The sequence below is a fragment of the Coturnix japonica genome, chromosome 10 (assembly GCF_054131305.1).
Source record: "Coturnix japonica strain WE chromosome 10, WE-NBRP24, whole genome shotgun sequence".
NCBI classification, from domain to species: Eukaryota; Metazoa; Chordata; class Aves; order Galliformes; family Phasianidae; genus Coturnix; species Coturnix japonica.
Genome location: NC_140672.1, coordinates 11,819,956 through 11,960,941, shown reverse-complemented (window position 1 = coordinate 11,960,941; position 140,986 = coordinate 11,819,956). Strand labels below are relative to the sequence as shown.

The 140,986-nt window shown below is 43.8% G+C and overlaps 8 protein-coding genes, 1 long non-coding RNA gene and 1 pseudogene across 19 annotated transcripts; 1 reads left to right on the top strand and 9 right to left on the bottom strand.

Moving 5' to 3' along the window:
• Nucleotides 1-41,336: 41,336 nt before the first annotated feature.
• On the bottom strand, nt 41,337-42,827 carry LOC146759357 (uncharacterized). Its single transcript, XR_014932263.1, has 3 exons — nt 42,661-42,827; nt 41,978-42,120; nt 41,337-41,659 (listed from the first exon to the last, which is right to left on the bottom strand). It is a non-coding gene; the product is annotated as an uncharacterized LOC146759357 (long non-coding RNA).
• Nucleotides 42,828-44,595: 1,768 nt separating this feature from the next.
• On the bottom strand, nt 44,596-51,522 carry LOC146759356 (uncharacterized). 3 transcript variants are annotated; one of them, XM_085510231.1, is made up of 10 exons: nt 51,406-51,522; nt 50,951-51,011; nt 50,590-50,715; nt 50,187-50,326; nt 48,839-48,994; nt 47,720-47,910; nt 47,141-47,279; nt 46,289-46,411; nt 45,732-45,893; nt 44,596-44,781 (listed from the first exon to the last, which is right to left on the bottom strand). In XM_085510231.1, the coding sequence occupies exons 1-10, from the start codon at nt 51,517-51,519 to the stop codon at nt 44,611-44,613; spliced, it is 1,383 nt and encodes a 460-aa protein (XP_085366357.1). In that variant the 5' UTR covers nt 51,520-51,522; the 3' UTR covers nt 44,596-44,610. The 3 variants fall into 3 exon arrangements, with proteins under 3 accessions (XP_085366357.1, XP_085366358.1, XP_085366359.1); XM_085510232.1 differs by lacking the exon at nt 50,590-50,715; XM_085510233.1 differs by lacking the exons at nt 50,187-50,326; nt 50,951-51,011; nt 51,406-51,522 and having other exon boundaries at nt 50,590-50,641.
• A 667-nt stretch (nt 51,523-52,189) lies between these two features.
• Nucleotides 52,190-60,066, bottom strand: LOC146759355 (kinesin-like protein KIF20B). Of its 2 annotated transcripts, none has more exons than XM_085510235.1 (8): nt 59,984-60,066; nt 58,569-58,764; nt 56,071-56,137; nt 55,708-55,833; nt 55,305-55,444; nt 53,956-54,111; nt 52,837-53,027; nt 52,190-52,396 (listed from the first exon to the last, which is right to left on the bottom strand). In XM_085510235.1, the coding sequence occupies exons 3-8, from the start codon at nt 56,126-56,128 to the stop codon at nt 52,225-52,227; spliced, it is 843 nt and encodes a 280-aa protein (XP_085366361.1). In that variant the 5' UTR covers nt 56,129-56,137; nt 58,569-58,764; nt 59,984-60,066; the 3' UTR covers nt 52,190-52,224. The 2 variants fall into 2 exon arrangements, with proteins under 2 accessions (XP_085366361.1, XP_085366362.1); XM_085510236.1 differs by having other exon boundaries at nt 52,273-52,391.
• A 2,074-nt stretch (nt 60,067-62,140) lies between these two features.
• On the bottom strand, nt 62,141-78,938 carry LOC146759354 (kinesin-like protein KIF20B; annotated as a pseudogene).
• LOC146759353 (zinc finger CCCH domain-containing protein 11A-like) lies at nt 72,719-81,833 on the top strand. Of its 7 annotated transcripts, none has more exons than XM_085510238.1 (9): nt 72,719-73,206; nt 74,127-74,397; nt 76,492-79,283; nt 79,563-79,650; nt 79,768-79,830; nt 80,072-80,158; nt 80,449-80,745; nt 81,081-81,151; nt 81,604-81,833. In XM_085510238.1, exons 3-9 carry the CDS (start codon nt 79,230-79,232, stop codon nt 81,661-81,663), a joined length of 720 nt encoding a protein of 239 aa, XP_085366364.1. In that variant the 5' UTR covers nt 72,719-73,206; nt 74,127-74,397; nt 76,492-79,229; the 3' UTR covers nt 81,664-81,833. The 7 variants fall into 7 exon arrangements, with proteins under 7 accessions (XP_085366364.1, XP_085366363.1, XP_085366366.1 ...); XM_085510239.1 differs by lacking the exons at nt 72,719-73,206; nt 74,127-74,397 and adding an exon at nt 75,477-75,696 and having other exon boundaries at nt 76,492-78,186; nt 78,362-79,283; XM_085510243.1 differs by lacking the exons at nt 72,719-73,206; nt 74,127-74,397 and adding an exon at nt 75,477-75,696 and having other exon boundaries at nt 76,492-78,663; nt 79,093-79,283.
• A 5,584-nt stretch (nt 81,834-87,417) lies between these two features.
• LOC146759352 (uncharacterized) lies at nt 87,418-101,308 on the bottom strand. Its single transcript, XM_085510355.1, has 6 exons — nt 101,191-101,308; nt 99,483-99,633; nt 98,877-98,960; nt 97,353-97,499; nt 96,502-96,611; nt 87,418-93,482 (listed from the first exon to the last, which is right to left on the bottom strand). Exons 1-5 carry the CDS (start codon nt 101,306-101,308, stop codon nt 96,590-96,592), a joined length of 522 nt encoding a protein of 173 aa, XP_085366481.1. The 3' UTR covers nt 87,418-93,482; nt 96,502-96,589.
• A 1,683-nt stretch (nt 101,309-102,991) lies between these two features.
• LOC146759351 (kinesin-like protein KIF20B) lies at nt 102,992-104,876 on the bottom strand. The gene is made up of 3 exons (XM_085510246.1): nt 104,590-104,876; nt 103,735-103,861; nt 102,992-103,197 (listed from the first exon to the last, which is right to left on the bottom strand). Exons 1-3 carry the CDS (start codon nt 104,626-104,628, stop codon nt 103,025-103,027), a joined length of 339 nt encoding a protein of 112 aa, XP_085366372.1. The 5' UTR covers nt 104,629-104,876; the 3' UTR covers nt 102,992-103,024.
• A 211-nt stretch (nt 104,877-105,087) lies between these two features.
• LOC146759350 (kinesin-like protein KIF20B) lies at nt 105,088-109,364 on the bottom strand. 2 transcript variants are annotated; one of them, XM_085510244.1, is made up of 4 exons: nt 109,245-109,364; nt 108,687-108,848; nt 106,818-106,937; nt 105,088-105,309 (listed from the first exon to the last, which is right to left on the bottom strand). In XM_085510244.1, the coding sequence occupies exons 1-4, from the start codon at nt 109,356-109,358 to the stop codon at nt 105,103-105,105; spliced, it is 603 nt and encodes a 200-aa protein (XP_085366370.1). In that variant the 5' UTR covers nt 109,359-109,364; the 3' UTR covers nt 105,088-105,102. The 2 variants fall into 2 exon arrangements, with proteins under 2 accessions (XP_085366370.1, XP_085366371.1); XM_085510245.1 differs by lacking the exons at nt 105,088-105,309; nt 106,818-106,937 and adding an exon at nt 107,475-107,736.
• Nucleotides 109,365-110,063: 699 nt separating this feature from the next.
• Nucleotides 110,064-111,899, bottom strand: LOC146759349 (kinesin-like protein KIF20B). Its single transcript, XM_085510234.1, has 2 exons — nt 110,676-111,899; nt 110,064-110,235 (listed from the first exon to the last, which is right to left on the bottom strand). Exons 1-2 carry the CDS (start codon nt 111,821-111,823, stop codon nt 110,064-110,066), a joined length of 1,320 nt encoding a protein of 439 aa, XP_085366360.1. The 5' UTR covers nt 111,824-111,899.
• A 225-nt stretch (nt 111,900-112,124) lies between these two features.
• On the bottom strand, nt 112,125-119,779 carry LOC146759348 (uncharacterized). Its single transcript, XM_085510354.1, has 7 exons — nt 119,521-119,779; nt 118,627-118,893; nt 116,622-116,889; nt 116,065-116,126; nt 115,742-115,861; nt 114,327-114,522; nt 112,125-112,129 (listed from the first exon to the last, which is right to left on the bottom strand). The coding sequence occupies exons 2-7, from the start codon at nt 118,657-118,659 to the stop codon at nt 112,125-112,127; spliced, it is 684 nt and encodes a 227-aa protein (XP_085366480.1). The 5' UTR covers nt 118,660-118,893; nt 119,521-119,779.
• Nucleotides 119,780-140,986: the final 21,207 nt, after the last annotated feature.

Below are 140,986 nucleotides of genomic sequence, written 5' to 3'. Positions count from 1 at the left end.
TATTACTTCCAAAACCCAAAGATGACCGCAGAGCTGAATGTGCACAAAACTTCACTTTGTCAGCTGCCAATTTTATCGTGGTACAAACTGAGGTCAAACAGCATAGCAAAATAAATACCCTAATGCAGCATCCAAGCACCAAGTAAGGAGCTGTGCAGTGAAGCTTCATGAGAAGACTCAACAAGCTCCACACATAGGGAGCACATCCACACATATCAGCACCATGGCCTGCACTTCTCCAGCTCCCACAAAGCCCTGTCCGCTCTGGACAGATGTGCTGCTATCTCAACCCTTGGAGCCTCACATCAGGCACCAAAATGACAGTGGTTGTTGAACCCAACATGTGGCTCAGCAGCACACAGTGCTTTGTGCACTGCCCAATTCCCAGTGGGATGGGGATGAGAACTGGGAAAAAGAGTACAACTTCTGGGATGTAACAAAGCAGTTTACTAAGAGAGATAAAAGAAGTGGAGTAATAGTTATCACTATATATCCGTTGATATGGAATTGTATGTAACAACTGATGCACAAGCACTTGCTCAGCACCACCAGACTGATGCTCAGCTGGACCCTGGGCAGTGAAGAGACTGAGATGAACTCCCACCCCTTTCAATACAATTTCTGCTTGCTGTCAGCTGATAGAGAACGTCCCTTTGGCCACTATCAGTCAGCTGTCCTCACTCTGTTCCCTCCCAGCTCCATGTGCCCTCCACTGACCATGGCCTTGGCTCTGTACAACACTGCTTAGCAGCAGCTGTAAACATCAGAGTGTTATCAATGGTTTTCTCCTAGAACCAAAACACTGCACCACAGCAGACAGTCTGAAGAAAACAATTCCATTCCAGCTGTAACTCAGATTCCTGCCTGTCCCCTCTTCTTGTTCTTCCTGATCAGGAAGCAAGGAACAGAATCTGCCGCTCTCCTCTCTGAGCCCTTTCCATCAGTTCTCAGCTGGCTCCTCTGCCATCCCCAGGCAGAGCTCAGTGCCCTCTCATGGATGGCAGCAGCCTTTTCTCTTCTTCCTTGCCCATCCGTCATGCAGAATCTGTACCCCATTTGCTACAGTACAGAGCTGAGAATCAACCCACCGTGTCTCTGTGAACCAAACAAGACCCTAGGCCTGCAAAGGCACAGAGATTTGGAGTTCGCTGAGTGAATGTTTGTGGTCCTCTCATTAGTGTAACGACTCTTCAGAAAGGATCCCCTTCCAGAAGCATGTTTTGATTTTGCCTGGCTGGGCCTTGCATCTACACCGTGCTACTGGTGTTCAGAAGATGGCACACAGGTACGAGACCCATTGTGGGGCTCACAGTTGTCCAGTGAACATTGTCACTACCCAGGGCATGTCTTTCCTAAAGGTCCTCAGTGGCATTTGCCAGCTGGCTGGGGGTGTGCTGGAGACCCCAGGGAACTGCCATTCTGTTGTAATACAAGAAGAATTTTACAGAGCAGCAGCCATGGATCAAGATAAGCACTTTACAGAGCAGCAGCTGCAGAGCAGGATAAACAGCATGAGAACCAAGGACACCTCTAGCAAAAGAGTGAAAGGCTCGTGGCTTTGAAGCGGGGTTTTAGGGTTCTTATTGCAGAAGCTTTCTTCCAATTAGTACGTGTGATTTTTGAACACCCTTGTTTGTTTGCTATAAAAGTACGGCTCTTCAGGCAATAGATGGACACAGCTATATTTAACTATATTGGTGTGTGGTTGTTTGTCCTAGAACGCTGACTTTTGCCTTCAGGTTTGCCAACACATGGGGGCCCGCAATGTCATGGGATTTAACTCTTGAACACCTGTGGGATCCCGAGAAACTAAGCCAGTATTTGAGTCAGGGATGGCGCAGCCTAGATAGATCTAAGGGGGTATGACTTATTTGGGGCTTGGCTTGTGCTTACCGTGCTCTATATAACACTGTTCCGAAAAGAGAGAATTTCCGAGCTGAGGTTCTAGCCAAAAAGGGAAATCCCCAAGTCAATTTTGATCAGTCACAGGAGGCACCAGTAACAATATCAGTTGCCCTTGTGGAAGGCAAGAAATGGAAATGGGTGTCCTCACGTCTAGAACGGAAAAAAGAAGTGGAGGAGGAGGCAACAGAAGATCCAGGTGACAGGTCTGGATAAGTACCGAGAAAGGAAAAAGGAAAAGTGTCATGAAGAAGAGAGTGATGAGGAGGAAATCTCTGTTACTGTTTGTCGATCCCTGAAGATGACTGAAATCGAAGGCGTAAGAAAGGAGTTCACACGGCACCAGAATGAATCTCTTGTTACCTGGTTGCTTCGCTGTTGGGACAGCTGGGACGGTAGCTTGTTGTGATGTGACAGGCCCTTCCCCATATTCTGGAAGAATCTTAGTGTAATACAGTGGGTGTAGACAAAAAGGCGTAGGTTATATAAGGATGTGTCTGTTTCAATAAATCGCCATTTTGCCACTTCATCTCCTTGGTGTCACTTGGTAATTGGCCTAGCTGCTGCTTCAGTTGAAGGCGAGAGATCGTAAAGAAATTAACGACCATAAAGCCTTCATGTGTATCATTAAAATTCTCAGCTATTAGACACAAGCGCTTTCCAGATTGAGCAAGGAACAACAGTAAATTGCACTGTGTGTTTCCTTGTGGTGTTACCTACGTGACCACAGAGAAGACACGAGGAAGTGGCATGACCAGCCTACTCCTGTACTATGAGCACGGGTGAGGGAACTACAAAACAGTCCAACCACCAGTACGGCTGCTCCAGTTATCACAGGTAACCAATAGAGGGGCACTGCCCTCATTCAAGGGAGTGGAAGGGATAATAGAGTTTATTGGACTGTGTGGATTTGATGGCCTAGCACATCAGAACCACAGAAATATAAGGCACTGGTGGATACTGGTGCACAGTGCACCCTAATGCCCTCCAGTCATGAAGGGACAGAATCAATCCATATTTCTGGATATCTCTCAAGAATTGACTGTGTTGGAGGCTGAAATAAGCCTCACTGGTAAAGACTGGAAAAAACATCCTATGTGAGTGGTCCAGGGTTTCCGTTCATACTTGGTATTGAGGATACCTCAGAAGAGGGCATTTCAAGGATACTAAGGGGTATCACTGGGCCTTTGGAATCGCTGCTGTAGATATGGACAACATTAAGCAGCTGTCTGTTTTGCCTGGCCTGTCAGAGGACCCGTCTGTTGTGAGGCTGCTACGAGTAAAAATAAAAGAGCAGCAGGTACCGATTGCTACAAAGACAGTGCACAGACGGCAGTATCGCACCAACAGGGATTCCTTGCTCCCCATTCATGATTTGATTCGCCAGTTGGAGAATCAGGGAGTGATCAGTAAAACTCACTCACCTTTTAACAGCTCCATATGGCCAGTGAGTAAAGCCAGTGGAGAATGGAGGCTGACAGTAGACTACCGTGGCCTGAATGAGGTCACACCCCCACTGAGTGCTGCTGTGCTGGAGAGCAAATAATTCAAATTCTTCTATGAGCCAGTTTTGCTATTAAGTGAAGCAAAGTAAAAGGGCCTGCCCAGGAAATTCAGTTCTTAGGTATAAAGTGGCAGGATGGATGTCATCACATCCCAACAGTGATTGACAAAATCACTGCCATGTCTCCACCAACTAGCAAGAAAGAGACACAATCTTTCCTGGGTGCAGTGGGCTTTTGGAGGATGCACATTCCAAACTACAGCCTCATTGTAAGCCCCCTTTATCAGGTGATGCAGAAGAAGAATGATTTTGCATAGGGCCCAGAGCAGCAGCAGGCTTTTGAACAGATTAAACAGGAGATAGCCTGTGCCATGGACCTGGGGCCAGTACGGACTGGACAGGATGAAAAGAACATCCTCTATACTGCTGCTGGAGAGAAAGGTCCCACTTGGAGTTTGTGGCAAAGAGCCTCAGGAGGGACCCAAGGCCGACCCCTGGGATTTTGGAGCTGAGCATACAAGGGGTCTGAAGAGTGCTACACTCCAACTGAGAAGGAGATCTTAGCCGCGTATGAGGGGGCTCGGGCGGCTTCCGAAGTAGCTGGTACTGAAATGCAGCTCTTTCTGGCACCTCGACTGTCAATGATGAACCGGATGTTGAAAGGGGAGGTTCTCTCCACCCATCATGCTACCGATGCCACCTGGAGCAAGTGGATTGCACTGATTAGACAACAAGCGCAGATGGGGAACCTCAATCGTCCAGGAATTTTAGAAGTGATCATGAACTGGACTGAAGATAAAAAGTTTGGAACATCACCAGGAGAAGAGGTGTCATGTGCTAAAGCGGCCCCACCATACATCGAACTACCAGAAAATGAAAAGAAATATGCTCTTTTCACTGATGGATCATTTCATATTGTAGGGAAGCATCGGAGATGGAAAGCTGCTGTTTGGAGCCCCACACGACAGGTCACAGAGGCCACTGAAGGTAAAGGAGAATCAAGTCAGTTTGCAGAGGTAAAAGCTGTCCAGCTGACCTTAGATGTGGCTGAACGGGAGAGGTGGCCAATGCTTTATCTTTATACTGACTCATGGATGGTGGCAAATGCCTTATGGGGGTTGTTACAGCAGTGGGAACAAAATAACTGGCAACGGAGGTGTAAACCTATTTGGGCTGCTGAACTGTAGAAAAACATAACTGCTCAAAAAAAAGATATGATTGTAAAGGTGTGTCACGTGGATGCACACTTGCCCAAGAGTCGGGCTATTGCAGAACAACAAAACAACCATCAGGTAGGTCGAGCTGCCAGAATTGAGGTGGCTCAAATAGACTTGGACTGGCAGAACAAGAGTGAATTATTTCAAGCTTGATGGTTCCATGAGACCTCAGGCCATCAAGGAATGGACATAACATATGATTGGGCTAGAGACTGAGGGGTGGACTTAACTATGGATGCTATTGCACTGGTTATTCATGACTGTGAATCATGTGCCATAATTAAACAAGCCAAGAATATGAAGCCTCTCTGGGGGGAAGGCCAAGGCAAAAGTATAAATATGGGGAGGAGTGACAGGTGAATGATGTCACCTTGCCAGGATCTCATAATGATAAGCGTTTTGTGCTTACCATGGTGGAAGCAACCACTGGGTGGCTTGAAACATACGCAGTACCCCATGCTACTGCCAGAAACACAATATTGGGTTGTTAGAAACAAGTCCTATAGAGATATGACACCTCAGAAAGAACTGAGTCTCATAATGGGACACATTTCAAAAATTCCCTTAATAAATACTTGGGCCAAAGTTCATGGCATTGAGTGGATTTATCATATCCCCTACCATGCACCAGCTTCTGGTAAAATTAAAAGATACAATGGGGTGTTGAAAACTATGTTGAAAGCAATGGGTGGTGGAACACTGAAGCACTGGGAAAAGCATTTGCATGTGGTGCAAGGATGCTGTTAAAGTTCATATCCCACATGTGCCCTGTGTCTCATCACAGGATGTGGGGTGTGAGAAGGGCCCAGTCTGAACAAGCAGTCAATCCCAGTGAAACTCTGAACTTCAGATCTCTCAGTTCCAGTGCCCTCCTGTGCACACTCTCCCATAGTTTGATGTTCTTTATGTTCTGCATTGCCCAGAAGTGCACCCAGTGCTCCAGGTGAGGCAGTAGCAATGCAGAGCAAAGAGGGACAAACCTTTCTTCCACCCAGCTGGCAATAAATTGCTTGATGCACTTTAGGGGACTGTTGGCCTTCTTGGCTGGCTGGGCACACTGCTGACTCACTTAAAATTTTATGTTGAGCAGGACCCCCAATCCTTTTCAGTCAGACGTCTCTCATGTGTCCAATATACAGACAGTGTTTATGTCCAGGGTTGCCCATACCCAGGTGCACAATCAGGCACTTGTTCTTGTTATACTTTATGCACTTGGTGCTTAGTACCAACTGGTACCCACTTCTCTGACTTGTCCACATCTCTCTGCAAGTCCTCTCCACCCTAAGTGGAGGCAACAACACCTCCTCATCTGGTCTCATCAGCAAACTTGCTCAGAACATCTTCTAGTCCTGCATGCAAGTCATCTGCATAAACATGAAAGGAAAGTGGCCCTAAAATGGAACCCTGGGGAGCTCTGACAGTGACCATCTACCAGCCCGATGGAACCCACTGACTATAATCCTTTGGTACAGAACTACTGGCCAACTGCTCACCCACCACTGCTGGTGAACCTGAAAGGCAAAATGTCAGCGTGCTGGGTCAAACAGAGAAACACCAATATAGTTACATATAGCTGCATCAATTTATTGCCCGAAAGCCAGACTTTTATAGGAGACAGACAAGGGTGTCCAAAAATCACACATGCTAATTGGAGGAAAGCTACTGCAATAACAACCCTATAACCCCCCTTCAAAGCCACGAGCCATTCATTCTTTTCCTAGAGGTGTCCTTGGTTCTCATGCTGTTTATCCTGCTCCGCAGCTGCTGCTCTGTGAACTCCTTATCTCAATCCATGGCTGCTGCTCTGTAAAATTCTTCTTGTATTACAACACACCACGTTCTGTTTCTGTCTAGCTGTATGCAGGAATTTCTGTCCAGAAGGGTGCTGGAGAAATAGTATCAAAAGCTCTACTGAAATCCTCAAGGATTACATCAACTGCCTTCCCTTGTTCAGCTCAATGGATAAAGGTGTCATAAAAAGACCTGAAATTAAATAGGAACTTCCCCTCTGTATCTTGTGTTGTCTGTGACCTGTCCTTCAGTTGTTTTTCCATAACTCCCACCATCATTTTCTCCATAATTTTACCAAGCACTGTAGTGAGACTGACAGGTCCATAGTTGCCCGTGTCATCTTTCTTGCTCTTCCTTACAATGAGACAACATTTGCCAGCTTCCTGTCAACAGGTATGACCCTAGATTTATTAGATGCCATTGAAATGCGAGCCCAGAGCATGCTAAAGTGTCATCAGTGCAAGAACGTAGATGTGCCATAGCTTTGCAATGCCTTGAAATCCAGACTATGCCACAGATGGAGCAGAGAGGAAGATCTGCCTCTTCTGTTCTGAGCTCATCCTTTTGATAAGCTGAATATCACTACATACTCCATGGGGTCAGGTGCAAAAGACACAATGGGTGCCCTAAGCACGTGGCTGAGGTGGTATTTAGGATGGCCAAGAATACCTCCCTTCTGGCCCTCAGCTGATGCTCCAGAAGGAGGTGTCTATCTCATAGATTTTCCGTCACAGTTTACAAGCACTAGCACAAAACTAGGATCACCCAAGGCATCTTGGGCATCACTGAGAGACTGTGTATGAGTAGTGCAGTCCCTGTGGAATAAAAACCAAGGATTCAGATGAGGGACTCACACACAGACACCTCACTGTGCACATCTGAACTCAGCTAGGTGAACTTGTAGCTCCTGTGGTTCTTTGAAAAACTGATCCCAATTCAGCCCCAGGGTTTCCATCTGAGGATGAGATGCCTAACGCTAGAATAAGGATGGGATGGTCTGTTGATAACAGGACAAATGGAAACGGATTTAAATTAAAAAGGGGAGACATAGGTTAGATGTGAGGAACCTATATTTTTACACAGCAACACTGGAAAAAGTTGCCCTCAGAGGCTGTGCATGCCCAATGGATGGGATCCTGGGTTTACTCTGGGTTTACCCTCACGTCAGTCCATGTTTCTACTCATACTTTTGTCTAGGTGCACTCTCACTTTACTCAAGGTTTTACTCACAGTTTACCATCAGGGAGTGTGATCGGGAGATGGGCTGGTGGAGTGACTTGCTGGCATCCCCGAGGGAAGGCTGCCAGGCAGATACCCCCAGAAAAGTGGTTGACTCCCTGCCCTGTCACAGTCCGACAGACCTGACTGATGAGAAGGGTTGGAAGAGAGTCCCAACTCAACATCACAGGAGCCCCCCCATGCCTGCCTAGCCCTCGACCCCTGATCCATCTAAGCAACAGGTTTGACACTCTGAAATCTGAAGGAGATAAGAATGGGGAGGCAATGGAGGATCTGCCTAGGAGGAAACCTAATGCAAGGCAGTCACTACCAAGCCTTGTGACTTCCTCTGCCATGAAAGAAAGAAGGGTGGCCGTGGTGGGTGACTCCCTTCTCAGAGGAATAGAGGGCCCCATTTGCAGACTGGACCCCAGTTGTCAGTAAGTCTGCTGCCTTCTTGGTTTCAGGTCAGGGACATAATGAGGAAACTCCCAATGCTGGTTAGGTCCACTGATTATTTTCCACTACTCATAGTTTAGGTGGGCAGTGATGAAATTTCTTAGATAAGACTACAAACTATAAAAAGAGATTTCAGGAATTTATGCCATTTAGTTCACAAAGTGGGAGATCAAGTGATTTTTTGTTCTATACCTTCAGTGGCAGTGAGGGACACAGAGCAGGCTTGGAAAGCAAAGCAATGAACAATTGTCTCAGAGGTTGGTACTGAGCCAGAAACTTTGAGTTCTTTGATCACAGGACAGTTTACTTGGCCCATGGTCTGTTATCCATGAATGGAACCCAACTGTCTCAAAGGGGGAAGTGAATCCTAGCACAGACGGTAGCGGGGCTTATCGAAAGAGCTTTAAACTAGCTACGATGGGGGAGTGGACAAAACAGGGCTTACCAGAGATAAGCCTAGGGAAATGCTGTTTGAGCTGGGAGAGAGGCAGATGCCTCAGCTGAAGTGCGTCTACACCAACGCACGCAGCTTGGTCAACAAGCAAGAGGAGCTGGAAGCAACTGTGCATCTGACAAACCATGACCTAGTTGCTATTACCGACCCATGGTGGGACCACTGCCATGACTGGAGTGCTGTGATGGATGGTTACAAGCTCTTCAGAAGGGATAGAGGAGGAAGGAAGGGTGGTGGTGTGGCCCTTTATATTAAAGAGAGTTTTGATGTTGAAGAGCTTGGGCTTCAGAATGAAGTGCATGTTTGTAAGGATCGGGGGAAAGGCCTGTAAGTGTGACATCTTGCTAAAGGTTTCTTATAGACCGCCTAATTGATGGGTGAGGCATTCTATGAGCAGCTTACTGAAGTCGCAAGATTGCCAGCACTCATTTTCTTGGGAGACTACAACTTCTCTGATATATGCTGGGAATATAATAAATAGCAGAGGAATCAGTCCAAGAGGTTTATAGATTGCATGCAAGACAGCTTCCTTACACAGCTGGTATGAAGTCCTACCAGGGGTGGTTCCTTGCTAGACCTGCTCTTCACTAACAGTGAAGGACTGGTAGGAGTTGAGAAGGTTGGGGACTGTCTTGGGCAGAGTGGCCATGAAATGGTAGAATTCTCTATTCTTGGAGATGTCAGAAGGGTGACTAGCAAAACTACTATCCTGAACTTCTAGAGGGCAGACTTTGACCTGTTCAGGACACTTGTAGCACAGGTCCCTTGGGAGTCGCTCCTTATGGGTAAAGGGGTCCAGGAAGCCTGGACACTCCTTAAGATGGAAATCTTAAAGGCACGAGATCAGGCTGTCCCTGAATGCCATAAGGTGAGCCATAGGGGAAGAAGACCAGTGCAGATGAACTGGGGAAAACTATTGAGACTCAGGAAGAAAAAGAGAATCTCCGTCCTCTGGAAGAAGGGGCTGGGTACTTGGGGAGATTACAAGGAAGTTGCTAAGGCATGCAGGGAGGAAGTTAGGAAGGCACATTAATTCCCTGTCCCTTAATCCATGCCCAGAGCTTCTCAGTCATGTCACTGCCAACTGTAAGCTCCATGCAGAGTTCAAGTGGGACACAGAGGGCACAGCCTTCTGCTGGGTGGATGCAAGTGTTGGTGGAACCAGATGGGACAAAGCCCTCCCACCATGCCCTCCTGGGAAAATGGCCACCCCAAGAATGGCAGTCTGCCTCCTCCATGACCCCATCTGAAATGCTCCTGCACTGATTGATTAAAGGGCTTTAAACCAGGTCCAAATGGGGAAGGGTGGGGAATTGGATGTGACAGAGAAGGGCTGAGGGATATTGTTGCTGTTGGAGATTGAATGGAAAGCCTCTGAGTTGTTCTATAGGATTGTGTGAGGATTCCTCAGAGAAAGTCTTGTTGCCAATACCCCGTCCTAAATCTTACTGTGTACCCTCTGGGGGTAACCCCAACCTGCTGCTGCCCTAAAGTGCCTGTAGACCAGTGCGGGTAGCATGGGAAATAAACGGGACAAATCAAGAGAAAACCACAGAGCTTTTCCTTTCATGCAGGCTGCTGATTCTGAGCAAGGCCCTGAACATCAGTACCACAGTGTAGATGCAAGACCCAGACAGGCTAAATCAAAGCATGCTTCTGGAAGGGGATACTTTCTGAAGAATCCTTACACTAATGAGAGGACCACAAACATTCACTCAGCGAACTCCAAATCTCTGTGCCTTTGCAGGCCTAGGGTCTTGTTTGGTTCACAGAGACACGGTGGGTTGATTCTCAGCTCTGTACTGTAGCAAATGGGGTACAGATTCTGCATGACGGATGGGCAAGGAAGAAGAGAAAAGGCTGCTGCCATCCATGAGAGGGCACTGAGCTCTGCCTGGGGATGGCAGAGGAGCCAGCTGAGAACTGATGGAAAGGGCTCAGAGAGGAGAGCGGCAGATTCTGTTCCTTGCTTCCCGATCAGGAAGAACAAGAAGAGGGGACAGGCAGGAATCTGAGTTACAGCTGGGATGGAATTGTTTTCTTCAGACTGCCTGCTGTGGTGCAGTGTTTTGGTTCTAGGAGAAAACCATTGATAACACTCTGATGTTTACAGCTGCTGCTAAGCAGTGTTGTACAGAGCCAAGGCCATGGTCAGTGGAGGGCACATGGAGCTGGGAGGGAACAGAGTGAGGACAGCTGACTGATAGTGGCCAAAGGGACGTTCTCTATCAGCTGACAGCAAGCAGAAATTGTATTGAAAGGGGTGGGAGTTCATCTCAGTCTCTTCACTGCTCAGGGCCCAGCTGAGCATCAGTCTGGTGGTGCTGAGCAAGTGCTTGTGCATCAGTTGTTACATACGATTCTATATCAACGGATATATAGTGATTACTATTACTCCTCTCCTTTTATCTCTCTTAGTAAACTGCTTTGTTACAACCCAGAAGTTGTACTCTTTTTCCCAGTTCTCATCCCCATCCCACTGGGAATGGGGCAGTGCACAAAGCACTGTGAGCTGCTGAGCCACATGTTGGGTTCAACAACCACTGTCATTTTGGTGCCTGATGTGAGGCTCCAAGGGTTGTGGTAACAGCACATCTGTCCAGAGTGGACAGGGCTTTGTGGGAGTTGGAGATGTGCAGGCCATGGTGCTGATAGTTTCCCTATTTGTGAAGCTTGCTGAGTCTTCTCATGAAGCTGCATTTCACAGCTCCTTGCTTGCTGCTTGTTTTCCCTGCTGCATCATTTGTCAACTCTGGATGCTGGATTAGGGTATTATTTTGCTATGCTGTTTGACCTTGGTTTGTACCACGATAAAATTGGCAAAGTGAAGTTTTGTGCACATTCAGCTCTTTGGACATCTTTGGGTTTTGGAAGTAATATTGTTGGTATGATTAGGAATTACACATTTTACACTGTCGTCTCTGGGAGCCCAGGGGTATTCAAGGAGAGACTGGATATTGTGTTGAGGGACATGGTTAAGTGGGAGCTATTGGTAATAGGTGAACGGTTGGATTGGATGATCTTTCAGGCCTTTTCCAGCCTTGGTGATTCTATGATTCTAGGATTGAGGTTAAACAATTATTCAGGAATATCAGTGAGAGATCTGCCCCAAGGTGAGAAGGCTCTGCATGGCAGGGGGTGTGGGACAGTCTGGGCAGCTGCCTGGAGTGGTGGGCACCCCCAGGGCTTTGGAACTTCATCTCCGAGCAACTGCAGGATCCTGAGAAACTGGTAGAATATTGGAGACAGGTCTGCTGTGGCACTGGTAATCCTAAAAAGGCCCAAATGACTGCAGTGTGCCAGGGCCTGGCCCACACCTACTGAGCTGTGTTCAACACTATTCAGCATCTTCAAGGGGAAGAGAGCTGGATCTGCTGACATTGCTGCAGCCTCTGCAACTCCTGGCACAGTCCCTGCAATAGCTCCAAGTTTTTGCTACACATCCTGCAGTTGCTCCAAGCTCTGGACAGATCCCACTGTCACTCCACCCCTCATAAGGAGCTCTGCGGTCACTTATGCTACAGGTCCTGTAGCTGTTCCAAGTACTGAGATAAGAAAATTAAGCAAACCACTGAGTGCTGCAGTAGAGACGACGGGACTGCTGTGAGACACACAAGACCTTCAGGCCTGTAGAAATGAGAGGACTCGAATCCTCTGTGCACTGTATCAGTGTAAAGAGAGGAGGAATGAAAAGAACTAGTTGTGCTTCTATCTGTGGCTGTACCTTCCCCAAATCCAGACAAAGTTGGATAAGAGAAGAGCTAAGGAAAAGCGTATTTTGAATGCTATTTATTTATCTCTTAACCTATTCGGGGAATCTGGTTCCATGTTTACATGAGCTCTTGGAGTGAGAAAATGGATAGTAGGTGTGAAAGAAGTGAAACAAATTTTTATTTATAAGTTCAATAACATTTTTTTGCACGTTGCTATATCTCACATAATCAATCAATCAAAGATGCATAAAAGATGAAGAACCATCACTGGGAATCATGCGATGAAGATGTGCACTTTATTGAAGCGGGAATAGTGAGTATTGCAACACCTTCCTGAGAGCGTGCTTGATCTCCCTGTTCCTCATGCTGTAGATAATAGGGTTCAGTGTTGGAGGAACCACTGAGTACAGAAGTGCCACTGTCAGATCCAGGAGTGGGGAGGGAATGGAGGGGGGCTTCAGGTAGGCAAAAGCACCAGTGCTGAGAAACAGGGAGACCACGGCCAGGTGAGGGAGGCACGTGGAGAAGGCTTTGTGCCGTCCCTGCTCAGAGGGCATCCTCAGCACAGCCATGAAGATCTGCACATAGGACACAACTATGAAAACATAGCAGCCTACGTCTAAACTGATAGTAAAAATGAGAAACACAACTTCCCTGAGATTTGATTCTGAGCAGGAGAGCTTGAGGATCTGGGGAATTTCACAGAAAAACTGGTTGACAACATTGCCTTGGCAGAGAGGCAGTGAAAATGTACTGGCAGTGTGCAGCAGGGAATTGAGAACCCCAGTGCCCCAGGCAGCTGCTGCCATGGTGGCACAAGCTCTGCTGTCCATCAAGGTCCCGTAGTGCAGGGGCTTGCAGATGGCAACGTAGCGGTCATAGGACATGATGGTGAGAAGGGAATACTCTGCTGAGAGGAAGAAGGAAAAGAAAAAGAGCTGTGCAGCACATCCTGTGTAGGAGATGGCCCTGGTGTCCCAGAGGGCGTTGGGCATGGCTTTGGGGAGAGTGGTGGAGATGCAGCCCAGGTCGAGGAGGGCCAGGTTGAGGAGGAAGAAGTACATGGGGGTGTGCAGGCGGCGGTCGCAGGCTACGGCTGTGCTGATGAGGCCGTTGCCCAGGAGGGCAGCCAGGTAGATGCCCAGGAAGAGCCAGAAGTGCAGGAGCTGCAGCTGCCGCGTGTCTGCCAACGGCAGCAGGAGGAACTCACTGATGGAGCTGCTGTTGGGCATCTGCTGTTGTTGGGCTTGGAGTCCTGCTCAGAGTGCAGAAGATAATGACAAGTCCAGACCATTCTCAGAGGTACTACTCCTGCTATACTATGAAATGTTTTAATTCTCCTACAACAGTGTACATTTAGCACCATTACTTGCATTTAATTTCATGTAGATCAGCATTCCTTAAGCAGAAGCAGCATATGGAGCTCTAACCTTCCTCTTATTTTCTTATCCCTTCTCCCTGGATATTTTCATCTGTTTCATGTCTCATATCTTTACCCCAAGTGCTCTTAGAGCCCCCTACCCGAGCTTCTGTGGCATTCAGTTTCAGTTAGAAAATGCTGCCTGTTTGTAGGATAAGTGAATTATTCATGCCTACAGAAAATGAAGATAATTCCATCCTTCGAGAAAGGGGAGACTGAAAGCACATCATGTGTGAGTGTTCACAAAACAAGCAATTGATTGATGAAAAATTCTCAGAACTCTTATTGCCCCTTTTAGATTTCTGACTCCAAACCTCTTTGCCTCAGAACAGGAAATGGAAACCCCCTGCCTTGGCTCTCCTCTTGCAAAGTGCCCTCAGAAACATTCAGTTGTGCAGTGGAGCTGTGATCCCCTGCCCCAGGCAGCAGCTGTGGCAGCACAAACCCTGCCGGGGGGCTCCTTCCCCCCACACGTCTCCCCGCAGCGCCCTGGGCAGCTCCCCGGGCAGGCTGAGTGCTGAGCCTGGCAGGCGGCAGAGTCCCATACCCGGCACACAGCCCCTGGGGCACAGCAGGGACCCTGCTCTGCAGGACAGCCCTGGGCACCCGTCTCAGCTGGAGCAGAAAGCTTTTTCCACAGTAAAGAAACATGCAGTGCCTGCAGTCAGATCTCCTATGGGATGTCCCAGTTATAGTTACCCCTTAATTAAAAGCAGCTCATGGTCAGCTGTGAGACTTACCTTGTCATGGTCTGTGAGCAATGCTCCTGCAGTGAGTTCACAGCCCGCTCACACCACACACATCCTGCAAGCTCTCTCCAATTTCTCTCCTCTCCTTCTGTCACCTGCAGGCTGTGCTGTGCACGAGATCTGCTCCTGGGCACAGCTGTCTCTCTGCAGCTCTGCCCACTTTTATGAGCTGCCTGTGTCCCAGGAACCTGGACAAGCAAGCAGCAGATGATGTCATTTTTATCCTTCCCACTCATTTCCCCTGACATGTCCCTGGGTCCTCATGGCCAACAGCTCCTGAAAGACAACAGCATCATGACTGTGTTTTGAAATCCACTCAATTAACCACCACATGTCCAGTGGTCAGTGACTGATTGGAGACATATGGGGAGTGCTCCCAGAGATCGTTTGATGAAACAATAAGGGCAACCAGACAAGGAAGGCGAGGTTTGGACTTTCCCTGTGCAGGGCAGTGATCCAGCTGAGGCAGCGCAGGAGTCTCATCCCTTGACAGAAATCCTGGAGCTGAAATGGGATTCGGCTCCCCACAGAACCACAGGAGCTGGGATTCCTCTGGTTCAGTTCAGAAGAGCACAAGGAGTTGCCTGCATGTGAGCTCCTGCTCTGAGTCCTCGGTCCTTCAGCTGGGAGGCAGCAGCTCACACACAGACACTGGGTGATGCCCAAGGTGCCTGGGCTGCTCCTGATGTTTGCAAGTGCTTGTAAACCGTGTGGGAAATCCCTGAGATAGACACCTCCTTCCTGGGCATCAGCTGAGGGCCAGAGAGGGGATAGCACCGGCTGTCCGGTGAATTCACTCACAGCTACAAGAGCAGCACAGGGCCTTCAGGAAAGCCATGCCCATGGTGTGTCCGTGCTGCTACGTCACCTCCAAGACCCACGATCGGTCTAATGTTTGTGTGCCACCTTCTGCACACTGATTCTATAGATGAGCTATCCAGTCAGGCTATGTCCAGTGATGCTTTTCAATTAGGATATTTACTTCTGTGCTTTTGCACTAATGCAAACACCAACACACAAGAAGCTAGAAATCTTGGTAGAGCTGCAGGCCTGAGCTCCTGTTTGGACCATGGGGACACAGTTTAATGGTTTCCACAACTGCACTGTAGCACAAGGGGGATACCGAGTCTTTAGGATGGATGGGCGAGGAGACAAAGAAGGGCGACTGCCCTCTGTGAGAGTTCACTGAGCTCTGCCTGGGGATGGAAGAGCAGACAGGTCAGAGCTAATGGAAATGGCAAACAGAGGAGACCATCAGTGTCTTTTCCTGTCTTCCTGATCAGGGAGAGTAAATGGAAGGTGCCCTCTGCAGACAGATGGGAATCTGATGTTGTCTGTCCCTTGTCCCATTTGGTGGCCTTTGTCACTCCATTATCTGTGGCAGGGACAGCACAGCAGGGCATGTGGCATCCAGCAGATCCCTGGAGAGCACAGATGGCAGCTTCTTGACCAAGCAGTGGAGGAACCAAAGAGGAGAGGTGCTCTGCTGGATCTCATACTCTCCGGCATGGAAGGACTTGTGGGAACTGTGAAGGTGAAAGGGGCATCAGGCCATGTGCAAGATGCAAATGTATCTCTTTTAATTTATTTATTTATTTTGAGGCTGTAAGCTTAATAGTTGATCATAAATGTCAATAAAACTGAAACAAATAATTGAAGACAAAGATGGAAATCAATGAAAATGTGTTAACCCTTCTCAACATGAAAAATTCTCATGAGTCTTGTTCCATTTTAAGTTGTAAATATGAATCTTTGAGGTGATTTGATGTCTTTTTTTTTCTTTTACTGAAACTACAATGTTTTCCAGAACTGTGTTCGCTGGACACAAATGCCTTCAGGTTCAGAGACACAGACAGCGGTGCCAGTGCCAATGCCCTGTGACTGTAGCCTGGTGCCCAGCACTACTCTTCCCTGCTGCCTATTTGATGTGCCTCATCCTCCAAGTTTTTTCAGCTCTCCTAAAGAAATGGCCATGGTTAAGGGCATGTTTTCAGCAGGCCATTTGGGCACACACTACTCCCACTGCCCTCCAGATTTCTCCATCCCTTGCTCTTTGTTCAGTCAGATAACTCCCAATTATCTGTCTGATTTCTGACTTTCAGGGGGATTACTGGAATTTGTTCCATCTCCCCAAAGTCTGATGGAATGTGTTGTCAACTCCTTCACTGTGATTTGATCTATCCCTTCCTATCTATTCTTTTTCTTTTTCTTCTTATACTTTTTCTTTTTCTCAATCACTGTCTCTTTTTTATTAAGGCACGAAGTCTGAAAGATGTTCATTAATGTCAGTAAAAGTGAAAAACAGAGTTGGAGACAAAGATATAAATCAATGAGAATGTGTTAACCCATCTCAATGTGTGAAATACTCACAAGTCCTGATCAGTTTTAAGTTGATACCTCTCAACTACCTGGCTGATCTATCCCAGGAAGATTACTGGAATTTGCTCCATCTCTCAGAGTCTGATGGCCTCTGTTGTCAACTACTTCACTGTGATTCAATCTATCCTATCCTACCTCAGAATAAATCATTTCTTTTAAAAATATTCCATATGAAAGACAAACTTCAATAGATGCCGCTTGAACATGGCATGCAGTTGATCACTGTGTTTTACTGTTCATTCAATTGCATCACCTTTCTTTCCATTTGCTGGCCAGATAAAAAAGAGAAATCTTTCCTTTTCCATGTGTAGCTGGTTCTCTGAGGAAAGCCAGTGGGAGTTGGTGCAAAGCAGTTTTAACACTGAGCGGATGAATGCAGAGGAGAAGAGTGATGTGAAGAAAAGTGATGCAAGTCCCATAGGTCCATTGTGAGCAGAAATTGGGTGGGGAGGTTGAGAAGGACCTTTGTCAACACAGTAACAGTACAGAACTCATTGGGACATCCTGGATTGGTATCAGTTGCACAGTGCTGCTTTAATGTCTTCTTTAAACCCAACTATAAATAAATAGACAATAAATTTATACTGGATTCTTTAAGCTCTCTCCAGATATCCCTCCTTTTTGCTGAACAAGTTCTGATAACCTGAAGAAGATAACAAGATGGCATAAGGCACAGGAGATTCTTTAGGTTATAATGGGCCCCAGGGTGCATTTGATGCTGAGTTCATCAGCCTCTAGTTCAGAGAGAAGTTTGCACAAAGTGCTCAACAAGACAAAGTCGGAAGTAACAGTGAAGTTTCTTGGAGTATTAATGGGCCCACTGAGGGCCATTACCAAGTAAGCTTCCCAAGGGACTTGTTAGAGAAGATAACTGGAAGCCATGACTACAGGCAGGCAAAGGCACTGGCATGCTAAGAAACCTCTCCTTTGCCTTACAAAGCAGACAGGTCAATCCCTGATTGCAAGACCAGTGGTAGAGAGGTCCTGTATCTCATGTTGGCTCCTGGCATTTCCTGGGGCAATGGGTTGGAGGTCCGTATGATGTTAAATGAAAGACATGGGGACAGAAGATCCCAGGCTCTACATGTGGTGCAAGGACGCTGTGAGGTTCATGTCCCATATGAGACCTATGTTTCATTGCAGGATGTGAGAAGGGATGTGAGAAGGGCCCAGTCTGAACAAGCAGCCAATCCCTGTGAAACTCTGAACTTCAGATCTCTCAGTTCCAGTGCCCTCGTTTGCACATTCTCCCAGAGTTTGAAGTCCTTTATGTTCTGCGGTGCACAATCAGGCACTTGTTCTTGTTATACGTTATGCACTTGGTGCTTAGTACCAACTGGTACCCACTTCTCTGACTTGTCCACATCTCTCTGCAAGTCCTCTCCACCCTCAGTGGAGGCAACAACACCTCCTCATCTGGTCTCATCAGCAAACTTGCTCAGAACGTCTTCTAGTCCTGCATTCAAGTCATCTGCATAAACATGAAAGGAAAGTGGCCCCAAAATGGAACCCTGGGGACCCCGACAGTGACCATCTACCAGCCTGATGGAAAAAACTGACTATAATCCTTTGGGACTGACCTACTGGCCAACTGCTCACCCACCACATTGTGTTTCTGTCTAGCCATATGCAGAACATTCTGTCCAGAAGGTTGTTGTGAGAAACAGTATCAAAATCTCCACTGAAATCCTCAAGGATTACATCAACTGGCTTCCCTTGGTCAACTAAACGGATAACTGTGTCACAGAATGAGCTTAAATTAAACAGGACCTTTGCCTCACAAACTTGTGTTGGCTGCAACCAATGACAGAATTGTCCTTCAGCTGTTTTTCCATAACTCCCACCATCATTTTCTCCATAATTTTACCAGGCTCTGGACTGACAGGTCCATAATTGCCCATGTCATCTTTCTTGCTCTTCCTTACAATGAGACAACATTTGCCAGCTTCCTGTCAGCTGGCATGACCCTAGACTTCTTTAGATGCAATTGAAATGACAGCCCAGAGCATACTAAGGCGTCATCATTGAAAGAAAGTAGATGTGCCATAGCTTTGCAATGCCTTGAACTCCAGAGTATGCCACAAATGGAGCAGAGGGGAAGATTTGCCTCTTCTGTAGTGAACTCATTCATTTGGTAAGCAGAATAACACTACCTGATACATGAGGACTGTGTCTCTGCTCTGCTCTGCTCAGCTCACAGGGCAGAGGTTCAGGGTGTTGCTCTCATGTCAGTGCAGGTAAACTCACTTTAACCTTTTTTCTTCTGTAAATGCTTCCTCTGTTTGTATGCTCAGATACACTTCCACAATCCCTCAAGTACACTTCCATATATCATTAACAATTACACTTTCTTATACCATCAAAACTGTTTGTCAAACAGTACAGTTCTTCAGTTCACATAAACTCCCTTAATACAGTCTGTATTCTTCAGTTATAAACACTGTGCCACAGAACCAGCACTGATTGAACCACCTCCCTCACACACTTCCTCACAAGAAGTACATAGTATTACATAAATGGGTTGACATTCATTGGTCAGGTGGAATGTACACCTCTCCTCAGGACAATCTTACTAATCTACAGAGTACAAACTCCTGTCTTCTTACATACAAGCAGAAAGTACATATGAGTGGACAGACAACACAGTCTTTCACTTTGTCCGTGTCTGGCCATTTCCCTCACAGGAGGAAGGAAACACAGGTCGGGACTCGGCACTCACCCTGCAGCTGTTCTGTGTCTCACTCACACCACACTCACTCTGACATTTAGACCAAAAACCATGGTTTATTCATACTACACAATGCTGACAACGTTTTCTAGCTGGAATCTTAATAACACTCATACACTGGTCGACCAGTTGCAAACGTTAATGTTTTTCCCAGAGTTGGCTTGACACACGGTACCAAACACTTAAAGCAGATGATAATATTGAACATACAACCTATAAGCCCCATGATTACACCTTGGAGAACCCAGGCTACCATTTGACAGGCTATCCACTATATCCCATACCCGTAGGAGAGACCAACCTAGGTCCCTCCTATTGTCAACTACCTGGGAGAGAGTATTTGTTCTTGTTTCCATTCATATGACATACAGTTCCCTTTCATAGGAACTCACCCAAGGAGTCTTCCTACCCCAGCTGGCAACCAAAGCCATGAGCTCACCTCCCTGGGAGCAGCACGTATGGCTGTAAACTGTGTAGGATGTCTCCTCAAGACATATGGGCTCCACTTACCATACACATACCTGGTCCACCTATGGGTGGTCCTTGTCTGTCCCTGCAGTGATCAGGTGAGGAAGGGAGTCCTTCAGAGAAATCTCAGGGTGCGCCAAAAGTGTCTCCCTCTCAGCTGGTCCTGCAGCGAACAGAGCTGGTCCCACCTGGGCCGCCAAACTGACTACAGGAATTGAACTCTATAACCTCTATAACTGATACAGTCTCCCATGACATCCTTATAACAAAGCTGAGGAAGTATGGGATAGGTGATTGGACAGTGAAGTGGGTCGAGAACTGGCTGACTGGCAGAGTGCAGAGGGTTGTCGTTGGCGGTGCAGTGTCTGGCTGAGGGCCTGTAACGAGCGGCATCCCCCAGGGGTCTGTGCTCAGTCCGGTCTTGTTCAACATCTTCATCAATGACCACCCTCAGCAAGTTTGCTGATGACACGAAGTTGGGAGGATTGGCTGACACACCTGAAGGCTGTGCTGCCATTCAGCGAGACCTGGACAGGCTGGAGAGCCGGGCAGTAATTAACCGGATGAGGTTTAACAAAAGCAAGTGTAGAGTCTTGCACCTAGGGAGAAATAATTGCATGCACCGGTACAGGCTGGGGGAAGAGCTGCTGGAGAGGAGCTCTGCTGAGAGGGACCTGGGCGTCCTGGTGGACGACAGATTAACCATGAGCCAGCAGTGTGCCCTTGTAGCCAAAAAAGCCAATGGCATCCTGGGGTGCATTAAAAAGAGCGTGTCCAGCAGGTCGAAGGAGGTGATCCTCCCCCTCTACTCTGCCCTGGTGAGGCCTCATCTGGAATATTGTGTCCAGTTCTGGGCTCCCCAGTAAAAAAAAGACAGGGATCTCTTAGAAAGAGTCCAGCAGAGGGCCACTAAGATGGTGAAGGGCCTGGAGCATCTCCCCAATGAGGAGAGACTGAGGGAACTGGGTCTGTTTAGCCTTGAGAAAAGAAGGCTGAGAGGGGACAGGATCCAGGTTCTATAAATATTTGAGGTGTGGGGGGCAAAGTGTTGAGGCCAGACTCTTTTCAGCAGTGTGTGGAGACGGGACAAGGGGAAACAGACAGAAACTGCACCATAGGAAGTTCTGCACTAATGTGTGCAATAACTTCTTTACGGTGAGAGTGACAGAGCACTGGAACAGGCTGCCTAGGGTGGTTGTGGAATCTCCTTCTCTGGAGATATTCAAGACCTGCCTGGATGCTGAGCTGTGCAACGTGGTGTAGGGAACCTGCTTTGGCAGGGGGCTGGACTCAGTGGTCTCTGGAGGTCCCTTCCAACCCCTACAATTCTGTGATTCTGTGAATATCATGGAGTTGTTTGGATGGGGAAAGACTACCCCTTTGAATGACCTTTTGTCAGGGCATGTCCTGGGATTCCTAGGATCCTCAAAATGCAGCACTGCTTCTGTCACTGAAAAATGGGGCCCTGTGTGGGACGGAGGGAGGGTCCATGAGTCCCTGGCCCACCTGACTGAGTATTTCCATGGTCTTAGCAAAGACATACTTACAACTTGAGAATGACAGTTAGCTGTGTTCATGGTGGCATGGCCACTTTTAATGGCCTTGAACTGTCTGAACATAACTGAAGAGGCTCAGGCTGATGCAAATCAGCTATTGAATGATAGTGTTGAAAAACTGGAAAGACAGGTGGCAGTTTTGATGGGGAAAAAACCTAATTCAATCATTCTCCTATGGAAGATCAGGAACATCTCTCTGGAAGACCATGGGGACCCTGTACAAGGGAATCTGTATAAAATGGACTCTGTAAATGAAGGCACTAAAAGGTCAGATTTTGAGGTTCCATTTGGACTAGATCTATTTGAGATCTGACTGATTGTAACCCAAAAATGAAAAAAAAAAAAAAAAAAATGCAGGATAGGCTGGTGGGAGTGCCCTGACCAGTATCCAACCCCCCAAACCCTGCTGCCCATAATACAGCAGCTGAACTGATGGATATAGTACAGTGGTTTAGACAGAAACCAAGAGAGCATGCCAGCATAGCTGCTCTGGTTATGGGACATGGAGGCAGAAAGCGCTGTGGTGAATGGACTGGAAATTTCAAAACTGACATCCATTACTACTCACCCTGCCCTCAGGCAAAGACTGTATGCTCTGTCCAACATAATGAGGATAGCCATTTGATCAGTGAATGATTTATGGCTGTGTGTCATATAACATGGCCAAATAAGAATGACATACCATTAAATATCAGCCTGTGGTCCTCTATGGAGGACTAACAAAATTATATTAGAGAATTAGGCATGAAAGAGGCAATCTATGAAGATGATTTTGAGAGCCCAGTCAATAAATTTTTCATCAGGAACGAGGGATCTCATCCTACAGCCATCACCTTTACATCAGTATGGGTCTATGTTATCCATACTGAACCCCCCAGTGGCCCTCAGGTGCTGTAATACAACAGGCTGCCCAATTGATGGGGAGACAAGAGTGCCTACGGCCAGATGCAGGCTCTGAATAGTGGTGGAAAGGTCTGAGAAAGGCAGAGAACCATCTGCTGCCATGACTTAGGCGTCCAGCCCCTAAGGTAATCCAGTCTGGACCCATTAGGGTCTTGAGACAACAAATGTTTAAAGACCAGATTAGAGCAGGAGTTCAGTTTAAAAAGATCGATGGACAGCATAATCAGGAAAAAATATCTGTTAAACAGGCCCAAGCACTGAGTATTTATAGTCCAACCTTTTCAGCCAAACTAGATGTGAATGTAACTCAAGAAGGGTCTGGATGGGGGCTCTGGCAGAGCCAGAGTTCTTTGTGAACCCCTATGAGGTTTTGGCCACAGGTTTGGCATGGAGCAGAATAAAGATACATCACAGTTGAAAAGCATTTATTGGCTACCTATTCTACACTACAGGTGGTAGAACCAGTAGCTCAGATTTCAGAGGTTATCGTTAAACAACAAGGCCAGTCCAGGGGTGGGTAAAAGATCTAACACACATCTCTATGATGGGGGTGGCCCAATCACAAGCAGTGGTGCGCTCAGTTGTTCTGCTTGCCTGCTCCTCACGGAGTTAGGAGAAATCTATGCCTGCTGCGTGTTCGAGTGCATGCGCAATGCCATGTGGAGGGCTTATCGCAATAAAGATTGGCGGATTTGCTGCGTAGACCGGTCAGAACTCAGATCTGCGTTGTGCTTCCTGCGGCACCAAACGCCCAACAGTGGCAGTTCCGTGTATTGGCCAGCAGGTGGCAGCAGAGACCACGGAAAGAACGTCTGCGGGACAGACCCTGGGGATCCGTTCTCTTTTGATTATAGGGGAAGAACACAAAGATGGAAGAGGAGGGAAGGGGGAAAAAAAAAAGAAAAAAAGAAAAAACCAAACCACAGCAAACAAATAAAAACTTCTCCAAACGTAGCAAACTTGAATGTCTGTCAATAAATAAATGAGTAATTGAATTGATGTCCGTTTCAGACAGGCCCCTGTAGAATCAGGGTAAGGGTTAGGATTAGAGTTACATTGCTGGTTAATGCTGTTATCTATACAGCTCCTGTGAGGGTTGGGGTCTGGGTCAGGTGTTTAAAAAATGAAATGAAAAAAGAATTAAAAAAATATATTGAAAGCTTCAGATTTCCTTAATCTTTGTGGGAATCATATAATGTGCAACTCAGATCTACCTCTTCGTACCTCTTTTGTGGTGTAGGGAACCTGCTTTGGCAGGGGGACTGGACTCAGTGGTCTCTGGAGGTCCCTTCCAACCCCTACAATTCTGTGATTCTGTGAATATCATGGAGTTGTTTGGATGGGGAAAGACTACCCCTTTGAATGACCTTTTGTCAGGGCATGTCCTGGGATTCCTAGGATCCTCAAAATGCAGCACTGCTTCTGTCACTGAAAAATGGGGCCCTGTGTGGGACGGAGGGAGGGTCCATGAGTCCCTGGCCCACCTGACTGAGTATTTCCATGGTCTTAGCAAAGACATACTTACAACTTGAGAATGACAGTTAGCTGTGTTCATGGTGGCATGGCCACTTTTAATGGCCTTGAACTGTCTGAACATAACTGAAGAGGCTCAGGCTGATGCAAATCAGCTATTGAATGATAGTGTTGAAAAATTGGAAAGACAGGTGGCAGTTTTGATGGGAAAAAACCTAATTCAATCATTCTCCTATGGAAGATCAGTAACAACTGTCTGGAGGACCATGGGGGCCCTGTACAAGGGAATCTGTATAAAATGGACTCTGTAAATGAACGCACTAAAAGGTCAGATTTTGAGGTTCCATTTGGACTAGATCTATTTGAGATCTGACTGATTGTAACCCAAAAATGAAAAAAAAATAAAAAAAAAAATGCAGGATAGGCTGGTGGGAGTGCCCTGACCAGTGTCCACCCCCCAAACCCTGCTGCCCATAATACAGCAGCTGAACTGATGGATATAGTACAGTGGTTTAGACAGAAACCAAGAGAGCATGCCAGCATAGCTGCTCTGGTTATGGGACATGGAGGCAGAAAGTGCTATGGTGAATGGACTGGAAATTTCAAAACTGACATCCATTACTACTAACCCTGCCCTCAGGCAAAGACTTTATGCTCTTGTCTGGAGGGCTTATCGCAATAAAGATTGGCGGATTTGCTGCGTAGACCGGTCAGAACTCAGATCTGCGTTGTGCTTCCTGCGGCACCAAACGCCCAACAGTGGCAGTTCCGCTTATTGGCCAGCAGGTGGCAGCAGAGACCACGGAAAGAACGTCTGCGGGACAGACCCTGGGGATCCGTTCTTTTGATTATAGGGGAAGAACACAAAGATGGAAGAGGAGGGAAGGGGGAAAAAAAAAAGAAAAAAAAAAAATCAAACCACAGCAAACAAATAAAAACTTCTCCAAACGTAGCAAACGTGAATGTCTGTCAATAAATTAATGAGTAATTAAATTGATATCCCTTTCCCGCCCCCCCCCCCCCCCCCCCCCCCAACTTCTGAGATGAAAAAAAAACACTTCTTTTAGAAGAAAACAGAGTAGTAACAACTTCTGTACCTACATTCACCACTCTGAGATCCTGTCTGGGTCTCCCAAGGCTTGTAAATAACCACTGGGTCGGTTCTGATGTCGAGTGATTTGTTGTCAGTTCTCTCATGGTTCTCCGGTCAGTTCTCCGGTGCCAGGATCTGCCACAGGGCATTCTGACCACGGGCATCATGTTTCTACGCTGCCGCCTGCATTTAACAGGCAATGGGACTGCCCAGCATGTGCAAGGCAGCACCTCTTTCACACCACCAGAATGTTTAAGGCTGTTGGGATTGTTGTTAGCGTCCCATTAACACTGAGGCTAGAGATACCCTTAGGATTGACATTACTATTAGCATTACTTTGATGGTGCCCTATCTGGGTCATTTCCAGGGGATGTCAGGAGTAAGGCACAGTGTCAGGAGAAAAAGAACAGACTCTGTTACTTTATAAACGTGATAATAGAGAGAGTTCATTGGAAAAAATACAACTCTTAAATAATGCAAAGCATGCTTCTGATTGGATGCAGGCATCATCTGGGCTCTGATTAATATTACTCTTAAGGTAAAGATTATTGTTACCATAATAATTTTTTTTTTGGATTATGATCAGGGTTAAGGTTCCTTTTGCTACAAACTTCTAGCATCATTTTTGTTGTTGCATTTGGAGTTAGGGACGATTTTAGAATCAGGGTAAGGGTTAGGATTAGAGTTACATTGCTGGTTAATGCTGTTATCTTTACAGCTCCTGTGAGGGTTGGGGTCTGGGTCAGGTGTTTAAAAATGAAATGAAAAAAGAATTAAAAAAATATATTGAAAGCTTCAGATTTCCTTAATCTTTGTGGGAATCATATAATGTGCAACTCAGATCTACCTCTTCGTGCAGTGACTGCCTGTAAATTTGCTGGAGCCTAATATAATATGGCCTTGTGCTTTCCGCTAACTCACCTTCATTTCATTTTCATTACATTTGCTTGGTAGTCAGATTTTGGTGTGTGGATATTTTAAAACAATCTAACTGACATTAGCAAAAAATTAAAAATAAAATTAAAAAAATGCACAACAGCATCGTATCAATTTTTATAGATAAGATAAAGAAGAGCAGTTTCCCTTAGTTTTCTGTGCCTCTTTACTTTCTTACCCTCTCCCCTTGTGTGAGAAACTCTCAAAGTCAAAGATTTCTAGTTAGGCAAAGATGGCAGCGATAGCAGCAGTGCTTATTCATTATTGCAATACTGCGCGCACATCCCCTGTTGGCAAGGGAGAAACTGCACACCAGTCAGTGAAATCAATTCTGTTCTGTGCCCTAAACCCACTGCAGGTGATGCTCTCATGGCTCTCATTGGTTGAGCATCTCAGGCTCACAGACTCCTCGAGACTGTGGCTAGGATTCATTTCCATAGAAGGTCAATTACCAACCTCTTGTTTTTAGGTCTGCCTTGTACTTTTCTGCGGACAGAGAAGGGCAATGTTTCCAAAAGTCAGTACATTCATTCTGTCCTGTGCTGGGCTCTACCCACCCTGTGTATTTATCTTGTGCTTGTCTCAATTCTCCCCATGTCAGAATGCCCCCAGTCTGAACTTAATTCTGTTCAGCAACTTTCTTGGTGGAAAAACTACTTATACAGCTGTTTTACAAGAGGGTTATACATTCAGTTAGGGCCTACACTATGTACTGAAAATACTGGAAACTTCCACTGCAAAAACACAATCTACCTCTCCCATCTGTGCAGCCTTGCAGACCCAGAGCATGCCAGGTTATTTCTGCTTTCATAGCATTTGCATGCTGTAGGGTGAGCACAAGGTTCTGCTGCTTGATTCTTCTGCAAGAGCTGCCTACCGGCAAATGGTTGCAGGGATGGAGGATGTGACAGAAAGCATTTGTCTCCACAAGAGCAGAGTTACATTCAGTGCAGAGTGTGAGAGTCAGGTTGGTGTGGAAAAGCACTGACACGCTGGGGATGATGCAGTGCTCACATGTCTAACACTCACAGACATTACTGTCAGAAGGATGGTGCTGTGTTGTGCTTCTACCTTTGGCAGCCCCTGGAGAAATGCTATGGCACACAGAACACCTTTGTATTGCACTGACTGCTGCCATGCAGCATGGATTTAACACACCAAATCCAGAGGAGCATGACTGCATCTAACTGCCCTGAGAAAAACTACTGTAGCTGAAGAGATGAGGAGGCAGCTGCTCATCTGCAGAACAAGCAGTACTGCCAGACATTGGGCCAGGTGAGCACCTCCTGCTGCAGCGTGATGATGACAGGGCTGGAGATGATCTGCAAAGCCAGCTTAAAAGTGGGAGACGTGAGTCAACATGGCAGGAGGACAGAGGTGTTAGGGAGCAGCCAAGGCATCAAAGAGTATCAGAAGGCTTTGAAAAGTATCACAAAGTGACAGCCAGGAAGACTGGGATATATCATGAGCAGCAACCTGGATGCTAGAGATTATTTGCTCCCATACAAAATGGTAGAGATCTTGCTGCAGACATCCCAAAGCCAGGCAAAATGGGAACCCAGAGCTCTGCCTGCACGAACCCCACAGCCATAGCATTGCAAGCTGAGCTGCCTTGCTGTTTGTTGCATTCATCCCAATCCCTGTGATTGAAGACTCAGAATGCAGTCGAGGCGATGACTGAGCATGAGAGTGACTTTATTCAATAAAAGACAGGAGGGCTTGAGAGGTCAAGGGTGAAGATGGGACTCCTCTTGTCAAGATGAGAGTGGCTCAGAGCTGGTGCTGCTGCCTGGTGCCTGGGACTGGCAGCCTGAATCTAAGTCCCCATCTAAGATGCTCAGCTTCACCTCACTGATGCTGCCCTGCTCCTGCATGGTGGTGCTGCTGCTGGGACACTCGGGCTGTGCTTGGGATGGGCAGCACTGCAAAGGCGCTGGGTCACAATCCAGGCAGGTGACTGCTGTGTCTGGCAGGCTCAGGTCAGGAGCTTCAGCAGAGCCAGGAGATATGAGAGCATGAACGTGGATGAGCCCCTTGTGTCCATCACTGTTACCATGTGGAAGGCTGTCATCCGAATTGCAGCGATTCGTGCTTAATAAGAACTCTCCATTGATGGAAACACACTGCACATCACTACTTGGTTTGGATCTTTGGGGTTGACAAGGGCTCGAATCACCTAGGAAGGCATAGAAACACAAGGGTTAGTGTCAAACGTTTGCAAGTTGAATCATGAAAGAGGTTGTTGATACTTGGTAATAGAGTGGCGGCAGGAAGAAGCAAATAGGCTTCAAGCAACAGAGCCACTGTCTTGAAAGTGATCCTCGTGCAGGTCCAGCTCGTGTGTTGTTTCACTGTAATCTGCTTCTTTGGGTCTACCTAGTGGGCAGCAACACTCGAGTTGTTACTGATATCATTGAAAAGAACTGGAGACAATTGTTCTATTCCTAAGAGCTTCAAGGTGCCTAGAAGCACAAATAGAAACCAGCAGTATTTCATCACTTCACCAAAAGGAAGGTCAAACACCTGAGCTGTGAAGAGCAGTTACAGAACCTATGCATAAGATCACACCAGACATACTTTGTTCTAACAACAGTTATGGCACATAGTCCATTTCCTTCAATATTCCCAAAATGAAATGATGTGGAGCATTACAGGGAAAGAAACACTGCACACAGACACTATGACCCTGATTAGACTCAAGCAGCAGACTTAAAACAAGTCAGAGTTTTAGATTCCAGGATATTTCAGGACCTATCATGTGTGAAATTCAGTTACACAACAGTGCCTAGGTGCCTGCGTTTCAAGCAACTTTCAGATCACAGCCATGTAAAATAAAAACAAATTCAGTGCAGAAATAGCAATCCTGTACCTTAATACTCATGAGATTATCCATTTTTTACAGCACTCTGACTAAGTTCTAAAACTTGCTCATCCCAGTTCACTTCAACAAGTTCCACCAGTTCAAGCAATGCAGTTCTGAGATCCTATGTATGTTAGGCAGATAGAATTGAACAGTGCAGAAATAATCTCTGACAGCTTTAAGAGCTCCGTTCTGCTTACAAACTCTCAGTCCAAAACTATTCTCAGTTTTAAGGAAATGAACACCTGAAGCAGTTGGATCATCTGCCATTTGCCGCATTCTGCTTCTTGGCATCATGATTAGCACAAAGGGTTTTCTGCTGTCCTGCAGAGATGGACGAAGTCCTGCTTACAAATGGACCAAGTTTCAGTGTACAGCAGAGATTTTACCAGACTAACAAACCACGTCATTCAATTCATTTGCTCAGGTTGTTATGCACTCAGAAAGGAAACAGAACTAACTGTTGAATTCTGAAGGTAATCTGTGGGGTCCTGTAGAGAGTGTTTTTTACAGCTAGTTAGCTGAGAAGGGTCGTAAACACGGTGCGGTTAATCAAGCAGCCATAACACCTGCAAGGACAGTGAGAACATCAGTATGCCTTATGATGGTGAGAAACTAGCCATGGTTCTGGGAACTCAGCAAGGGAGTATCTTTCAGTTGATAACAACAAGCTGTTAAGATACTCGGGGATGGTATGTAATTGGGAACCAATGATGAGCTCCACTTTTGCAATATGTATGAGCTAATTATCCGTATTATAAAGGTACACGCAGCCAAGGAATAAACGAGATTAGCTGATCATGTCAATGACAGGTGTGGTCGTCTGCTTTTCTCCCGCCGTTCTGCAACATCGTTGCTGTTTAGTGTCACTGGGTTCGTTAAACTGCTGTTCATTCTCAGATCGTTGGGTTTTTTTCATTTTTTCCCTTCTAGACCCATTCACAATCTCCCTTCCCTTCCCCTCTCGGCCGCGCCGCGCCGCGCTGTTAGAGAGGGGAGGTTCTTTGTTCCTTCTCTCCCTGGGTTTGTTCCCACTGTCACCGAGTGAGCTCTAGAGAGAACTCCGTGACACAAACTCATTGCAAAGTCTAAGCTAGAAGAAGCGTCACCTCAGTGTATCCCAGAAAAAGAACAGCGTTGAGATTTTAATTGGTTTTGGTTTTTTGTTTTATTGGGGGTGGGTTGTTTTTTGTTGGTTTTTTAGGGTTTTTTTTTTTTTTTTTGTCTTTTTTTGGGGGGGGAGGGGGGTCGGGGGGGGGAGGGGTGTAGGGGTGCGAGGGGAAGGGAGAGGGAGGGGACAGTTGTTTGGTTGTTTTTAATATACAATAAAGCTATGCAGTTCTGCTGTCAGTCGCCTCAGAGAGTTCCCGAAGGAGCTCAACCACGTTCTGCTCAACATCGAGTTGTTCCATTGAGTGGAGCAGTGGTAGTCTTGCAGATGGAGCAATGCAGGAATTCTGACAGGATCTCCAGGTGTATCCAGTTCATCATCTGAAAGCTCCGCAACCAAATTGGAAGGGACCAGTCCTCTTGTGCCATCTGTCAGCTCTCCCTGAAACCAGCCATTCTCACCCACATCTCCAAAGACATTACGTTTTGTCCGGCAGTCAGAGGAAGCTCGTTTTCTGGGTCCTCATTAGGACCCTCAACAGGAATGTAGCTGTGTCGAGCTAAGAATCTTCAAACTGCTGGTGATACCTGTCCTGGAGTATGCAGGATGAAGGACAAAAGCTCTGCTCTCACATTCAGGGCCATCCTCTGACAGAAGGCAGCACTCAGGACTGTTCCCAAGGATCTCTTTCATGACTTTGAGTTCAAGCTCCTGGTTTTCCAGATGACCTTGAAGACTTCGGGCCTCTTCAATGGCAGAATGGAACGGACTGGAGCTATTACGGAGATTCTTGTTTGACTGGGTCAGAGTCTGTCTCGTTGCCTTCCCCAGCTCCATCTGCTGCTTCTGCTGCTCTCTTTTCCCTCTTGCGTGCTCTGTGAGAATGAGTTTCAGAAAGCACTACTCACTGACAGGAAATAAGGGGAAACTTGAAAGACTTTGCAACCTAAGTCCTGGCAGTGTACTGCCAGCGGCTGATTTGGCCGTCCAGGATCCTGGCACCAAAAATGCTTCATTGCCAAATGCAGCAATAAGGTGTTCTGGGGAAAGGCCAACTCACAGGTAGTTTTTGAGCACCCATATCACAGTACCAACAGCCAGCACCAGCGCAGGCAGCAGCATCACTGAGACCGTCATCGGAATGCGGCGCTTCCGCACAGATCTGTGAGCAGCATCCTCTGTGCTTTTGCCTGTGTTCATCCCTGGAAGAAATGAGACAATGTCCCACGTTACCTTCAGCTGCGCTACAGATAATCTCTCAGTGTGCTTCATGGACCCAAGAGGTCATTTTGTCAGTGGGTGCCTCCGTCTCTGGTGCCGAAGCACCGGAGGACAAGAAGGATTGCTTCCACCTCTCGTTGGGTATGGAGAGGCTGCACAGGCACTACCCGTGTCCTCCTCTGGGCCGAGAGCTGGGGCTGTACTCTGGGGTCTGGGCTTGGTCCGTGGGGAGAGCTACAGAGCAGAATCCCTCACACTTTTCCCGGCATGTGTGTCCTGAGCTCCCCCTGTGGGACGCCCCCCAGGCTGAAGGTCAGGCTTCAGCCAGCACAGGGCACATCCAGAGCCATCCCAGGGGAGAAACACTCCTGCAGGCTCCTACCTCACAAGACCCTGCTCATCACCCTCAGGTGGCTTCGTTCCAAAAGGGCAAACTCTGCGATCTGGGAGCGGTGGGAGCTGAGCAGGGTCACAGAGGTCTGCAAGTACCTTCCCTGGCACATTGCTGGAACAACTCTCCACACCCCACGAAGGCCAGCCATTTTCAGAGAGCCACCCCTGGCTTCTTTTACATGTGCTCTATGCTCACATGCTCAGGTCTGGCTGCTGACCTGGTGTGCAAGAGCTGGCAGCAAGAGCCTGCAGGCACGCAGTGACTCTGGTTCGTGACACCGTATGATCATAGGACAGAAATTACCTGGCATGCCGGTTGGTGCTGCCTGCATTCCTCTGTCTGGGACGGGCAGTGTGGGATATCCGCCTTCCTGCAGCACATCCGGGACCGGCAGTGTAGGATATCCGCCTTCCTGGAGTGCATCCCTCTCACTTTGTTGGTCCGTTCCTTTAGAAAGAAAGCAGGGCAGTAGGATTGGGATGTCACGTGCCCTCATCGAAAACTGAGCTTCTCCAATCCCGAGCTCAGGTAAAGTCCAGGCCCCCCCCCAAGTACACTGTGAGCCCCTCTGTTACCCAAGGGCATTTGGGCCCTCCCAGCTATTGGACAATGCTGACTCCCTCACACCTCTTGAGAAATCAGCTCCTGTGCAAGGCCCTCACATACTGTGCTGTCACCAGCCCGTCACAGCCAGGTAGCTGCAGGCTGAAATCCAAGATCTAACACACAGTCCAAGCCTTCAGAATTAGCATCTCCACCTCATTTCCAGCATTAGCAAAGGCAGCCAACCCTGCTTAGGACGCTCCTCCTGCCTTGAACTTGCTCAGCTGCACGGAGGGCTTTGGATGAACAGAAGCACAGCGCTTGCCACTTTGCCACTTGCTGCCATCTGGGTGCCAATGACTGCACAAAGCAGCTCTGACAAGTAATGGTTGTGCTGGGGGAGCAGCTGCCTCTGGGTCTTGGCTGGATGCAGACCATCTGGCAGCAGACCAGCTCTGGTGCTTGACAGCACCTGCAAGGTGATACATGGAACACGGCTGCAGCACAGCTCTGACCCATCCCTTCCTGCTGTGCAGGCTACAGCCTGCCCACACCTCTATATCACACCTCAGCTTCCCAGGTCCCACAGTGAACAGACTGAAGTATACCCACCACGCTCTGCCTTCTCCATTTCCTTCAGCAGTCGCTTCAGGAGACGGGATGAGCCCTGAGAGTATTTTCCTCGATTGGATTCATCCTCTTCTCTTTCCGGACCTTAACAGAATGTATGAAGTTAAATATCATGTGCATGAAGATCTGAAGATCAGCGGCGAGTCAGCCAAGTCAGTGAAGACAGAGTACTCACTGCTGGGATTCCAGCTGGGCTCCAGCACAGGAGGAAACCGATGACCGGGCAAGGCCCACACTGGGGGCACTTCTGCAACCAAAGACCCATGAAAAGTTTTAGTCACACACTACAGCATCAACTGAGTAGCAGAGCATACAGGGGACAGGGCCTGCAGACACAAGTGTGATCAGACACAGGTGAGGAGAGCTTCCAGCACATGTGGGGGCCTCCTTTTCCCTGAGTGACCTGTAGGGTCTGGCGGTGGTTGGGGAATGCCACAGCCCAAATACAAAGGTCTGGGCTCCCTCAGCTGCAGAGGGGCAGCGGTAACCTTCCCACTGAAATGTTGCAGCTCTCCGAGAGAAAAAATACTCATGGCTCATCTGTGCAAACCCTTCCGGGCACAAACAGGCTTGGAAGACCTGGAGAGGATCTCCAGTAAAATTGCACCCAGGTAAACCATGAGAGCATGAACGTTTCAGCCTCCAAGGAAACAGACACTCACAACTTACCCCTGGGTTGTCCCCCAGGCACAGGCATGAAGTCCGGATCCAAAGGAGCATCCGGAAAGGGAGCACGAAGCTCATCATCTAGAATCAAGAACAGATGAGAGAAGTTCCCACTTATATGCACTATATGGTGTGATCTCCTTCTCCCTCAGTAACTGGATGTGGAGAATAACTCAGGTCATGATTTCCAAAGTTGCAGGGTGGACGGGATGACCCGTAGGCTGGCACCTGGCAGCGTATCTCCGGGCCACGTGCCACATCTCTCACAGATTACGTGGAAGAAGATGCCCATCACCCCCTACCCAGCAACACCCCCATGGAAGGCAGGCCCCAGGCAAGTGTACTACAGGGCCGTGGGGACACAGCCTGACTTCTTGCTCCCAGCGCTGCTCAGTTTGGGTCCCATCTCTACCCACTCACCTGCTCCCCGTGCTCGCCACGGAGCAGCACAGCTCTCCTGAAAACTCATGGCCACCAATAGGAGGAAGAGGACAAGGCGGGCAGGGTCCATGGCCGCCCCCACACTTGCACCACGCTTCCAACACCACCGCTGCAGCCACAGTGAGTGTCGCACTGAGCCAAGCCTGCAGCCAGGCCTTGTGAGCTCATGACGCAGCTCAGCGCAGTCATAGGATGGGGCATTGTGACCTCACATCTCTGTGATTCCGGGTGGCGGCTCCCCGCAGGCTGCTGCTCTTGTGATGCACTGCACCAGGGCTGTGTGGGGCTGTTGCTTACATCATAGAAATGCAGAATCATAGAATGGCTTGGCTTGCAAGGGACAGTGAAGAACTCAGAACCCCAGCCCCACTGCCTCGGGCAGAGATGCCACCCACAGAGTCTTGCTGCCCAGAGCTCCATCCAGCCTGGCCTTGAACACCTCCAGGGATGGAGCATCCACAACTTTGCTTGGCAAACTTTTGCAGAGCTTCAACAACCCCAAGAAGGCATTATTTCCAGCCTGGTGCACCACCTCAGGCCACAGGGGTAGTGACGCAATATGCACAGGTTATCCACGCGTGTGAAACGTGCTGCAATTAAGCAAGCCAAGCGGATAAATCCTCTCCAGTGTGGAGGATGATGGCTGAAATACAAACACGGAGAAGCTGACCTTCCCACAGACCCGCCAAGTCAAGTGTCACGTGCTTACATTTTTGTTGATAGATCTGCAGTTTCATCTTTTTTTGATGGCTAAGGAAATCCCCTTTCCTGCACCAAGTGTATTTCCCACGTGTAACGTGCTTCCAAGTCTGATTTTAGTAGCAGATATTGAAGGCTTGCTAGTTGGCACCTCCCATCCCCAAAGTCCCAGTGAACTCACCCACTGCTGGCAACTGGATGCTTGGTGGCGAGAGAACCATCACCTATAGGATCCCACCTGGGTTTCCAGAAACTGTTGCACCTTTGGATACATGGCGATAAATACTGTGTCCATACAACACCCTCATTGAATCAGAGCCTGCCACCTTCCCTACAACCAGGCAAAGGGCGCAAAGGAAGCTGAACTGCTGAACCAGGCACCAATGGGGCTTACGTGTTTGCATCAAAAGACAAAATACCAAGCAGAGAGCATGGGAATCAGATGTTGTTTCTGGAGCAGAATTAAGATTAAAAAAATTGATTTCACAGTCTGACATCAACCCTCCTCCACCCCTCTCATTCCCCCCCCCAGCGCACCCCTCCCTTCCTTCCCTCTTTGTTTAACAAAGACTTTGAATAAAATCATCATATCAATACTACAATTGCTGGCCTGGGATTATTATCACCTCTTTCGGGTTCCTGGACAGGAGAGGTGCACCCCACTGATTTCAGCGGTCCTGCCTGGGTGGTGAGGTGACTTCACAGAATCACAGAATCACAGAATCACAGAATCACAGAATTGTAGGGGTTGGAAGGGACCTCTAGAGATCATCGAGTCCAACCCCCCTGCCAAAGCAGGCTCCCTACACCACGTTGCACAGCTCGGCATCCAGGCGGGTCTTAAATATCTCCAGAGAAGGAGACTCCACCACCTCCCTGGGCAGCCTGTTCCAGTGCTCCGTCACCCTCACTGTAAAGAAGTTCTTGTACACATTCGTGTGGAACTTCCTATGCTGTACTTTCATCCCATTACCCCTAGTCCTATCCCCACGCACTACTGAAAAGAGACCAGCCTCACCACTATGGCTCCCACACCTCAAATATTTATAGACCTGGATCAAGTCCCCTCTCAGCCTTCTTTTTTCAAGGCTAAACAGACCCAGTTCCCTAAGTCTCTCCTCATAGGGGAGATGCTCCAGGCCCTTCACCATCTTAGTGGCCCTCTGCCGGACTCTTTCCAAGAGATCCCTGTCTTTTTTGTACTGGGGAGCCCAGAACTGGACACAATATTCCAGATGAGGCCTCACCAGGGCAGAGTAGAGGGGGAGGATCACCTCCTTTGACCTGCTGGACACGCTCTTTTTAATGCACCCCAGGATGCCATTGGCTTTTTTGGCTACAAGGGCACACTGCTGGCTCATGGTCAATCTGTCGTCCACCAGGACGCTCAGGTCCCTCTCTGCAGAGCTCCTCTCCAGCAAGTCTTCCCCCAGCCTGTACTGGTGCATGCAGTTATTTCTAGCCAGGTGCAAGACTCTACACTTGCTTTTGTTAAACCTCATCCGGTTTCTTACTGCCCAGCTCTCCAGCCTGTCCAGGTCTCGCTGAATGGCATCACAGCCTTCAGGTGTATCAGCCAATCCTCCCAACTTCGTGTCATCAGCAAACTTGCTGAGGGTGGTCACTATCCCCTCATCAAGGTCGTTGATGAAGATGTTGAACAAGACCGGACCCAGCACAGACCCCTGGGGGACGCCGCTAGTTACAGGCCTCCAGCCAGATTCCGCACCACCAACGACAACCCTCTGCACTCTGCCAGTCAGCCAATTCTCGACCCACTTCACCGTCCACTCATCTATCCCATACTTCCTCAGCTTTGTTATAAGGATGTCATGGGGGACAGTATCAAAAGCCTTACTGAAATCAAGGTAGACTACATCTACCGCCCCGCCCCCTGTCCACCCAGCTAGTGACATCTTCATAAAAGGCCACCAGGTTGGTCGAGCATGACCTCCCCTTGGTGAACCCATGCTGAGGACTGCTGATAACCTCCTTATCACCCAGTTGTCTGGAGATGGCATCCAGAACAAGCTGTTCCATCACCTTCCCTGGGACAGAGGTGAGGCTGACCGGCCTATAATTACCCGGGTCTTCTTTCTTGCCCTTTTTGAAGACTGGACTGACACTGGCCGTCCACCAGTCTTCAGGCACCTCCCCAGTTCTCCAAGACCTCTGATAGATTACAGAGAGCGGCTCAGCAACGACCTCCGCCAGCTCTCTCAGCACCCGCGGATGCACCCCATCAGGTCCCATGGATTTATGGACCTTAATGTTTCCTAGGCACTCACAGACCACCTCTTCCCCGACTAAAGGGAAATCTCCCATTCCCCGGACTCTCTCATCAACCTCCAGGGTCTGGGATTGCTGAGGGAGAGTCCTTTCACTAAAGACAGAAGCAGATGACCCTGCGGGGTAAAAGCCCACAAAAGGCAAACCACAATTAGTACCGAGACCCTGTTGCTTTTGTTGTAGAAAATACAGCGGTTTAAATGTGATAATGATCCAGATTAGAGAAACAATAGGGTTGTGTTACCTCCGCTTTAACATGTTAACTTTACAAAATTTGTTTTTGAACATTTGCTCCCCCTCCTCGTGTGTGTAGGAACATAAGGGAAAGAGATACCTAAGAAAATCTCTTAGGATGTACATTGGCATATCAGAGGGATATTGCTGGGGAACCGGGAGGGACTCTAAGCAAGAACACCCTCATCTAATAATGTAATCATTGGTGGTTAGTATATAAGTTGGAGGACGGGTTAAAATGATCCCAAAACCAGGAAAAAGGATAGAGAAAAGATGTTTAAATATTGTGTTAGATATGGCCTAGAGATCCACTACAGGGAAAATCAATATTTGGCCAAAATATGGATCTGATGAAGGTTGGGTTTGTCAGATCTCGAATTTATATGTAAAGAACAAAACCCCTTTTCAAAGGAGGAATCAGAATATGCTGCCTGTTGGATACAAGAAATCAGCCTGTTATTAGTAAAAAGAAAAAGGCCCGGACCAGGAAGGAGAGGAATTAGAAAAAGGAACTAATCAATGGGACCCTCCTGAGAATCTCTCCCCCATATAACCCCAATGTAGCACAAAGGGAGACAGGCACTGCCCCAGTAAGAGGAAATGGTAAAGCACACAGGGACATTTCACAGAAAAGAGGGGCATGCTGGGCTCAGGAGAGAATTAAAACAATGTAAAAGGGACATAAAAATTTCTCCTTTCCCAGACACTAGCTGTACCAGCACCTCAGTGTACCCCTTATGGGAGGTCCCATTGGGACAAGGACAAATATGCTATGTAAACTCCCCACTCACTAGTGGAGAAATTAGAAATTTTAAGAAGGAAATGAAATCTTTAATTGAAGATTCTATAAGAGTAGCAGAACAATTAGATCAATTTCTGGGGCTTTCAAAACTTTGGTCCCATCAGGACCCCCTGGTAAATATAAAAGTGGGACCTGAGGGGGAAGAAGTTGTGGTTTTAGTTGATACTGGGACAGCTCGTTCATCACTGGCCCGTAAGGTGTCAGGACTCAAATTAACAAATGAGGCCTTAAAGATAACAGGGGTAGAGAGAACTGGGATGACAGTACCACTTTTTGAGAATACTGTATTAAAACTAGGGGATAAAGATGAAATTGGGAATCAAGAAAAACATGAAATAAGGCCATAAAGATAAGGGTGGAACAGCCCAAGGAACTGAATGATATGGATTGCTAAGGGAAAGTTATATGGTATTAAGGGTGTTTGTGGAAACTGAAAAATTGTACTGTTTGATCTGTGGGTTTTGAAGGGAATGGGACAAACTGCTTTGATGGTATAAGAAAGTGTAATTGCTATTGGTATACAGAAAGTATAATTGAGGGTGTGTCAAAGTGTAACTGAAGGTACAAATAGTGAAATTGTGTACAAAGGAAAAAGGGTTAAAGAGAAAGTGAGCTTATGTGTGCTGGTATGAGAGCAACCCCCTGTATTGTTTCCCCCCCCCCCCCCTTGCAAGAACTCTTGGAGTGAGAGAGAGCCGGGTACAGAGACTGTTGCTGTAAGCAGCAAAGGGGGGAGGTGGGGAGGAGGGGGCAATGGAAGTGAGAATAGCCTTCATGTGCAGAGATGTAGGAAACCTGAAATCCCAGTGTTAGCACTGGACACCTGGAGAGAAGGAGGTGAAACTGAAATAGGATGTTAGTAGTTTTTGTAATGATGAGAGTTTGGAAAGTGAGAAAGTTTGGGACAGACACAGGCTGGAGGAGTAAGGACTGGCAAGGTATAACAGGGATGTCAGGACTGAAAAGAGGTGAACGATATGAAAACAAAACAAAACTGATTGACAAACAGATAGTAAGGGAATTGGTGATAATAACAGCTGTTACTGTTGTGGTGCCAGAATAGGGCCGTAGGACCCAGAGATCCCCTCAGGGAGAGGTGGGGGGAGTGGGGGCTTGAAGTGCCCAGGGAGGGCTCCGCCCCACTGAAAGGAAAGCAGTGTGCAAACTGCAACGGGAAATTGCATCTAGGGAAGCAGGATAAAGAGATTTATTTTCTGGTGGATATGGGTGCTTCTTACTACTCATAGATGGTTTTGTAACAGTAATAGAAGCTACTGCCCAACAAGAAAAGGTTTACGGTTTTTTTTGGATTAGTTAAATATAAACTAAGTAGGAATACAGAAATTCTTGTACCTGCCAGGTTGCTCTGGCAAGAAATTTAATAAAACTGGAGCTAAGGGTCCAACAATATTGACTGTTTAAAAACTGTAAGTCTGGCATTAGCACAAATGGGGAAAAACAATGTTGTACCCCAGGAGTCACAGCAATATCAAACATGATGCACTTAGGGGTGTGGGCATCAGGGCCACACATGAAGCCCTGAATAGAAGTTAAAAGCAAGAGATTGCCCAGTCAGGGTAAAGTGGTACCCTATAAGGATACATAACTGTAGAAGGATAGAAGACTTTCTGGAGTTTGGACTCCAATTTTGCAAAAATTTTTGATAGCAAGTGCTGTAGTTTGGTACAACACTTGAAGGCAAGTAATAGAATTGTTGAATGCATACACTCAGTGGTGGCAAATCCATGCAGTTTATTAACCCAGTTAAGGAATGAATAGGTGGAGTTTACCTTCTGGATTTGAAGGATGTTTCTTCTGCCTGCTTTCTGTATCACGGCTTTACAAGTCGGTGTGCAGGTTTGGAGGAGCTCTCCCCCTTGCACCCGGCGCTGCGCAACGCTGGAATAAACATACCTGCTTTACAACCCATCTCTGGATTATAGAGTTTGATTCCGCAAGTCAGCTAAACATTTGTGGTTGGTTTTTCTTTTCCCTAAACAAAGCAACCTGTTTTCTGCACTTGCTGTGCCTTACGAAAATGCACAGAAATTAGGCAAGCCTGAGACTCACCAAACACCACATGTGACATTTTGTAAAAGGTCAGTTTTGCAGCAGAGAACCACATATAATTATACCAAGTGTGCAACTACTTTTCCCATGCAGCAGCAGGCAGCAATGAGGCTGTTCTCATAATAAAAATACCATTTGAAAAGTAGTGTAATTAAGTGTATATCATGATGTACCCAGTAGCAACGAGAGCTCTATTAACAGCTTCTGGAACAAGTAGATCACTCCCATCCCCTGCAATGACTTTGCCTCCAATATCACATGGCTGATAAATTGCAGTCTTCTGGATATGAAATATTTGCAAGTAATTTGCAAACTGCAGCTAATCAGAACCGTCTTCCATATTGTCACCAACCACTTCAGGCAGCATTGTTCCATTTTGACATCTGGCTATGAGGCATTCATGCACGGCATTCACATACATAGGTCAATAAATAGGAGGGAGGGTGATTTCAAGTACTTATGCTTCCATCAGTTTCTTCTGTGTACCTGTGCAGTAGCTGCCCATCTCACCTGGTAGGTACGAATGCTGTTTTCTACTCCAGGTCAATAAAAGCCTCCATGTTGACATCCACATGCAGATTTGTCCAGATAACACCATGGAGAAAAGCTTCTAAAAGTCAGTTCAAGTTTTTAATGAGATTGCTGAGCATAAAACCACATGATTCCCATGATTTTTCACAGATTGTTTTCTGCAAACCTGGATCTCACAAGCCTACAAGCAAGGAGAAAGCTTATCGGCACAGCAACAAATAGTACGATTGTGGGTTTTTTTAAATACAATCAGTATATTGTTCTATCACCAGCTGCTTTTAAGGCAATTCACTCCCATCAAACTCTCAAATATTCACCCAAGTCGGCTTTCATCCATGTTTTTACCTCCTGAGCAATTGAATCTATAGGAACTATTGGACTTGGAGACAACACAAGGACATACTGCCAGCTGAGAACCTTTCAGCTAATTCATCCAACAGCATCTAAAGGTTCGAAGCTCACTGAGGGGGAGAACAGTATTTGGGATATTAGAATTCCCCCCAAATGTATTGGGTTTATTTTTCTAAGTTTATTAAGTTAAAGCTGAATTTGCACAAGTGAGGGAAAGCACCTTTCTTCCACACTGAGGAATTGGCACCATCTTCTCTCCAAAGAAAATTCTTTAAAAAGGCCCAAAAATTAAGTATACATAAATATTAATGTGTATTCATGCTCTTCTCTCTGCCAGAGTTCTGCTAAGTACACCAGTCACGTGAAAAAAGCAAGCCAGGCCATCCTGAACAAGTACAGTTATTACTGCACAATGGGTAAATAGCAATCAGTCCTAGAGATACTGTTCCTATACAGGGGAGGCGAGACAAAAATAAATAAACCCTTAACCACAATAAAATCCAAACCCAGTTTAAGAAAGCTTGTATTTATTTCAGCCTCAATGGAGTCAGTTTGAAACTGTCAGAGAGACACTGTACACCTATATACAAATTTAAGAACACAACAGAGTAACTGTTACTGTTTATTAACAACCAGTTTTAATAATACGATAAAAGTATGTCCTGAGAAAGGGGAACAAACACGCTTCTTCAAGGTTTTTTAGCTGTTCTGGATCTCAGCCGTCGCTTGATGATCAGATGATCACTTTCCTTCTTTTGTTCCTCAGATTCCTGAAGAAAACATTTCAAAAGTTACTCATCTTTTCACACAAGACTGACAAGCTCTTCCTGACCCACGCAAACATATTTCTTCCCCTAAATGGATTTCAGAATAGCATTTGCTTATTATATTTTATTCAGAAAACTATGGGATACCGAGATCATTTTAATGCAGCTTAATCACAAGGAACAAATATGGAGAATGTACAAAATCCTGTACTGTAAGCCAGCCAAACAAAGAGATCTTTGAGGACAAAATAAAACAGAACAGCAGGAAGACCAACAAGAATGACTTGGTAGAATAAAGAAATACCTCAGTACTTTCAACCTCCTCCTGCAAATAGATGAAACCTCCAGTCTGTTTGGACTCCTTAGTAGTTTATTTTAAGCCAAGACTACAGTATAATCGCTTACCGAAGAAGCAGGTATATCTAGAGGGCCAGAAACGACAGTGGAATACAGCTTCCTTTTGCATCGTTTTGGCTTGGTCTCTCCTTCTTCGAGACTTTCAGGTTCGTTTGATTTAGGAGAACTTACTGCTGACATCAGCTTCTTGGCTAGAAGAAATTTGTTTTGATACATAAACCAATCAACTTACTGGTTTTGTGAGTCTTTAAATCACTGAATGCAAAAAAAGCTTCGTAACAAACTTGGTTTATAAATGACACGTAAAATTTAAGTGAAAATACTCAGAAATTGTATTTGTTCATCGAGGTTCTTTATTGCTTCTATAGCTGAAACAGTTTATAGCTTCAGGTGCGGCAGTTTAAAGCACGCATTAAAATGGAGTATGAAAGACAATCATGGCTCAGAAGTCGTTGGAAGTCAGAAACTTCAGCAGGAGTTAAACAACAGGCCTAACTTTCGTGCTGACAGAAGCACAAGACAGAACCAACTTTCTCTGTATACTTGTAGGTTTTCACATATGTAATAATGAATCTCTGAAGAGACGAATAAATGCATTTACTTCATAAATCAAAGGACAACTTAACATGGCAGACAAGTTCTCTAAGAACACATACATTAATAGCCTACAGCAGAAACAAGCCATTCTACAATGTCTAGAAAACATGGAATAAAACTTATTCTACACCAACCTTTAGAGTGTATAATAGAAGGAGAGCTTTGAATAAAACCTCCAACTTTTTGCAGTGTTTCATCCTTCTTTTTAGTCAGTCTTGAAGCATGTACTCGCTTTCTCAGGAAGTAGTCTTTTCCCGATTTCTGTTCAACAGAGATGTGAACATGTGAAACAAGAGCATTGTTTAAACTTCATTTTAGTTCAACGTTATTTTAAGTTGACATTTTGAGCTTTACTACTGACACCTCTGTTCATTATGCTGATGATACCACAACGGCAAGTAATGTAGACAATTTTATACCCTTTAGGGAGTTGTCAAAATCTCAGCTATTTCAAGGCATACGTTTCTTAAAGTTTCTTAATAAGGCAGTAGTTTCTTTAAAAGTAGCTCCCAAGCGGTGGAGTTGTTTCTTACATAAGCTGTTCTAATTACATAAAACAAACAAACATACAAAACAGAAGACAACAGATGGGAAAAATCTACTACTCATACTCTGACCATGCCAAGGATACTGCTATCACATGTGAACATCTGTTTTTAATAACTGCCATGCATATTAATGATATGAACCTTAGTTTAATACAAGGGCTTCACTTACAAAAGCACACGATAATACACTAAAGCTTCTCTTCCCAACTATTCAGTGTGCAATATCCTTCCCTCCAAATCATTACACAGTACAGCCATTACACGCTCTGGGGACAGACTGACTTGCCCTTTGTTTAGCTTATGGAATTTAATAGGAAGAGCTCATAAGCATGTAAGATTCCCATTCATGTATACACATAAGGATAAGACACTGCTTCTTTCGTGAGACCACACAATTACAGGAAGTCCCAAGCTAGCTTCAAAACTAGAACAAAAACCAACCATTTTCTCGTCACTTGCAGAGGGTGAATTAAAAGCCATGACAGATTTTGTATTTTTCGTGTTCTCACTTTTCACAAAATCCTGGGAAAATAAGACAAGTTTCAGCCATGATTCTTTTGGAAAGAACAACTGATGTCACAAAAGTGAACACTTTAAACACTTTTGCTAATAGTAGGGAAGTATCTGCTAGTGGTAACTATTCCACTGTAAATCAAATAATAAATAAGCATTCAATTATAAAAACAGGACATTAAGATATCAGTATTAGACATCTCACAATGTCTAAAAAGCTGATTTATGTCTACAGGTTTCAAAGAAAATACACAATGAAGTTAAGAGAAATTCCCTTCTCTTAAACCATTATCACTGAGCTTGGCTATTAGTTTTGTTCATTAAAGCAGTTCATTGATTAAATTCTTCAACTACTTTACTGAGGTAGAAATAGCATTTTTTTAATGCTTAAATGAGAATGGTAAAAAGGCATCAGATATTTTGTTTTCTGTTGGGTCTAGGTCATACCTCATCCATGTCATCACTTCTTTTCTTTTTTGCCTTAGGCATTTTCACTCCTAAAGGTATCATGCTGCCGTGCTGCTTTATCTCCGTCTTATCAGGTTGCAGAGGTGTCAGTGGGATTTCCAGCTCCGGTTTTGGGAACCGACTAGTTTTGCCATTTTCTGCGGACACTCCAGAAGAGTCGAGGACAGTTTCCAAATGCTCCTGATAGCACAGAAGAATTTTAAGTGCAAGTGTTAAGGTAGCCATGAGATTAAAAAGCTATAAAGCATCTGGAAAAGGATATGTAAGCATTCGATTTTCCTGCTGTAAGAACACTTGTAACAGAAGGAGTCTATTTCAGTTACAGCAGAGTTTTACCCTTCTTTCCTAGAACTTGTTACATTTAAAATTATTTCCAATCTATGATCACAAAAAAAGTTCAATAAGACAAAAAGAACCAGCAAGTACTCATCACTGAATATGTAGTTAAAGGACAAAATGCTAAGAAAAATGATTCCAGCTCCAGTATCTCCTAGGAAAACAGAAGAACAAAAAGGGGTTAACAAGATGTTAAGTACTGACTTTCTATAAATATAATCATACCTTTTCATTTACAGAGTCATTCCTTCTACTTTGTCTTTCTTCAAGTAAAGGTATTTCTGGCAAACACTGAGGGCTACCGTGGTTAATGCGTTGTTTTAATTCCTTTATAAAGTCTTCTTTGTCAGCCAGTTCTTTTCTTAACTCTTCTATCACAGTTGCATTATCCTAATAAACAGTAAAAACTGCTGAGTTGTGGGATTGGCAAAAGGAATTAACACACACAAGCAGCATTGCAATTACTTAGTAGCATCAGTTTTAGAATTGCAGGCTAGAACACTTAACTATTCAAGAACAGTAACATTTCACGGATTTGTACGGTCACTGTTACAAGTGCAGTAGTCACAGAATTGCCTGGGAAGTTGTAATACAATATATGTTGATTCTTCTATTTTACTTATGTGCTTCAGCCTTCATCTCTCTTAAGATATAATAACCCGAGCTTTTATTTGTTCCCAAATCCTCGGTACTGTGAGAAAGTCGGCAGTTGTAGGGGAAGTTTTGCTATGAGAACATCTTTCTTCTCAGAGAAAGTGAATCCAAACATTCTCAAAAGAGCACAACTCATTTAGTCTTCTGTTTAGCTTCTGAAATTCTATGCTACGGCTTAGATTGGCTATCCTGATTAAAAGCTGGATGTTGAAATAAGAAATGCAACTTCCAGAGATCATCCCCCCTCTGCTTTTTGATGCTTCCCTTAATCTCTCTCCACGTCCCCTTCTGTCTTTTCATGCCATTGTAGATACTACCTCAGAGAAAGCAAAGAAAGTAAGAAACCTGAGACAGAACTACTGTCTGAGTATTGAGCCTAGCCTGGGATCCGGAAATGCTGTGAATTATCAGAAAAAGCTACAGATGTCCAGTCTGATTGTAGGATTATAAGCATCAAACTGACATCTGCTTATCTGAACTACTGAAAAAATTGAAATTTTAGTAATTAACAGAAATTCTGTTTCTGTAGAACAAAAATAAAAGCTGGTGCTTTTTTTGGTTAGTTGCACATGATGTCAATACAACAGTGTTCAAGAACAGAAGCACACCCAGAATACAAAGAGCAGGTACAGGAGTCTTACAGAATTTATGGGTAGCTAATCAGGTAGGAGGAAAGGAGAGCTGACCTTGCTTGAATCCTTTAAGGCCGATTGTCTCAGTTCTGCTATTTCTGTCTCTTTTTGTTTGGCATTAGAAGCCAAAGTTTTGAGCTGTTTTTCCAAAGCTTCAACTAACTGATCTCTCTCCTCACGCCACTTTTGAAGATTATGGTCCTTTTCCTCCAGCTCCTATATTTCATGATGAAAGAAAAGCATACACAGTAGAAACAAACAGAATCTTTAAGACAGCCTAGAATTAATAAGTTTTTCATATAGCATAAATAAGGACTCAAGCTGATAAAAAGAGTTTGTGTAAGACATTTCAATTAACATATCGTGATGTCACTCAACAAGATCAGGTTACATGCATGTATTACATATGTATTTACTATGCAGATTATTGTATTTAAAGCAATCTGCCAGTGCTCTGTAGTGACTAATTATTTGAATATCTTTCATGGTCTACCACTAATTTCAGTTGGCCACTTTCATTTTGCTCCAATTTTTTTTTTTTTTGACCTTTTTCCAGTTGCTTGGAAAACCTGCATCATTCATTTAATAAAAATTAAGAGCAAGTAAAATACCTGCTTAATTTGTTGGATATAGAAGTCTTTATAATCCAGCTCATCCTTAAACTGGTTATTAATCCTTTCAAGTTCATCCATCCTGTTCCTGAGGGATTCCTCCACAGAACGCATCGTGGACACCTGTAATGTAAGCACAGCTCACGGTTAATTAAAAGACTTCTGTAATCCAACCTGGCCAAATACTTCTTTGTTAAATAAAGAGGAATTCACAAACAAGTGCAGAGTAGGAAAACGACAGCAAGTGCAAGGTTACCAAGGAAGACATGAATTCATTTTTAAGCTTCAATTTTCCACCCCAAGCACACCCAATAAACTTTCAGACTAAGATCCTGCAAAATGGGTTTTAAAATATCTACTTGTTTAATAATTAAATTTTAACTATTAGCATCACTGAAGCTGAAATTGAAAAAAAAAAATATACATGCTTATATTAAAGAGCCTCTGGAAATTAGTCTATTTCTCTTCAAGTAAATAGCATTCTTCTTCCCAGTTATCAGCGTTTTTTCACAAGACTTAGGTTTTAGGCTTTGGAGTTACCACGGATACCAATGGCAAGTCACCAGTAACGTAGAGATAATAACAAGTCCCCTCCAGAGGCAGATTAGCTATTCTCTTCACAAACCTTATTCCAGACTACCAACCAACTTTACTTTCCTCTGTTCATTATCTATGCGAAACCATGTTTTAACTTCTGGTCCCCTATAGAGCTTCAATGGCAACTTTACCTAAGATTTGCTGCTAGCCACACTAGTGTGAAATTTCCAGCTTCATAGTTAAAGTTTGAGAAGTTTTAACAGCAGAAAGCCAAGCATAATCTTACAGAAAAAAATAGCTCAGTTGACTACAAACCTCGCTTTGTAGTTGCTGAATTTGTTTCTCGGCATCAGAATGTTTGTCTTTTAGATCTGCATACTCTTCTTCTTTCCTCTGTAAATCTTTTTTCAAATTCAGTACAAGGGCAGAACTCTCAGAAAGAATATTTTCTAGCCTTATGTTAAAAATAAAGACACAAAGAACATTACTGTTACACATCTCATGGAAACAGCAATTACAGCTTAATCCATGCCCTGCCTGTTGGTTTCTATTTGTAAATAGACTCTTAAATCTATCTAGACCAGTGACAAGATTTAAACAATTACTTTTGAATTTCAGCTTGCTTCTCATAATCAGATGCTGAAGCAATAAATTATTCAGATGCTATTCTGAGGGATGTACAACAAAACCACCAGAAATCCCCATATTATTCTTTATTTCCTTGCACACTCCTGTTTTCCCTTGGAACTCAAGTAGCATACCAAAGCATCCTAAAGTAGTAGTTTGGCCATTGATAAGCATGCAAATGCATTAAGTCAAAGGGATGTTCCCATTAACTATTTTTAACTCTAGTTCATTCTCAAAGGGCTCTAAGTTAACTCAGTGGTTACTTACGATTCTATACGTTGCACTTTCTCCATTTCACTCTTTTCCTTTTCCCGAAGAGAGTGTTTCATCTGCTCCAAGCTTTCATTTAAAGCCAAACTTTTGAGCTGTTCTTCCAAAGCTTCTACTAACTGATCTCTCTCCTCACGCCACTTTTGAAGATTACGGTCCTTTTCCTCCAGCTGGGCAACAAGTCTTTCCTAAATGAAGAACAGATTAACAGTGAACATCACCTACTACACACTGAACTGTTCTAACACTTCGGTAGTTAGCACCGTTTTACAGTCTTAGTAAATGTATGATCTCTTCAAGATCCACAGGAGCTCTAGAACTAGTTGCACTACAAACCTACAGAAGCAAAACCATGCTTCTATTAGACAACCTACATTACTCTCCTTGTGAAAAAATATTAGTATTATTTAAGAACTTCAATTTGCTCATTTAATGATTACTAATGAGCTTTAGGAAAATAAAGTCACAAAGTGATAATAATACTAAGCTCCTCACATCTTTCTATGCTGCTTGCAGGTCCAGAAAGTCGGGACTAACTACTTCCAGATGTAAAAAAAGCTTTGCAGAATGTACAGATTCACATGTTTAAGACGTTACATGACAAGAGCCCAGCAAACAGCTCAAGTAACTCAAGTGACTTTGTTATCAGTCACTATTTGGAAAGTGATAAAGGAGCAAAACTGTGGCCGTTTGACCAAGTATTTTTATTCAGTATCTGGAGAGAAGTTTGTGGGGTTTCTTTAGAAACTCAATTGCCTTTTCTTCCTTATAAAGGCTTAAAGGACTTCTGCTTTGCAGAAAAGAGAACAAACAAAAGCTATTGTACAAAATACTTTCTTAGCCTCATTAAATAGTGATCTATTTTTCAACTGTAATTTTCTTATTGATGTCCCACATACATGACATTTCATTATGCACTTATGAAAGATCTTTCTTTTTGTGGCCCCCCCATTCCTTCCTTTTCCAAATCAAGCAGTTCTCATATGGGCTTTGCCACGTAAGAAAGCAAGGGGACTTGGACAAGCTGCTCTTATGCACCCTTACTGTTAATACTTGGTATGTAGTTGTCTCCAAACTACAGGAACCAGACAACTCTGCCAGGACCTCATCACTTACAGTTTCTGCTTGTTGCTTTCCATAATGTTGTCGGTCCTCAGTAAATTGTTTCATTTCTTTGTTGCGAAGATTCTCAGCTTCTTTTATCTGATTTAGGAGCTCTTCTTTCTCCTCCAGCCACTTTTTTCTATCAGTTTGATACTTAGTCTCACTTTCCTATTTCAAAGAAACCAAAAATGAAATAGTGAGTCATTAAGGAATAAAAGTCTTAAAAGCCAGGTCATCATTAAATAGACTTGTTTCTGCAAGATAACAGAAACATTAGCAGTTTTTACTACAGAATATTCCCAAAGGCAGGTATTGGATAATCATTAGTTCTTTTCCATTAAAAAATAATCATTTCCAGTATTTCTTATTCAGACTGGAGAGCCTCCATAAAACATCTCTTTTTCTTTATAAATGTTCACACAAGCTTTACAGAACTTACACCAAAAGTCAGTATAAGAAAAACTCTTTTAACTTAAAAACTTCTAACACTTTACGCTGCCTTGCAGCAGTTGTAGAAAAACTTGCAGCTCCTTCAGGGTTGAAAGACAAAGAAAAGCAACATAGTTTACACTGTAGGAGTAGTCTCCTTTCCTATCAAACCTACTGGCAGACATTCTCATATATAGGACAGAGCACCTGAGAAACTGCTTGGAAAAAATAAAAGTCTTTTAACCAAGGAAAATTAGTAGACCCGCAGCCCAACAAAAAAGGCTTCCTGGTGATAAAGTTAGATGATGATTTCGATAGCTTATATTAGTTGCCCAAGCAACTAACAGAAAACAGTTTTGACAAACACACCGTAAGTTACAATTTGCTTTGAGTTAGTATTCCTTTCTTGCAAACAACAATTGTATAAGTATACTCTGCTTATAGCACATTGACGTGGTATAGAATGAAGCAATGAATGTTCAACTTTCCCCTCTTCTTGAAAAAGTGAATTGGCTCTGCGCATTAAAAAAATATATCATGAATAAGCTTACTCAAGGTGAAGGAGGAAAGAAGTTCAGAACCATTCCACTAACAGAGTGGATGGAACCTATTGTATACTCACTTAGAAAGCTCCCACTGCCAGCCCACTACTTTTATTTAAAAAAACAAACAAACAACAACAACAAAAAATAACATCAGATGGGATAAGACAACTAACTGTTCAGAGGCCAGCAAAAGAAGCACTGCTCATGGCAGCATAATGTAGGGAAGGCTACACTTCCTATACTATGGGGGCATCAGTGATGCCATTCTTAACGTACCACAAAAAAGCTGCACCTGGTCCCTATTGCATGTTGCACTGCAGCTTTTACAGGAAGTTTCTGTAATCAATATAACAGTTTATCAAGTTACAACTTTGAAGTTAAGTTACCTCCAGCTCTTTTTGCAGCTTTATTAATTCTGTACTGTTTTCATTCAAATTTGCCTCATCACTTTCGTTGTTCTTTTGCTGCCAGTCACTATTGCTCTGGTATTCCAGTTCACTGTATTTCTGTTTCCATGCAATCAGTTCTACTCAATACACAAAATGAGGTTAGATAGCATATCATTTCAAATATATATTTGAAACACCACACCAATGACTTTTTACTAAAGCCGCTTCGGTTTTATCTGCTACAGACATAAAGAAATAACAGAAGCCTTTAACTACAAGAGATTTGTTGTTTACTATGGAACGTTAATGCCTAAGTAACAGTCACATGAAAATGGAAGTGGCTATCACAGTACATCTAAACCCCTTTTGCATCCCTGCTCCCTTTCCCTGGAAAGATTACCTGAAGCTAATTTTTCGTTCATCTCTAACAGAGCTTCACGCATTTCATCTTGTTCAAGCTGCACTTCCTCTTGTTCTTCTAATGTCATTCGCATAACTTCAATTATTCTATCCCTTGCACACAGATCTGAAGGTTTGAAAATTTACAGATGAACTCCCTACTAGCTCCCATTATTCTCAAATCAAGATTCTCCCATGACCAAAAGCTCTTTTAAAAGAAATAGAGCATCTCCATTGAAATATTTACATACAAATACATGCAGATATGTTTTAAAATCAAAACACAGAAGACTCAAAGTCATTAGCAATGTGACAACATTTACACGGATATTCCACACACACACACACAAATAATGGCTCACCGTCACATAGTTGGTCATAGTCTTTGGAGATATCTTCCATCCTCTCAGTTTCCACCAGCTCCTATATTTCATGTTGAAAGAAAAGCATACACAGTAGAAACAAACAGAATCTTTAAGACAGCCTAGAATTAATAAGTTTTTCATATAGCATAAATAAGGACTCAAGCTGATAAAAAGTTTATGGTAAGACAATTCAATTAACATATCGTGATGTCACTCAACAAGATCAGGTTACATGCATGTATTACATATGTATTTACCTTGCAGATTATTGTATTTAAAGCAATCTGCCAGTGCTCTGTAGTGACTAATTATTTGAATATCTTTCATGGTCTACCGCTAATTTCAGTTGGCCACTTTCATTTTGCTCCAATTTTTTTTTTTTTTCACCTTTTTCCTGTTGCTTGGAAAACCTGCATCATTCATTTAATAAAAATTAAGAGCAAGAAAAATACCTGTTTAAGTTGTTGGATAGTATAGTCTTTATAATCCAGCTCATCCTTAAACTGGTTATTAATCCTTTCAAGTTCATCCATCCTGTTCCTGAGGGATTCCTCCACAGAACGCATCGTGGACACCTGTAATGTAAGCACAGCTCACGGTTAATTAAAAGACTTCTGTAATCCAACCTGGCCAAATACTTCTTTGTTAAATAAAGAGGAATTCACAAACAAGTGCAGAGTAGGAAAACGACAGCAAGTGCAAGGTTACCAAGGAAGACATGAATTCATTTTTAAGCTTCAATTTTCCACCCCAAGCACACCCAATAAACTTTCAGACTAAGATCCTGCAAAATGGGTTTTAAGATATCTTCTTGTTTAATAATTAAATTTTAACTATTAGCATCACTGAAGCTGAAATTGAAGAAAAAAAATATACATGCTTATATTAAAGAGCCTCTGGAAATTAGTCTATTTCTCTTCAAGTAAATAGCATTCTTCTTCCCAGTTATCAGCGTTTTTTCACAAGACTTAGGTTTTAGGCTTTGGAGTTACCACGGATACCAATGGCAAGTCACCAGTAACGTAGAGATAATAACAAGTCCCCTCCAGAGGCAGATTAGCTATTCTCTTCACAAACCTTATTCCAGACTACCAACCAACTTTACTTTCCTCTGTTCATTATCTATGCGAAACCATGTTTTAACTTCTGGTCCCCTATAGAGCTTCAATGGCAACTTTACCTAAGATTTGCTGCTAGCCACACTAGTGTGAAATTTCCAGCTTCATAGTTAAAGTTTGAGAAGTTTTAACAGCAGAAAGCCAAGCATAATCTTACAGAAAAAAATAGCTCAGTTGACTACAAACCTCGCTTTGTACTTGCTGAATTTGTTTCTCGGCATCAGAATGTTTGTCTTTTAGATCTGCATACTCTTCTTCTTTCCTCTGCAAATCTTTTTTCAAATTCAGTACAAGGGCAGAACTCTCAGAAAGAATATTTTCTAGCCTTATGTTAAAAATAAAGAGACAAAGAACATTACTGTTACACATCTCATGGAAACAGCAATTACAGCTTCATCCATGCCCTGCCTGTTGGTTTCAATTTGTAAATAGACTCTTAAATCTATCTAGACCAGTGACAAGATTTAAACAATTACTTTTGAATTTCAGCTTGCTTCTCATAATCAGATGCTGAAGCAATAAATTATTCAGATGCTATTCTGAGGGATGTACAACAAAACCACCAGAAATCCCCATATTATTCTTTATTTCCTTGCACACTCCTGTTTTCCCTTGGAACTCAAGTAGCATACCAAAGCATCCTAAAGTAGTAGTTTGGCCATTGATAAGCATGCAAATGCATTAAGTCAAAGGGATGTTCCCATTAACTATTTTTAACTCTAGTTCATTCTCAAAGGGCTCTAAGTTAACTCAGTGGTTACTTACGATTCTATACGTTGCACTTTCTCCATTTCACTCTTTTCCTTTTCCCGAAGAGAATGTTTCATCTGCTCCAAGCTTTCATTTAAAGCCAAACTTTTGAGCTGTTCTTCCAAAGCTTCTACTAACTGATCTCTCTCCTCACGCCACTTTTGAAGATTACGGTCCTTTTCCTCCAGCTGGGCAACAAGTCTTTCCTAAATGAAGAACAGATTAACAGTGAACATCACCTACTACACACTGAACTGTTCTAACACTTCGGTAGTTAGCACCGTTTTACAGTCTTAGTAAATGTATGATCTCTTCAAGATCCACAGGAGCTCTAGAACTAGTTGCACTACAGACCTACAGAAGCAAAACCATGCTTCTATTAGACAACCTACATTACTCTCCTTGTGAAAAAATATTAGTATTATTTAAGAACTTCAATTTGCTCATTTAATGATTACTAATGAGCTTTAGGAAAATAAAGTCACAAAGTGATAATAATACTAAGCTCCTCACATCCTTCTATGCTGCTTGCAGGTCCAGAAAGTCAGGACTAACTACTTCCAGATGTAAAAAAAGCTTTGCAGAATGTACAGATTCACATGTTTAAGAAGTTACATGACAAGAGCCCAGCAAACAGCTCAAGTAACTCAAGTGACTTTGTTATCAGTCACTATTTGGAAAGTGATAAAGGAGCAAAACTGTGGCCGTTTGACCAAGTATTTTTATTCAGTATCTGGAGAGAAGTTTGTGGGGTTTCTTTAGAAACTCAATTGCCTTTTCTTCCTTATAAAGGCTTAATGGACTTCTGCTTTGCAGAAAAGAGAACAAACAAAAGCTATTGTACAAACTACTTTCTTAGCCTCATTAAATAGTGATCTATTTTTCAACTGTAATTTTCTTATTGATGTCCCACATACATGACATTTCATTATGCACTTATGAAAGATCTTTCTTTTTGTGGCCCCCCCATTCCTTCCTTTTCCAAATCAAGCAGTTCTCATATGGGCTTTGCCACGTAAGAAAGCAAGGGGACTTGGACAAGCTGCTCTTATGCACCCTTACTGTTAATACTTGGTATGTAGTTGTCTCCAAACTACAGGCACCAGACAACTCTGCCAGGACCTCATCACTTACAGTTTCTGCTTGTTGCTTTCCATAATGTTGTCGGTCCTCAGTAAATTGTTTCATTTCTTTTTTGCGAAGATTCTCTGCTTCTTTTATCTGATTTAGGAGCTCTTCTTTCTCCTCCAGCCACTTTTTTCTATCAGTTTGATACTTAGTCTCACTTTCCTGTTTCAAAGAAACCAAAAATGAAATAGTGAGTCATTAAGGAATAAAAGTCTTAAAAGCCAGGTCATCATTAAATAGACTTGTTTCTGCAAGATAACAGAAACATTAGCAGTTTTTACTACAGAATATTCCCAAAGGCAGGTATTGGATAATCATTAGTTCTTTTCCATTAAAAAATAATCATTTCCAGTATTTCTTATTCAGACTGGAGAGCCCCCATAAAACATCTCTTTTTCTTTATAAATGTTCACACAAGCTTTACAGAACTTACACCAAAAGTCAGTATAAGAAAAACTCTTTTAACTTAAAAACTTCTAACACTTTACGCTGCCTTGCAGCAGTTGTAGAAAAACTTGCAGCTCCTTCAGGGTTGAAAGACAAAGAAAAGCAACACAGTTTACACTGTAGGAGTAGTCTCCTTTCCTATCAAACCTACTGGCAGACATTCTCATATATAGGACAGAGCACCTGAGAAACTGCTTGGAAAAAATAAAAGTCTTTTAACCAAGGAAAATTAGTAGACCCGCAGCCCAACAAAAAAGGCTTCCTGGTGATAAAGTTAGATGATGATTTTGATAGCTTATATTAGTTGCCCAAGCAACTAACAGAAAACAGTTTTGACAAATACACCGTAAGTTACAATTTGCTTTGAGTTAGTATTCCTTTCTTGCAAACAACAATTGTATAAGTATACTCTGCTTATAGCACATTGACGTGGTATAGAATGAAGCAATGAATGTTCAACTTTCCCCTCTTCTTGAAAAAGTGAATTGGCTCTGTGCATTAAAAAAAAATATCATGAATAAGCTTACTCAAGGTGAAGGAGGAAAGAAGTTCAGAACCATTCCACTAACAGAGTGGATGTAACCTATTGTATACTCACTTAGAAAACTCCCACTGCCAGCCCACTACTTTTATTTTAAAAAAACAAACAAACAACAACAACAAAGAATAACATCAGATGGGATAAGACAACTAACTGTTCAGAGGCCAGCAAAAGAAGCACTGCTCATGGCAGCATAATGTAGGGAAGGCTACACTTCCTATACTATGGGGGCATCAGTGATGCCATTCTTAACGTACCACAAAAAAGCTGCACCTGGTCCCTATTGCATGTTGCACTGCAGCTTTTACAGGAAGTTTCTGTAATCAATATAACAGTTTATCAAGTTACAACTTTGAAGTTAAGTTACCTCCAGCTCTTTTTGCAGCTTTATTAATTCTGTACTGTTTTCATTCAAATTTGCCTCATCACTTTCGTTGTTCTTTTGCTGCCAGTCACTATTGCTCTGGTATTCCAGCTCACTGTATTTCTGTTTCCATGCAATCAGTTCTACTCAATACACAAAATGAGGTTAGATAGCATATCATTTCAAATATATATTTGAAATACCACACCAATGACTTTTTACTAAAGCAGCTTCGGTTTTATCTGCTACAGACATAAAGAAATAACAGAAGCCTTTAACTACAAGAGATTTGTTGTTTACTATGGAACGTTAATGCCTAAGTAACAGTCACATGAAAATGGAAGTGGCTATCACAGTACGTCTAAACCCCTTTTGCATCCCTGCTCCCTTTCCCTGGAAAGATTACCTGAAGCTAATTTTTCGTTCATCTCTAACAGAGCTTCACGCATTTCATCTTGTTTAAGTTGCATTTCCTCTTGTTCTTCTAATGTCATCCGCATAACTTCAATTATTCTATCCCTTGCACACAGATCTGAAGGTTTGAAAATTTACAGATGAACTCCCTACTAGCTCCCATTATTCTCAAATCAAGATTCTCCCATGACCAAAAGCTCTTTTAAAAGAAATAGAGCATCTCCATTGAAATATTTACATACAAATACATGCAGATATGTTTTAAAATCGAAACACAGAAGACTCAAAGTCATTAGCAATGTGACAACATTTACACGGATATTCCACACACACACACACACAAATAATGGCTGACCGTCACAAAGTTGATCATAGTCTTTGGAGATATCTTCCATCCTCTCAGTTTCCACCATTTACAACTACTGTAAAACAAACAAACAAACAAACAAACAAAAAAGGGAAAAGGAATGTAGCTCAGATTGATTAAAATCATTATTACATAGCAGTTCACAACACCAAGTAGCAACTTCTAAGTGAAACACTGTCGTAATATGCAAGCCATGCCCTCACATCACATAGTATTTGATACTAGTGAAGGAATTCAAGTCCTCTGAACACGTAATCAGGTGCCTCAGATTTCTATACAGAATTAACAGCAAAAGGTTTTCAGTCTGGAAGAACACTTTTACCATGGCACTACTCAAACCTTCCACTCCACACCAGTAGAAAATCTTATTAGATTTAAGAAACATGGGAACGAGATAGATAATTCACAGATATATTCTTTCTATCTTCCGTGCTTCAGCAATCCCTATAAGGCAGCCAGGAATCACTCCAACTACATCTAAATGGTAGATAAACAGTTCTCTAAGAAATTTCATTCCAACTCACAGTCCTCTTACTTTCAAAAGAAAGATAAAACCCTGGACAAGTTGATCACTTAAGTGTTGATATCTCTCTCTCTTATTCAGTTGATCTCTAAACAAAATATGAGGATTCCTACTTCTGTCCACACTTACTCTTTTGCATATAAAGTTCACTCATAAAGTTGTACAAATTTGCAGATTCAAGTTTCCATAAATATTCCATTAGCTTGGGGCTGTTTTTTTCTTTAACTGGTGAGCAATTAGCTAAAATCACATGCATTTTCTTTCTATCAAAAGCAACTTATGCTGTATTTCATCATTGCTTTAGAATCCAGTTATGTCCATTCATAATATGCATACTTTAAGTATTAAAAAAATAAATATAAGTCAAGACTTACTAGGGATTGGGTCACCACAACAATATATTCCATGGTGATTCTTGTACAGTCCTTTTATTACTACAATGCAGAATTTTATAGTGCCTACGTGCAGCCTGCATTACATACAGATTCACATGTACTGCATGGAAACAGCCTCTTAACTCATCTAAGGAGTTTTATATACAGCCCTCAACTGATTTAAAAGTCATACTGAAGAAACAGCAGTGGCATAGTCCACCCCAAACCAGGTTTGGTTTTGATTGCTGCTCCCAGCAACACTAGTGAGGGGAATATGATTTATAAGTAATCTAAACACTTTATGCTGAAAACAACAAGCAAGCACTAAAGCAAGATAAATAAGACTAGGGAGAAGATGTGTAATGTTCAGTCTAGAAGCTCCTTACACAGGAAGTAGGGAAAAAGCATTACAGAGCATAGGAAACAAGACCTAAAAGCTCAGAGAATGGTGTAAATAACCTGAACTTGAAGCTGAGATAACCTAGCATCTCCTAAAACACTTTTGCTCGTGCTACTTATATAACTAATTCTACAAAAGAACCAGCACAACATACCTGTGCTCATTGTTCTACTGTGTATATTTAACATAGCTAAAGAATATATATTAAGCGGTTTTTAAAATTGGACGCTATTAATACTCACAAATAGAAGAAAATTTTAACATGATTGAATACTCAGTACATCTTAACAGAAAACTTCATGCTGACATTGTGACTATCAGCTACCCATTTTAATTCCTATGTGGAGTATTGCTGTCATTAATTTTTAAATGAGAGCTTTGGTCATATGATTAGAACAAACCCACTACTATTTGGAGTATGGAGGAGTCCACATCCCTCCCTCAGTCTCTGGTAAGATGCTTATATGTGATGCCATTCAGTGGTCACATTAGGATTCAATATTTATGCCAAATAAAGGCAGCAGGGACAAATCATCCAAGAACAGCATCTCATCCAAAGAAGGCCTTGACTTTCTCCCTTGCACATATTTTGCAAGAGGAATACAAGAAAGGAAGGGAATACAGCTAAGTTTTAGATTTTCCCTTCTACATTGTATATGCCTTCCGTAATTCTAGGAACACTGATGCTCAGCTGTGCCCAGAAGTGAAGTTAAATGCATCAGAGCTTATCCAAACCATTTTGCTCAAATATTGCCCATGAGCGAGCAATTAGCAGGTCGTCAACAATTTTGATAGTTGCTTCAGGAAAAACAAAACAAACAAACAAAATAAAGCACTTGAGCAGCTGATGCTACTCAGAAGATCAGCAACAGCAGTTGAAACAATCCTAAAGAAACTGCTTTAAAACTATTACCAAATCTGCAAGTGCATCAACAGATGAGGAAAAAGCAGCAAAAAGGAAAAAAATAGTGCAAAAAACTTTTATTCTTAAGCATTCAAAAATGAACAGCATAGGACCTTCTGAAAAAGGGATATTTACATAACAGTTACTTCTATTTACAGTTTAACACAGTGGCTTTTCTCCTTATACCATAAGGTACGCGCTTCACAGCCTTTTGCTTCCTATCCGGAATAGGAAGCAATTTATTGTTTTGGAAGACACCCTGTTCAACGATGGAAGAAACTGTACCTTTCTTTGGAGGTGGCTCTTCCACAGTAGGCTTATCTTCATCAGTACTGCGCTTTCTTCCCACTTCCAACTCAGTTTGCTCTTGTTTCAGTGCTTTAACTGAAAGCACTGAAAATTGGCTGCTTTCAGTTCCTTTATTAGTGTTCTCTTCTGCCAGTTCTGCTTTAATGGTAGTTAAATGGTAGGTAGTCTTTTCCTGTATTGATATAAGATCAGTTACATTGAAGCTTAACAAAAGGAGCACTTAAGTCTCAGTAATCTTCTGTAGGCAAATATTTACACAAAGCCATACAGCTAAAATATTTACCCAGTGACTCTATAGACATCAGTTACAAATCTCAATAGCAGAGAGAACAAGTACACCTTCAGATAATGACAAGTGCAATACTCGGTAGAGTATACAAGGGAAAGCAGGAGCCTAGCAGGTTACAAAGTAAAAGACTTGCACACAATCAAGAGTTTACCGGTTTATCAAAGAATTTCCTGTTTCCAAGAAGTCAACAAAATTACAAACATGGTCAAAGAGCAAATGGTCAGCTCTCATACAAGTTCATCACATCACACTTCTGCTAAGCTGCTAAAGTCACTTTCATCGTGACAGATATAATCCAACCTTAAAGCTTAGTCAGCTCTGTCACGCATATTTTAGATTGTGTCCTTAACCACAAGTGAAGCTTCCTTACTTACAAGATGACGATTGTTAAGCCATGCTGGCACTGCCAAGGACTGATTATTCATCTTTAGTAGCTTATGAAAAGAAAAGCTTCAGAAGTGTTCAGGCCACACAATCTCACAGATAGAGTTGGAGCCTTGTTCTTGGAAGAAGTAATAGGTGAGGACATGACTACTCATCACAGTCAGCTTTAATACCATGGAAATACTAAGTTGCAGTGATGCAGACAGTCAAAGACTAAGAAGGGTCAAGTTGCTAAGCTTACAAGGTTAGAGATCTGAGTGACAGAATTAACTATAAATGTTTTCAGAGCTACTTCAGGCTACCAAACATCAAAAAATGAACAAAAACCACCAGAAGTTGTATGCACACATACTTAATCAAGCTAGTCTTCACATATTCAGTAGCTCGCGGTACATTAGTCAGGATAAAGTTTTATGGACTGCATAGAACGTGGAGATATCCTGACCATTCATACTCGTACTTCCAACTCTACTCAACATACTTTTACTGTTGCTCTTCCTCTGATGTAGGAGTGTGAGGCAGGAGTTAGTGGAACACGCTGATATTTTTGTTGTTTGTGTTAACAACAACTACCTTCAGATAAATTTGAATTGTTTACAATTTCAAGCGAGTACCAGCTACATACAGAAAATCAGTTTTCCAAAAATGTGTTGATTACAAGCATAGAATTAGTGTTTTTCTTTTTTTGTATAAGGATATGGAGATGTGTAAAACTCACATAATCTTTTACTTTTTCCTCTAAATGAGATTTTAAGTCTTGTAGCTCTGTAATAATGTCATCTTTCTGCACCACGATGTCCATTAGCTCTCTAATCTTTTCATTTTGTGCATTCATTTTCTTAGAAATAAAAAATAAAAAAAATTCAGTCATCAGATTCTAATGGAGTGTTAAGTAGCTGAATTACACAATGCATTAAAGGCAAATTCAGTTAAGCTAAGCTTGGTAAGAAATCTATTAATTGAGCCTACTGGAATAGCATTTTAAGCTACCACAAGTTGGTATTAAAACAATTTTACACAACATCTTCTTGATAAAGTTACCTCAGTTGCTTCTTTAAGTTGCTCAACAGACTCATCCAATTTAATCATCTGCATTTCAAAGTCTGTAACACACAGAAAAGGTTGTATTACATAAGTAGCCAATAGATAGTTTATTAAGTAATCAATTTTTCCAGATATTCTAATGTTTAGGTAGCTTTTGAACAGATTAATTAATTTGCATGTGGTCTTCACTTATTGGGAGTGATTCAAAAGTTTTCTATATTTCTTGGAACGAAAACATTGCATCAACAAGACATAAAGAAGAGTAGAGATTACAATATAAAAGTAAAAATCAAGATATAGACATTTAACCCCATACTTACGAAAGCGTAAAGCTGCTCGTTGCAGTTTAAAGGAGAGGGGGAAAAAAAGAAAAGAAATAACCAAAAACCGTGGAATTGCTGAACCTGAATATACACAAGGAACAAACTATCATTTATCTACAGGCTATGGTTCCAAAGGTAGAACATCTCCTCTAATTCCTACTCAAACTGGTTATTTCTCTTTTAGATTAATGAACTATTTCTGTCTTCTACCTTTCACATCGCATAACTCACCTTTGTTCTTCTGCATCAGCTCTTCTTCAGTTTTAAGTAGTTTGCTGTTTTTCTCTGTTAGCTCTTCTTTGGTCTCCATCAGTTCAAAGTTAGTTTTCTCCAGCTGCTTTTCAAACCAGCCAATATCTTCCTTTGGGCCCTCCAGGGATACAATGGAACTATGTGCTGCCTCAGCTTGCTCTTTAATATCCATGACATCATAATGCACAGAATCAAGAATGCCCTCAGGATCAACACAGGTGTCAGGCACTATGCTATGTTCTCCACCCTGAAACGTAATTTATAATCAGTTAAAACTGGTGAATAGCTGACTACATAATAGCTGTTATTTCTACAGATAGTCTGGATAGCCACTATGAAGACAGCCATACAAGAAGTTTTTAATTTCAGCTTCAAAACCCACCTCACAAATTCACATACAACATGACAGTGATTCATATGGGGGGAAGATAAGTGGCATTCTAGTAACAGCTAATATATTTTATAGTATTTGATGTTTGGTCACTACTTAAACCAGTTTTCTAGAAAGTACAAAAGAGTTATTGCAGACTCCAATCCTGCTTTTAACCTCAAGAGTTTCACTAGGCAAACAATGTACAAGAACTGCCACTTCATGCAGCCATAGATTTCTGCTTTTTTTTATGTTTTGAGTTTCCAGTTGCATTCAAAGCAACTGATCATCATCTTTTCAGTTCTTTGTCTTGCAGTGCCACATCACCCTCATAGGCTGCTCCCTCTACTTTCACACTTAACCTCTTTCAGATAAGGCCACAATCCAAGGGCACACATCCATCAATTGTGCTTCAAACACAAACTCTCAGCACTTCAAAGTTTTCCATCAAGACTGTAGCACTGATCTGACAGCTTAACTTCTTCAGTGTTATAGCACTCACTCCTACCCATTCCGCTTAACCCCCACTTTCCCACTGAAGCATCTGATGGCCATAACACAGCTTTTCAAACTCTTTGCTGCTCCACTTCTTTTGTCAACACTTGAACTGGACAATATTCAAAATTACAACAGCAGCAACATATGGGGTAGCTGGATTTGCTTTCCTACATGGGATCATATTTTGAGAAGAGAGAAAAATTAAGTAAATAGCATAAAATCTCCTCCAGATGTAACAAGTTGCTTCTTGTTAGGTTGAATACTTTTTAGGAATGAGATTCTCAGAAGATGCTTCTGCCCTCACGCCCCAAAGAAACACAAAGACCCCAGTAGAGATTTTTAGAAAACTCTGTAGGAAAATTAAGCTCAATTAAAACACTAAATTAAAAATCCTGACTGCTGTATGGAGACAAACACCCAGATTCACTACAGATACTACACAAATAGATTCATATTCTTAGAAGAACAGAATTTTTTCTTTAAATGCAAATCATAAGTACTGATCAACAAAATAGACTACAACATACTCACTTTTTGTGCAATAGCTGAGAATCTTAGCACATTGAGTGTTTCTTCATAGGTTGAAGCACACTGGCTGATGTTTGCTAACATGTGTATCTTCCCTTTTCCACTGAAGAATCCCTGAAGAAAGTGTGTTAACTTACTTTCACTAAACGGTATGTGCTGCTGCACCCTTTGAAGACAAAAACCACAACAAATCCCATTAGCAGAAGTTAACAGCTTCATTTCAATGTGAGAGCTATCCAAGTGGAAGACAACACATTAATAACTGCACTAGTCTTTAAATCATTTTGAGTTGTGGGTTGTTTTGAATTTAATCTTTTTGCTAGTTTGCAGACAGGTTGTATGATTGTTCCAGCTACTATGCAGCCATTATCTTCTTAGACAACCCACGAGAACATTTAAAACAAAAAGTACATTCAACATCCTGCCTAAGATAGGTCATACAGCCTCACGTTAGCTTAAATTCTCTCTCACCTTTCTCTTTCCCTTACCACATCTGGCAAACTGACCTATCTACTTCTAAGAAAACAGTACCCAACAAAATCAGAGATAACCACTCTCTCAGTATATTGTCTCTAGGAAAGGACAATAGTAAATACTTTGGAAATAAAGAAGCATATACTTATCACAACATCTCTGGTGTTTCCTAAACCAAGGTTAAGCCACTGAATCAAACAGCTGGTGATGTACAGAAAATTAGGAGAGAACTCCTAAAGCGTGACTAAACACACTGTTCTCTAGTGAGGTTACCTGCTGGACTCTTTACAGCTACTGAATTCTGCCAACAGAGCTAAAAGCTTCACATAGCTACGCTCCTGTCACAACACACGTGACCCATAAGTAGCTTTAGTGCAGGAGTGGTAAATGAGTTCTTATTTTAAAGAAAATTACTATCAAAGTCATCACTACATTTCCCCCATATTGTTAAAATTTCAAGTGATCAGGACCAACAAATAAAAGAGTTCTGAATAAATCAAAGCACTTTAAGCAGCAGCTAATTTTAAGGAATCCTTCTTCCCTAGAAAGGACAGACAGATAAGAGACTAATCCAGTAGCAAGGCCTATTTTCATCTACTTTTAAGCATAACAGAATTTGAATAGGCTACCAGGCACAGTGTGGCATTTCATGAACACAGAGCTCACCTAATCTTTGGGACAGAAAGACACCTTCAAATGAGAATCAGCAGAGAATTCTGCAATTATATCCAGCTGTGACTGTAAATAAATACTACATTGTTTAAAATACAGAAAGCTCTGTCTGCACTCATTTAGAGCACAACCTCAGACAGAAGTAGCAAGCAGGCTTTCTTCTCTCTGAATTTGGTTAGCTAGATCAGAAAGAATGATGAAGTTGCATCAAGGTTTGGAAAAAAAAATATATATATGTATATATGTAATTATATATATCTATATGTATATATGTAATTATACATATCTATATATAATTTTTCTTTTCCAAATTATATATATATAATATATATATTCTGACCATGTCTCTTGGCTAGGACAAAGCACAGCAATATCCCTGAGGAAAACTGTTACAGCAGAACTAAATGATAAATGCAACTAACTAACAAAGGAGGAAAAGGTCTAACATTTCACACATTTAAAGTGAAAATAGTGAAAACAAATTTTATAATCTGCCCCAGGACTTGTTTGAGAAGGCAAGGCCAGAAAAAAAACAAAAAAAAAAACCACAACGCTAATTTGCTTAAATCTATGATAACACATTCAGAAATTTAGAACTGGAATGGTTTTATTTGAAAAAACAAACAAACAAACAAAAAACAACAACAAAAAGAAGGCAAGTTTATAGATCACTTTCTTAGATCATTAAGTCTTCACACATCTGCAGAAGCCTACAGATAGTTTTCACTCATAACATAGTTTCGTACTCTGCATTTTAAACAATAGTTTAAACATTGTACATGATATCTGAAATCTACAACTAGTTTACAGTTTGTACAAGGACTTACTTTGACTGCTGACTGATCTTGAGTGCACTAATACACTTGCTTAGAGTTAGGAGAGATGCATTGATATTTCCACTCTCTTTCAGTCTGTCACCTTCATTGCACGTCTTGGTATTCCTTTCTGAACGAGCAAGATCACACAGTGATAATCTGAAGGCAGATAAGGAAAATTAAGTTTTCTTGCCTTTGAATGTACATTGATTATTTATCATTTCCAACACAACCACTCCTCCTAGAGGAACAATTTCTTGAACCCTTTCATGCTTTTTAATGTTGCTTTCCTAGTGAAGTTGCACACTACTTCCTGCCAAACTCTTTTCCAACACAGCTTCCATTTTTCTGCCATATTCTTCCTTCTGAGGATTTACATTAGTTCAGAAGTTGAGTGAGAAGGATAAAGGAACACTGTGTGGAACAGTGGGCACAAGATATAGAACAGCATTACAACTTGATGGTTTAGTACTGCATAATGACAGGAAATGGGGAACCACCACTCATACAGGAGGCTGTATCAGGGAACCTAGTGTCCGTAGCCCAATATCAATACATCAATACTGAAAGTAACTGACAATTTCATCCTAAAAGAAGAAGGGAACTCTGCTCTGAACTTACTCATTGACTCGTGTCACTCGTGGCATTTCAAGGTCTTCAATTCTTAGTACCTTAATTGTAAATATACTGTGGCTAAAAGGAGAAATGAAGCAAGGTCAATAGCCAGAAATACACACATTTTCTAAAATCTGTAACATCTGTTCAAAACACTGCTGGATTTATTCCAGATTCAATTAACAATAATTCTACTAGATGCATTAAACCTTTTAAAGAGACATTCCGTCTTGGTTTATTTTGCTTTTCTTCCCCCTCATGAACCACCATTACTTACATGGAAGAAGGCTTAGTTGTTTTGTTGAGAGTTTTTGATAAAACACTTAGCTTTTGTATGCACTTATCTGCTTGAAGGACTAATCCTTCTAGTTCAAAGCACTAGAATCACAAACTGTCACAAAATATCACATGGAACACTAGATATCAAGCCTTTTTAAAGCCTCTTCCCCGAAAAAAAGCCATAAACAATATTTTCATTCATCCCTCTTCCCCACACTATGTTACACCCAATGTTAGTGAAAGTTTCCCACCTTCAGCTGGAGCAAGTATTTAGCTTTGTGCTTGCAAAACTCTGGTGTTTCTGTCCCAGTTTAAAAAGTCTGAAAGCTTCTTTAGAATCAGAAATCTGAACCCACTGCAAACCTTTCAAAAGAAGGAAAAGTGATTTTTGCAAGCTTTGCTAGCAAAAGAGAAAGTGAACAAGAAATAAGGTATACAAACTAAGAACATTTAGTTAAGACAATAAAATACTTCATTAACTCTGCCTCAAACATACGACAAGCTGATGGCAGATAAGACTAAGATTCTTCCTCCCACAGAAAAGGGCAAGGTATAGTATAGCACAACAGTTTATCCTACCAGTATACTAAAGTATGTTCCATCCAAATTAAGCAAGCAGCCTTAGTACTGAAAGTACAAAAGCTAAGTTCTTAAACTACAGAAGCCGAAAGTTTGTATTCATTGGTGCAGAAGTCAATCTGAGAAGTTTTTTGTTTTAGCTTGTAGTTTTTATTGGGGATGGGTTATCTGGATTCTGTCTGCATTATAACGACTGTATGGCTCTCATTTTCAAGGATGATGAAGGCAGTGGAGTTCACACAGGCTTTATGGGCAAAGTACAGGAATAAGGAGAATACTGTTGAAGATGCAGATACGTACATGTAGCTTGTTGCCTTCACATTCAAGCAGACACTTCTAGAGCTACACTGAACACATTTAAGAGTTTTCTATCTCAGAAGAAACATGTTACACTATTCCATGACAAGCTTGGCAGTTTGCAAAGTATTCTAGTTACCTTTTACGTAAGAATATCCCTTGATGTCTTGAACAAGGCGAAGTGTCCTTTTTTTTCTGTCATTTGATAAAGGAGCCAGTAAATCATAAAAACATTCATTGTAAATCTCAAAAAATGAAACCCAGAGAACTTCACAAAATCATCTATAGATAATCTGCTAAGTTGGTCTGATCCTTCTGAGAGATTTTCTGCACCTGCAAAGTAGAAAATATTACAAGTCAATGTAGAGACAGTAAAACTAGCTGCATTTAAAAATAAGTAATAGTTAAGCTTACAGCTTAAAACTTTTCCCAGAACATAAACACAGAGAATCCCCACCTCTCATACAAACACCAAGTATGTGGAAGTCAAGACGCGTGCCCTACACATTTGCAAAGACACGCCTGCTATAAAGCTTGCTTTTTCACTTCCAAAACCCAATCTAACATCTATAGTTGGGTTAGAAATATTCAGAACTCTTCAGTCTTTACAATATAGAGAACTGAACTAGTAAGGACACTTCGTTCTGACTTTTTAGGGAAAAAAAAGTATTTAGTGAGTTCTTAAGTGCCCTAAAGGCCTGTCGGAAAACCACTAGGGATCTTATCACAAATCATACTCTTTTTCTTTGTTTTACTTTCACCTCATAAAACCAGGTTATGATAGATGTCCCAGTAGTCTCCTAGCCATTTTATTCCTTCTGTTTTCTGCCCAGATGTCCTGCCCATTATTCCGTTCTGTTACAAATAAAAGCTAAATAATCCTTTTATTATCAGCATTAGCCAAAAAAGCCAGTCGTTGACCTTACAGAAGCTTTTCTAATTGCTACTGTTTAATATAAAACATACCCTTAGAATCAGATGGGGATTTGTCATTAGTGCTGTTGTGATGGTCTACCTACGAAAGAAAACAGAGACTTTAGGATTTATTATTGATGTACAGCACCAATACACCACTGGTTGCTTTTATTTATTTATTTATTTATTTATTTTAAAAGCAGCTGTATTGCTCTACCAGAAAACAATACAGTATAGTTCCAAGGTGCCAACACAAAAATCCTGGCTACACATTTTGACTGGTTTCACCTTACTACTCATTTCTGACAATTCCTTTACTATAAGATCTGATGCATTTCAGCTTCCTGATTCAGAAAGAAAAAGAACAAATAGGGAGAGAATCCCCAACAGGAAAAGGAGTTATTTAATAAGATGATTTTCAATAGCCCATTTATAATCTGCATTTTACCCTTCATGAATCTTGGACTCCTGAAATATTTTTCTTATTGGGATTTTCTTAATTCAGGACTTCCATATCCTATGGCTTATTAGGTCAACTCTCAGAAAAGGAAGTTAAGGTAGAATACTTGATCACTTAATGTAGATAAGCAGCTTATTATTTCTTAACTCAGGCTATCAAAGTGTTACACAAATGAAGTTATGACTAAATTTTGTAAATATAATATTTTTAAGTAGTTTGGTCATAGAAAATACAGAATAGCTCCCAACATGTAGATCTCATGATGTTCATAGATGTATACTCAGTTCCCAGGCTTCAGGTTGTGTTGCTTTTTTATAGAGCACAAAAGTAGAAAGAAATTCTCATCTACTGAAGAGGAGTAATCTCACCTACCAGATACAGTATGCTTAGAAGTAAAACTTTTAACATAGAAGTTTTCATCTACATGACACTCACCCAGATCTGGCTTTGTATAGTCAGCAAAGCTTGTACCTACTTAGCTTATAAGGTCAAGTATTTTACCTAGGAACACGGGTCTTGAAACTAGAGGAGGCACCTATATCGCACGACCACATCTTAACTCTCTAATGGAGTAGGATGAGATCAGCATATAGCTGTTCACTGCATTTTCTTTCCACCTACTCACTAAACCTAGAACAGTTTTACACATCTTTGGTTCATGTAGAAGACAGGTGTTGTTTTTCCCCGAAATACTTAAAGATCATTGGAGCCAGACTTCATACTCAGCTGTGCTCTTGAAATAATTCAGAAGGAATTTTACTGCCACCTGCCTTTCACACTGTGAAGTCCACACTTAACCACCTCATCAGTAAGATCAAGTTAACATACTCCACAACTAAAATACCCCAGTGTGGTGTAGCACACCACTAATAAGATGCTTCATTCTTTTTCAGCAGGAACAGAAAGACAAATAGAAAACTGTGTGTAAATACAGAACCCTCTTTCATTACAGAATGGAAAGGATAACACTGAACTATCACAAGATGCATGTACTCATCATTTCTTTATAAAGTAGTTTCCTACCTCTTTTGTCAGATGAAGCAACAAATTTTTAAGAGCAATTTCTTCTCTCACTTTGTCATTAGTCAGTTTTACGTAATCTCTCCACCGAATAGGTTTCAGATCCATTTTTGTGTATAGCCTTCCTCCAACAGTTTTAAACAACATATCCATCGCCCTTGGCAAAATACCAACATCATCTTCTGTCCCTGTAAGCAATACACAAAAGAAGGGCCAGGTTACTATTGTAAGCAACATATAAACATAAATGAAGACAAAGATAACTGATTCTAATCTCAAAGTATACACAAAGAATTTAGAGGCCAGTTACAGTCTGAAGCAATGTTTGCAGTGTTACTAGACTGTTCCCTGAAAAATACTGGCTTTAAGCAACAGCTCACATCCCATTCCTTAGACATTACAGGGCATCACTTTAAAACAGCCAGAATATTCTGCATAAGCTTAGCCTTAAGAAGAAAAAATAACCCACAGCAAACTCCCACATTTAACAGACGTGCAGATTTTCAACTGTTTACCAGGCTCCCTTCCCGCTCTGAAACAACCCTGAAATAACAACCAGAGTGATGTCTCTGCTACAACATCCCGTTCGTCCCACAAACCCTATTTAGAAATATCTACAAGTCTCATAAAAACTGTTAAAGTAACTCAGCTCCTTTCCCATTGCCTTTTCTTGGAGCACACAACTACCTCCACATCTTGCCTACTTCATGCCTTAGTTTTTCCACTGTCACTAAATACCAAGCAAGCTTCAGTGTTTTAAAGTCAGTCATGAACACAAGAGAGGACAATACGCAGAAGAATTTCTATAGTGCTGTATGGAAGGTGCATAGAAAGATAATTTTTGAACATACTACCCTGTTGATTCTTAATATTTAAGTCCTAAAAAGGTATTACTATGGGAAAGTCTTCAGCTCCACGCATATAAAACTATTGGAAATACATAGTAACAGAACACTAAATAACAGAAATAAGGGGAATTTGTTTCCTGTGAACCCAATCGTTTCATTTGTTATGACAATATTAAACATAAAAAACAACTGCTCCCAGCCAGAAAGGAGATTGATGTATTATTTCTGTACTACTAAAGCTCAGGGAACACAATCTTCTATGCTGCTGTTATTACTAAAATCAGAAATTTGAAAAAAGATTGAAATACCTTGATCAAATGTTTCAGAATGTTTAATTTCTGCCTACAATAAATCAAACAAACTCAGACATACTTTGCCTTCAAATAAAGAACAGCATTTAAGATGCACGCATTTATAGTAGGAACAAAAACCAAAGTTATTGTAGTGTATGCTGTCTTACACACTTGTAAATTTAGTAATATTTGTTATGGAAGAAGACGACTTTTCAAGGCTACTAGTATTCAAAAGAAGGCAACGTACAAGGCCTGTTGAGTAACTAGGTAAGAAGTCATAACATCTCTCTCTTCTAGAAGTAGTTCTCACTATAAGAAATTAATTCAAGGAAAAAGCATTTCTGCTCATACCTTGGAATGTGTAAGTTTTCCCAGCATTTGTAACGCCATACGTAAAAACAAGGCAATTACATCCTTCTAAGAACTCTTTCACTGGTTGCTTCACAGTACCTTCAAAGAATTCTTCTTGAGTTGCTTCAGGTCCAAACACCTGAATGTTACCAAGAAGCTGGTTAATCTCTTTATTTTGTTTAAGCAATATTTAAGTACTTGTAAGGAGTCAGATACACGTTGATAATTCTAAAGACAGTTAAGAAAAACTTGTTTGCTTTATATGAAGTAACAGAAGACAAGCAACTTTTTCCACAAATAACTTAATATCATTTAAAGACAATTAATTTACCCGTGAAAAGGTGAACTTCTGTGTTGTCTGTCCTAAAGTTTTATTGCTCATTCTTCCCAATGAGCTCTTAGGGGACTTCAGTATGATGCTTGTTGAGTCCTCAAGTGAAACACATCCCTATTACAAGGAAGCACAAGTAATGCAGGCATGAAAAAAGTTTTAAAAGGTCATCTTACAGGAAAGAAAACATATATACTTTAAGGGTTGTTTTTTTGTTTATGATTAAATAAATGCCTTACCTGCGATCCATTTGCTCTCTCCCGTGCCGTAAAGGGTTTAATACGCAGGCAAACTTGTATGCGTCCCCTAGGCTCCAAACTAGACCTCTAAAATTAAAGAGCTGGAAGTTAGAAATCTGACTAGATCCTCTGTTTGATGATTAGCACATTAAAGCAGTATTATTTTCATCATCCTATTGTAACAGACTCATTTGTTAACACAGGAAGTAATAATATTTTACTGTTTTCACAAGTGCTTTGGACCCTGCTAAACTTCTTTGTCAGAGCCTAGAATTTCAGAACAAGTACTACTGCAACACACTCCTGTACTGCATTCAGGCCAACTATGAACAAAAGTACTCCATTATTGTGCTTCTGAGACAATGTTAGCTTCATCCACTGATACCGGTGCTCCTCATAAGGTATCAAAGCAACACCACACATCTTGGTCTAGTCTATGTACAGTCAAAAAAGCATAGTGAAGATGATTTTCATCTCCTCTGTAAGATTCTAATGCTTCTTATAAAGAAAAGAATTAAGTTTATTTATTTTTGGAGAAACAAGCTGCCTTTGTGGTCCTGAGGGCCCCTTTTTGTCACCTGTTGGGCATAGCAAGAGAGCTTTTCTTGTACAAATCTATGCCCCGTGTACCTTTCTCCATCCCAAAACCTAGAGTTGTGGTGCAGACACTGGATGCTGACCAGAGCAGTAAAAGAACAGAAGAGGGGAAAAGCAGATACAGGTAAGACACCTAAAAGAAAGGAAAAGAGCAGAAGAGAAGGAAGGATACGGTTAAGAACAAAGGACAGAAGATGGAAAGTGCTATAGAGGATTGGACTGGACATGAGCAGATCAGAGCTACACCAAGGTGTGGCTTCTCCCTGTGTCCCTGTCCACCACTGGCAACATCCCCCAATGACAGGGATGATGCTGCCCCAGCAGCTGATGGGGTTGTGGTCTGGGGTTACGTTCTATGCAGAGCCTCCAGAACCTGCTACAGACCTCCAGTTCCCTGCCACTTCTTTTTTTCAGGTGTCTGCACACAAGGAACAGGTGTTCTCTATGCCCTGCATGCTGGTAATTAGTGTGGGCAATTACTGTGTGGGAATTGGGGGAAGGAAATTCAGGGGTGGGATAGGGAGGAGGAATTGGAGGGGGCTGGGAAATTGTTTGGGTGGGATTGTAGAGATCAGATATGACTGCTAGGATGGGGGATATTTGGGTGGAAATACTGTCATTTCTATTACTCATTGCTTTGTATAAGTTATTAAATGCTTTATGTTCCCTCTGCTACATCTCTGCTTGCAGTCATTTGTGCAGTGACAAAGGTCCTCAGCTCTACATGCCCACCTCCAAGGTAGGATGGAGCACCACAGATGGCAGTGTTCCACAGCTGCCACCAGCAGCCCCAGCTCATCCCTCCACACCTGAGGTGTGAGTGGCTGTGAGAGGAATGTCTCTGTGGAAGTGCAGCTCATTCCTCCCCTCTGATGGGGGCAGAAGGCATCTGCATTTCCCTCATGGCTCTTATTTCCTGTGTTACTGTGGGAAATGAGCTGAGCCACTGTGCCTCCCTACTATGGCAAGCTCTGCAGCTCTGCCACTGTCTTTAGACTCAGCTGTTCCTGTGTGTAAAGCTCCACACTTGGACCCTGCAGAGCCCAAAGGCCTCTTTGGCTGCTGTTACTCACCTGGACATTGAGGGTGCTGTGTCTCCAGTCTGTACCTGCTTCCAGGTGGCACTTGCAAGACACTGCGATTCCACCTGGTTGGAACTGCAGTCAACAAACACAAATGTGAAAGAAATAAGAAAGGATTCTTTCATTTCACAGGCTTTCATCTCCATTGAAAGATGTTCTGCTGTGCAGCACAGCTGGGAGCATTTCATATGTGCAAAAAAGGGGGATAGGCCCTGGCTGTGCCCGGCCCCCTTCCGGCCCAGGCCCCAAAGCAGCCCCGACTGTGCTGGGTTCCCCTCTCACCTGGGCCCTGCAGTGGCCTCAGCTGTGCCTGGTCCCCCTCTGCTCTGGGCCCTGAGCTGGCCCCAGCTGTGCCTGGTCCTCCTCCATCCTGGGCCCCAAGGCCCTGCCTCTGCCTGCTCCCCCTCTGCTCTGGGCCCTGAGCTGGCCCTAACTGTGCCAGGCCCCCCTCTGGAACAGGCCCTGCCTCAAGCCCCGCCCCCTGTGGGCAGCAGTGCTAGTGCCTGTTGGTTTTGCTCTCTTCCCTCTTCTTTCCCTGTTCTCTTCACAAATGCATTCAGGTCCCCCAGGATGACGTGCACTGATACTGCTGCATTCTTCCTGCACAAACTTTCTGGGCAGCTCAGCTTTTTCTACAGAGCAGCGTGCCTTTGGAAGTGCTTGGAGGATGTAAACTAACAGCAAGAGAACACTGAGCTCTTCTGGGTCTTTCTAGGAATGGCAAAGAGACAGGAGAGAGTGCTCAGCCTCGAGTGGTTGCTTGTATGCAGAAATCACAGTTGTCAACATCTGTGCTGTTTTGCTGTAGGCAGTAGTGTGTGACAAGAAGCCTACAATTATCAATTTAGTGAACGTAATTAATTGTAACAGTTCCCCTTTCTTCTTCCCTTGACACTTGGGTTATGGAGTTCTCCTATGCTATGTGCCGGTGTAATACCTCTGAGCCACAGCACTGTTGCGTTTAGCAAAGCTCATGGCAACAGGCTTTGGCCAACCTCAGAGCTACGTAGATGATGAGAAGATATCCAATGATAGGAGGGAAAATGAACAAGCTCCAAGGTAAGTGTTGTTTTTTCCTTCTAGTCAGCACGCCATCGCTAAATCTTCTATGCTGTGACTTTTATCGTGACAGTGATGATCCCTTAACCTCACACCTTTAGCACAGCACTTTCTGTGGAGATTCCCACCAATGACAAAGTATTAGTGCCGCTTTTCTGCCTGTTTCTTATTTGTCTTTATTTTCTGGAATATGGGGATTTCTTTCATTGCCCACAAACACTGCCCAGTTCAGGAGGAAACAGGGACAAGAGTCAGGAGCAAGGGCAGAATAGTTTCTCTGTTAGTGAATGGAATGCCAGTGTTTTCTGCATATGGACTTGCCATAGTGCTTCTTACAAGGCCTAACAGTGGGATGAAATGTGCCCTGAAGCAGGTGTGCTTGCAGGAATGCAAAAGAGAATTGCAAATATTGCTAAGGGGGGCCAGTAAGATGATCAGAGGGCTGGAGCACCTTTCCTATGAGGACAGGTTGAGGGAACTGGGCTTGTGCTTGGAGAAGAGAAGGTTCCAGGGAAACCTCACTGTTGGCTTCTAGTATTTGAAAGGAGCATATAAACAGGCAGGGGAATGGCTGTTTACAAGGGTGGACAGTGATAGGACAAGGGGAATGGTTTTAAAGTGATACGGGGAAGTTTAGGTTGGATATTAGGTTGATGTTTTTCACACAGAGGGTGGTGACGCACTGGAACAGGTTGCCCAGGGAGGTTGTGGATGCTCCATCCCTGGAGGCATTTCAGGCCAGGCTGGATGTGGCTCTGGGCAGCCTGGTCTGCTGGTTGGAAACCCTGCACACTGTGGTCCTTTTCAACCCAGGCTATTCTATGAGTCTATGGCTGTTTTTAACACCAAAATGCAATTTGGCTTGTAATTGTTTCTAAAATGATCTGGTTCGTCCTGTTTTGAATGTGATATTTCTACAGCAGAAGGATGCAGAAGTGAAAAGGCTCGAAACGCTACTGAAGGAAATTGCCGAATGTCAGGACAACCTCGAGGAAGCAAATGAATCCATAAGAAAACAATTGAGATGAATTATTTCCTATGGCCAGACCGCGGGGGGGCAACGAGGCGGCCGCCACCCACCCCCCATCTCCTTCCCCTTCATCCAACACGAAGGGGGTGATGGCGGTGGGGGGCCGAGCCCCTTCCCACACCAACCGGCTTTCAGGTCCCACCCCCAGCGTTTCCCACATGGTGAGTGGGGGGGGGGAAAGCGGGAGGGGCGCAGGGTGAGCCTTAATTCTGCTCCCCCCGACTCCAACCGCACCGATCAGCCCTGAGCCCCCCCCCCACCTGCAGCAGCAGCGCCAGGATGTGGAGGCAATGAGGGGGGGTCGCGTCGTCGGGCTCCAAACGGAGGCAAAGCCGTAACCCCCCTCCGGGGCTCCCCATCGTGCCAAAGCCCTCCCGTAACCCCCCCAGGCTCCGGGCAGCCAAATGCCGCAGGTAGCGGCTGCACGCTTTGGGCCGGGGGGAGCCGGGCGCCTGAGCCAATACTCTCAGGTATCCCCGCAGCCCCCCTTCGTTTTGGGTGGTGGTGGTGGGGGCGCCCACGGGGGTACACGAGCAGCAGCAGCAGCAGCTCCACCTGTAGGGGGGGGACACACAGCCCTCCGTGGAGACACAGCTGACACGTCCCCACCCCTCTGAGGACACCCCCCCCCCCTCCCCGGGATCGCCTTCCTCCGGCTCTGTAGACCGTAGGAACCAAAGCGAGGGCGGAACGCCAGTGAAGCAGATCGCGTTTCCCAGGGGACTCATTTCCGCAGAGCACGCGTTCCCTCCGGGGGAGCGGGTTACGGCACGGACCCATTGGGGATAATGGGGGGAAGGGGGAGTGGAGACCGGAGAGGCCTGACCTGGTTGCGTGGGGCGGAGGGGGGGGAACGGCAGAGGGAGCGGAAGAGGTTTGTGGGCTGAGGGCCGGCAACAGCCGCCCCCAAGGCCCCAGCATGGTTTAAGGGGGTATTTTGGGGCTAAGGGGTGGATTTGGGGTCCATAGGGTGGGTTTTGGGTGTATTTGGGGGCTGAGGGGTGGATTTGGGGTCCATAGGGTGGGTTTGGGGGGTATCTGGGGGTTATGGGGTGGCCTTTGGGGGTTTTAAGGTGGGCTTGGGGGGTGTTTGGGGGCTGTGGGGTGGGATTAGGGTGCAGTGGGGTGGGTTTGGGATCTATAGGGTGGGTTGGGGGAGGTATTTGGAGTCAGTGGGGGCACTCTAAGACCCCAGTTTAATGCGGGGGGCGGGGGGGTCTCTTTGGAACCAAATTGGGTTGAAGGGGAAGGGGCGTGGGGGGCAATCTTTATGCCTACGGCTCCCCCTAGTGGTCACCCACAGCCACGACAGGGGAACTTCGTGTCCTTCCGTGCAGGGGGGCAGAGCTTAGGGGTGGGCCCATATGAGTGTATATGGCCCAGCCCCCTCCCATCATCAGCGCTTCCTGCCCCGGGGCTGTGCCGCACCCAACGCTGCGTTCTGAGTTTCTATATAAAGGGTGTGTGTGTGTGTGTTATTAATGAGTATATATTGAAGGGGGGGGGGGGGGGGGGCTTTATTTTGGGGGGTTTGCGATGGCTTCGGTGTGGAAACGGCTGCAGCGTGTGGGGAAACGGGCGGCCAAAGTGCGATTCAAAGCGGAGCTGGAGGAAGTGCTGCTCGGGGGGGTGGGGGGGGGGAGTGGTGAGTGAAGACCCCCACCCCCCCATTAAATAACATCAACATATACACAAAAGAAGGGTGGGGGGTTATGGGGGGTGTATAACCCTATATTGTGCTACAGGTGACCACCCCTGTCAGACACTTGTGACCTCCCTGACTCCAGCCCTGCTGCATACAGGCACCACCTCCCCAATATCCAACAGGGTTGTGAGCCCCAAAACCTTGGGGGGACACTTGGGGTTCTATGGGGACATGAGACCCCAAATCCTTGTGGACACATTGGGGACACCCGGTGGGGATGTGGACCCCAAAACCTTGGGGTGAAGCTGAGGATGTGGACCCCAAAAACCTCACGGGGTGAAGCTGAGGATGTTGGGGATGTGGGCATAGGACCATCCTCCTACAGGACCAGCAGCAGCAGCTCCATTGTGTGACCTGCAGGGAGCTGGAATGGGATGGGGTTGGGGGGGTCACAGGGGTTATGGGATGGGGTTGGGGGGGAGGGGCTCACAGGGGATGTGAGCAGACCCCCGTCCCATAATCAACAACAACCCCCAACCCAAAGCGGGACTGCCCCCGCCATGAGCCCTAAAGGGGCTTTCATCTGACCTGATCCCCCTTTTCCCTACAGACCGCCGCAGACACAGCAAAGGGGCTGCAGCAACAACATCAACAGATTGGACACGTCTGAACAGATTGAACAGATTGGATACGTCCACCCATCCTGTTGGGCCCAGCTCTTCTTGGCTCTCTGTTCCCTCCTGGCCTTGCAGCTGGCAGCTCATCGGCTGCTTTGGGGCTTCAAGCACAGCCCCGATGGGTGGCAGAAGACTGAAAGGACAGAGCGGGAGGGGTCTGCCTGAGTGGCTGATGGCTTTGGGGCCGCATCCCGCCAGCCTGAGCCAGGAGCCTGGGCTGTAATGCAGCCTTCCCCACAGACAGCTGATGGGCTGTCCCATGGCTCTCTGGAGACGTGGAGAGGGACCAGCCCTGTGAACTGGGGGGCTCCTGGCCTCCCCATCCCTCTCTCGGGCAGCCACAAACAAGCAGCGACCCTTTGGCGTTAGGGAATGGGCTCTCGTTGGGTCACCCCCATGCACATCCCAGCCCACAGCCTCCAGCCTCACCTGTAGGCAATGCTCTCCCTCTGCAGAGAGCTCCGTCTCCTTCGCAACTGCCCGCTGTCAACACTTGCAGTGCTCAGGCTTCTGGTGTAGGTTGGAGTCATGTCAAATCTCACTGCAGTTGGGAAGGAAGAGGAGATTCGCCATCAAGCCTTTGGCTCGCTCACTAGCAGCAATCAGGCCTGTTCCCAGAGCCAGCCCTGAAACCATCTCTGTCCCCACTCCTGAGGGTGGATAGTGATAGGACCAGGCCAGGGAGGATGTGACTCTGAGCAGCCTGGTCTGGTGGTTTATGACCCTGCACGCTGTGGTCCTTTTCAACCCAGGCTATTCTATGAATCTATGACTGTATCAGATGAGTCTATGATTGTATCAGACCTCAGGGAAGTCACATGGAAGAGGCAAGCCTTTGAAATTAAGCTTGATTTGCTTTGCCCCTCATACACCTGATCACTGCATCCCTTACTTGGCAAATGGTCTTTCTGTGGGGTGTAGATGAGGAAAGGGAAAGAGGAAAATAAAGCAGCTGCTTTGTCCTAGAGCTCTTGTTTCACTGGGGTCTGGCCCTATTTTCTGAAACTAAAAGACGATGTGTGAAAGAAGGACGGGAAAGGTGCAAGGAGGTTTTGGTTTTGGTGCTGACTCCAGCCTGGTGCTTGCTGCTGGGAAAGGCACACTTGGCTCCAAGGAAGGATGCATGGGTGGAAAGCCAGTGGCCAGGGGTCAGGGATCCCCAGCAATAGAGGGCAACAGCCCAACCAAGAGCTGGGGTGATTTGCTTTTAAACTGCATCCAGTGAAGTCCTGTCCCATTGGTTCTGACATACGTCTCCCCATTCCCTTCCAGTTTGTGCAGAGGTGGCATGAAACAGAGGGCATTGCTTTCTGCCAGACTGCAGGAGCAGAAGCATTTCAGGTGCCTAAATGGTTTGCTTTCCACATTGTGGTTGAAAGGAGTACATATAGAAGGAGGACTTCCATTCTTGGGGTGGATATGCACATGGGAGGCTGCACAGGGAAGGCTCCATCCTGGCCAGTTCAGCCAGCAGCTGTATCCAACTGGCAGAAGCCCCACTCAGTGAGGCCAGCAATGGTCCAAGGGCCTCAAACCCCAGCCCATGAGGCCGGCACTGGCCCTGGGCCATAAAGCCACAGTAAGGGAAGTCAACATCGGCTCTGGAGCCTAAAGCCACAATCAGAGAGGTGAGCACCAGCCTCGGGGCATACAGATGTGCACCCCTATTCCTTCCCACGATCTCCCCTGGGACTCCATTGAGCACTATGAGGCCACATTAGTCTTGACTGGTTTTTAATGAAAATTACAAAACCATGACAGCTGCGCAAGAGTCACCTTCACTTCCCTGTTGTTTGACTTCAGATCACCCCATGGGCTGACCCTGGCGTTGGTTTCCTTAAATTCGGATCTAGGAGGCGTCCACTTCCATTATGATGAAAGCGCAGAAGTCATGCGAGCATTGCTGAGGTCTCAATGGTTGGCACGGTGGGAGGAGCACGTGTCCCACAGGTGGTGAGCAGAGCTGGTGCTCTGGCGAGCGTGCTGCACGCGGAGACTGAGCTCTGTGCATTTCGTGGAACAGATCACCCTGGCAGAGCCTGTCCGAAGGACTGCTGTGCTGTGTTGGTGAGCTGAGCGCAGCTTAGGCTGAACAGGCCCAACAGGTGAGCTGGGTTTGGTGCTGGCTGGCTGCTGGGAGGTGTCTCTACAGACATGAAATGCTAGGCCGGGGAGAAGTCCCCAGCTCCAGCAGTGCCCCTCCACATGGCTGTTCCCAGGGGAAAGAGGTTCTTGTGGAGATTCCAACCCGTGTTTTGGTGAGGATGATGAAACACCATTCATAAGGAAACAGAGCGCAACTTGTGCCTCACTACCACACGGATGGCTGGGTGCAGAGCTCCTGAGGAGATGGAGAAGAGCACTTGCTGACACAAGCCATGGCAGTCAGACACAAGCTGCAGCTAGCGTTGGGACGTTCTTGCAGCCAGCTGATTCCCAGACCTTTTCCTCCACAAGAGACTCAATTGCATGGCAGAACAAAGCTGGGAATATACTTCTCCCATTGACTTTTCTCTTGTGGATGATTTCTGCAGGGTTCCTGTTTGCAGGGAGATTTGGAGGATCGAGGCAGTCTTAGGAAGAGTGAAGCCAGCTCTTTCCAAGAGCAGGGAAAGTTCCTGTGGAGAGAGCTTGTGAGAGAACTTGTGCTTCCTCTGACACTTGAGCGATCATGTCTCAGCAAGGAGACAAGTGCGGATCCAATGCCTGCTCTGTGAGCGGAAAGGTATGGCTGGGTTCCTTTGGCTTGACTTTTCTTCTTTGTTCCCATTTGTAAAGGGAAGGAGTGGAGCAGGGGGAGCCCTGCTGGTCCTTTGGGACCTCAGTAAGCGGTTGGATCCTGAGCTCACTGCTGACAGCCTGGGCTAATGGCACGGGCAGGGCTCAGGCTGTATTTTCCCTTAGAGATCAATGATGTCTCAGCACTCTGATATCCCATCTCTGGCACGATCTGGAAGCTCTCAGCTGCCCGTTCCGACCTGAGTTTCTTCCTTTCTCTCTTCAGAGGCGGCGCAGCTGCCAGACATCCAGCTGCACCTTTCAGCGCGCAGAGGGACACAATGGGGATGGACTGTCTTTACTGCCACGCAAAAGTGAGTTTCTCTTCTGTCTGTAAAACAGGGTCTTTCTTTAGTGGGGGGTGGACACGGGCTAACAGGACAATACTGCTACTGTCATCTGTGAAATCAACACACGATCTCTTCTTTTAGGGACAGAGCCCGTGCGTCCATGCAATGGTGCTGGGCAAGGTGGGAAACGGAAAGCCCATGCAGGTAAGAGCTGTGGTGTGGGTACCTGCCACTAAATAGGGCTGCATGAAGGGGTGCATGTGTGATGGAAGAGTGAAGAAAGCCCACTGCAGATCTGTGCTGACTGCAGAAATGGCACCATGCTGTAGCAGCAAAAAGGAAAATGGTAGGAACTACACTTGGAGAGTTGAAGTTGGTGGTTGGCTGTGCTCAAATCTTCCTCCCAAGAGATGCTCTTCAAGTATTTCTTGTTTCTTTCTGCCAGAAGATGACGCAAGCGGCCTTCCAGCAAAGCGCAGCCTTGCGGCAGGTCTGGGTAGGACTGCAGCCTGTGACGTGGCACCCAAGAGAGGTACAGAGGCACAACAGGCATCGGGGTTTGATTCAATGTCGTTCTAGTCAGGCTTTCTGTCTGTTCTTTCCTGGGAGTGTTGTTGCTGCATGTTGCTTGAGGTCTTTGTCCCTGGGATTTACAAGTACCTTCCCTGTCCAGATTTGAAATGCAAACCCACACTTCACCCAAGATCTGCTGCTGTGAACACTCAAGATGAGATTTCCTAGTATTGTGGCCCATTCTGCAGACTGAAAGTAGCCTTGGGCTCCCTTGAAGTCTAACTGCTTCTCCTTTCTTGATTATAACAGATGTACAATGTGAGCCAAATGGAATGATCTACGTGAAAGCAGTGCAGGAAGTGCTTTCTGGGAGAGATCATCTCCAGGCTGGAGGGCTTCCAGTAACAGCAGGTCCCAGCTCAGGGAGAAGACCTTCCCTGGCTGTGTGCCCCCGCTCTGTCTCCAAGACCCTGGCTGGAGGGAAACGCAAGGGCTTGGACGAAGAGCAACAGGCAGCAGCGCAGTTGCCTGCTAACAAAAGAGCCAGGGGCCAGAGCACCGGCAGTGTGCCGGCCCCAACCCCACCACGGAGCTCCAAGCAAAGAGGTAAGAAGGTGCTGTGGCACCGTCCCGGTGAAGTGCTGTCCTTATCAAACACATTGAGTTTGCTTAGGGCTTGCTTTACCTTTTCCTTCTCTGTGGAGGGGAAAGGAGTTGAAGGCTACAAAGTCCAAAGGCAGCGAGGTGCCAGAATACCTAAACGCATCTCTTTCCATTAACATCATTATGCTCTTCCGTATTTCCCCCTGGAAATGTTACTCACTGAGAGGCTTCCTAGTCCCATTTGCTTTGTCTTTGGACTGCCATTTGTTTTCTCGGCACCCATATTTCTGCAGCTTTGCTGTAGACAAAATGAATTCATTGGTATTCTTGCTTTCCAGCAAGAAGACAACAACAAAAAGAAAGGAAAAGGGAAATGAGAAAGGCTTCTTTGAGAGCTGCACGTGCAGAGGTGAGTCCTTGGTGAACACAGACACGCATTCTCTTGTTGGTCTCAGTGCCTACATCTGTCAGACATAAAAGAGATGGCAAAATCCTGAGAGAAGCGATGGAATAGAAAAATTGTGTGTTTGAGGAAATGACACTGTCAGTGAGAGCTGCCATGGGGAGCTTGGACGCCTTCCTCTGGCTTGAGAACAATGTGGTTGGTAACAGCCAGAAGGTTTTGCTGTGATAAAGAAGCTTGCCATGTTGGGCACTGCAACCTTTGAAACGACCTTCCCATGACAGAGCATGAATCTTACCATAGACAACGTGTCATGGGAAGTAGTGTCAGTGACCTGAATGAAAGGAACATGCTGTTCCACACGGGGCCATTCTGGATGTTTACTGGTCAGGCTTTCTTCATGAGATCTCCCTAGATTGTTTCTGTCCTACTTCTACGCTTGCTTTGTTTCTTTCCAGTTCTTCGCAGAGATGAACAGCCTTGCAGAGATGATGCAGAAGGTGCACATGAAGGACTGAGAGGAAAAGCGTCACAAGGCAGCGGCTGCACTGCACAGCATTTCAGTTGCAGCCCAACTCAGCATTCCATGTTTTACTACATTCTGGGATTTCTTTTATTTATTTATTTATTTATTTATTTTTATTTTTTTATTTTTTTTTCCTTTTTTTTTTTTCTTTAATGCATTCAATCAATAAACTATCATAATTACATATTCACAAAGACTGCACAGCCTGATTTGTCCAGTGACACTCCATGAGCAGCTGCCCGACATTTGGTCCAGAGTAGCATCTACGCATCTTCGGTCCACTATGCATCTTCGGCGCCCACCACAGCCCATCCCAGCACCGTTCTTCCAGGCAGTGCTCCAAGTGCTCCTGCTGTTGCTAGCACTCATAGAGGTTTCCCATGGAGCTCCATGGCACACAGGACCTGGCCCCCGCACACAGCTGTACAACCCCACTCCATTGCACAGCCCTGCACACAAACATGGGCAGCTCCTCTCTTGCACACAGCCACATGCCTGCTCATACTTGTATGACCCCAGCCATTTGAATAACACTGTGCACACACATTGATGTGCAACCCTGTCCTTCTGTCTACCCATGTGCATGGGCATCTATGTGTGCCACCATGCCTCCTTTGCACACCCAGGTGCCCACACAACATTCCATGCCCTTGTACTGATACTTGCTGCTACTCCTTCCCAGGCTGAAGATTCTGCACTTGCTTTTGTTAAACCTCTTCACGTTTATTGGTGCCCAGCTCTCCAGTCTGTCCAGGTCTTGCTGAATGGCAGCACAGACTTCAGGTGTGCCAGCCATTCTTCCCAGCTTTGTATCATAGGCGTACTTACAGAGCATGGACACTATCCCCTCCTCAAGGTCATCAGTGAAGATACTGAACAAGATCAGACACAGCACCAAGCCCTGGGGAACACTGCAGGCCACAGGTCTCCAAATGGACTCTGTGCTGTGATGCCATTATAGAAGGCTGCAGGGTTGGTTGAGCATGACTTTTCCTCGGTGAATCCAAGCTGCATACTGCTGATAAACTTCTTCCTTTCCAATTGCTCGCAGAAGGCATCCAGACCAAACTGTTCCAGCACCTTTCCAGGGACAGAGGTGAAACTGACTGCCGTGCAGTTTACCAGATCCTCCTCCTGCTCCTTTCTGAAGACTGCAGTGTCACAGGCTCTCCTCCAGCTTTCAGGCACTTCTCTTCTCCAAGACCTGTCAAAGATGACAGAGTTTGGCAATTACCTCTGCCAGCTCCCTCCGCACATGTGGATGCATCCCATCAGAGTCTATGGATTTGTGCACACTGATCCCACCCAGATGCTCCCAGATCACCCCGTCCTCACCCAGAGGAAAGCTCTCCATTTCCCAGGCTTTCTCTCTTCCCTCCAGGGTCCAGGAGTCCCAAGGGGCAGTCTTTGAAGTGAAAACCAAAGTAAAGAAGGCGTTCAGCATCTCCACCATCTCAGCATCACCCATTTCCAGGACACCCCCCTTCCCTATTTCCTACCTTTAGGGATGAACCAATCCTGAGCTCCAAAGAAGCGCTATTTAAATACTGCCCAGCTCTCATGGCTAGGAATGGATTTCAAGTAAGACTCATAGTCATAACGTGGTGTTGAGTGACCTGCAGTAAGCATTGTTACTGCTAGAAATGATCTGCAGTCTCAAGGAAAGGTAAACAAACCCATGCTAGGTATTACACTGAATCGCATCAGTGCAAAGGGCTTTATGACAGATTGCTTTTGTGTCAGCATCTATCAGATATCAGATGGGTCCCTTGGCTCATTTCCCACTTTGTTAGGAATTTGGAAGCACCGTGGAGGAGCTACATGCAAATCACAGTCAGTTTGACTAAATGGGGTGACAGAAGAGATGGTGTCACTGTGCAGGGAGCACCAGAAAGCCAGGATGACCTGAAAAAACTCTGAACGCAATTGTGAAGTGTAACAGATCCAAGGACTGATATCAGTCACAACCCACAGCTGCAACAAACCATATAGATGTTCTGCTTCTGCCTTTGTAGCTCTACGGACAGACAGACCGTACAAATGTGTGGTGCTCACGGGTACGTCTCAGAAAACCAGTGGTGGAGGAGCACATTTGGCTGCAACATCCATCCTGCTTCCCTCGAGATGTCGGTCTCCAGCAGGCGGCGCTGTGATTCAACTTTTGCCACCTTTTTCCTGGGTGCTTTACTTTAATGTGCTCCAAGTGATCAGTGCTATTCCAAGAGACTGAGAGAGATTTCTCATCAGGAAATTAAGGACTGGTTAGATTGGTTCCCTTGATCCACAGTCTTTGCACCATTCAGTGCACTGCAGAACTAATGAATGGCTGCATGAAGTAGATGCAGTGAAAGCTAAATTACAGCTTTAGATGGAAAAGAATGGGAGTAGCTGCTGTCCCCAAAGTTGTGGCCCTTATTCAAGTGCATGAGCCCTTTTCTCCTTTAATAACAGAGGCTTCCCAGATGTTGAAGCCTATGTGATCTGAAACGACCTGGTAGTCGAGCAGTAGTCATTTTGAGATGCTAGATGCCTTGGTTTGAAAGGATTGATACATTGTGAAAGGTTCACATTTTGTCCTGTTGCATTTCATAGAGGATCCTCCTTGGGGAAGGAGCAGTGATGCTTAACTGAACTGACATAGGGCTGGGAACTGATTTCTCTGCAGGTGGAGGTAAGGCTTCCTGCAGTGCTTTTCTCTTTGTTAGAATCAATTGCCCATACAGAAGTCACTGTCTGCTTCTGTTCTGTAGCACTAACTGACCAAAGTATCAGACAGTTCAGACAAAACATACCTCTAAGTGCTAGACATAAAGTGGACTGCAAACCTACAGCATGCTTTCTGTCACTCTGTCTCCTTAGTTGCAGACTGTGGTCTCTGGGGAATTATTGATGGGCAGGCAGGTGTTCATTCTCTGTGCATCCCACCACTGATGTATGGCCATCTGCCTCCTGCTGTGGTGCTGGCAGCAATGTGCAGCAACAGGGCAAAATCTCCAGAGAGCCCTCTCCATCCTACTTGCCAGTCCCTGTGACCAAGTCACAAGCCTGGAAATCAAAATACATACTGTCTGCCACTCAACTTCAAATGTGTTGGGCTTGAATCGCCCAGCAGAGACCTCACCTCACAAAATCCCCCCTGAGTGCCACCAGCCAAGCAGGACAGTGAAGAGGCACATGCACAGAGCTCTGAGTCCATCTACTGCTGACTTTGGCCAAAAATGAGGCAGGCACTCTGGACACTGGCAAGGTAGGCCTGCTGGTTCCTCCCAGCAAATGAAATGACAGATCCCTCCTGGCTGAGTCCCACAGCTTCTTTTCAGCATCCAGGTCACGGGGACAGGAGCCCAAGTGGCTCTCTGCTCGAGTGAGGATGCCAGTGAGGAAGTCAGCCATTCCATCTGAAGCAAGATGAAACAAACAGTCGGGTTGTGTGGCACAAAACTCTCTAAAATAATTGCAGATGGACCTCAGTGTTCACATTAAGCTGATACTGCACCGAGTTCTGTCAAATGAAAGAGAAATGTGATGGTTTCTCCCAAAGAACTGCTTGCTTCCCCAGGCAGGCGCACTGGAAGACCCAGAACACTGAACTTTATTTTAAGTACCCAAGCACGAAGCTTACTTCTCTCCTCTGCCAAGGGAACAACCACTTCAAAGCACCTCTGGAGAGATCACTCAGGTCAACCAGTAATGGCAGCAAGGTTATCACTTGTGATTTCAGCACGTGTTTGTTTCTTTGTTTAATAGGTACAAAGTGTAAAAGGAAGATTTCTGCCTTTACCTGGAAATGGTTGGGAATATTGTCATTTCTTTACTGTTTAGACTGTTAATGTGTTAAATGTTTGGTGCTCACTTGGGTACATCTCTGCCTGCAGTCATTCCTGCAGCACCAAAGGCCACCCAGACCTCCATGCCCACCTCTGGGGATGCTGGAGTGGTTGCAGTGAACCAAGAGCTGCAGCTCCTCCAGACTGAATATCTCCAGCACCATCGTTGCTGTCAACGTCTCTGTGGCCTTGTGTTGTTCTCGTGGAAGGAGATGGTCATGTACTGTACAATGGCTGTGTTAACTGGGGGCACTGGGCAGTACTGGTGCCACTGGGAGGCTATTGAAGGACGCAGACAGCACTGTGGTGGCTCCAGGCAGTACTGGGGGATACAGAGTTTGCACAAAGAGAGTCTAGACAATACTGGGAAGCAATGGGAGCTTACTGGGGAACTGCAAGGAGCACGAGCGGACACTGGAGAGCTCTGGACAGCACTTGTGGTGTTGGAGGACGTTCAGGAAGTACCCAGGTGGCACATATTAAGCTCATTCATTTCCTGTTCTCCAGCATCTCACGCAAGGTATTAAATGATCCACTTTTTTCACGGGGGAGACTTTCCCCTTGGGGCTGACTTCCCCCCACCCCAGCGCTGCTCAGCTCTCCCCTGGCTCTATGTTGATGCATTCCCACCTGATGCTGTCACTCAGTGACACACTGGCCACCAACAGACTCACTGTGGGTCCTGAGGATGGCTGGGGGTGGCACCACTGCACGTCGCACGAGGGGAAACAGAGGCAACAAGGTGAGCCAAGCGCTGCAGGGCAGAAGTTTGGCAGGATGTCACAGCGGGCACGGGGATGGCTTTTGCTCTGAGTGCTGCTGAGTCAAAGCCAAGCGTTTCTTTCCTGGAATGAAAGGCTTTTTGTCAAACTCAAAGTGTCCTCATTTCCCCCCTCATCTTCCACTTCTCCCTCTCCTTTCCTCCCCCTCCAGCTTCTGGGGGCAGACAGCTGAGGGGGTCCCACTCTGCAACCCTTTAGCCCCTTTTCTTACCCCAAATGGGGACAGGAGCAAAGGCCTCCCATGCCCCTCCCACACTTCCCAAGCTTCTGCTTTTTGCTGCCTTTTTAGCCCCAAATGAGTCACTCGGAGATTTTTTTTTTTTGGGGGGGGGGGGCTATTTCTTCACTGAGCAAGTAGAGGGGGTCTCCTATGTGATGCTGAGGGGTTGGATGCACATGGGTGCTGCAGCAGCCCCCAGTCCTGCTGCTGTCCCTATTATCCCTTATTTACAGGTGATTCCATACGGGTGGACCCCAGCCAAGCTGAGGACAGGGGACAGACCCTAGAAACTGGTTCTCATCAGCAGAGTGATGCTGGGTACTCAGGAAAATCCCCAGGCCTACAAGGCGGGGAGACACCAGTGGCTCTGTCCCTATTTGTCCTAAAGAGTCACCAGGAAGAGGATGGAACAAGGCATCAAGCTAGGGATCAATTCTAGGGATGGCAGCGGTGGGGGGTAAAGGGACAGCAATGAACTGAGACCCACCAGCAGCCAGGGCACAGCAACATGGTGGCAGTAATGTCCCCAAAGCCCTGGGGGCTCTGGAAAACCCAGCACAGTCATTCAGTGCTGTGCCTCAAAACTCCTGTGTGTTCCGGTAAGGAAAGAGTCCATGGCACACGCATGAGACCAGCCACACACAGCACTTCCCTTGAGTGGGGATGAGTCATCCTCAGCCTTCATCCCCAGCCCAGTAACACTGCACAGCACTGCACTCTTCCTTCCGGGGCCTCCACAAGACCTGAGTTTGGGTTGCGGAAAAGCAGGAATTGTCCCTGCATCCCAGTGGCATCCCGCTGCATCATGTCAGTGCTCCCACAGCCCAGGGCTACTGAGCAGTGCTGCATCCAAAAAGCCATAGCCAAATGAATGCATTTCATCCTGACTTGCGGAATAAAACTCTATAATCCAGAGATGGGTTATAAAGCAGGTATGTTTATTCCAGTGCCGGGTGCAAGGGGGATAGCTCCACCAAACTTGCACACCAACTTGTAAAATCGTGACACAGATATAGGTACATCTAATACATAGTCAATGATTTCTCAGAATTCTAATACATAGTCAGTAGTTCTCGGAATTCTGATACATATTCAGTAGGTCTTTAGCATGAAGACCCCCTCTTGTTCTTATCAGGGGGATGAAACTCCTCTTCTGGTAGTTTACAAGTAGTTATTCTCCTCCTTGCCTGATGTCGTTCGTGAGGTCTCACTCCTTAGCTGCATCCTCTTTGCTCTCCTATGCCCCTTGTTTCTTTTACTTGTAAAATTTAACTATCCTTTACTTGTTTCTATAAACTAGCTTTAAGTTTCCCTCTTTTAGTCCCCCTTTATTCCATATTCCAACAGAGCATCAGTTTCCTGCTTCACTGTACAATCCCCACTTGGTATGTTATTCCTTATTTTGCATGGCAGAGTTCCTTCTTATTTCCCCTGATGGAGGTGGGACCTTCCTCCGTCAGCTCCACCAAAGAGCTCCCTGGCTCCAAGGAGCTTTGAAACCTCCCCAGCCACTGCATTGACAAGGAGGGAAGGTTTGGACCTGGCTGCTCCTCACGCAACCTGTGAAACCCCACTTATTGTATGCCATAGAGAGGCTATGTGAAAGCAGGGGGAAGGCAGCCTTGTTCCCAATTCAGTCAATAGCCATTTCAGCACAGACCACAGTGGGATAAGGACATGGGTCACTGCAGTTAAATTCTTCTTTCCTTTTTGAAGGTTGGGCTGCAATTTATTTAACAAGGAGAACCAGAGAAAGAAGCAGAAGAGGCAGGACAGCAGCAGAAGAATCAGGGCAAGCTGGAAAGGGACGAGGAAAGCAGAGATGCTCTTATCTAACTACATGTCTACAAGACGAACTGCAAATGCGAGCAGTAGGAAAGGCTCCAAGGAAGTGACGGGGGAGTAAGACGGGAAGCAGTTTGTTTTCCCCAACCAAAATCAAACCCCGTGCATTTAGTACAGATGTTTTCAGAGTATCTTGTAGAAAAGGAACCACTCCTTTTCCCTAGCAACAACAAAGATGCAACATGGGGAGGTGTAACCCCAGGCTGACTGGTTCCAAACCTGAACGTGACACGGGGAAAAGAACTGCAGGCTATAAATTAGGCTAAGTGATAACGAGATAAAATTCAGAGATTAAGAGAAATGAAAAAAACAGCATAAGTAAAAAACAACAACAACAAAATAACAATTCAACAACAACTGAAACAAACAAAGGAATACAGATCAAACAAAGGATAAGGAAAAGAATGCACTCCCATGGTGATGCAGAGATGACAACAGAGCCAGAAAAAGGCTAAGATATCACCAACAATACAAGGGAAGAGGAATAGGTAGCTACAGGGCATGCTGCTACCTCCACCAGAGAAGGTAAGGCTAGATACTGGGAAATGAATCTCAGAAGTGACAAGAGGAAAAGAAAAAGAAAAGAGAGAAAGAAAGAAAGAAAAAAAAAAAACAGACTGGAAGGAGAGGAACACAGGCAGGAAACATAAAGTAGCAGGACACAAGCACTGGCAGGAGACACGAACTGACCAGAGGCATACACTGGCAGGTAACAAACACAAACAAAAAAAAAAAGAAAAAATAAAATAAAAAAAACACAACAGTACGGAAAAACAATAAGCAACAACACTAAGAAAAATCAATGAGGAAAAACTCTGAGGAAATGTACGAAGGGAAAGCACTAGGGAAAAGTAGTATCAAAGACAGAATGCAGACATGCAAACAGAGTCTCGAGGACACAAAAAGTAATACATCCATGCCAGGGAGGAGGAATGGGTAGCTACAGGGCATGCTGCTGCCTCAACCAGAGATGCTACATCAGGGTGACAAGCCCAGATTGGGTCTCCGGATGACATTTAGAACAAAACATATCTTTGTAGGAATGCAAAGCATCTGCAGTCATGCCAAGAAGGAGGTAAGGGATGGATTTAAGCAGCCATGAGAGTAAACAGAGAAGTATTATAAGACAGAAAGAAAAAACACACTGGCAGGAGACAAACACGCAATAGCAGGAAACACATACTGGCAGGAGACAGAATGGCAGGACACACAAAGAGGAAACGAAAGAAAAACAATATCAAAAATCACTAAGGAAAATAAAGGAACAGGAAAGACAAAGAGGCAACAATAATGAAACAAGGACCATGGAAAGTAAAGTAAAAGGAGCACTATAAAAAATCAAACAGGGGAAAACGAAACATGGAAGGAAAACAGAGCAAAGCAAAAAAAGGTCTAGAAATGCAAGAGTAAAGCAAATCACCTGAACACAAGATCATGTCAAAGCAAAGAGTCCATATCAAAGAAACAATAAAAAAGCTCACCAGTGCTGAGCACTGGAAAGAAACAAAGAACACTCAAAAACAAGGGCAGGTAAAGATTCAAAAGAAAAACTAAAGAGCAAAGATAAAACAAAAAAGAGAAATGAAAGCTGAAGAACTAAGAAGCCAAGGTAAAGAAAGCAAAATGGCTTGAAATACTGAGTAACAAAAAGGAATACCGCATAGTGAAGGATAAAAGAATGCCAAGACTGGAAAAGGAAAAAAAAATAAAGGAATCCACAGATATGAAAAAAAAAAACCAAAACTCAAAAGCAATCCATGGCAACATAGACGGAGCAGCAAAGCAAGACATGAAAAATAAAAAGGGCAAAAGGCAACGGTAAAGGCAATGGCAAAACAAAATGGCATAGGACACAAGGCAAAGGCAAAGGCAAAAGCAAAAGCAAACTGCCAAAGGCAAAGGCAACAGGCAAATGCAACAGGCCAAAGCAAATGGCAGAGGGAAAAGACAAAATGCAACGGCAAAGCTATAAGGCAAGGGCAAAAGAAAAAGGCAACGGGCAAACGGAAGGTCAAAAGCCAAGGGCTGAGGCAAAAGGCAAAGGGAAAATACAAAACACAAGGGCAGATGCACCCACCAAGGCCAACGGGAAAATGTAATATGTATGCAAAAGGCAAAGACAAATGTAAAATGCAATAGGTAAAAGGCAATAAACAAAAGGAAAATGGTACGTGGCATAGATCAAAAGGCCAAGGCAATAGGCAAATGAAAAAGGAAAATTGAAAGAGTAAAGGAAAAGGCAAATTGCATACGACAGAAGGCAACGGGAAATGACAAAATAAAAACTGAAAATGCAAAGACAACGGGTAAAAGCTAATGGAAAGAGCAAAAGACAAAGCATAAAGGAAAAGGCGAAAGGCAAAAGAAAAATGCACAGACAAAAGGTAAGTGGCAGATTCCAAAAGGCAAAGGCAAAAGCTAAGTGGGACAGTTAGTACAAAAGGCAAAGGCAAAAGGGAACTGAAAATGGCAAAATGACAAAGCAAAGGAAAAAGGCAAATGGCACAGGAGAGAAGGCAAAGGCAAAAGCCAAAAGGAAAACTGAAAATGCAAAGGCAACTTGTCAATGCAAATGGCTATGGCTAAAGACAGTGCATAACAACAAAGGCAAAAGAAAAAGCAAAAGGCAAAGGCAAAAGGAAAATTGCAGAGGACAAAAGACAAAGGCAAAAGGGAAATGCAAAAGGTAAAGTGAAAAAGCTAATGCCAAAGGTAAAGGAAAACGGCAAATGACATAGGACAAAAGGAAAACACCAAAAGCAAAATGCAAAATTCAAAGGCAAAGGGCAAAAGCAAATGGCAGTGCGAAAAGCAAAAACCTGAGGGCAAATTCAACAGAGGAAAGGCAAAAGGTAAGTGACATAGAAGAAAAGGCAAAGGTAAAAGGGGTATGCAAAAGGTATCATCAAAATCATTTTGATGGGGTGCTCAGAGACAAAGTGTAGTGGAGGGCTGTTAGAGTTAGGCTAGTACGGTTAGGTTGTGGGTGGACTTGATGATCCTTAATGCCTTTTCCAACCTGAGCAATTCTATGATTCTATGAGATTTAACACCACAGTCCTTGTGGCAGCTGTGATGGAACTTGCAGTGTCTCTGGCTTCCCCACAATCACTTTCTCCAGGCAGATTCTTAGGCCCTGCAACTTCTTGAAAACCAAGTACACACCTCTGTCCAGCTTCCGCACCAGCTCCTGCAGTGACATCTCTGACAGCTTGCTCCTCAAAGGAAAAACCAAGCAGGTGGTTGAGTCACCACCCCTGCATGTGTTTAAGAACCATTTGGATGTGGTGCTCAGGGACATGATTTGGCAGCAGGTTGTCAGGTTTAGGGTACGTTTGGTCAGGTTATGGTTGGACTTGACCATCTTTAAGGTCTTTTCCAACCTGAGCAATTCTATGACTCTATGATCCCTATCAAAGCTGACCTTCTGCAGTTTCTATAATCACTCTGCACTCTGCAAAATGTTACTCTCTGCATCCTTCTGCCTTCCAAGGCTAAGTACAGAAGCCTATCTGCCAACCAGTAGTCTTTGCTGGGCTGGTTGCTGAAATTACCCACCAACAATGAAGAGCCAAAAATACAAAGAGAAGTACATCAGCTGAATTAGTCACACTTTAGACTACCAGATGCTACTAAGATCTAAACTACCTGAGCCGCCACGGGAACACTTCTTCAAGCTACACTATCATCTACTGCAGCTAGGAATTATGCTCTGTGTTCCTAAGCCTATTTCTTCAGCTGATTGGAAAGAATGCTTTAATCACCAGCACAATATCAAGAGCTTGGTGTTCCAGTTACGTGTAGTAAAACTCGCTCTTAACAGAGACATCTTGAACTATTCTGGAAGCCACCCATTGGTTCCTGTCGTCAGGAAAGATCAAATGAAATCCAATAAGCCTGCACTCTCAGCCTGTGCTTTCAAGTCACATGACAGGATCCACTAAAGTGGGATGCGAGAATGACACGAGTCCTCCGGCAGTCAGAAGCTTCATTTTAAAAATAACCACATTTCTCTGAGGCTGTAACAGCAAGTGAAATGGGCTCCCCCCCACGCCCCTGCTCACACAAGTAACCTGCTGCTGGTCGGGGTCCTGATTGGCAGGGAGCTGCAAAAAGTGCTGCCCCACACCACTCCGAGGCTGCCTTCATCAGCACAGGGCAGCACTAAGCCCAGCACCAGGCAGGGCAACTTGCACAGCACGCACCAGGCTGTGGCTGGCTCAGCTTCCATGCCGCTGTGCCTGCAGTCCCACTGACCCCAGGCTGCAGCGGGCGCTGTGTCATCACAAGACTGAGTGACACAGAGGCATATTCCCTGTGGGCTCTGCCCCATAAATGCCATCACACAACCTGGTACTCTGAAGTTTACATGGGTTAATACCTTGGGAGCCCTCTCTTCAAAGAGCTAGTTCTACAAGTCTGAGTCCCACAAAGGGTGGGCGACGATGACAATCAGCAGTGTGGAAGATACCCTATCCTAAGCACGATCATTCCCCTAAGACGTTCAAATTAGTGCTGCACAACCCTACTTAATTTTCTGTATTCATCTCTGTATTGATCTCACGTGGGTCAAGATAACACAGTGAGCACCTGCAACGAGTCTAGACCGAGCAAAACTTTTGATGGAGGGAGCAAAGAGGTCAAGACAAGATGATGTAGTGCGATGCATTCAAAGCAGCTGGCCAAGCAAAAGCTATGTGCATGCATTTCCAAGCTGAGCACGCACCTGGAGTTGGGACACTATCACTCATTGTCAGAAAAGAATTCCTGAGTACCCTCCTAAAGAAAGCTATACACCGACATGACTGGAGTCTGTTTACATTAATTAGCCCTCTTTACATTTTGATATGCACCATTTACTACTCCAAAGTTGCACATCCCTTTGCCTTTCCATCTGAAGGGCTTTGAAAAAGTCTCTGAAATAGAAATTCCATGACTGCTGTAATACACTTGGGCAGGTACCTGGACTTCCATCCTGAGACATCCAATGCCTTTTACGGAAATAACGATTACTCAAGGACTTACCCCACTAAATTCACACTCAGTTTTACACCACTGGTTTTTAGTCTGATAGGTAGGAGGCAGCAAAAGGCAGCGAGAGGCAGCTATTCAGCAATCCCAGGAAGTCAGCTGGGCTCTAGGGAGACAAGAAGGGCAGTAAGGTGACAAACAACCATTGCCATTCATCCTTCTTCACAGATCTTAACATCTTTATTTCCTCCTCTCCTTCACACTCTCCCTTTGTCCAGAGGCCAGCAAGTCCTCTCTGATGGCCTGAACTGCTCAGCAAAATGGAAATCAGACAAACTGTTCTCTACTCTGGGAGAGTTCCAAATCTTTTAATCTGGGGCGAAACACGGGTGCTTCACAATATTTTTCCAACCCTTAAAACCACTATCATTCTTTATGTGTGTATTACCCATCTTTACGTTTATCAACAGTTCCTGAAGATCCTAGAGAAAAGAACCAAGAGACATTCCTCCTTATTTCTCCTATCTCCTGGCCACTACTTTGTGCTCCTCCATAACAATCAAACACTACTGGCATATTCATTATCCTTTCTATTCTTAAAATAACAAGTACTTCTACTTGAGGGTTTTGGTTTTTATCTTCATTTCCCCATGCAATTCATTTGAAAATTAGCGATGGACAATCCTCAAGCTTTTGAGAGGTTTGAGCTGGTTATGAGAAGCATCCAGAAGCTCAGAGGCTTAGCCAAAGCTAATCTGGGCATTTCCAAAGCACAAAGCTCCACACAGAGGCACAGAAACTAGGTGGCTCAGGACTCCTACCACCACTTGGCTCGCCCCTCTCAACACTGCTCCCTCACCAAACATCCAGGACTGGTTTTTATTACGTCCTTGCCAAAGAGAACACAAGATACTCAAGCACACCTTGTGCCATATATACTCCGCAAAGCTATAAACATGTTTTTAAGTCCTACAGGAAACAGAGAAACTTAAAACATATGCCTGAGGCCCCTGTTAAGCAGTAACTGTTTGCTGAATTTGGGCTCACAATAGGATTCCAACTTATCACATCCAAAGCCTTAACGTCCCTACCAAAAAGCATCTACTTCATCAAACACAGAAGGAGGAAGGTCGCAGCAACATACACCACACACCAGCCATGCTCATAAGGACAGGTAACTCTTCTGTGACAGATTCATCAAAACCTTACTGGATTAGCCTTGCTATCACCTGCAACTAGTTCTAAACACTGTTTTGAGGGGTCAGTTCCCAAACTCTGCCAAAAGGCCACATACCATCATGAGATCAGGTACACCTGAGGCAACCACGCCACTAAGGCTCCTCTGCTAAACTGAAGCAGTCCCCAGTGATGGTTAAGAAAAAAATAAAAATAAAAAAATGCAGAGTTCCAAACACAAACACTTCTCTCAGTATCCCAACACCTCTGCCTTGTCCATCACTGGCCTGCAGGACTAAAGTCAAAGCAGTGCAAACCACAATCCCAGTGAAGTAGCTGGATGCTCTGTTTCATCTTCTCACAAGGTTAGCAGATCAGAGATCAACGAATGCAGGCTAAGCACAAGTTGCTCACAGAGAACAGGGGCTCTGCTATCACCAGCACCCGCTATACATCAAGAAGGAATGTGTGCTGTGGCATTCATTTTCCTTGACACAACTAGGAGTTCCCCATGACTGTCAGCACTGGAAGGAAAGCAGGCTGAAGAGAAAAACAAATAAATACAGACAGGACAGAAAAGCAGGGAGAACAAAGGACGGGGACTGATCTTGAACTAAATAAATTAGAGAACAGCCTCAAAAGGAATAATGGACAAGTCTGAAATGGTGATTGCTATAGAAAATTCCAGAGTATTCCTCTTGGTTTTTGTTGTTGTTGTTGCTGATTTTTTGTTTGTTTGTTTGTTTTTAAAAAGGACAACACGTAAAGAAATCAGGATGGATATGATTTGAAAACTCTTTTCAAGTGGCCTGGCATCTAAGGGCAAACTGAAGACTACACAGAACACCAATAGAAAAAGAGAGAACTAACAGCCTAGGGGGGTGCCACAGAGAAACTGGGAAGCGACCAAGTCTCTGCTCAGAGAACAACTGCTGGGTGAGGTAGAAAGCTGATGGTGATACCTTCTGCCAAGGAGGAGGAGAAGGATGAGGAAGGATGGCATCTGCAGCACAGGCACACACACCAGCGGTATAGCCTAGCTCAGAGCTACAATGCCAAAGTAATTAGAAGGTTTTATTTAACAGCTCTGTAAGGGACGATTCAACTACTTCAAGCTCCAGCAAGCTGCTAGTGACTGATAAACCAAGACTTCTCAGCGACCTCAAAAGCTGACAGCCTTTCAAAAAATAAACTGATTGTATGCTTTTTGAGATGGTTTGTTCAATCTACAGAAATTAATCCAGCAGGCAGCCCAATGGTCAAATTCTGTGCTGCCAGTAGAGCCTTTTCATGAGCATTAGGACCATCCCCGGTTACAGAGCTAGCACAGCACTGGCAGAAAATACAGTCACCTAGGAGAATAGAAAAAAAAAGAAGCAGCTTACCCTAACCTTATCTAACTCCTCTCCCAAATTTAGTAGCTATGAGTGCCATTAAAAATGCCATTAAAAAATTGGGGGAAAATTCATCAGGTAATTCCACGAAGGGCCACCCAAAAGCAAACAGCCTTTAAGCTGCAGCAGCTCAGAGCCAGGCCAGAAGTAAGAATTTTGTTTATATTGTTCATGACATAAGAAACTTTTGCCTGGTGGTAACAACAGTCCATTCCCATTGTGTCCCTCTGTGTTATGAATACTGCAATTGGCCTTCTGAAAGCCTCCTGGATGAATCCACCAAAAGCAAGGAAGCACCCTGCACTTACTCTGAAGACAGAAAGAAAGCAAGGTTCATGGAAACAGGCACACAAGGCTCGCAACCAGACACTGTGCTCCAAATCATGACAGAGATAGGACTACCACAGTGCCAGAACATGATTTACCACTAAAGGAAACATCCGGGAGCACATTCACAACTTCAGCTCAAGCTGTAACGGCTCAGCATGTTTAGCTTTCTTATCTTTCAGCTGGAAAACAAGATACTCCCAAACATCAGCCAGCAAGAACTTGGATGAGCCTGCCCTCTGGTTTTTACGATGACAGACATCATTACTGCCGCCTCTGACACCTTACCAGGAGATGCTTCCATTTATTAGCCTGGACTTGATTCCTTCCACCAGCAGCTGCTCCTAAACTGACCTCGATTCATACAGTGATGCCATCAACTTCTAGCATGAGCTGACCTGCCAGAGAGAAGAGAAAGCAGGATAGAAACAAACACTGACATAGTATGTTCTAAAATTCTTGAACAAGCACAAGAGACAAAACAGGAGATAAACGCATCCGCAGCAACACCCCAGTTCATAAAGAAATGGAAATCTAGCCTGGCCTCAGCAGCCCTTATATATTTCTTACACATTTGATGAAGCCGACTGCAGTTTGAACCAGGAGAATTCACAGTCTCTTGCAAATGTCACCATAAAGGAGAACATGACACAGCAAATTAAGGAAAAAAAAAAAAAAAAAAAAAAGCAATACAAAGAAAAATAAAGAAAAAAGCAAGCCAAAGACCAGGGAATGTAAGTATAAAAAAACCCAGAAAAAAAAAAAAAAAACCAGAAAAAACAACCACATACTATCTGTAGCAGCAGAAAGACTAGCACAATATTACAAAGGCAAGGAAAGAATGGCTCACCCACCTCTGAGGATGGAAGTGCACAGAACAAACTCCACAGAGGAGAAATCAACAGAAAAAAATCCCACCCAAGGGCAGTCAGCCCCCTGAAATGAGTGTAAGAGAGGTGCAGCCAGGCTCCACCCCTTCAAGTCAAAAGAAGGAAAGACAAGAAAAAAATTATAAAAATAAATAAATGAATAAGACATAGAAAACACCAAATAGGAAAGAAAACCATAGCACTGCAACGCAAAAAAATATCACAGCACAGCAAAGCACAGATGACAAAAAAAAAACAAGGAAAACGCACCTCCCTGACATGACATCTTGCCTCCTAAGCAGGTCACGGTGTCCCTCACTCAGGTGCAGAGCAGGAAGGAAGCTGAGACCCTGTTGGATCATTGCTGTGCACTCCCATCTAAAAGGTCCATATGCTCCTTGGGAAGCACAATGCCACCTGTGGAAAAGAGAAAGCAGGAACATGACATGCAGGTGGCTATCATCCAGCAGAAGGCCAGATCCTTCCATCTGTTATCCACTCCTCTTTTAGTCCTAACAAAGCTTTGAGAAAACAGAAACAGTAGAGCTTAGCAGAAGGTCTCAGGGAAACATCAGTAGAAACTGTCAGGAGGACAACTGGCATCGCGTGGACACAAACAGGCTGTTGGTGCAAGGAAGGAAATGGCACCTGAGCATTTCACCAGACAGGTTCCCTCCTCTCTGTCTTCCTGCAAAGATACAAGGATAAAAGCCTCATTTCCTCTGAGCAACAATTGGGAACAAATCAGAAAATTATTCATTCAAAGGCACTTCCAGGAGATATACAAAAGAATCCTTCCCAGTTACACGAGCTTACGCTGTGGCCTTTGGGAAAAAAAGCTGCCTTTGTGGTCCTGGGTCCTGAGGGCTCCTTTTCATCACCTGTTGGGCACAGCACGAGAGCTCTTCTTGTACAAATCTATGCCCTGTGAACCTTTCTCCATCCCAACACAAAGTCCAACCTAGAGCTGTGGTGCAGACACCGGATGCAGACCAGAGCAGTAAAACAACAGAAGAGGGGAAAAGCAGATACAGGTAAAACAACTTAAGAAGAGGAAAAGAGCAGAAAAGAAGAAAGGATAAAGGTAAGAAAGAAGGACAGAAGATCGAAAGTGCAATAGATGAAAGGACTGGACATGAGCAGGAAAGGAGCAGATGCAGAGCTACATCAAGGTGTGGCTTCACTCTGTCCCTGTCCACCACTGGCGACATCCCCCACTGACAAGGATGCTGCTGCCCCAGCAGCTGATGGGTTGTGTCCTGGGGCTGTGTTCCATGCAGAGCCTCTAAAGCCTGCTACAGAACCCCAGTTCCCTGCCACTTCTTTGGAAATACTGTCATTTCTATTACTCATTGCTTTGTTTGATAAGCTATTAAATGCTTTGTGTTCCCTCTGCTACATCTCTGCTTGCAGTCATTTGCACAGTGTCAAAGGTAGGATGGAGCACCACAGATGGCAGTGTTCCACAGCTGCCACCAGCAGCCCCAGCTCGTCCCTCCACACCTGAGGTGTGAGTGGCTGTGAGAGGAATGTCTCTGTGGAAGTGCAGCTCATTCCTCCCCTCTGATGGGGGCAGAAGGCATGAGACAAAAGAGGAAGGCAGAAAGCATCTGCATTTCCCTCATGGCTCTTTTTTTCTGTGTTACTGCAGGAAATTAACTGAGCCACTGTGCCTCTCTGTTATGGCTAGCTCTACAGCTCTGCCACTGTCTTTATACTCAGGTGTTCCTGTGTGTAATGCTCCACACTTGGACCCTGCAGAGCCCAAAGGCCTCCTTGGCTGCTGTTACTCACCTGGAGATTGAGGGTGCTGGGTCTCCACTCTGTACCTGCTTCCAGGTGTCACTTGCAAGACACTGCGAGTCCACCTGGTTGGAACTGAAGTCAATGAACACAAATGTGAAAGAAATAGGAATGGATTCTTTCATTTCACAGGCTTTAATCTTCATTGAAAGATGTTCTGCTGTGGAGCACAGCTGGAAGCACTTCATATGTGCAAAAAAGGGGGAGAGCCTGGTTGCTGCCCTCCCTAATCTCATGTTAGAGCTGGCTGTCTAAGAGAAAGAGTCTCTATTTGGAGATCTGCTCCATAGCAACATTTTGTGAATCCTGTTCTTCAGAAAAGTGTATTTGGGATTTTTTGTTTAGATTTGTGTTGGGTTTTTTTTTCAGAAATTCCTTTTTTTGGATACTACCTCGAGTCCTTCACCATTCTTTGGAAAATTAAAACAGAGTAAAGCAGCTGTATCAGCTCCTGCCTTCCACTACAGTTACCATTTGAGGTTATGGTTAACGGTTGAACTGGAGAGTCTGAGTGCTGCCACAAGGCCCTGGCTGTGCCAGGCCCCTTTCCAGCCTGGGCCCCAAAGCAGCCCCGACTGTGCTGGGTTCCCCTCTCACCTGGGCCCTGCAGTGGCCTCAACTGTGCTGGGTCCCTCTCCAGTCTGGGCCCTGAGCTGGCCCCAGCTGTGCCTGGTCCTCCTCCATCCTGGGCCCCAAGGCCCTGCCTCTGCCTGCTCCCCCTCTGCTCTGGGCCCTGAGCTGGCCCTAACTGTGCCAGGCCCCCCTCTGGCACAGGCCCTGCCTCAAGCCCCGCCCCCTGTGGGCAGCACTGCTAGTGCCTGGTTTTTTGCTCTCTTAGCTCTACTTTCCCTGTTCTCTTCACAAATGCATTCAGGTCCCCCAGGATGACGGGCACTGATACTGCTGCATTCTTCCTGAACAAACTTTCTGGACAGCTCAGCTTTTTCTACAGAGCAGCGTGCCTTTGGAAGTGCTTGGAGGATGTAAACTAACAGCAAGAGAACACTGAGCTCTTTTGGGTCTTTCTAGGAATGGCAAAGAGACAGGAGAGCGTGCTCAGCCTTGAGTGGTTGCTTGTATGCAGAAATCCCTGTCATGGTTGTCAACATCTGTGGTGTTCTGCTTTAAGGCACGAGTGTGTGACAAGAAGCCTACAGTTACCAATTTAGAGGAGGTAATTAATTGTAACAGTTCCCCTTTCTTCTTCCCTTGACACTTGGGTTATGGAGTTCTCCTATGCTATGTGCTGGTGTAATACCTCTGAGCCACAGCACTGTTGCGTTTAGCAAAGCTCATGGCAACAGGCTTTGGACAACCTCAGAGCTTTGTAGATGAGGATAAGATATCCGATGATAAGAGAGAGAAAATGAATAAGATACAAGGTAAGTGTTGTTTATTCCTTCTAGTCAGCACGCCATCCCTAAATCTTCCATGCTATGACTTTTATCTTGAGAGTGATGATCCCTTAACCTCACACCTTCAGCACAACGCATTCTGTGGAGATTCCCACCAGTGACAAAGTATTAGTGCCGCTTTTCTGCCTATTTCTTATTTGTCTTTATTTTCTGGAATATGGGGATTTCTTTCATTGCCCACAAACACTGCCCAGTTCAGGAGGAAACAGGGACGAGAGTCATGAGCAAGGGCAGAATGGTTTCTCTGTTACTGAATGGAATGACAGTGTTTTCTGCATGTGGACTTGCCATAGTGCTTCTTACAAGGCCTAACAGTGGGATGAAATGTGCCCGGAAGCAGGTGTGTTTTTTAGGAAGGCAAAAGAGAAATGCAAATAATGCTAAGGGCGGCAACGAAGATGATCAGAGGGCTGGAGCACCTTTCCTACGAGGACAGGTTGAGGGAACTGGGCTTGTTTTGCTTGGAGAAAAGAAGGCTTCAGGGAGACCTCACTGCGGCCTTGTAGTATTTGAAGGGAGCATATGAACAGGAGGGCCTCCTTTCTGCAGCTCAGCTCTGTTTTGGGGCTGCAGGAGGGACGTTGGCTATGGGAAAGAGGACCTGGCTGGTGACAAGAAGGCAGCAGAATGACTTTTGGGGTCCCTGCCCTTCCACTGGGGGAGGGCAGGGCCTGAGATCCCCACATCCTCCTGCCATAGCCAGGGATGGGGGTACGTCACACCCAGCACTTCCCTTTTGGACAGGCCAACCATTATCTAAGGGGAAGAAGCCATGCTGAGCCGGCAGGAAGGTTTGAAACAAGTGAGAGCCCTGGGATGATGGTCAGCAAGAGACTGCCCACCTCCAGTTGGTTGCCTGTGCCGTGGAAAGGAGCTGGAAGCCACTTTACCTTTCCTGCCCTTGGAAAGAGGTGGCAAAGTCTCATCTTTTTTTGGCTTCCGTGCCCCAGAGAAGCTCCCGGAGGACTTGCGGTGTATCAGGGGCGGCAGTTTGGGGACCAATTCCATTTGAAACCTGTAAGGGAGGAGAGGGCAGTGAGCGGCGTGACGCAGTGCAACAGCAATCCTTGCTGCTCTCTCTGCTTGTTTGCTCACAGGCACGTTTTCATGCTGCATGAAGGCTTTCTAAAGCTGTTAGCAGGGTCACTTGGGATAGGAGGAGGGGAAACAGTTTCAGGCAGAAAGAGGGAAGATTGGCTTTGGATGGTGTCACGGGTTACTTAGATTTACCTATGCCTGTGACAGGGGAAGCCACCCCGTGGGCCCCCCCCCCCGGGGCCCGGAAAGGAGGGGGAAAAGGGGAATGGGATAAAACAGCGGCAATCTAAGGAGGAAAAACTTACTTTACTAAATATGATATCGAAATACAAGATAACACAATATAATATAATTGAGGCCAACAAATCGAACGAAACAGAGATATGTTGCAATATGTATGAGCTAATTATCTGTATTATAAAGGTACACGCAGCCAAGGAATAAATGAGATTCGCTGATCATATGTCAATGACAGGTGTGGTCGTCTGCTTTTCTCCCGCCGTTCTGCAACAAACACCTATATACAAATTTAAGAACACAACGGAGTAACTGTTACTGTTTATTAACAACCAGTTTTAATACTACGATAAAAGTATGTCCTGAGAAAGGGGAACAAACACGCTTCTTCAAGGTTTTTTAGCTGTTCTGGATCTCAGCCGTCGCTTGATGATCAGATGATCACTTTCCTTCTTTTGTTCCTCAGATTCCTGAAGAAAACATTTCAAAAGTTACTCATCTTTTCACACAAGACTGACAAGCTCTTCTTGACCCACGCAAACATATTTCTTCCCCTAAATGGATTTCAGAATGGCATTTGCTTATTATATTTTATTCAGAAAACTATGGGATACCGAGATCATTTTAATGCAGCTTAATCACAAGGAACAAATATGGAGAATGTACAAAATCCTGTTTATCTTAAAAAAGCACACACATCTGAGGAAAGCCTGAAGGCAGCTTTCATTTTGAAATACTTGTTTTCAAAAGAGTATTATAATACTTGTTTTGTGAAACATGAAGCGTTCAGAAAACATTTTTAGCCTCAATCCCTGTAGCTATGACTTGCCCAGAATTTCAGTTCTCGGTTCAGTTCCATGTTCTCAGAACTACAGGGAGAGAAGAAATTGTCTCATCTTCTTCATCCTCTAACAAAAAAAAATAACATTTTTTCTGCCCCTATCATTCGTCAAATCATCAAAAAATTCAGAGGGATATTACAGCATGGGCAAATGATCACTATGATGAACAGAAAAAGGACTCTAATATAATTAAAAGATGCAGTTCCAACAGAGCAAGAATGTTCTTAGCACAATAGCTGCTGACAGAGTTATGAAACTGGCACATCAGATCCTTGCAAGTTGGCTTAGACAGGAGATCATAGTTTAAGCATACCTAAAAAGCTGTCTAAGTTGTGCTCTAGAAAAGCGTGTAGTAGAATAATCCCACTTCGACACACTGAAATTATCTATGATTCCAAATTAGAAGACATCTCCGTGATTGCTACATCACCTACTTAGTAAACTGTAAGCCAGCCAAACACAGAGATCTTTGAGGACAAAATAAAACAGAACAGCAGGAAGACCAACAAGAATGACTTGGTAGAATAAAGAAATACCTCAGTACTTTCAACCTCCTCCTGCAAATAGATGAAACCTCCAGTCTGTTTGGACTCCTTAGTAGTTTATTTTAAGCCAAGACTACAGTATAATCGCTTACCGAAGAAGCAGGTATATCTAGAGGGCCAGAAACGACAGTGGAATACAGCTTCCTTTTGGATCGTTTTGGCTTGGTCTCTCCTTCTTCGAGACTTTCAGGTTCGTTTGATTTAGGAGAACTTACTGCTGACATCAGCTTCTTGGCTAGAAGAAATTTGTTTTGATACATAAACCAATCAACTTACTGGTTTTGTGAGTCTTTAAATCACTGAATGCAAAAAAAGCTTCGTAACAAACTTGGTTTCTAAATGACACATAAAATTTAAGTGAAAATACTCAGAAATTGTATTTGTTCATCGAGGTTCTTTATTGCTTCTATAGCTGAAACTGTTTATAGGTTCAGGTACGGCAGCTTAAAGCACGCATTAAAATGGAGTATGAAAGACAATCATGGCTCAGAAGTCGTTGGAAGTCAGAAACTTCAGCAGGAGTTAAACAACAGGCCTAACTTTCGTGCTGACAGAAGCACAAGACAGAACCAACTTTCTCTGTATACTTGTAGGTTTTCACAAATGTAATAATGAATCTCTGAAGAGACGAATGAATGCATTTACTTCATAAATCAAAGGACAACTTAACATGGCAGACAAGTCTAAGAACACATACATTAATAGCCTACAGCAGAAACAAGCCATTCTACAATGTCTAGAAAACATGGAATAAAACTTATTCTACACCAACCTTTAGAGTGTATAATAGAAGGAGAGCTTTGAATAAAATCTCCAACTTTTTGCAGTGTTTCATCCTTCTTTTTAGTCAGTCTTGAAGCATGTACTCGCTTTCTCAGGAAGTAGTCTTTTCCGGATTTCTGTTCAACAGAGATGTGAACATGTGAAACAAGAGCATTGTTTAAACTTCATTTTAGTTCAACGTTATTTTAAGTTGACATTTTGAGCTTTACTACTGACACCTCTGTTCATTATGCTGATGATACCACAACGGCAAGTAATGTAGACAATTTTATACCCTTTAGGGAGTTGTCAAAATCTCAGCTATTTCAAGGCATACGTTTCTTAAAGTTTCTTAATAAGGCAGTAGTTTCTTTAAAAGTAGCTCCCAAGCGGTGGAGTTGTTTCTTACATAAGCTGTTCTAATTACATAAAACAAACAAACATACAAAACAGAAGACAACAGATGGGAAAAATCTACTACTCATACTCTGACCATGCCAAGGATACTGCTATCACATGTGAACATCTGTTTTTAATAACTGCCATGCATATTAATGATATGAACCTTAGTTTAATACAAGGGCTTCACTTACAAAAGCACACGATAATACACTAAAGCTTCTCTTCCCAACTATTCAGTGTGCAATATCCTTCCCTCCAAATCATTACACAGTACAGCCATGACATGCTCTGGGGACAGACTGACTTGCCCTTTGGTTAGCTTATGGAATTTAATAGGAAGAGCTCATAAGCATGTAAGATTCCCATTCAGGTATACACATAAGGATAAGACACTGCTTCTTTCGTGTGACCACACAATTACAGGAAGTCCCAAGCTAGCTTCAAAACTAGAACAAAAACCAACCATTTTCTCGTCACTTGCAGAGGGTGAATTAAAAGCCATGACAGATTTTGTATTTTTCGTGTTCTCACTTTTCACAAAATCCTGGGAAAATAAGACAAGTTTCAGCCATGATTCTTTTGGAAAGAACAATTGATGTCACAAAAGTGAACACTTTAAACACTTTTGCTAATAGTAGGGAAGTATCTGCTAGTGGTAACTATTCCACTGTAAATCAAATAATAAATAAGCATTCAATTATAAAAACAGGACATTAAGATATCAGTATTAGACATCTCATGATGTCTAAAAAGCTGATTTATGTCTACAGGTTTCAAAGAAAATACACAATGGAGTTAAGAGAAATTCCCTTCTCTTAAACCATTATCACTGAGCTTGGCTATTAGTTTTGTTCATTAAAGCAGTTCATTGATTAAATTCTTCAACTACTTTACTGAGGTAGAAATAGCATTTTTTTAATGCTTAAATGAGAATGGTAAAAAGGCATCAGATATTTTGTTTTCTGTTGGGTCTAGGTCATACCTCATCCATGTCATCACTTCTTTTCTTTTTTGCCTTAGGCATTTTCACTCCTAAAGGTATCATGCTGCCGTGCTGCTTTATCTCCATCTTATCAGGTTGCAGAGGTGTCAGTGGGATTTCCAGCTCCGGTTTTGGGAACCGACTAGTTTTGCCATTTTCTGCGGACACTCCAGAAGAGTCGAGGACAGTTTCCAAATGCTCCTGATAGCACAGAAGAATTTTAAGTGCAAGTGTTAAGGTAGCCATGAGATTAAAAAGCTATAAAGCATCTGGAAAAGGATATGTAAGCATTCGATTTTCCTGCTGTAAGAACACTTGTAACAGAAGGAGTCTATTTCAGTTACAGCAGAGTTTTACCCTTCTTTCCTAGAACTTGTTACATTTAAAATTATTTCCAATCTATGATCCCAAAAAAAGTTCTCCATGTTAAACTGAGCCTGATACTTTACAAGTCATTTTTTCTCAAGGGCACAGACAACTACACTTTTTTTAAATAGAGAATGGTGGTAGAACTGACACGATTTTCTTCATCTCAACTCTGCTGTGTCAGAACTGGGCAGGAACAGGAGCATTTGATTCAAGTGTTCGATTAACTTCCAGCTTAATCTTAGGGAATTTGCCCTTCCTCTTCTACACTAGAGATGTTATTTACATAAGTAAGGTCCTGCTGGCAAGGTGCAAGCCCAGTACAAGTCATTAAAGAACTCCATTGCTATCTTTTCCCTGGAGAGAATACAGACATTCAAGCAATGACACCGTACTTAAGCTGAAGGCTATCATGTACCTGCTCATGGTCAAATGGCAGCAAATGCACAGCTAAGTGACAGGGAAATGTCAGTATGCATTTCCCCAGCAGCACTTACTGTCCACAATCCACCCAATCCTGTTTTTTTCAACAGGAACAACAAAGTCAGAACTGAGATCACCTGGACTCCTCCTTCTCTATGGCAGGAATTCAGCTAGCATATCAAAAATGAGTTCAGATGCTGGTTGAACACATGGAAGACAGGCTGCTGGGGACATCAGAAAATGGTAGATGGCTGCTTCTACTGCTGCTAGTAACTAGCAAACTCCAGTGTCCCAAACACAGACTAGCAGCTTTTACTACTTACACTGTTCCGACCCCCTGAGGGGAGTCTTCTTCCTCTCAAAAAGTTACCAAAGATTGTAGAAAGACAAAAAGTAGTCAGAGCCACTTTATCAGGCTCTGCTAAGAATCTGAATGGAGTATCACCACCCACTGTATTTCCAAGAATTAAGTTGGTTAATAAATACTTTGTTTTTAAAATATATGTAACTGCTATTTTATGAAAGTTAGCAATTAAAAACTTATATAGGAATGATTAACATCAACTGCTAACAAAACAATATCCAGAAATCCTGCAGAGGAAGAAAATAAGTTCAATTTGCTGTGCCCGTTTCAGTGGCTCCATGAATTTTTTCCAAGTAACTTATCTAATCATGAGCCACTTCATAAGCATTAACATGAGGAGAGTTTTCAACAGCACGTGACAAAAATTCATCACACAATTGTTTCAACAGCTTTTATTCCTATCAAAGGCTATAAAAACAGGTGATCTGATCACCTTGAAAGGGATAAATAAATTAAAACTTGGGAATTGTTTAGAGAACATGAGATCTTTTCCTACTCATTCCTTATCAAAAGCAATACAATCACAACATTTTCAGATCTGAAGTTTCATACTAACCTCAGATTCATTTAATGAAGTGAGGCTCCTAGTACATCGACGTGACAAATAATTGTCTTCAGCTTTGCATCTTAATGGAATACTTTCTCCAGTTTTAGTTTTGCTTTGTTGTTTCCTAGGCTGTAAATATTTAAAAGGAGTAAAGATTAGGCTATGCATTAGACCTCCAAAATATCTCGAGTTTTCTGAAGTTACAGTGTAAAACCTCAAGCTCAGACGCCACATGAACACGTAAGCTGAAACACAGCACAAGTGTGGGAAGGTAGTAACATCTATTCATTGTGTGATCTTCAGATACACCCTACTGGGTCTCACTAACAGTCTCAGGCAGTATTCTGCCTCCAAAAGAGAGAAAGCGAGACATTATTTAGGGACAAAATCTGTAACGCTGGTCGTTTTGTCATCCATTCCCCCCATACTCTGCACGCTCACAGCTGCTATGTTAGAACACCAAAGGCTAAACCTCTGCCTAATCTTCAGCATCCACATACGAATACATGGAAAACTGCATGGAAAAGTTCCATAATGTACACAGAGAGATGGTGTTCTAGTAAATAAAATATTTTTGAGAAGATGAGAGCTCATGTTTGAGTGGAAGACAAAAAGAACCAACAAGTACTCATCACTGAATATGTAGTTAAAGGACTATATGCTAAGAAAAATGATTCCAGCTCCAGTATCTCCTAGGAAAACAGAAGAACAAAAAGGGGTTAACAAGATGTTAAGTACTGACTTTCTCTAAATATAATCATACCTTTTCATTTACAGAGTCATTCCTTCTACTTTGTCTTTCTTCAAGTAAAGGTATTTCTGGCAAACACTGAGGGCTACTGTGGTTAATGCGTTGTTTTAATTCCTTTATAAAGTCATCTTTGTCAGCCAGTTCTTTTCTTAACACTTCTATCACAGTTGCATTATCCTAATAAACAGTAAAAACTGCTGAGTTATGGGATTGGCAAAAGGAATTAACACACACAAGCAGTATTGCAATTACTTAGTAGCATCAGTTTTAGAATTGCAGGCTAGAACACTTAACTATTCAAGAACAGTAACATTTCACGGATTTGTACGGTCACTGTTACAAGTGCAGTAGTCACAGAATTGCCTGGGAAGCTGTAATACAATATATTTTGATTCTTCTATTTTACTTATGTGCTTCAGCCTTCATCTCCCTTAAGATATAATAACCCGAGCATTTATTTGTTCCCAAATCTTCGGTACTGTGAGAAAGTCGGCAGTTGTAGGGGAAGTTTTGCTATGAGAACATCTTTCTTCTCAGAGAAAGTGAATCCAAACATTCTCAAAAGAGCACAACTCATTTAGTCTTCTGTTTAGCTTCTGAAATTCTATGCTACGGCTTAGATTGGCTATCCTGATTAAAAGCTGGATGTTGAAATAAGAAATGCAACTTCCAGAGATCATCCCCCCTCTGCTTTTTGATGCTTCCCTTAATCTCTCTCCACGTCCCCTTCTGTCTTTTCATGCCATTGTAGATACTACCTCAGAGAAAGCAAAGAAAGTAAGAAACCTGAGACAGAACTACTGTCTGAGTATTGAGCCTAGCCTGGGATCCGGAAATGCTGTGAATTATCAGAAAAAGCTACAGATGTCCAGTCTGACTGTAGGATCATAAGCATCAAACTGACATCTGCTTATCTGAACTACTGAAAAAATTGAAATTTTAGTAATTAACAGAAATTCTGTTTCTGAAGAACAAAAATAAAAGCTGGTGCTTTTTTTGGTTAGTTGCACATGATGTCAATACGACAGTGTTCAAGAACAGAAGCACACCCAGAATACAAAGAGCAGGTACAGGAGTCTTACAGAATTTATGGGTAGCTAATCAGGTAGGAGGAAAGGAGAGCTGACCTTGCTTGAATCCTTTAAGGCAGATTGTCTCAGTTCTGCTATTTCTGTCTCTTTTTGTATGGCATTAGAAGCCAAAGTTTTGAGCTGTTCTTCCAAATCTTCTACTAACTGATCTCTCTCCTCACGCCACTTTTGAAGATTATGGTCCTTTTCCTCCAGCTCCTATATTTCATGTTGAAAGAAAAGCATACACAGTAGAAACAAGCAGAATCTTTAAGACAGACTAGAATTAATAAGTTTTTCATATAGTGTAAATAAGGATTCAAGCTGATAAAAAGAGTTTATGGTAAGACATTTCAATTAACATATCGTGATGTCACTCAACAAGATCAGGTTATATGCATGTATTATATATGTATTTACTATGCAGATTATTGTATTTAAAGCAATCTGCCAGTGCTCTGTAGTGACTAATTATTTGAATATCTTTCATGGTCTACCACTAATTTCAGTTGGCCACTTTCATTTTGCTCCAATTTTTTTTTTTTTTGACCTTTTTCCTGTTGCTTGGAAAAGGTGCTCTTAATTTTTTTTAAATGAATGATGCAAGAAAAATACCTGTTTAAGTTGTTGGATAGTATAGTCTTTATAATCCAGCTCATCCTTAAACTGGTTATTAATCCTTTCAAGTTCTTCCATCTTGTTCCTGAGGGATTCCTCCACAGAACGCATCGTGGACACCTGTAATGTAAGCACAGCTCACGGTTCATTAAAAGACTTCTGTAATCCAACCTGGCCAAATACTTCTTTGTTAAATAAAGAGGAATTCACAAACAAGTGCTGAGTAGGAAAACGACAGCAAGTGCAAGGTTACCAAGGAAGACATGAATTCATTTTTAAGCTTCAATTTTCCACCCCAAGCACACCCAATAAACTTTCAGACTAAGATCCTGCAAAATGGGTTTTAAAATATCTACTTGTTTAATAATTAAATTTTAACTATTAACATCACTGAAGCTGAAATTGAAGAAAAAAAATATACATGCTTATATTAAAGAGCCTCTGGAAATTAGTCTATTTCTCTTCAAGTAAATAGCATTCTTCTTCCCAGTTATCAGCGTTTTTTCACAAGACTTAGGTTTTAGGCTTTGGAGTTACCACGGATACCAATGGCAAGTCACCAGTAACGTAGAGATAATAACAAGTCCCCTCCAGAGGCAGATTAGCTATTCTCTTCACAAACCTTATTCCAGACTACTAACCAACTTTACTTTCCTCTGTTCATTATCTATGCGAAACCATGTTTTAACTTCTGGTCCCCTCTAGAGCTTCAATGGCAACTTTACCTAAGATTTGCTGCTAGCCACACTAGTGTGAAATTTCCAGCTTCATAGTTAAAGTTTGAGAAGTTTTAACAGCAGAAAACCAAGCATAATCTTACAGAAAAAAATAGCTCAGTTGACTACAAACCTCGCTTTGTACTTGCTGAATTTGTTTCTCGGCATCAGAATGTTTGTCTTTTAGATCTGCATACTCTTCTTCTTTCCTCTGCAAATCTTTTTTCAAATTCAGTACAAGGGCAGAACTCTCAGAAAGAATATTTTCTAGCCTTATGTTAAAAATAAAGAGACAAAGAACATTACTGTTACACATCTCATGGAAACAGCAATTACAGCTTAATCCATGCCCTGCCTGTTGGTTTCTATTTGTAAATAGACTCTTAAATCTATCTAGACCAGTGACAAGATTTAAACAATTACTTTTGAATTTCAGCTTGCTTCTCATAATCAGATTCTGAAGCAATAAATTATTCAGATGCTATTCTGAGGGATGTACAACAAAACCACCAGAAATCCCCATATTATTCTTTATTTCCTTGCACACTCCTGTTTTCCCTTGGAACTCAAGTAGCATACCAAAGCATCCTAAAGTAGTAGTTTGGCCATTGATAAGCATGCAAATGCATTAAGTCGAAGGGATGTTCCCATTAACTATTTTTAACTCTAGTTCATTCTCAAAGGGCTCTAAGTTAACTCAGTGGTTACTTACGATTCTATACGTTGCACTTTCTCCATCTCACTCTTTTCCTTTTCCCAAAGAGAGTGTTTCATCTGCTCCAAGCTGTTTTTCAGCTGCATAACTTCTTGAATCAGATTTGCTTCTTTGCTACTTAACTCTTCAAACTTTTTGTCTGCATTTGCAGACTTCTCCTGCAGAGTTGCTGTAACTGTCTCCAGATTAACAATAATAGATTCTTTTTCTTTAAGTAATTCATTGAGTTTTGACACATTGTCTTCCATTGTCTTGGAAGCCTCCAGGCGATATTCAAGCTCTCTTATTTTTACCTCACAGTTGGCAACTTCCTCCTGAAATTGTGCAATCACTCTCTGATCTTCTGCAGTCTTTTCTTCAAACTCCTGAGTTTTCTTTTCTATTTGCTCATGTAACTGATTCACAAGATCATCTTCCTGACTAGTGTGAGTTGTAATCTCACATAGCTTCGTTACAAGTTGACGATTATGATTTTCAGCATTATTCAGTCCCGCCTTTAGGTTTTCATTGTCTTGAAGCAGTGCTTTGATGTGCTGACATTTTTGTGAGGAAACATCAACAATACTTCTGCATACTTCCCAAATCCTTTCAAGACTATAGTTAAAGGAGAGGTCCTGCACAAGATCTGAGATGGAAGAAGTCTGTGACTGAATGCATGCAGAACTAATTTGAGATGTCCCTGGCTCATCTTTTTCAGAGTCTGAGGAATCCTTTACACTGACAAAGTCAGTACCGATGGCGTGAAACTCTAAGTGACATTTGTATAATTCATCTAATTTGGTCCGCATTTCTTTTACTTGTGACACTTTATCAATTATATATTCTTTGGCAACTTCTATGTTGTTAGTTAGTTGGGCATTTTTGTTTTCAAGTGTCATATTTATAGATTTCTGTTCATCCAGTTCAGAAGCAATTCCCCGATAGTCAGCTTGACCCTGCAGAATTTGTTCACGGAGGGCATCAGCTGTTTCTTCAGAAAAAGAAAGCTCAATACGCAGGCTTGTTACCTGCTTACTGAAATCTTCTTTTCTATTTTTTTCTCTTCTGCATTGTTCTTCAAGCACAGTTAAATGATGTTCCAAGATTTCAGTTCTTTCCCTCAGTGCTAGTACTTCCTTTCGGTACGCGGAGCACTTTTGTTTCATGTGTTCAATTGTCCTTTGCTCTACAGTGTTCTTTTTCTTTCTCTCATTTACAACTACTGTAAAACAAACAAACAAACAAACCAAAAAAAAAGGGGAAAAGGAATGTAGCTCAGATAGATTAAAATAATTATTACATAGCAGTTCACAACACCAAGTAGCAACTTCTAAGTGAAACACTGTCGTAATATGCAAGCCATACCCGCACATCACATAGTATTTGATACTAGTGAAGGAATTAAAGTCCTCTGAACACGTAATCAGGTGCCTCAGATTTCTATACAGAATTAAGAGCAAAAGGTTTTCAGGCTGGAAGAACACGTTTACCATGGCACTACTCAAACCTTCCACTCCACACCAGTAGAAAATCTAATTAGATTTAAGAAACATGGGAACGAGATAGATAATTCACAGCTATATTCTTTCTATCTTCCGTGCTTCAGCAATCCCTATAAGGCAGCCAGGAATCACTCCATCTACATCTAAATGGTAGATAAACAGTTCTCTAAGAAATTTCATTCCAACTCACAGTCCTCTTACTTTCAAAAGAAAGATAAAACCCTGGACAAGTTGATCACTTAAGTGTTGATATCTGTCTCTCTTATTCAGTTCATCTCTAAACAAAATATGAGGATTCCTACTTCTGTCCACACTTACTCTTTTGCATATAAAGTTCACTCATAAAGTTGTACAAATTTGCAGATTCAAGTTTCCATAAATATTCCATTAGCTTGGGGCTGTTTTTTTCTTTAACTGGTGAGCAATTAGCTAAAATCACATGCATTTTCTTTCTATCAAAAGCGACTTCTGCTGTATTTCATCATTGCTTTAGAATCCAGTTATGTCCATTCCATAATATGCATACTTTAAGTATTAAAAAAAATAAATATAAGTCAAGACTTACTAGGGATTGGGTCACCACAACAATATATTCAATGGTGATTCTTGTACAGTGCTTTTATTACTACAACTACAGAAATGCAGAATTTTATAGCGCCCACGTGCAGCCTGCATTACATACAGATTCACATGTACTGCATGGAAACAGCCTCTTAACTCATCTAAGGAGTTTTATATACAGCCCTCAACTGATTTAAAAGTCATACTGAAGAAACAGCAGTGGCATATTCCACCCCAAACCAGGTTTTGGGTTTTGACTGCTGCTCCCAGCAACACTAGTGAGGGGAATATGATTTATAAGTAATCTAAACACTTTATGCTGAAAAGAACAAGCAAGCACTAAAGCAAGATAAATAAGACTAGGGAGAAGATGTGTAATGTTCAGTCTAGAAGCTCCTTACACAGGAAGTAGGGAAAAAGCATTATTACAGAGCATAGGAAACAAGACCTAAAAGCTCAGAGAATGGTGTAAATACCCTGAACTTTAAGCTGAGATAACCTAGCATCTCCTAAAACACTTTTGCTCGTGCTACTTATATAACTAATTCTACAAAAGAACCAGCACAACATACCTGTGCTCATTGTTCTACTGTGTATATTTAACATAGCTAAAGAATATATATTAAGAGTTTTTTGAAATTGGACGCTATTAATACTCACAAATAGAAGAAAATTTTAACATGATTGAATACTCAGTACTTCTTAACCGAAAACTTCATGCTGACATTGTGACTATCAGCTACCCATTTTAATTCCTATGTGGAGCATTGCTGTCATTAATTTTTAAATGAGAGCTTTGGTCATATGATTAGAACAAACCCACTACTATTTGGAGTATGGAGGAGTCCACATCCCTCCCTCAGTCTCAGGTAAGATGCTTATATGTGATGCCATTCAGTGGTCACATTAGGATTCAATATTTATGCCAAATAAAGGCAGCAGGGACAAATCATTCAAGAACAGCATCTCATCCAAAGAAGGCCTTGACTTTCTCCCTTGCACATATTTTGCAAGAGGAATACAAGAAAGGAAGGGACTACAGCTAAGTTTTAGATTTTCCCTTCTACATTGTATATGCCTTCCGTAATTCTAGGAACACTGATGCTCAGCTGTGCCCAGAAGTGAAGTTAAATGCATCAGAGCTTATCCAAACCATTTTGCTCAAATATTGCCCATGAGCGAGCAATTAGCAGGTCGTCAACAATTTTGATAGTTGCTTCAGGAAAAACAAAACAAACAAACAAAAAAAAGCACTTGAGCAGCTGATGCTACTCAGAAGATCAGCAACAGCAGTTGAAACAATCCTAAAGAAACTGCTTTAAAACTATTACCAAATCTGCAAGTGCATCAACAGATGAGGAAAAAGCAGCAAAAAGGAAAAAAATAGTGCAAAAACTTTTATTCTTAAGCATTCAAAAATGAACAGCATAGGACCTTCTGAAAAAGGGATATTTACATAACAGTTACTTCTATTTACAGTTTAACACAGTGGCTTTTCTCCTTATACCATAAGGTACGCGCTTCACAGCCTTTTGCTTCCTATCCGGAATAGGAAGCAATTTATTGTTTTGGAAGACACCCTGTTCAACGATGGAAGAAACTGTACCTTTCTTTGGAGGTGGCTCTTCCACAGTAGGCTTATCTTCATCAGTACTGCGCTTTCTTCCCACTTCCAACTCAGTTTTCTCTTGTTTCAGTGCTTTAACTGAAAGCACTGAAAATTGGCTGCTTTCAGTTCCTTTATTAGTGTTCTCTTCTGCCGGTTCTGCTTTAATGGTAGTTAAATGGTAGGTAGTCTTTTCCTGTATTGATATAAGATCAGTTACATTGAAGCTTAACAAAAGGAGCACTTAAGTCTCAGTAATCTTCTGTAGGCAAATATTTACACAAAACCATACAGCTAAAATATTTACCCGGTGACTCTATAGACATCAGTTACAAATCTCAATAGCAGACAGAACAAGTACACCTTCAGATAATGACAAGTGCAATACTCGGTAGAGTATACAAGGGAAAGCAAGAGCCTAGCAGGTTACAAAGTAAAAGACTTGCACACAATCAAGAGTTTACCAGTTTATCAAAGAATTTCCTGTTTCCAAGAAGTCAACAAAATTACAAACATGGTCAAAGAGCAAATGGTCAGCTCTCATACAAGTTCATCACATCACACTTCTGCTAAGCTGCTAAAATCACTTTCATCGTGACAGATATAATCCAACCTTAAAGCTTAGTCAGCTCTGTCACGCATATTTTAGATTGTGTCCTTGACCACAAGTGAAGCTTCCTTACTTACAAGATGACGATTGTTAAGCCATGCTGGCACTGCCAAGGACTGATTATTCATCTTTAGTAACTTATGAAAAGAAAAGCCTCAGAAGTGTTCAGGCCACACAATCTCACAGATAGAGTTGGAGCCTTGTTCTTGGAAGAAGTAATAGGTGAGGACATGACTACTCATCACAGTCAGCTTTAATACCATGGAAATACTAAGTTGCAGTGATGCAGACAGTCAAAGACTAAGAAGGGTCAAGTTGCTAAGCTTACAAGGTTAGAGATCTGAGTGACAGAATTAACTATAAATGTTTTCAGAGCTACTTCAGGCTACCAAACATCAAAAAATGAACAAAAACCACCAGAAGTGGTATGCACACATACTTAATCAAGCTAGTCTTCACATATTCAGTAGCTCGCAGTACATTAGTCAGGATAAAGTTTTATGGACTGCATAGAACGTGGAGATATCCTGACCATTCATACTCGTACTTCCAACTCTACTCAACATACTTTTACTGTTGCTCTTCCTCTGATGTAGGAGTGTGAGGCAGGAGTTAGTGGAACACGCTGATATTTTTGTTGTTTGTGTTAACAACAACTACCTTCAGATAAATTTGAATTGTTTACAATTTCAAGCGAGTACCAGCTACATACAGAAAATCAGTTTTCCAAAAATGTGTTGATTACAAGCATAGAATTAGTGTTTTTCTTTTTTTGTATAAGGATATGGAGATGTGTAAAACTCACATAATCTTTTACTTTTTCCTCTAAATGAGATTTTAAGTCTTGTAGCTCTGTAATAATGTCATCTTTCTGCACCACGATGTCCATTAGCTCTCGAATCTTTTCATTTTGTGCATTCATTTTCTTAGAAATAAAAAATAAAAAAAATTCAGTCATCAGATTCTAATGGAGTGTTAAGTAGCTGAATTACACAATGCATTAAAGGCAAATTCAGTTAAGCTAAGCTTGGTAAGAAATCTATTAATTGAGCCTACTGGAATAGCATTTTAAGCTACCACAAGTTGGTATTAAAACAATTTTACACAACATCTTCTTGATAAAGTTACCTCAGTTGCTTCTTTAAGTTGCTCAACAGACTCATCCAATTTAATCATCTGCATTTCAAAGTCTGTAACACACAGAAAAGGTTGTATTACATAAGTAGCCAATAGATAGTTTATTAAGTAATCAATTTTTCCAGATATTCTAATGTTTAGGTAGCTTTTGAACAGATTAATTAATTTGCATGTGGTCTTCACTTATTGGGAGTGATTCAAAAGTTTTCTATATTTCTTGGAACGAAAACATTGCATCAACAAGACATAAAGAAGAGTAGAGATTACAATATAAAAGTAAAAATCAAGATATAGACATTTAACCCCATACTTACGAAAGCGTAAAGCTGCTAGTTGCAGTTTAAAGGAGATGGAGGAAAAAAGAAAAGAAATAACCAAAAACCGTGGAATTGCTGAACCTGAATATACACAAGGAACAAACTATCACTTATCTACAGGCTATGGTTCCAAAGGTAGAACATCTCCTCTAATTCCTACTCAAACTGGTTATTTCTATTTTATATTAATGAACTATTTCTGTCTTCTACCTTTCACATCGCATAACTCACCTTTGTTCTTCTGCATTAGCTCTTCTTCAGTTTTAAGTAGTTTGGTGTTTTTCTCTGTTAGCTCTTCTTTGGTCTCCATCAGTTCAAAGTTAGTTTTCTCCAGCTGCTTTTCAAACCAGCCAGTATCTTCCTTCGGGTCCTCCAGGGATACAATGGAACTATGTGCTGCCTCAGCTTGCTCTTTAATATCCATGACATCATAATGCACAGAATCAAGAATGCCCTCAGGATCAACACAGGTGTCAGGCACTATGCTATGTTCTCCACCCTGAAACGTAATTTATAATCAGTTAAAACTGGTGAATAGCTGACTACATAATAGCTGTTATTTCTTCAGATAGTCTGGATAGCCACTATGAAGACAGCCATACAAGAAGTTTTTAATTTCAGCTTCAAAACCCACCTCACAAATTCACATACAACATGACAGTGATTCGTATGGGGGGAAGATAAGTGGCATTCTAGTAACAGCTAATATATTTTATAGTATTTGATGACCACGCTCCCTTTTTTTTTTTTTTTTTTTTTTTTTTTAAATATTACCCCAGATTGTTCTCCTTCAAATTTAACGTACAAGTTCGGACTCCCCTTTTCTTTGTATACAGCGTAAATTTTCATTTTGTGTTGCAGAAACAAGGAAAACGCCCAAATTCCCAAAGCTTTCTGAAACTGTTCTTAAGGCTCAGCAACTATTCCTGCTAGATGAAGAATAGATGTATCTTGCTCATCATACAGCAACACAGCATGCACTTCTTTGTAAACAGCCTTGTGTTTCTATAAGATGTGCCCATAACATTTAAATAGTAAAAAGGAAAATATTTAAGAAAAAAAAAAAGAAAAATACCAGGGTGTCATGGTTTAATAATTTTGTAATTTTGCTATCAGTATTCCACATCATAACATCATATAAAGCATGAATAATTTTACTGCTCCCGAACACTTGCAGTATATTGATGATATTGTCGTGTGGGGCCATACAGCAGCAGAGATTTTCAAGAAAAGAAAACAGATAATCCTAATTCTTTTGCAAGCTGGTTTTGCCATTAAGCACAGCAAGGTGAAGGGGTCTGCCCAGGAAATCCAGTTCTTAGGTGTAAAATGGCAAGATGGGCATCGACACATCCCAGCAGATGTGATTGACAAAATCACTGCTATGTCTCCGCCCACCAACAAGACAGAGACCCAATCTTTTCTGGGAGTAGTGGGCTTCTGGAGAATGCATGTCCCAAACTACAGCCACATAGTGAGCCCCCTCTATCAGGTAACACGGAAGAAGAATAATTTCTCATGGGGTCCTGAGCAGCAGCAGGATTTTGAGAAAAGAAAACAAGAGATAGCCCGTGCCGTGGCCTTGGGGCCAGTACGGACGGGACAGGATGTAAAGAACATCCTCTACACTGCTGCTGGAGAGAAAGGTCCCACTTGGAGTTTGTGGCAAAGAGCTTTAGGAGAAACCCAAGGCCAACCCCCGGGACTTTGGAGTCGAGCATATAAAGGGTCTGAGGAGTTCTACACTCCAACTGAGAAGGAGATCTTAGCCGTGTACGAGGGGGTTTGGGCTGCTTCTGAAGTAGTTGGGACAGAGGTTCAGCTCCTTCTAGCACCTCGCTTGCCTGTGGCCCCCCTGTCACGGACACAGGTAGATTTTTGTTTAAACCGTGACAACTACCCAGAATGCAGCATAAGGGAATTTTTGCCTAGAACTCTGGAGGACTATTTTTAACTCAGAAAGGTCAGAGATAGAAAGTTCACACTGATTTCTGGGTCACCAGCCTCACCGTACATCAGCATTTTTGGTTTTTAAATGATACATAAAGTTCTCAATGGCACTGCTCTGGTCGGTAGCTGCCTTTCTGTGCAGCTTGCTCTGTGCATGGCTTGTGAACCGCTATTCAGGCCAGACAGCTGCAGCCCCAAAGACCTGCCATAAATGTACAAATTCTACCAGGATAATGTCTTGGTAGTGGAGAAACAGGATGCGCAGTCATATGGCTCTCACACATACCTTGTACAACCAGCTTGGCTCTGGACTGGGCATCACCAATGTCACAGGTGTACACGTCACTGTCTCTTTTCTCCAGATTTTTTATGCTCAGCTGCAGGTCTCGTCCTTTCTGTGCCATCTCGTATTTCCTGCCAGGCCTGAGCTCAGCAATGCCTTTCCTCCATATGACGAAGGATGCAGCTTTCTCGCTCTGACATGTAAAAAGTGCACTTCCACTTTCTTCAGTTTTCACATCTGAAAGTTCCTTGATAAAGTAATTAGGTTTTTCTGGAAGGAAAAAAAAAAGGATGAGGGTGTAGGACAAAGGGATTTGTTACCCCAACAAGTCCCAAGCATACAGAGGTGTCCTGAATCTCCTTTGCCCTCATTTCAGAATATCACATAGAGATGCAAAGAGTCTAAGAAGACCACAGAGTCCACCCATTTACATAGGTTTGATAATTCCAGTAGATATCTGGAAAGTTCAATACCATTATACATGCGCTGTTAGGATCTCATCTGATAAACTGCATATAGTTTTGATTACACATATTCAATATAGACTAATTCAGATTGCCATCTTTTCTTGGCTCACTAACACCCAAGATCATAGAATCATAGAATGATCACAGAATCATAGAGTGGCCTTAGTAGAAAAGGACCTCAAAGATCATCTTGTTTCAAACCCCCTCCAAGGGGTCACCAACCACCAGACCAGGCTGCCCAGATCCACATCACACTGGAGAATCATCCAGTTTCCAGATTATTTTAAGGAAAAGATTTTAATCCATCATATTTTCTGAAAACTAAGAATTGATCCTGCTCAAGGAAACAGAAGAGAAAAACATCACCCACAGGCTGCAGATATTTACCTCGACTTCTCTACATGCCATCCCCATGTGCTTTTCAACTCACCTTGCACAGTGACCCTGGCTTTTGTTATGGAGTCCTCTGTCTCACAGGGGTACTCCCCACTGTCCTTGGCAGTAGAGTCATGGATGATCAGAATGGCCCCAGTTCCCTGCTGCTGCAAGTCGTACTTCTGGCTTTTTCTGATTGCTTTGCCATCCTTGTACCACCTGATGTTCAAATCCGGTTTTGACAGCTCACAGCTCATGCTGATGTCCTGCCCTGCTGCTGCTGTCTTATCCTCCAGCTGTTTTGAAACCTCAGTATGTTTTCCTGGAAGAAAACAAGCTTTTTGAGTAACATACACTTAGGGTAGGATGCCTCTCTCAAAATACATACATCTACATGCTGGAGATAAGTTAGAGAGGCACTTGCAACAGACGCCATCCTACAGCCAGCAGTAATCTGCAAAATACAGACAATAGAATTCCAGGCAGCATTTATTCTCTCTTAAATCTACCCAATTGAGGATGATGAACCATGACTGAAAACTGCCTCTCTCTTCTCTCCACTCATCACACTGGGAGCCTCGGATGATGCTCTCAGATGCACATGTTCTAGATAGGAATTTGTTGTACAGCTAGATGATGTGAAGGCCATCCCTTCAGCTTATACTTAGAGGATATTTGCTCCCACAGTTCCCTCAACAGATCATTCCTGATTTACTGTTAATGGAACAAGCTGTAGTGAGATGACCATTGCCAACACTACCCCAGTGCTTTGGGTAGTTCTCACATTTGTGTAAAATGTTTCCTCCTTTTACTTATTTTTAAGAGAAATTCTCAGTGCTTCGAGGTTCAAGTAGAAGGTTGCTATTCACTTTAACCATATTATGAGTTAGCTCTCACGACAATCTTATCAGAAGACAGTTGAAGGAATCAGACCCCAGAATCTCTCCCATCTCATTACCTTTCACAGACAGAGAGGCTTTGGAGGTTAGACCACGGGCAGTAAAAACGACTTCCCCAGCGTCAGTAGGAGTCACACTTTTGATAATGAGAGTATATTTCCGACTCACGTTAGAAGCTTTAAATCGCCCACCACTTTCCACTCTGCTTCCAGTCAGTGTCCAGTTGAACTCATCAATGCTTTCATGGGACGGAATGCATTCAAAAGTACAATCTTCTCCCTCCTGGATTTCAGTGTTTTTCAGCCATTTGGTAATGCCACTATTCAGCTCTGGAAGGTAAGAGATAGGTTAGTATGAGGTTTATATGGAGAAAAGGCATTTGTGACTGACATGAGTAGCAGTACTGGTATTTTAACTCAGGATTTGCAGAACATGGCTGCATTCCTTACTGATGTATTCTCTAAGACATTCTCCACTCAGAATTACCAGAAAGCTATAAAAAAAAAGAGACGTGAATCTCTTGTCTTTGCTCTGGAAGAACTACAATCAGAGCAGCTCAGTCCATGGAGCAGAATGAAGATTCAATGAGCTACAGAGGGAAAAACCTAACAGAGAGGACAACTCTAGGATGCTGCGTGAGAAAAAGGGTTTTGCCTATGACAAGAAATTAACTGTTTCTATTAGCTCATTTGTTACCATCCTACCCCTACTGGTGTTCAAACCATTTCTCCATTTTAGGGATGTTTAGAAAGGAAATATTTCCAGGACATTCTTGATGTGTTTGGTGATTTTCATGGCAAAATGAGATACATTTACATCAAAAGCAATGGGAATTTTCCAGACATCACTGCGCTAACTTGCAGTAATACACTTCTATTGTAGAAACTATTAAGGCTCATGGGGGAATAGGTGTAAGACATAGTGACCACACTGAATGTGCTTTCAGCACTCCTTTACTTTCCACAGTACTTACCCTGAACGCCGACCTTTGACTTGGCAACATCAGTGCCAATATCACAGGTATAGAAACCTGCATCTGACATCTCGAGATCATGGATAAGGAGACATAGGGTCTTCCCAGACTGTACCAGCTCATACTTGTTGCCAGAAGGGCGCACAAAACCGTCCTTTTTCCACACTGGTTTGACCTTCTCTTTAGAGACTTCGCATTCCAATTTAATCACACCCCGCTCCTCAACAAAAACATCATCCAAGGACTTCATGAAGACAGCAGGCTTCTCTGCAATCAAACAGGCAAAACAGAACAATGTGATACAGAAGTTGAGACATTTCCAGTTGCTTTCAGATTTTTAAAGAGGGATAAATAAATCTTCACCACTACTGACGACACCAAGATAGAACCTAAAGCGGTTTCATGTCTGTTGACTGAATACGCTTTATGAAATTCTGAACTAATCAGTAGGAGAATACAGGGAACAGGAGGGACAGCCTGCATTGCCTTGGGTGGGACTGATATCATATGAAGTAATTGGGATGCAGCTCTTCTAAAGCTGGAGAGCTGGCATTGCCCTCACATGGAGCAGAGCTCATACAGCAGGCCACAGGATTAAGAGGAACACTTTTGATTTTCCTGTATTATTGACTCCTCTTATCTGTCTTCTAATTCACACATCAGATGTTTATACTGGGGAAAAAACTTCCACCAAATGCAAAAGAAAGGAGAAAGAGGAAATCCTTCAAACTCTGAGCGCATAGAGTAAAAGAGCTTAATTGCTGGGGAGAGCAGATTAGAATCACAGTACCCTTAGAATTGGAAGAGACCCTTCAAGGCCATCAAGCCCAGCTCCCCTGCAATAAAAAGGGACATTCACAGCTAGATCAGGTTGCTCACAGCCTGGTCATTAGTCATCCCAGAGGCAAAACACACACTGAATGATCTCTCCCTGCAGTCATAAATCCTTGGAGACAACAGCATTGACACTGCATGTTACTGAAGCAGTAAAAGAAACTGCTCTTGTAAGTCTCCTTGTGCTAAATAAAATGATGATAAAAAGCAATGGAATGCTTTGGCAGGACACCAAAACCATCCTCCTTCGTTGATATCTGCTGCAATGGAACCTTCCACTGGAAGAAAGCCTCTGATGACTTGTCACCCCAGAGAGGTCAGCTTTAGAAGCAGGACTGCTGCACAATCGAATGAACTGGAGCTCCTTAGCATCTCTTACATCCAGGAGGGGTGTGATCAGACCCACCTATCACCTTCAGGTGCGCTTTCTGACACCTTGTCTGACTTCACTGTCACTGTGCCAGCATCCTCAGGCTTAACCTGCTTCATTGTCAGTGTGCAGCAATTGCCAACGTTCTTGATGTCATTGTAATTGTTGGTGTAAAGGAGGTTGCCATTCAGGAACCATTCCACGTCCTCGTCATCATGGGACAGCTTGCAGGAGAAGACAGCAGAGCTCTCTTCTTCAATTTCCACATCCTGCAGGTGCTTTGTTACTTCTACATTGCGGGCTGTGGGGAAACAAGGTGAACTGTTACCACTGTTACTATAAATCATACTGGGATGTGGTAGAATGGTTGGACTAGATGATCTTTGTGTAATCTTCTCAGTGAACATTATACATTTATAAAGTTAGCAGGAGAGAACAGCAGAAGTCAACCTCAAGAAGAGAAATCTGAGGTGAAATAGGACATGGAAGAGGCCACCCTCCCTGCTCATACCTTCAGCTGTCAGCGTGGCCTCAGTCTCTGCAATTCCTGCCTTGCACTTGTACACATCAACATCATCAGGCTTCAGCTTCAGAATCTTGAGCTCTGCTGAATGCTTATCCCTCTTGATCTTGTACTTCTCAGAGGGTTCGATGGGTGTGTGGCCCTTGAACCATTTCACAACCTTTGGAGAAGGCCTGAAGTCACAGGACAGGATGACAGAATGACGTTCCAAAGCTGTCTTGTCCTCCAACTTCCTGGTGATTTCTATATGATCATCTGCAAAGCAGGGGTGGAAGAGAAGAAAGGATGAGGACAATTGGAAGAAGAGGAAAGTCTCTTGCATGTATTCCATTCCAATTAATGTCATGTTCACAATGGTTCTTTGAACGACTCTAAAGATAAAACAAACGATTGTCTATAGGGAATGCCATTGACTACATTTCTATGAAGTAATACTGTATATTATCTACCAAATGCAAGGTCCAGCTCTTGTTCTGTGCTAATTAAATTGCTCCCAATTGTTGAGGCTTTTATTCAAATAAGAGTGAGTTGAAAATATAACAAATACTTCAGGTTGTGAATGGAGACTCTTATGCTGGGGACAACAGCAGATAAAAAGCCTGCGAATTTCTTTCAGATGAAATCAATGACAAACTGCATCAAATTTAGGTGCTACCAAACTTAACCTTGTCTAGTTCAGAAATACAATTAATTTCACCTGATTTGACTTCTTTGGTATAGCCAAGGACAAAACCTCATCTCTGTAAATCTGAATAGTAAGCACATCACAGCTATTCAAACACATCTTTTACAGAGATGCAGCTGTCTCATTTAGTGTCCAACGACTTTGAACTGGAAATGGAGCAGACCCTCCAGACACACACACAATATTTCAAAGACCCCAGTGAAGGAAGGCTGTACGTTAATTAATTCTTCATCTTCATGATGTAAACCAAGCCTGGATATGTTACCTCTGACAAGCAGATTGGCTGTGGATTTTGATTTGCCAATTGAGAACTGAATGGTGCTTGTCATATCAGTGGTGGTTTTCGGTATGGTCAGCTGGTGGATGGTGCCTTCTTGCTGCATAATCAAGTTTCTGCCAGCCTGTAAAACTTCCCCACGTAGGAATACCACTTGGGAGGTTTCACAGAAGGAATGGATATCTCGCATTCAAATTTGGCTTCTTCAGGCTCAGTCACATAGTCATCACACAGCTCCTTTACTAGATTAATGGATTGCTCTTTAAGAAGGATGGAACAAGAGAAAGCAGAGATTTAGAAGGAATGTAAAAAACCCTTACATTATCACCCCACTTACTCACGTCAGCATTACTGCACATGAACACTACACCTATCAGCTCAGAATGCCTTGAAACATCATTAAAAAATAATATAAAGAAAGGAATGTTGTTAAGAAGTCAGACAATAAGATTGACAACCTGAAAAGAGCCCAGATCTTCTGATTCCCAGTCCAACATCTAAATCAAACCATGACATTCCCATCCCAATATCAAACTCCTCGCATTACGAAATGGAAAAGAGGTTCAATGAAACACGGACATTAAAAAAAAAAAAACAAAACTCTGTGCTCTTTTCAAACAGCAAGAGAAAATGAAGAAAAAATCAAGCTATGTTTTTTATCCCTCAACGTTCAAACACAAATCTGAAGTCTAAACGTACAAAATCAACCTCCTAAGAAAATAATCTGTTTTACTTAGCAAAAGTAAATTCCAAAAGAGAAGCTGGATATTTTGTGGGCAGAAAGGTAGGTAGGTAGGAGTTTTTATTTCTGTGAAAGGTCCTGGTGGTGTTTAACTTCCTTGACATTAAAGCAAAGAATGTTAGCTCGTTTATAACATAAGATAATTTAATCAAAATCGTCATCAGAAGCATAATTACCTTTAACTGTAAGATGGGCACAAGATTCACGAGATTCTGCCTTTTCTGCTACAGATTTTATTTCTGCTGCATCCTTGACTTGGACACGTGTGTAAGTCAGCGAATAGCTCTTTCCTGAAGCAGAGAACCACAGAGTCACTAAGGCTGGAAAAGACCACTAAGGTCATCTAGTCCAACCGCCAGCTCATCCCTACCAAACTGTGCTCTTGAGAGCAAACCCACAACTACACTTGGCTTCCTTGAGCAAAGAGCTCTGAGGCACATGGCCAGGCTGAGCATCATCCATCTGGTTTCACAGCATCACTGCCTGTTCTCTCATGTCAATGAAACCACCCATTCCCCCACGTCCACATCCCCACCAAAGTGTAATCTAAACATGGCTTCTACAAGGACTGACCAAATGTGGCCGCTGTCACCTTCAAAGTACCTGATACAGAAGGATCACACTCATTGTCAGACAAAACCTCTTTGGAGAGGTGAACTGACTGCCCTGTTCACCCCCACGTTGGAAATAACTGCACTCATTTCCTACCTGCTCCCGGCAGTGTGGGATGGTGGGATAGCATCACACTTCCCACACTAAGCATCCCACCATGTCACTTGTTCCACCCTAACCTCAGTCCCAAAACAAAAGGGGAACTCCCTTCTGAACCCTCTTCACTTCATTTCAGATGTCTTAAATGCTTGATCTCCAACCCACCCCCCACTCAGGAGAAAGATCCCCCTCTTACACCCTACCATCTTGTTGCATTCTGATGTTGTCATCAGCCTTCAGCTTGTTGTCATCTTTGTACCACTGGGTCTGAACCTCATTGTGTGAAATCTCACAGACAGAAGATGCACTCCCATATTCATTCACTTCCACATCTTCCAGTGGTTTAACAATCTTGATATCTCCAGCTGTGAAGCACTAGAGACATATTTGTCAGGGTATTTCCAGAACTGAGTGCAGCGTCTTTTCCTTACACATATTTGCATAGAAAATAAGTAGGATTATGTTTTATTCTAAACCATCATCCATTCCTGAGTCATTTCTCTCTTCAACACAGTCAATGCATTATTGCCCTTGAACTAAAAGATAGACTTACTAGCTACAGTGGAGCTCCCTGCAAACAGTTTTCATGGAAACCAGAATCTCATTTATTCTGAAACATTTTAAGTAAAATTAAGGGTAGAAAAACAATAGAACTGAATGAATCTTTAAGGTCATTTAGTTCCAATCCCCCTGCTATAGGCAAGGACACCTCCCTCCAGACCATCTCTTTTCCTCAGGGTCAAGGCTTCTCTCAAATCATTCTCCTCTAAGCCTGTGCCTGTGTTTGGGATTGCCCTGACCCAGGTGCAGGGCCTTGTACTTGGCCACACTCAAGTTCATGAGGCTGCCAAGGGCCCACCTCTCCAGCCTGTCCAGGTCCCTCTGGGTAGCATCCCTTCCCTCTAGCACATCAACAGCACCGCTCAGCTTGGTGTCATCTGCAAACTTGCTGAGGCTACATTTGATTCCACTCTCCATGTTGCCTACAAAAATGTTAAATAACACTGGTCCCAACACCACCCTCCACCTGGACACTGAGCTATTGACTGCAGCTCTCTGAGTGTGACCATCCAGACAGTTCCCTATCCTGCAACTGGTCCATCCATCAAAACCATTTTTCTCCAGTTTGGTGACCAGGATGTCATGCAGGATGGGATCAAATGCTCTGCATAAGTCCAAGTAGATGATGTCAGTTGCTCTCCCATTATCCACTGATGCTGTTACTCCATCATGAAAGGCCACCAAGTTTGTCAGGCATGGCTTGACCTTGAGGAAGCCATATTGGTTACCACCAATCTCCTCATCTTTATTTTCCAAACTATGCCAAGGAGAACTAGACAGAACTCTACAATGTCGTGTCACTACACACCTGTCTGAATCATTGGCTTCTCTGCATGCTCATCACTAGTCTCTCCTTAGCTTGTGTGCCCACAATGTATGGGGAATGTCAGCCACAAATCTTACCTAGGGGACATCTTTGCTTCAAAGTCCCTTAAACATCACACAATCCCTTTTAACTCTCCAGGTCTGCACTTCTTTATGTCAGAATCAGACCATATTTCTGTGCTGCTATTTCCCTTTCCTTCTGAAGGGCCTGGATACAACTTGGATTAACCTCAGGAGCAGAGTTCCTGCATAAAACAGCCTGTACTGAAACAGCAACCCAACCTGGTTGCAGACTGAGAGAGAAAATGAGAGTTCACCACCTGTGAATAATGAGACTTCTCTTATTTCCCTGGGAAGTAATGCCCACTTTTTTACTTTGACAGAGCTCCTTCCCATCCTAGAAGGGAAAATATCAAGTCAAATCTCCATGAGTCCTTCCATCTCTGCACTGAGCAAAGGTAGCCATCAGATCTATGCTGAATTCACCCAATTCCCTAGAATTAATGGAACTGTACTTACTGGAACATATGCTGAAGCTTAAGCACAGTGCAGTGTTTTTAACATGTAGGAATGGCTATAGAACATGCATAAATTCTGGCTGACCTATGACAGCTTAAAGCACTGCAGAGGACTGTTAACAAGCCTGTTTGGACATCACCTTGAATAAATGACGTTATCCCCAAGTAAGGGAAGGAACAGCTGAGCACCGGGGAGGTACACAAAGTGCCAGAGCAAATTCTCACACTGTCAGGTGCAAAGAAAACTGAGATTTCACCCTAAAACCCAGTTCACAACAAGGCTACAAAATCCTGGCTGAGAATTTCTGAATGCTCACCAGTTGTTTCCAGCTCGAAGGTCATCTTCTGGCCAGCAGCCTCGCAGATGTATTCTCCAGCATCTTTCCTCTCCAGCTGCTCCACAACTAGACGCCGTGTTTTGCCCACAGATTCCAGTTTGAACCTTCTGGAGGAGGCAAGCAGTCTTCCATCCTTGTACCATTTTACTCCAGTTGGATCCTGTGCTACTTCACAGCTGAGGGAGGCACTTGCTGCCAGGGCAGCACTCACCTCTTTCTGCACCTGCTCCTGGTTTATAAACACAGGTTTTGGCTCTGAGGGAAGAAAAGAAAAACAGAAGGACTGAAGTGAGACCATCTTGCAGGTTTGTATGTACAGGTTGGAACAGGTTTAGGTTACCACTTGTGCCCAAACTAATAGCCTTCATAGAGAATATCTGCTCTTCTGTTGAAACATAGTGTCAAATCTAGGCAAGAAAGAACCTAGGAACTGAAGGAACCAAGAGGGTCCTTGAACACCAGTCCCATGGTTGCAAGTCACTATGCAAACATATTGAACCCAAAAGAACATCTGTCCTGCAGGCAACCAAAACCTGAGTTTCTGTTACTTAAGACCCACTGTGAAACATCAAAACACATAAACATGTGATAGTCAAACCACTGGCTGCCTTTTCATGACCCAGAACAGTACTCCTGGCTTCCTGAACAGACTCCTCATGGCCTCTACCATTGCCACAACTGTGACTGTCAAAGGCACAAAGGAAATATGCTCACCAACGCAGTCCTTTGTTCTTTGTGTGTGATTTGCAGATATCTATCTTACTTTGAGCTCTGGGAATAGTCAGCTCTACCAGGTCTCTTACTGTGAGTAGCAGACTCACCTATCCAGATGCAGCCTCCAACATAAAGGCATAGTAAAAAGGCAGTGTACTACTAGGAGAAGTTCCTGCTTCTCCTGCCATGAAAGGCTGCACGTACAACATACACTCCAGCCTCACTGCACATACTTATCTTAGTCAAATGCTTCGGTGAACAAGAATTACAGTTTGGGATCTCAGGCACAGGAGAGATTTGAATAATATCTTGAATATTTCTTCCACTGTACATATATCAGTAGTTATTATTCTACAGACAGACTGAAACAGGTCTTTGTGCCATACTAAAACCAAATACTTGCTACAAACCCAGGCAATCAAGTATAGGGGAAAAACCTCAGCACAGACTACTGCACCTGGATCACTGTATAATGGAAACTAGATTTTACTATACTGTTCTCTGCTGTATTTCAGACAACACCTGTCTTACCTGTGACATGAATATTGAAGGTGAGTTTCTGGCCAGCAGCCTCGCAGCTGTACTCCCCTGCATCTTTCTTCTCCACCTGGCTCACCACCAGCCGACGCTGTTTGCCCTCTGACTCCACCCTGAACTTCTTGCTCCAGGTGATCAGTTTCCCCTCCTTGTACCACTTCACCTCCGTCTTCTCCTGGGCCATCTCGCAGCTCAGCGTGGCATTTTCTGTTGGTGCAGCCTTCACCTCCTTCTGCACGTTCTGCTTGTTGATAAAAGCATCTTCTGCTTCTGGAATTGAAGGCAAATGGGCACATTTAAGACATGAATCTTTTCTACACAGCCTTCCCCAAGTGCCCAAATTAGTCTTTGGACTGTACCGTTGAGGACAGCTTTCCCACTCACATTTCCTGACAGTGCTATGAACTGAATGCCAACATCTGAACTATATCAATTGCCAGTGAAGAACTTCCTCCCTGCCAGACCAAAACAGCTTAGATAGCCCTAAACTTGTTTTCATTTCCACCAGTATCATGTTCCAAAATCTTCAAAAATTAAAAAACACCCCTTTCCCCACTGTCCAGCAGCACACCAGCATACACAGTCATTGAAAAGTCTGTTTCATACAAGGGGACAGGCATTAAATTGTCCAAACAAGCTGACAGCTGTAAGTTGCTTTGCCAGCAAAAGCCAGGTGAGGGTCAAGGTTAAATTCTGTTTGTGATTAAGTCATAGTGAGGAAATGTATTTTTCTCACCTAATAATTTCTGAAAACCGTTCTAATATCTCCTGAGTTTTCAGATGCAGTAATAAAATGGTTTCCCCTATGGAATCATGGAATGGTTTGGGTATAGAAGGAAGCTTTAAAGATCATCCAGTCCAACCTCTTGCCGTGGTCAGGGACATCATTCACTAAATGAGGCTGCCCAGGATCCCCATCCAGCCTGGCCTTGGACACTCCCAATGATGAGTCACCCACAACCTTCACTGGACAATCTGTTCCAGTGTATCACCACCCTCATCATAAAGAACTTTTCTCATGTCCAAACTGAGTCTACCCTCTTCACTTTTGAAACCATTGCCCCTTCTTATGTTGCTATAGACCCTGGTAAAAAGCCTTTTTCCACTTTCTTATCAGACTCTCCTAATAAATAGAACGCCTGTCTTCCTCCATTTCTGGAAAGAAAAGCACCAGCTTGAAGCCTTTCTATTTTTAAGCATTTCTTTTGTACCTGCTATAGAGAAGAAAACAAAAGAAAATACAGGAAAACCTTTTTAATTGCAGGTTTCATTAATTTAATAGAAACAACCAGTGCCGCCTTCTAGCATTGTGACCAAATGCTGTCTCTGAGACTATTTAGGAAGAAGCATTTGCAGGGGTGTGCTTGTGCCCTGAAGATATCTTTAATATTCTTCAATTTCCCCTGTAATTATTGACTTCTCATTTTGCTATCATTGCATCTACTTGAGATCCCCAGGGAAATTCCCCAATTATTTCCAGCCTGTCTTAAGCTGAGGCTACCCAAGTCCTCTGCGTTCATAGCTTCAGAAGGGAAACAGAAAACTATATGAATTAAACAGAATTTAAGCACCGTCTACATCACTGAATGCTGGGGTTAAATGTGTCAAAGCACTTAACTTTCCCCTCCTTCTTTGTTGGGGGGTTCAATACAGTTGAAACAATTTCTCTCACCTGTGACATGAATCTTGAAGGTGAGTTTCTGGCCAGCAGCCTCGCAGCTGTACTCCCCTGCATCTTTCTTCTCCACCTGGCTCACAACCAGCCGACGCTGTTTGCCCTCTGACTCCACCTTGAACTTCTTGCTCGAGGTGATCAGTTTCCCCTCCTTGTACCACTTCACCTCTGGCTTCTCCTGGGTCACCTCGCAGCTCAGCGTGGCATTTTCTGTTGGTGCAGCCTTCACCTCCTTCTGCACCTTCTGCTTGTTGATAAAGGCATCCTCTGCTTCTGGAACTGGAAAACATTGGTTAAAATATACATTAGATATGAACAACTTGTGACTGGAAGACATTAAAAGTTGCTTCTATGTTGTATTGGACCATTTCCTGGAGCAACACTGCTTTACAGTGTTTATCACACATTATAATGCATCCTCAGCACAGTCCCTGTGGTCATCCCATCCCTCTGGGTAGTCTTTACTATCAGCTTGGACTCCTAATTTTCAGATTTCTTATAATGAAGACAATGACAGATCTTCATCTGTCTGTCTTTTTGATATTGCTCCACTCTGCACTGGAGATCAGCCAAATACAGCTCAATTATGAAGTGAAGACCTCAAAATCAGGAAACCATAGAAATTTAAGAGCAGAAAACCATCTTTTGACTCTACCCTAAGGCAATGATATAGCCCTTGATATGGTGAATATTTGGCCTACATTAGATTTTGTAGCTCGGTTTTATGCATAAAGCATGGTTTTCTACTCTCAGCAACCCCTGATTCTTCAGAGAACTGGCTGAGGTCATCTCCTCTTAATACCTAACACATATAGAAGAAAGTGTTTAAAGCCCACCTTACCCTTTGTGTCAACAAATGGAGTTAGCATCAGAAAGATATCAAGTGTAATTAGTTAGGCATACACACTTCAGTTAAGGGGATTCAGTTAATCACTTTGCTAAGTGGGATCGATTGATATGTTGAATCTTTTATTGATTATTTTAATGACTGTTTTATCTGGTTCTCCTTTTACCAACAACTGGTTGCTGAGAGCATTCATGCTAGTTCATATTTGAGACATGGGAGAACAGATAAACCCTAAATAAATGGGCTTCCATTTCTATTCCATGGTTTGCCCTACAAAAGGCTGTAGAGTGCAGAATATTTCTGACGTACTTACATCATGGACTTCTCTAGTGCTAGCCAGCTTCTAACAGCAGAGCAATTTTGAATAAGCTTCCTATGCTTGTTTGGGTCCCAGGAAAGATCACAGAATCACAGAATCACAGAATCACAGAATTACCCGGGTTGGAAGGGACCTCAAGGATCATGTAGTTCCAACCCCCCTGCCTAGCAGGGCCACCAAACATACACATTTACTAGATCAGGTTGCCCAGGGCCCCATCCAACCTGGTCTTGAACACCTCCAAGGACGGGGCATCCACAGCCTCACTGGGCAGCCTGTTCCAGGACCTAACCACCCTTCTAGTAAAGAACTTACCCCTAACATCCAACCTAAATCTTCCCTCCTTCAACTTAAAACCATTTCCCCTAGTCCTGCTATTATCAGCCCTTTCAAAGAGTTTACTCCCCTCCTGGGAGTAAGTTCCCTTCAGGTACTGAAAGGCTGCAATGAGGTCACCCCGCAACCTTCTCTTCTCCAGGCTGAACAAACCCAACTCCCTCAGCCTGTCCTCATAGGGGAGGTGCTCCAGCCCCCTGATCATCTTTGTGGCCCTCCTCTGGACCCTTTCCAAAATTTCCATATCTTTTTTGTACTGAGGGCTCCACACCTGGACACAGTACTCCAGATGGGGCCTCACAAGAGCAGAGTAGAGAGGGACGATCACCTCCCTATCCCTGCTGACCACCCCTCTCCTGATGGAGCCCAGGATCCCATTTGCTTTCTGGGCTGCCAGAGCACACTGCTGGCTCATGTTAAGTTTCTCATCTATCAGGACCCCTAGGTCTTTTTCAGCTGAGCTGCTCTCAAGGACAACTCCTCCCAGCCTGTACAGGTGCCTGGGGTTCTTCCGGCCCAAGTGCAAAACCTTGCACTTTGCCGTGTTGAACCTCATTAGGTTCACCCGAGCCCAGCTTTCCAGCCTGTCAAGGTCCCTCTGAATGGCATCTGTTCCCTCCACTGTATCAACTGGACCACTCAGCTTGGTGTCATCAGCAAACTTGCTGAGGGTGCACTCCATTCCCTCATCGATGTCATTAATAAAGATGTTAAAGAGCACCGGTCCCAAGACAGACCCTTGAGGGACGCCGCTCGATACCGGCCTCCACCTGGACATAGAGCCATTGACCACCACCCTCTGTCTGCAGCCTTTCAACCAATTGCTTATCCATCTAGTTGTCCACCCATCAAATCCACCTCCCTCCAATTTGGAGATGAGGATGTGATGGGGGACCATGTCAAAGGCCTTGCTCAGGTCCAGGTAAATGACATCGGTCGCCTTCCCTTCATCCACCAACGCCGTCACTCCATCATAGAAGGCCACAAGATTAGTTAAGCATGACCTTCCCCTGGTGAAGCCGTGCTGGCTGTCTCGGATCACATGCTTGTTCTTTATGTGATCAAGCATATTGTCCAGGAGGATCTGTTCCATAATCTTCCCAGGCACAGAGGTGAGACTCACCGGCCTGTAGTTCCCCGGGTCCTCCCTGCTCCCCTTCTTGTAAATGGGAGTGACGTGACCCTTCCTCCAATCATCCGGGACCTCACCTGACAGCCACGACTTCTCAAATATGATGGAGAGCGGCTCAGCAACCACCTCAGCCAGCTCCTTCAGGACCCTGGGATGCACGCCATCTGGCCCCATAGACTTATACTCATTCAGTCTAAGGAGGCACTCTCGGACTTGCTCTACCCTTACAGTGGGGAGGGATTTACCTCCTTGGTCCCCACATGGAGGGATGGGGGTGCAAGACTTAGGGACGTGAAAAAGACTAGAATCCTGGCCACCAGTGAAGACCGAGGTGAAGAACTCATTCAGCACCTCAGCTTTCTCTTCATCTGTTGAAGCCATTTCTCCTTTTGAATTTACCAGAGTAGGTACGCCTGTTTTGGCCTGTCTCTTCTGGCCAATGTACCTGTAGAAGGTTTTCTTATTGTTTTTCACATCCCTCGCCAAGTTCAGTTCTGCCTGTGCCTTGGCTTTCCTGATCACACATCTGCAAGTTCGGACGGCATCCCTGTATTCTTCCCGGGTGACACAGCCTTGTTTCCAGAGCTTGTACACCCCTTTCTTCACCCTCAGTTCTCTTAGCAGGTCCTTGCTGAGCCATGCCGGTTTTCTACCTCTCCTGCCCACTTTCTTAATCAGGGGAATGGAGACCTCTTGTGCTGCCAGGAGGGCATCCTTGAACAGTAGCCAGCTCTCCTCAACGTCCTTATCTATGAGGGCAGCGCGCCAGGGGATCTTGGCCAGCATTCCATTGAGTAGCTTGAAGTCTGCTCTTCTAAAGTTGAGCATCCTGGTCCTGCTCTTTGCCAGGCCCACATCGCTTGAGATCACAAACTCAACCAGGGCATGATCGCTGGAGCCCAGGCAGCCTCCGACCTTGACGCCTTTGATGATCTCCTCAGCGTTGGTGAGCAGCAGGTCCAGCAACGCTTGACCTCTGGTCGGCCTGTCCAATACCTGAACCAGAAAGCTATCATCAATGGATTCCAAGAGCCTTCTGGAGCTCTTGCAGCTCGCCGTGTGGTTTTCCCAACAGATGTCAGGATGGTTGAAGTCCCCCACCAGGACAAGAGCCCGTGAGCCAGACGCCTCACGCATCTGGAGCAAGAAAGCCTCATCAGCAGCCTCCCCTTGATCAGGTGGCCTGTAGTATACCCCTAATACCAGCTGACCTTTATTAGTCCCATCTCTAATCCTAACCCACAGGCTCTCAACCTGTTCTTGACTGTTTCTCATGGGGAGCTCCTCACAGTTTATCCAATCTCTGACATAAAGGGCGACTCCCCCACCCTTCCTACCTCGCCTATCTCTCCTAAAGAGCCTATAGCCATCGATGGTAGTATCCCAATTGTGGGAGTCATCCCATCATGTTTCTGTGATAGCAACAATGTCATAATTTTCAGAGTGCATCACAGTTTCCAGTTCCTCCTGCTTGTTACTCAGGCTCCGTGCATTAGTATAAAGGCACTTCAGCCGGGCTGTCCGTCTCACCACCTTCATAAGCGATCCAGGATCCGCTAGAACAGCGGCATCCCCAGCATCCCCCTGCCCTACTCCCTCCTTTTGCACTCTGCAATCATTGCCCACGGAGTTTGGTACAATCCCTTGAATGCACCGTTCAACCCCAGTAGCCCTTATTTTGTCCCCTTCCCCCTTCGTTCCTAGTTTAAAGACCTATCAATGAGTCCCGCTAATTCTTCAGCTAATACCCTCTTACCCCTCAGGGACAGGCTGCTTGCATCAGCAGCCATCATTCCAGGTGCAGTGTAGATTGCCCCATGGTCAAAATAGCCGAAATTCTTGTGTCTGCACCAGCTCTTAAGCCATCTGTTTAAGAGATGGGTTTTTTGGATCCTCCCTGTATCTTTTCCTGACACCACGGGCATAGAAGAAAAGATCGCCTGCATCCCGGCTCCTTCAAGTATTCGCCCCATTCCCCTGAAGTCTTTCTTGATGGACCTCAGGCTTTGCTTGCCAACTTCCTCACTGCCAGCCTGAATTATTAAAAGTGGGTAGTAGTCTGAAGGATGAATCAATCTAGAAATTTTCTTTGAAATGTCCCTGACCCGTGCCCCAGGAAGGCAGCACACTTCTCTGCGGGTAGGGTCAGGCCGGCATATAGGGCCTTCTGTTCCTTGCAGAAGGGAGTCACCTACAACAATCACCCTTCTGTCCTTACGTGTAGAAGCAGTCTTGAGGCTTCGGGGTGACCGCTTCACCTGAGGCAACCTCATGGGTGCACCTGTTTCCACACTCTCACTAGTCCCCCCCTCAAGTTCCAGGGCCTCAAACCGGTTTCGCAGAGGCACCTGGGGAGCCGGGGATGGTCGTGATGGAGGATGCCCCTTCCGTCGAGCAGGTACCCGTTTCCACTCCTCCTCCCTTCTCAAATTACTGCTGGGGGGAAGAGAGGACAGAGGGCCGGCTGCAGTGTTGCCAGCTGGCTGGTTACCCTTTACCACCTGTTTGTGAGGTGGCAGGGGCTGACATGCTCCATTAGGAGCCTCGACTGTGTGCTGAGAACTTGAGGCCGAGAGGGACTGACACCACCAGTCAATCTCCCTCTCACACTCTTTTATAGTCCTCAGCCTCTCCACTTCCTCCTTCAGGTCAACTACAAGGCTGAGCAAGTAGTTCACCTGGTCGCAGTGAACACAATCACTGCCTCCCTCACCCAGCACTGCAAGGGCCATGCTCTGGCACTCAGTACAGCCAGAGACCTGCACACCAGCATCTTGGGTTGGGGGCTCAGTCTGAGTTTCCTCAGACATTTTGGCAGCAGCCTTCCTATAAGGCAAGTGCAGGACGTCAGTCTGGGTCTCTGCAGTCTTCTTGGTTGCTGCCTCCCGTTTCTGTGAGATCGGGACCCTTGTCTTGGCCTCCTCAGTGTTTCTGGCAGCAGCCTTTCGCCGGGGAGCACCCATGTCGGAGCAGAATACTTACCAGAGCTGAAACAGGAAGTCAAGAGGTGCACGAGCCCCGCCTCCTCCTGACCGTTTCTGGTGGGCAGCGACTAGTCGCTGCCCTCCTTGTGCCCGTTTAAATCTCCCTCCGTAGGCAGGGAACGCCCACACGCTGCGTCAGCGGCTGCGTCAGCTGCTCCCTGAGAGCTGCCGGGCTTCTCCTCTACCCGGGGGTTCCCTGCTTGAAGGAACCGCTCGAGATCCCCCTTGACCACGCGGTCAGCCGCTGCTGATCGGTCCGGGACGGCTCCGAGTCAGGCGACTTCGGCGATCAGAAAGGACTTCGGCGATCAGAAAGATCCCAGGGTCCTGATGTTGATACCAAGACAGAGGCTCCAAGCATGAATGCAGGACTAGCAGGTGTGAGGGGGATTGACATTGCCTTTTATTTGCAGTGGAGACATGGAAGACCACTCATTCAGATCATTCATGCAAGCATATTCAGGCATACCCAGCTCAGGTGACCGGGAAGGCTCCTGCTCCCCAGCAGTCATGGCAAACCCTTCCATGACCTGTCCCCTATCTCCTTCCTCCCCGCTGTCACTCTGTGAAGCCTTCTGCTGCCATCCCTTTCCCTTCCTTCATGACTTTCTCCTCTGCATGCTGTCTGAATTCTGAGTGGCAGCAGCTGCCCAGGAGGGTAAGTTCAGCTCAAGTTTCTGTGCTGCTGACCGTTGCAGTACGTGCAATCCCAGGATTCACACCACAGCTCTACCACCAGCACTGCAGTCCACTGAAGGCGAGGGAGCAGGGCAGCAAGCCAATGCAAGAATGCAGTTGACACACTCTACATTTGACCTCCCTGCTTGTATTGACTGCAGAAGCATCATTCTCTCCGCCCATCTTCAACAGCCCCTGTTTTGACTGATGATTTTCAGGGGAGGTTCAAGTTGGATGTTAAGAAAAACTTCTTCTGAAGAGGAATGGTGATGTGGTGGCACAGCTTTGCAGGGAGGTGGTGTTGTCACCATCCCTGGGAGTGTTCAATAACCATGGAGATGTGGCACTGCGGGACGTGGGCAGTGTGCATGGTGGGATGGGTTGAGGCTGGATGTGGGGATCTTTGTGGTCTTTTCCAACCACAATGATTTGATAAAGATCAGAAGGCTTGCTTATTAGCAAGACAACAAACATGGCCTAGACCAACCAGGTGATGCAAAACTTCTCACAAATGCAATGGAGCTTTGGCCCACTTCAAACAAGGATTTCAGCGTGCACCACAAATACTGAGATAATGAGATGGCAGAATCAGCCCTTTTTACTCTAGTTTTCTATAGGTTGCCAAGGTGTGCAGCACTTGTTTCTTTTAAGGAAGACGGTCTAATCTGCATCCCGTAATGCTCAACACTGAGCACCTAACATTCAACATGTCCTTAAAATGGGATTGTTCTGTGCTACCAGTGGAACCTGGGGTAGAGGAACCCTGAAAATCTTTCTGAGTGCAATGGTAAGAGGAGAAATTAAGACTCAGAAAGCCATTGCACTTTGGGAGAAGCTAGTAAGATGAGAATTTCTGTAGTGAAAGAGCCAACCACTCCAAGAGTACTCATAATCCCTCCTGACTTTCACACCACATCATTTTGCAGTGAGGGCTGGACTTGCACGTCATGTTACAGTGGTACACATGAGAAATACAGCAACGGTAGCTAGGCAAGCACTCTCCACGTATGGCAGAGGAGGAGGTATTACATTACCCTGTGCAGCCATGAGCTCATCCGGTCTGAAAGAGAACAGAAAACCTTTGGTTTCTGAGGCAAACAGCTAATAATAGCCCTCAGCTAGCAAAATTCAAGTGTAAAAGCACTACATTGCTGTGTTTTCTCCCTACACCTCTGCAATAAGACATGGGCTGGCTTTGGCTGCTGAGGATTAACTTGGTTGATTCCAGCTGTTGCCATAGTCTTTCTGTTATCGTTCATATTTCATTTTCTCTGACAGATACCTCCCAAATCTACCCTGTCTGTAATCCACTCTTTGCTGAAACTGCCAATTTCCTGAGCCAAAAGCATGAGCGACACAACTCACGGAACAGATCCAAAGGCCCCAGAATCACATCCACGTGGTGTGGGAATAGTAAGAGCTGATGGTTTAGAGTCTACACCACAGGCAGCAGAAAAACTGTCTACTACAGGAGCAGAGATATATTGCACACCAGGGACTGAAGGAGCAGAATGCCCCAAGATGGAGAGAGCAAAGACTGCAACCTTTACAAGGGAACAGAACGCAAGCTATGCCCTGCAAGGACACCAGGTCTGCGTGAGCAGAAAGGCAGTAGACTCCCAGTACAGTTGCTCCTCCACATAGCTGATCAAATGCCAAACCTTGACCAGGATTAAGCTCCAATGTGTTCACTGCCATAAGAAAGAAGAGGAGAAAACAGATTCCCTGTCCTGATCAGCTCAGAATACAAGACGAGAACTGTGAAGTTAACAGAGAACAAGTTGACTTATGAGCAAAAACCAGTAGAGTGCAGCTACAAATAAAACAGAAGACAAACCCTCGTCATCAGCCAGCTCACTAATGGTCACTCAGAATGCAGCTGATGTGCCCATGGCTATCTGGAGTCTAAGTTAAAATTTACTGGATCTTGTGCAAAATATACTGACACCAGAGCAATCTCTACAGCAGCTGGAGTGAGAGATCTGCCTCTGTTCTAAACCCTCAGACTAATGAGAAACGTACAATTAGAAAGGTATCAATGGATTCATGACTGGTCATTACATTTACAGAACATGGAACGAATGGTAGTCAACATGGGATTCAACAAACCAAAGGCAAGTGCAATGCCTCTGACTAAAAGTTCTTAGGACACCGACAACCAAACCTTCTCAGTGCAGCCACAGTAGAGATCTGTAACTACTACTGTTGAAATATCAACTGGAAGAGCAGTGTTGCACATTGTACAAATCACAGTTGGACATCCATGGACAGCTGATGATAAAGTAGTTGTAGGGGAAGAGCTGGATGAAACACTGTTAAAAACAAATAATCATTTTAGCTGCACGTTTGTAAGCATTTCTTTTCATCCTCCCCAAAACAGTTTCATGGCAGAATCAAGAGGACACATTCACACAGACGTTTCCACAGCCAGACTATGGAATAATCAAAGAATATCAACCAAAATGTGTTTCCTACCAGTTACATGAATCTTGAAGGTGAGTTTCTGGCCAGCAGCCTCGCAGCTGTACTCCCCTGCACCTTTCTTCTCCACCTGGCTCACCACCAGCCGACGCTGTTTGCCCTCTGACTCCACCTTGAACTTCTTGCTCGAGGTGATCAGTTTCCCTTCCTTGTACCACTTCACCTCCGTCTTCTCCTGGGCCACCTCGCAGCTCAGCGTGGCATTTTGAGTCAGTACAGCCTTCACCTCTTTTTGTACCTTGTCCTTGTTTGTAAACACATCTTCTTTCTCTGCAGGGACATCACAACAGTCACACCGTTTTGCTGTAGTCTGCTGCAGAGCTAACTCCAGTTCCCCGTTTTCACTATACTTGCCCTTCACAGGGAGCATTGTGATACCTCATTAAGACAGGAAAATACTTTCCCCTCTATTTTGCCTTGGGAAATGATAAGCATATCATTTCATATCACATCATATCACATCATATCACAAAGCTAAACATTTCGCAGTCTGATAGCAGATTTGGACATGAGATTTAGAACACCTGCATGCACTGCTGAACCTCCTCCCTTATCTTTTTTTCTTCTCATGTCTCTCTACATTTCCAGTAAATCAGAAGGGAACGGCCCTCTAGAACAGGTTGCCCAAGGAGACTGTGGATGCTCCATCCCTGCAGGCATTCAAGGCCAGGCTGGATGTGGTTCTGGGCAGCCTGGGCAGCTGGTTGGCAACCCTGCACATAGGAGGGGTTTGGAACTGGATGAGCACTGTGGGGCTTTGCAACCCAGGCCATTTATGAGTCTGATTATTTGCATTTTCCACCTCATTGTGTCATTCAAATTTTGTAACCAGATCTCTTCAAACACCTCCCATTTTCTCACTCCTTGCATGCCTGGTGTGCTCTTGCACTGTAACCCTGCAGACACCAGCTGACTACAAGAGCTACACAAGTTACCCTCCTTGCCTATTGTTTGTTGCAGTAATTCATTCCTGGATGGAAAAGCACATGTAGAAAAGTGTTGCTATGACACTAGATGACAAAGAAAGTCCTATAGCCAAAGTGTTTTGCACCAGAGAGGCTGTCAGTTGATCCTCCAAATGCAAGACACACCAAATGAAGCGTTCCTTTATCTCTGGGATTTCAAGCATTTTCTCACCTCTGACTTTCACTTGGAATGTTGCTTTGTCATCTTTTGTTTCACAGCTGTAGCTCCCTTGGTCTTTCAGGGTCACATTTTTGACCATGAGCTTGCGGTGCATCCCCTGGGAGATGATGGTTGTCCTCTGGTCCTGCTTCACCTCTGTTTGATCTTTCTTCCATATGAAAGCTCCGCTTGCAGCTGACACCTCACACACCAGCTCCAGGTCTTCAGAAGGACTGACTGATATTTCTGGAGTCGTTTTGGGCTTGTTGACAGAATTAATGGCTTCATCTGAAGAAAAAAAGAGAAAGTGGTTTACATCCTGACTCAGGCTTATTCAGCACAGCATGAAGATACAGTTAGAACTGATTGTAATGTCTCTGCTCATTACATTTGGGTGATCGAGTTTCACCTCTGGAGGTACTCACATACAAACGTGT

Excerpts from the sequence above, each read along its gene's own strand:
- LOC146759356 (XM_085510231.1), bottom strand. The coding sequence starts at position 51,519 with ATGCGTTCTGTGGAGGAATCCCTCAGGAACAGGATGGATGAACTTGAA. Across the intron at positions 48,995-50,186 it reads AGCTGCAAAAAGAGCTGGAG|GAAAGTGAGACTAAGTATCA; the intron begins GTAACTTAACTT and ends TCTTTGAAATAG. Across the intron at positions 47,280-47,719 it reads AAAGTGCAACGTATAGAATC|GCTAGAAAATATTCTTTCTG; the intron begins GTAAGTAACCAC and ends TTTTAACATAAG.
- LOC146759355 (XM_085510235.1), bottom strand. The coding sequence starts at position 56,128 with ATGGTGGAAACTGAGAGGATGGAAGATATCTCCAAAGACTATGATCAA. Across the intron at positions 55,445-55,707 it reads GAACGAAAAATTAGCTTCAG|AACTGATTGCATGGAAACAG; the intron begins GTAATCTTTCCA and ends TGTATTGAGTAG. Across the intron at positions 52,397-52,836 it reads AAAGTGCAACGTATAGAATC|GCTAGAAAATATTCTTTCTG; the intron begins GTAAGTAACCAC and ends TTTTAACATAAG.
- LOC146759353 (XM_085510238.1), top strand. The coding sequence starts at position 79,230 with ATGTCTCAGCAAGGAGACAAGTGCGGATCCAATGCCTGCTCTGTGAGC. Across the intron at positions 79,651-79,767 it reads GTCTTTACTGCCACGCAAAA|GGACAGAGCCCGTGCGTCCA; the intron begins GTGAGTTTCTCT and ends CTCTTCTTTTAG. Across the intron at positions 80,746-81,080 it reads ACGGAGCTCCAAGCAAAGAG|CAAGAAGACAACAACAAAAA; the intron begins GTAAGAAGGTGC and ends CTTGCTTTCCAG.
- LOC146759352 (XM_085510355.1), bottom strand. The coding sequence starts at position 101,308 with ATGGAATTGGTCCCCAAACTGCCGCCCCTGATACACCGCAAGTCCTCC. Across the intron at positions 98,961-99,482 it reads GAGGCCACTGCAGGGCCCAG|TTCCAACCAGGTGGACTCGC; the intron begins GTGAGAGGGGAA and ends CATTGACTTCAG. Across the intron at positions 96,612-97,352 it reads CAAGATGTCATGTCAGGGAG|GTCAGCTCATGCTAGAAGTT; the intron begins GTGCGTTTTCCT and ends TCTCTCTGGCAG.
- LOC146759351 (XM_085510246.1), bottom strand. The coding sequence starts at position 104,628 with ATGGCTTTTAATTCACCCTCTGCAAGTGACGAGAAAATG. Across the intron at positions 103,862-104,589 it reads CTGCAAGTGACGAGAAAATG|AAATCCGGAAAAGACTACTT; the intron begins GTTGGTTTTTGT and ends TCTGTTGAACAG. Across the intron at positions 103,198-103,734 it reads TTCTATTATACACTCTAAAG|CCAAGAAGCTGATGTCAGCA; the intron begins GTTGGTGTAGAA and ends AATTTCTTCTAG.
- LOC146759350 (XM_085510244.1), bottom strand. The coding sequence starts at position 109,358 with ATGCGTTCTGTGGAGGAATCCCTCAGGAACAAGATGGAAGAACTTGAA. Across the intron at positions 108,849-109,244 it reads CTATCCAACAACTTAAACAG|GAGCTGGAGGAAAAGGACCA; the intron begins GTATTTTTCTTG and ends CATGAAATATAG. Across the intron at positions 106,938-108,686 it reads CCTTAAAGGATTCAAGCAAG|CCTAGGAAACAACAAAGCAA; the intron begins GTCAGCTCTCCT and ends AAATATTTACAG.
- LOC146759349 (XM_085510234.1), bottom strand. The coding sequence starts at position 111,823 with ATGAAACAAAAGTGCTCCGCGTACCGAAAGGAAGTACTAGCACTGAGG. Across the intron at positions 110,236-110,675 it reads AAAGTGCAACGTATAGAATC|GCTAGAAAATATTCTTTCTG; the intron begins GTAAGTAACCAC and ends TTTTAACATAAG.
- LOC146759348 (XM_085510354.1), bottom strand. The coding sequence starts at position 118,659 with ATGCCCAGTCCAGAGCCAAGCTGGTTGTACAAG. Across the intron at positions 116,890-118,626 it reads AGCCAAGCTGGTTGTACAAG|GGTGGAGAACATAGCATAGT; the intron begins GTATGTGTGAGA and ends ATTACGTTTCAG. Across the intron at positions 114,523-115,741 it reads AGGAAAAAGTAAAAGATTAT|GAAAAGACTACCTACCATTT; the intron begins GTGAGTTTTACA and ends ATATCAATACAG.